The sequence below is a fragment of the Neodiprion pinetum genome, chromosome 2, assembly GCF_021155775.2.
Source record: "Neodiprion pinetum isolate iyNeoPine1 chromosome 2, iyNeoPine1.2, whole genome shotgun sequence".
NCBI lineage: Eukaryota > Metazoa > Arthropoda > Insecta > Hymenoptera > Diprionidae > Neodiprion > Neodiprion pinetum.
Window position 1 is genome coordinate 39,694,221 of NC_060233.1, and position 122,920 is coordinate 39,817,140.

Consider the following 122,920-nt stretch of genomic DNA (forward strand, 5'->3'; position numbering starts at 1 on the left):
AATAGAATAGAATCTCGCGTTCGACGTCACGAAACAAATTACGGCATTTAGAATAACGAACTTGTTATTCGGAACTGTTCAGTGGCTGTAACCCAGTAATAACGCTTTCCATAATTTCGGTTTCACAGTCATTTGCCGAAAATTTAAATAATCCGTTTGAAGGAGTACCGGGGATGTATTTGTAAATGACTATTTTAGCCATTTGTCTTCGATATTACGACATCGCGAAGCCAAGCTCGTGTTCCTGACCCGGTCCATCAATTACCGGTATCACTCAATCCTTCCGTCGGCGAGTCAACGCGGCGAGAGTTTCTTTTTCATGTTTTCTTTACAACGGTTTCGTGTCCGATACCCATGTCGCTACCAGAAGCCAATTTGTCGCACGCGGCCTGCGTAAATTTCGCTAGTCGGACCGAACAGGTTCTGAAAACATGCGTTCGGTACTCGAGGCGAGACGAGAATCGGGAATAATAAATACATTTTTGATTTTTGGTGGTCGACGTTTCCTCCCCAATTCGTTGATCATTGCTTGATTAGCGAATAACTGAGTTGACAAGCCGCGATAAGATTAGAGATAAGCCAAGAGAGACTCGCAAGCACCTCTGTCATTTTTACGCGAACTTCTTCGCCCTGGGACTGATAAGTTGGGGTTATTTTTATCAGATCCGTCTGGCATCGTTTCGCTGACAGGGTTCGTTGCCCCGTGTCAAAGGAGGGCGGGACGTTTACATCCCTCCCGAATTTAAGCTAATACCACGAAATTAGTTTTACTCAGCGGAGGCAGTAAAGAAACATTGTTACAAGCACGCTGTTTTGCATACCTTATAAGCTCTAAATTTCAGCCCACAGACAACTCGCTCCAAAATAAAATTTTCCGATGCATCGACAGATCCTATCCGTCATTCCCAGAATTCTTCGAACCGTGCTTGCATTTGAAGTTATTAGAAGGGTGTAAGCTTGTAAGAAATCGGAGGAAAATATCGGTGACTACAATTTTATAGGTACACTGTCCCAGAGAAATATCCAAAAGATTCTTCAACATTCGGGACTTTGCTCGGGAATTGGTATTTTCACGCCGTCAGTGAAAATGATTGACAGTTTTTGGAAGGATCGTTCCGCGTCATTTCCAGAGTCATTCACCGGGCATCAATTCGCACAATATTGATTTTCCACCGGGGTAACAAAGGGCGTCAACGTTGAGCCGTGGGTGAGATAAGCTCGTTGCAATCGTTTCTATAGGTATTGTAGTCACGCTGTTGTTCTTTCGACACCGAGGAATGCTTCGATTCGGACAATAAAAGGATGTCTACAGAGACGCGCGTCGCCTGATCATTCATCGCAAATATAACTACGCAAATAATGCCGGACAGAGCTGCGATACGGGTACACGAGAATTTTCCGACCGGAGATTGAAAGCTATAATGCCGGGGAGTTTCCGACGAAGTGAAAATGCACAAGAGAAATCCTGCAGGATTCAAGCTTCTTCCCTTCGGAGTTTCCCGCTGGCATAAAAGAGCGAGATTGCGATCTTTGTAACTGGACTGGATGTAAACGCATTTTCGTCATTTAATTTTTTGCCCTTTCTTTGGCTCCGGATGTGAAATGGGGATCAAGAAGAGCGGAAATATTTCAGAGGGGTTGGTTGTTCACGGTTGTTCCGCCATGTTGCACTCTTTCAACCTTTTGCCAATACGCAAGAAGAAAAACCGACGGCTCGCGTATCGATTTAACTAGATTTTTAGTTTGTTTTTTCTTCGTACCGCGGAGCTCAAGATGAGTGATCGGCCGCTGGGAGGACGCTCGTAAATTCGTCAACCGCGTTTTATCGGAATCCCATGAGTCCCACCTGGAGTCCCACGGGCATTTGAGGGGTCGAGAGGACCGAATAAACTCGACTTTTGCCGCAAGCTGTTTCCGTGGTTCGGGCAATAGGAACGAAGCGTCGCTTTTATAGCTTTTTCGTCTTTAGAAGTCGTCGCGTTTCTTTTCCTAGGAGAAATAAAAAGTTCGTTTGCGAAAAATATCGTTCAAAATTAGCTTCCTTCTGCTTCTCTATAAAAAAACTTTCGGCCTACTTCGAAGACAGAGCGTAATCTGTCCAATGAATTTGAATAAATCGAGAAATACATTTATGTAATGATTTTACCGTCCAGGATTGCAAAGACTAACCGCAAAACGGTGCTTGGAAAACTTATTTCACCCGCGTAAATTCCACTGCATAATCCGAACTAGAAGACGCACAGAATCGTTAACAAGACCAACGCACAGCGGGAAAAAGAAATACGTGGCTCTTTCCGTTCGAACCTAGCGTCACAACAACTACTTGTTGCTCGGGTATTTTCGGGCCGAATGTTTCGGTGTCGGGCGTCGAGGAATTAGCAGGCACCATGCTGCTTTGATGGCTGCCTCGTATTTTCATACGCAGTCTCAAAAATACCCCTCCCTCATATACGTACCCTTCTCCCCGTTATCGTTCTTCTCAGTACTATTATCCCCCCGTCCCGCATTCGTTTCCTCCGCTTATTCTTACGTACTCATCGTTAGACGATAAGGAATAACATGGAACCCTTGTGTTTAAACGTGCGCGTGAAAGAAAAAAGAAAAGCAAAAAATTAGCGACTTGAGGGTAAAAATCGTGCAACACGTGTGATTGGAAATGTGGCACGGATGCGCGCAGCGCACGCAAAGACCCGCAAGTTCAGCCGGAATACACGCATGCGGATACATATATACATATATATATAGGCACACAAACGAAGATATATGTATGCATACCTGGGAGCGGTGACGTCGACGAGTGGTGAAAATAAGCGAAACGAGCACCTCATTTCTACGAAGGCGTCACAGAACTTGCGGCGAAACTTGGGCGGGGGTGGGGGACGTCTGCGCCTCCGTCTGAACTCGCATGTGTCAGTGTTCGATACACTTACGTTCCTCGGTCCTTCTATCTCTCTCTCTCTCTCTCTCTCTCTCTCCCTATCTTTCGCGGTGGGCAGCGGTGGTCGAACGCGGATAGAAGCACAATCACGCAGGCACAAAAGCACACACTCGCCTCTCTCTCTCTCTCTCTCTCGACACGCTCGAGGGAGTTTGGGGCGTGCGTGCGGTGGCGCCGGGCGCGCCTCTCAGCGGCCTCGCGGTAAGTGATGCCAGCGACAAGTAGTTAGTGTGCGTTTAGAGTCAGACCGGTCCGCCTGCACGGTCGAAAGCTCCGCCGACGCCGACGCCGAGGTAGATCTGGCGCTGTTAACCCTCCTCCTGCTCCGGAGTTCATCACTCAACGAGCTGTTTGTCAAACGGAGTTATCAAACAAGGTAAGACGATATTGTAACGCTGTTAACTCTTTTATTTTTAATTCAGTGGGATGAAGTTTGTAACGTTAACGTATCGAATTGTTGAAACAAAAATTCATCATTTCGCACTTTTAGAGTAACTGAAGAAGTTGAATTTACAAAATCTGGATTTCTTGATGCTGTATTAAAAGTTTGCTGAATTTCTGGTAATCCTAAAGTTGCGAGATGACGACTTTTTCCAAAGATGCATCGTTGCAATAACGTTAAAAACTTCAGCATGATTCCATTTCGAACTTTACTCATTTTTACCTCGTTCGGAAACAGAGATTAAACGACTAAGCGATAAGTATAAAGATAATTACCCGACAAACTCCGCTTTCTAATTTCACGCTGGTAAATTGCATATAACACGATTTAAACGCGTAGCTGCTATTTAACGAGCGATGATTCGTGCTGCCAACGCAACCCTTATTTACGAGCTACGTTTCAGTAAGTTAGACGACGTGCAGTCGGAATTGAAATCCCTTGATCTACGTGGCTAGAAAACTGCGTTTTCTACCGGCTTAAGTGAATTGCAGTGCCCATAAATCTTGATTCGATAGTTACGGTAGATGTCCAGTGAATGTCACGTTTAAGTATCAAGGCTGATGCGTCGTTAGCGCTCAAGTTTTACTTACGATATTTTATTTCAATTTTCATGTTCTTAAGTGTTGAGTGAAGAGGAATTTTCGAATGATGTATTACGTAAAGACGAGCGTATTAAAAAAGAAAGACAAAAAATTGAACTCTTATTCACACAGCGGTATCTTTCACGATGAAAAAAGCGTCTGTTTGTAGCAAAAAAATCGAGAGCGCGTGTCGTTAGGAGAATACGATTCCTTATGATATGGAATTCTGGGATTTTATTTCTTTCCCGAGATAAGAGGGTGAATTTGAAACCGTCGAATGACACTTACAAATATTGAGAATATACGTACATGACCCGTGTTATCTAAATTGGGGATTTCATTTGCTATGTACTTGAGAAACAAGTCGAACTGTTGAGTGACCGCTTTTTTATACCCCTGTTTTTATTTTTTACCAATAAATTTATATCGTTGTAATATGTGACATGAATTTGTTGTAATCGTTACAAATAACCGCCAATTTTTTTTTAACAACAACGCGTTGATGGGTATTAAGATCGATTTCTGTAGCCTCAAAGATTGAAATGACATGTTTCGGTGAATTGTTTTGCACTTTAATGTAGCTTCCAATTTATTTGATTACGTTCGAGGCGTTGCATGAAATGAAAAATAACCTCTATGAGCTAATTTTCTCTGAAAGTATTCAATGCATCGTGCCTACAAGATGGAAGAATAATCTTATAAATCGACGATGAAAAAAGTGTCGAGAGCTTGACCCATTCGCAGAATTTCACATTGATCGATTAACTGTCAGTTCTGTAATAACCGTGAGAAACTAAACGTGATTATTAAGTATACTTCACCGCCCCAGACGAGGTATGCTTCTATAGGGATCACGTAGTCTGCGTCCAACAATGTGGCTTCAATTCTCGTCAGAACTCCGGAGCCTAACAAACACCTAGGGAAAACAGAATCCGTTTGTCGCGCGTGAAAGATACCGATCACCGCTTGGGAGTTGCTTAATGAACGATATTTGATACACGGCGAAGTGAAACTATCTAGAATTTTACACTTTAAACCCCGTACACCACACCCGATTCTATTCCATTCATCATCTTCTCGCCTGCGTTATGCAATTCTCGGGGGTACAATTTCTCTCGACGGTCGTCGTAGCAGGATGGTGCTGGCATAATATTCTTTACGGCTAGGTGAAGATTGCAAATATGCTGCTCTTACACCAAGATGAAACCTAACTTTGTGCCGGATAATAGCGGGCGCGTTAATTTGAAACGACGACGTCGTGCTCGATGAAGTATAATGAAGAATTCATTCTCTACATGCAACTGTACAACGATCCAAACGCCAAAATAACCGTACTATGTCTCTAGATATTGACAAAACAGGAATCACACATCTGCGGTTGAAGTCTCGTTAAGAAATTTCCAAATCATACGCGTTTAGGAAACGCTTAGCGTTGAAATCTCTGCTGTTTATGAATTATCCGATGGACCGAAAATGAAAAAAAATTAAAGTAGGCTTTTTCAATCGGTATATATTTATGCTGTGGCCATGAGAACCAGAAAATTGCAGCTACGGCGACATCTGAAAAGAACTTTTCAAGTTCACCTGAAGAAATATGGTCTGATGGGAGGAAAAATCGGTATTACTGAGGTTTGAAAAATTTGGACCAACCCGAGATGTTTACTTTAAACATGCGGCATACTTTTAAAAATGACCGATTTGTTTAATCATTTTTACGAATATATAATTTATAATTTATACAGCTGAACCATTTTTGCAATATTAGGTCTGCATGACGATACATGACGCAGAAAATGTGAATGCTGGAAACTTTTGAGAACTCACTGATCCCTTTGAATTGGAAAAAAATTTGGTACACTAGAATAAATTTCTTCATCTTGTTTCTCCTTCAGTTACGACTACCGATTACCCCAGAATGAGCGTAAAAAATCTCGATCCGGTTACACGTACAATGAGTTTTCGTATGACGCATTGCGCGAATGTATTTGTAATATTGGAAAGCCACGTGGCAATTACCGAAAACGATCCCTCGCGTGCTTTCGACGTGAATGATGTCATACCTGGAGGGTAATTTTGGAAATATTATAACGATGGAATACGTAATAACGGTGAAAATAATTATTCATTGGAAACACCCTCGTAATCAGAAAACGCGCCTACGGAGAGTGCTGATGTTGATTTAGGAGAGAGAGAGAAAGAGAGAGAAAGATAGTCAGGGTCCATCGTCCAGCTCCATTAGTGCGCTCTTTATTGCGTTACCCAGTTTTATATACCCTGTACTGTAGTTGGGAATCGCATGGATGAAACAGACTCCGCAGCGCAGCTGCAGTAGCCATCTTGAGGGATTTTTAACTGCCCCATAAAGCGGGAGGGAAAAACTTTTAATTAACTAATTACTGTCGCGCTTTGGACGCCGGCAGATCTGCATAAATCGTGTCACTTAGACTAATGAAAGTCAAGGTATGTCACCCCCCGTCCCTGCAGCTTCGTTCTCTTTCTCTAACGTCTCGCGGTTCTCTCGATTAACCCGACACCGAAGAATCTCAAAGTTTCTACCAAGTGTACGAGTATACTCAAAGTTTCTCAAGTGGTCTAAATTGTGTGTACGTACGTTACACCGCAAGGTTTATAGCTTCTTGCTCGTTGAGGGTCAAAAATTGTTGCGTTCAGAGTTTTATACCGCGAAGGTTTCTCTCTGTTAAAAAAGAATGATTTTTCGTTTATGAGTAAATTGTACATGACCTCAATCACGAATGATTGATGTATAATTTGCTTTGGAAACGGCGGTTTCAGTCGATTGTAATAAAATTCGGTGAACTCGAGTTTCTTTTGATCAAATATTCTTCTTTTTTGTTTATTCTTTGTTTTTTTCGTTGGAATATTGGAACCTGACCGCAAACTGCGAACAGCTATGGCGTCGGAACGAGTATCGAAAAATCGGTGCCGATGAAACGATCGACTGCCGGTTTATCCCGGAGAGACGATTAAGACGAATACATTATATAAACGATATTCCGCGTAACATTTACAAAGCGGCAGCTCAAATAATATATATTTTCAAATCTATCGTCATAATATTTGAATATTCTGAAAATAACGTGGTACTGTGTGAAGAGATTCACAGGCGTGGGGCGACGATTACGTATCACACATGTATACATGTATACGGGAATGATATAATTTATGCAATCCGTCTGTTTTCTCCGAGTGGTATAAATACAATTGTTGAAACGCCCCGAATCGTTGAATAAACATACAATTTCCCATCCCAGCATCATCGTCAGTCTCGTGTTGCTTGCAGTTGATCACGCTTCGCCGGCTCTTCGGGAACTTCTGCAGGTGCGTATCCCGTTTCGAATCAGCAGCGTTCCGTCAATCCTTTCCCTTTCCCTTTGTCTCGAGTCAAACAAGCGGTTCACTCGGAATCGAAAACCAAAGATTTCCGTATCTTCGGTACAGTCGAAATTTCGCCAAGGGATGGGAAAAGAGTTTCGCTGCTAGACGGCTGTTCGAAAACTAATTACAACGAACCCGTCTTCTACGATTCACCGAATCGATACTTTTTCATCTTCCATCTATCGAAGGGATACATCCTAGTACCGCTTTTCCTCTCACCACAGAATCGTCCGTTTTGAAGATGATCTGTTGCTACAACCTCTCAAGTTCTTTCCTCTTAATGCACTCTGACGTAGATGGTTCGTTGAGCTCTTTTAGTCCCACTCCCTCCGCCCAACGACTTTTCTGCTGCATAAACGTTGTTCAAGCTCTTCAACTTTACTATCTCAATTTATTGACTGGTAATTCGTTCGCTCGACGAGATGCGGCGGATTGACGGACGTTTGGGAAAAGTCTAAGCGCCTCTGACTGACGTTGATTTATCAGATCTATTCACTTGGAACTCTGAATATATCCTCCTAAACTCAACCACCTACATCCTGATGGACAGCATGAAATTTTTTCGCGTCTTGTATATACGGGCCCTTCGCTGATTGTAACTGATTGAATAACGCGGAGTAAATCGTGGGAGGAAAAACAAATACGACTCAACGGAGAGGAGCTGTATTTATTTTCCGTACGCTTTCACAAGTGAGAGATTGTTATACGAGTCGCAATCGATTATAGGCGAGAACTCAAAACCTGGATATTCTATCCCCCAATTATCGACTTTTGTTTATTTTTATACTACTTTTAGGAGTCGAAGAAGAGCTGTTCGAACTTCGTTTCAAACTTGGCGATAATATCTTTGGATCCGTCTCGACACTCGACTATTTGTTTCATCAATGGTAAGAATTGAAGGTATTCCATTGAAATGAGAAAGGGCAGCCAGTTCTTAGCTTCGTTAATTATTGCCTCTGAATCTGGAATCCGTACTTGTAGAGTATTTAGCGAGGAAATATTTTTAGCAAAAGTTTTAATACCAGTTTGAGTGTTTATGTTAAGGAAAGGACCGATGGTCAATTTCCTTGGTATAATCACGAGAATTGTTCGAAATTGAATTACCCAAAGACTTCTATTATCTTGAGAATCTGCTCAGTATTGGCTAGATTCCGTTTGTAATTGCGCGTCGTTTATTAAATCCAACGTATTAATTTGCTTAGCGTTAACTTGAACAGAGCTCTTGGCGGTGCGTCTTTGTTGTACCGATATTCGTTTTGGAGAAAATTGAAACTCGCGTCGTGAGTTAATTAAGAAAGTTTGGGCCTCAGGCCAGCCTGTCCCTTTCAGTTTTTGGTAAGCATCTGATCATCACTGTGAAGTAGCCGCTGCTTCAACGGCTCAACAGTATCGCGAATTCCTTTGGAGTTAGAAGTTTGAGTCATAAAGCAGGGAACGAACTTTGAGTTCCCTTTCTTTTTTCCATCCCTCTGGCCGTCTGAACGTCGCATGTTTTCCCTCCCATCATAAAGTAGTGACTACCAGATTCTACGAAGAAGAGAAGAAGCATAGTTTGTTAATGAAATTGGAATACGCGAAAAGACGTGGGGTATTAATTATTTCGAAGCAGAAGTTTACCGAGCGCCAATATCAGCTCTCGAAGAAGTCGTATGAATAATGTAAAGTTGATTCCCTGGGATTTTCTGCAGCAGCTTTGTTTGAGTAAGAAAATTTTCATAACTCGTCAAATATCGCGAGGGGGAATCGTTTTCAAACCGACAGGTGGTGTTGAAATTAGATTTCCATCACGCGGCGAAGTGACGTCGAACTCGAAATTGGTAATTAGAATCTAGTTTCACCGATTATGAAAAATTGGGAAGATCGCTAGGCTTGCGTCACTATCAAGAATTTTCTTCCACGATGCTTTTTCGCAATTTTTCGTCTCGCTTCTTAATTAAAACTCAAAACGCTCAGCTGTTGAAACACGATTCGAGACTACGAGATTAAGGTGTATTATATTTTATGGATCCTCGGCCGGCTATAAACGGCTCCCCCATATTTCCAAGGGACGGAAATAACGGTATAAAAATAATCCTTCAGATCTAATTAACATTGACCCACGATCCCAATCGCTTCCGTATATGCTATCAGATTAGGCGCTGCGCTTTATTTTCGGTCATGGTGAATTATAGCGCGTGGCACAAATCATTCGTGCAGCAGGGCTGAATTTCTTATATCTATTCACACTGGCTCGGATGTCGCCGGGTCTTCAAGAAGGAAGAAGAAGAAGAATATGAATCTGTGAAACTTTCTGAACTTGGATGTATAATTCTCTATTCCATAAATTGACGGGAATATATCGCACATATTCTTTATGAGCGACACTCTTCTCACAAAGAAGAGACAAGGAAATTTGGAATTTCCATTCTCGTCGTCAAGTCGCGTTGGAACTTTGGGCCAGTAATTTGGCACCGGTGTGGCACAGAAGTTAGGCGGGTGCCAATGTTGAATTTTGCGACGCCACATGCTCGGGGTGTGTAAAACAATTGGCATCGAGCTTTCGCCGTTGAAAGTCGCGAGCGGGTGAAGAGAGAATCTAGAGAACGAAATGAAAAAAAGGAAAACAAAGACCGAAGAATACAGGAAAATTGGCTGAGCTCGATTCGCCCGTTGTTTCATCTGCCTCGGGCTACACTAACAAAGTTTTCACACCGGAAGCTCGCAAATCCGTTCCTATAGCACACCGGCTCCTTATATTGACTAAGTAACGAATGCAAAATACCTGATCCTGGCCTGAGCGTGACGCAAAGTTTGCTGTCGTCAGTCGGATAATACAAAGCAAATATCAGTTACGATGGTTCAGGTTGATCGGCAAATTGGCGGGCCGCGATTCTCTGTCCGATGTGCGATAATGACTGATCGTATTTTCGATATAGAATCGATTTGTGAGCCGTCACGCGTCTCTGGAACGTGATGAAAATTCGCAATGGAAAATAAAAACCTGCTACGAGGCGTTTCCGAGAATGTATTTCGGACTGTTGATCCAACTCGCTGCAACCATTAACCTGACTACTTAGAGTGAAATTGTCTTTAGGCACGGGAAGTTTAGGGGTAGAAATTACTCGAGTAAAGAGCTCTCGCTCACTACAATAGTTTTCTAATTACGCTGATTGCTTGGACGTCGCTTCGCAAGTATCTTTAAGTAGTTAACGGTAGTAAAGTTTGGTGTAGACAGTAGCTGTAAATGGAAATCGAAAGACCTTTATTCAAAATATTGTGAAAAAAACCGTTTCACGATACTTTTTGATCCTCGATTGAAGTTGAGATATCTTTTGGATAGAACGAATCGTTCTTCAATCAATCAAGTCTGGAATCAATTTGATTCTCCGGTTATTTAATTTTTTCAACTTGGAGATACGCATTCCGATAGACCGAATTTGTGATATCACAGATGCCGCTTTCTTGATATATACGTTTGTACGTAAATTATTACGTAAGAAGCTATGCGGACTAGTCTGTATAAACGCGAAGGTGATAAAGCAATTAATTGCGATCAGTTGGACTAAATTTTCCGTGTTTCATCCACTGAACCTCACTACAAATAAGCATAACCATTTTTTTTATTATCTCCCAGAGACTGTTGTACATGAATCTGTAAAAAATACGTTAGTATATGTTATAAATCATAGACTCGGGCCATTTTTGTAACATACACACGTTCCGACCTTGTATACAATTATATCATATTTATTTGAAAATAATTCACCGAAACTCTGCTATTTGAGATAATATACAAAACGATGAATCACGCATCGTGACTCATCGTATACGGGTTGTCTTTGAATATTTTCTGCTTGTATTAATTCACGCTCGCCAAGCTGTAGAATCGATCTATAAACTTGAGATTCGACCCCGATGCTCGTCGCACGGTTCTTTCGCTTCATTGAAACAAAGTTTCAGATCGTATTTCAAACGGTCTCAGCAAACTTCCGTGAAGTTACTCGATTTCTTGCCATGCTGCCACAGCGCGAAATGAAATCTACTTCGAATATTCTCCCCTTGGTAAACTTTGTCACCGCATATCAGACGTACGACATTTCATCAATCGATTGCTCACGGCGTTTGTTTTATAAATGGCCGATGCCAGAAGACGATAGCCATGAAAAATGTCGGTCAGTGATCTGTGGAATTAGCGGTCTTGCGGGAAGAGATGAAAAGCCGGAATTGATCGGACCGTAATACTGGCTTAACCCCATAACCTAGTTCTCCACATGGGATAGTGGTCAGTGTTCAGAAAATATGAGATAAAAGGGGCAAAGAAAACGGTTTAGTACGACCCAAGACTGGCGTCAGGGCTGAAAGGTGACCTACTGAGCGAGCGAGAGGTGGTAGCAGCCCGTGGGAGAGTTTAATATCTAAGAAACCTGATGCCCAACTATAACCGAGGGTCTCGTTACCGCGGCCGATGAGATTGTTTATTGGCGACCCGATATATGTGGGTCGATTTTCCTTTAATTACATCAGGTTACAGCCTAGAGCGGGAGGCTATCGCTATCTGAAAATAACTACTTATTAGGGTTGATCGTTGTTCGGACGATGCCAGCGGCTGCGAGCCGTCAATTTGCGAGAAATGCCACTTATAAGTATTTGGTAAATGCGTATTTTCAAGTATTTCACGACACATTATTGCTTGGACTAGTATATGTATATATGCTCCACGAAATCAGGAAAACTATTTTCAGATTGTACGATTTGTCAAACAATTTTCCTCGAGGCTTGGAAATACTCGGAAGGGTGTATTCTCGGATTAAAATATACAAGGTCGCAAAATTTCTTTCCTTAAAAATAAAAACTAATCGATTTTTATCATTTTACTTCTCAAGGAGAGTAGCAATCGAGTTTGTTATACCTCGAAGATAATAGATAGCGAATGGTAGTTATTTTTTTTTTCAATCGGTATCCGTTTATACGGTAAAACTACTCCTTTCGCATCTTTGTTCCGATTCGATCACCTTTTTTCGAACGATCTTCTGCGATCGTTGGCGTTATCATCGACGAAAGGAATTCTATCGAAGGCGAGAAAGAAAGGTTGGGGGTGTAATTTTCTTGAATCCGCACACGTCTTCCTATTAGGTGACTGACAATGAATAGCAATTCGATGGAAACAGCGGAAAATAACTGGGTAGGGAGAGAAAAAGCTACAGGCTTCGGCGCCGCGTATAAGCGTCTGTGGAATTTGAAACGACTTTTGCGTGTTTCTCAATTGAAATGAAAAAGCTCTTGATTACGTCCATGCGGTCAATGAAGAATTCTTCTTTGCGAGGGACGTGGAAACTTCCTTCGTAATTCTGAATCTCTTAGTGGAAGTGGAAGTGGAAGTGGTTGAGTCTCAATGCGAGATGGGTGCAGGATTTCGTCTGGAAGTGTGATATTAAACTCTGACGTAGACGTATCCGACTGCTCTCAAGCTTTTCAGCCTCCTAGTGCCAGAGTTAATATCACATCAAGCCGACGCGAAGGCGGCTGCCACTTGCAGCTGCACGATGATTGGAAGAAAGAAAAGATGGAGATCAAACGTTCGAGGGAAAGTAGAGAAACGATGAATTTCCACCACGAAATTCCGGGTGGCATGAATAAATACCTTTTACGACAGTCGGAATCGGTCTTTAATGCGCTGTGCGGAATACAGTGTCAAGTTATACAAGTCCCAAGTGGGTTTTGTTTACCGCTTCGATGTCTCGTCGGCCAAAGAGTTAGGCATGCCGCATGCAACGAACATATAGCTGTAGGTATGTCTGATGTTGCGGCGTAGTCATAACTCATCGCGTCGTTTCTCTATCCGAGTTCGCGGTCTTGAGATAATTGCTGTTTGTTTTGGATGCTTGAACGTTTTCGTTTAAACTTCTGCCGACTGCCGGCGAATTCGCCCACGACGATCGCACGCGTATTTACTCGAATCAGAGCGCACCGCCTCCTCCAAAGCTTCGGAAGAACTTCACCCACACGACGGAAATCCGCGAGTACCTTGATACTTGACGAAAGACGGTCGGCCGAACGCGAATCGTCCTCAACGCAGACGATCACCTTTCTGCTTTGTCTTGGTGTTTGCATCGGCATTATCAACCGTGCCAATCTAGTCCCTGGAACCTCGTATTCAATTACAATTCCCTTCAAGCCTCGCTCGGTCGGCTTATCTCGACAACAAAGCCACGTCTCTTATTCTGTTTGCCACGTTTTCGCCTCCGGGGGTGAGCCTGACTCGATCGAAGCATATACCTTGTTCTCCTTTTGATCAAAGGGCTTGGGAGCTTGGTAGTTATTCCTGAAACGAGATTAAAGAATTACCGTCACGCCAAGACTTCGGAAACATTTTCCTTGGGGAGTGAAATGGGATCATTTACAATTATGCCATCCGTTCTCGTTTTCGACAATCGCGACGATACTTAAACCTCGCACCAAAAACAAGCGTCTTTAGATCTCGTTCGGCGGACTTGGGAGAAGGAAGCCAGCTGTTCGTCCAGTTTTCGGTGTTTCGGGATAAACATTGATTAATTTCGGAGGTAATTTACCGGCGACTGTGTTACGAACGTACGGTTTGCCGATGCTAATTTTGCCTCTCATTTACTGCATTTCGGGCGCAAGTCGAGCCGTTGCACGTGGTCCATCTGAACTGCAATGCAAGGGGCGCGTTGTTATAAAGACGATCTGGCGTAGCCGTGATTGACATGTTTACATGAATGGGGGGGAGCTAAATCGGGTCGAAAGGATACAGAATTAAGCCGGTGCAACGGTTGGGGTTATTATTAGCGGTCGAAGAGTGGAAATAGTAGGGCCGGAGGACGGTGGAAGAATGAGAGGCGAAAAAAAAACAACGAAGACGAACTCGACCGCCGTTTTAAATAACCCGCGAAGCGGTTCCCCCGCCGCGTTGCAGGGACTATCGCAAGGTGGTGGGCAACATCGGGGACTAGGGCATATCGGCTATAATTATAGGCAGAGCTTTACGCCGCGTTTAAGTTCACCGTGACGTTGCTGCAGCCGGTGGGGATGAACAGCTGCAGCGTCTGCATGGTTCGTTAGTCAATTCGGTCCGGAAAAACTTTGACGCTGTTTTTATCCCGCGGGTACCTATTAAACAATGTGGTAAGGTTTAAAGCAAGCTTTTAAGCTTACGAGGGGCTCTGCATACATTGTGTTTAAAACGGCAGACGGACCTCACGGGGTAAGCTTTGCAAATCTCGACACCCGCTGAATCTAATTATAAATTTATCGCGTGACTTTACGCTCACTTCGTTTCTTCTCAGACTCGCATCGTTCTTTAACGCAGAGATTGAACGCGGTCCAGTTTCGTATTCGAGTCTGCAGCGAGGGTGCGACAGAAATCGAGACCCTGAGTCGACGCTTAGTGGATACACCGTCGTCATTGTCATCCCCTTGATACTTGAAACGAAATTCTAAGCGCCTCTCTTTCTCTCGAACGAACGACTCGACGGGGTGCTTGAAAACCCGAGAACAGCCACTTGCCGGTTGTTTATTATTTCCCAGATTGCGTCACGTCTGTATTAAAAATAAAATGTCAATTTTCAGTCGGGAAAACATCGAGCTCTCTCTCTCTCTCTCTCTCTCTCTTTTTTTGAAATCTCGAATTCTGTTCCCCCTCTATTTTCTCTGTTCGTTTTCTGCCGCCGCGTCGATTTTTGGAACCACTGAACTCGGCTAACGCGACCTTGACCCTTAATCCGGTGCATCTTAAGGTCCTTGGCACTCCAGGCCTCGTTGGACCAACTGTTCCTTTCTTACAGTCGAGCAATAAATCCTCGTCAACCAGAGCTTGCGGTTTGCGAAGACGAAGCGAGGGACTTAAGAAGAAATTCCGTAAGTCACCGCACTCTGCGACTCGCGAGCCTGAGACCGGCTATTTCTACGCAGACATCGTGTCAGACCGGCAAATATATTTACGGTGGAGCTAGTCGGGTTCGCCTCCTGACCGCTTGCGGCGAACGAGCCGCAAAAATAGTGGCGTCGCTGTCGCGTTCGGCGGTGGGCTTAGACTTTTTCGAACCGAGCTTACTCGGGGTGCACAGAGAGCGCGGGTCAGCTGTCGTCGGTCTCTGCAAGCTCGGCTTGCGATCACCGAGCGAGGCATTGTTTGTTAGTTTGGCAGGTGTCCCACGCGACGAGACAAGAGAGCGAATTTTTGGCGCTCGGCGAGACTCGCCGTTTTCAGCTCCGAGCTGCCGGTATCGAAATAGTAAAAAGGGCGAAGAAATTTTGCGAAATTACGCCCGCGCAGGCAGCGCGGATTCTCCCGGGACTTCATTGTCTAGTCACCCGGATCTATCGATTGCCAAAATGTCTTCGCCGGGCTAAAAATTATGATCTGCAACTCGCCCGGGGCGAATTAAACTTCATCCCCTTTTCGATCGATCGATCGATCGCCCCCCCCAGAGATGATCGGCGCGTTGGGTTAAACGACTCGATTTCAGCCACTTTCATCCTTTAACCCGAGTCGATGAGAAAGAAAAAGAAGAAGAAGAAGAAGAAAAAAGGGAGGAGCGGTTCACGAGATGTACGGAAAATTGAATTTTGATAGGGAGATGATAATGTCTACAGAATTTCATTTCATCCGTACTGATGAGAGGTCCCGGCTACTCTCGAGGAAGTTGTTGCGCGAACGCGGTAAAAAATTTGCGTCATCGATAAGGTGGTCGTTAAATTCCATTCGCTCGTTATTCAGCTGCGGTGTAAATGTAGGCTGCGTAGACGTCGACGGCTCACGCTGATCCTCACGGCGTGACGTCACGACGTGAAATACCGGGTCACAGCTGGGAAGTTTCGGTGGAATTTGGCGTCTTGCGCCGACGACTTGAAGGAGCAGAAGAAGATGAAGAAGAAGAAGACGCAGAAAAGGTGGTCGGATGTGCAGTTAGACGTGCGTTAACCCGTAGTAATAAGTTTGCCGCGAATAATCACCCTCGAGTTGGCATCGCCCCTCATTTCTTGGCGCCTCTTGGCTATCTATAGATATACGGTTGTCACGATGACATGGTAATAAGCCTGACGATCGAAGATCGTGAGTGGATTATGCCCACTGTCGTCAGGTGGATTACGGAATCGGGTGATGGTCAAACACGAGGCTTACTTGAGTCACTTAAAGCGAGGCTCGCAAACAGATCTCGAACTTGAAATTTGCGTTATGGGTCGTAACTCTTCGGGCTGCCGAAAGGTTCCTGGTTTTATTCATTCGCGATATTTTTTTTTTTACTGTTTTTCAATTGGGGAACGTCATCTGCTACTTGGTAAAAATTTAGTCACTGTCAAAATCGAACGACTGATGTTGCCGGAAGTCTCAACGGCTTATAGCGATCGCCGATACGCACGTGCGGGCGAAAAATTACAGAGTGCAGTGTTTCTTTATTTCGCGTTCAAAAGTCGAATTTCAATAATTCGTCAGAATTTTAGAAAATGACTTGACGAGGTTTCAGAGGAAAAATTGAACTACTTTCGAAATATGGATATTTAACCTTGAGAACCTCGGAATGTTTAATGAGCTTGCAAGTTCAAGTTCCCAGAAATCCATAAATCCTAAGGATGTAATCGAGGTTCTTCCATTTTTTGTGTCTTCTTTTGATTTCCAAGTTTCTAGTGCGAGCGCTAAGCCAGATGTTCGCCCGCGTTTCGTTTTCTTTTTTGTACTTCCGGTTCTTCGCGTGACAAGGTCACGTGTTGCGCTACGCGGTACAAGTTGACTCACGTGTACGGGTAGATGAAATCTGGACAGAAAAGTGCTACATAAGTATACCGGAAGTGACGTAACGAGCCAAGTTTACGGTCCCCGTTTCGTGCAGAGTTTAATTGCCGAGTTCCGCGATAAAAATAAAGATTGCCAATAAAAAAAGCCTGCATATACACGGTGCTTTTCTAAGCCCTGTGCTATTTCGTTTTGCGCTTTGCGTTACAGGTTGTTGCGAATGCATAAGCTGCAATCCTCGGGGAAAAGCATCTGGACAGGAAGCAGAAGTGGCCGATTCGAGGTACGTCGGTCGAAGATCATCGAAACGCCCTCCAGAGGAAAGGTGAAAGGACACTTGACCCAGACTCTAACTGATTGAAAGCCAAAAATTTTGGCAGACAGTGCCATAATACAGGAACCAAAAATGTAATCTTTCGCCGAGCAGAAAAGTTACCGCGGCTCTCGTTAGTCACGTACAACCTCGAGGATAAAAGGAAGTCTGACGATTCGAAAAAACCGCTCCGTCCATTTCAGCGGTTACTAAAAAGGTAAGAACTCTCGTTTTTTTTTTTTTTGGCGTATAGTCGATACGGTCAACATTTCGATTCACTGCCGACGGAAAACAGAAAGATCAGTTATTTCAGCGCAGAAATGGTAGAACTAAGTTACAGAAATAATTGTTAGATCGATTGATTCGTCGGTAGCCAGCAAAAGGTTGAAATCCATCTGATTGGATCGAAGAAGAATTCCCTTGTGCGGTGTTAATTGAAGGTTGAAAAAAAGCTTTTAAATATAAAATCCCAAGCTAAGTTCGAGGGTGGTGAGGAAAAATATAAAATAAATGTAACGGGATTCAAGATGAAGTTTGGCCTGCGCTAAATTCGGGGATAATAAAATATAACGCGAACTATTTACACGGGCCGATATTCTATGTATAGCGACAGCAGTAAGGTGTTAAAAATCTGTGGAAAGCCAATAAAGTATAAGAATTTACGTATCGCAGGTGGAAAAAAAATGTACGCATATTATAAGCGTATACCTTCCACGGTTACTCAACGTCAAGAAAGTTCCTGGTGATTAATTCGTCAGAGGCAATTAACAGGCATGTTTTCTTCCGAAGGGACGTGGCTGCGGTTAAAGCCCTCAATAGAACGCCCTTGACTAAGAAAGCGGTGACAAGTTGTTCCAGTTTTCTCAACTAGCGGAGGCGACGCAGCGGCCTTGGAATTATAATAAAAATTGGAAGCTCCCCGAGGACGCAAGCTCGCATTGTTGTGTCACCGATCGTATCTCGAGTTTGAAATTTTTCCTTCTTTGCTGCGAAAGAGGGAATTTTTTTAAAAACTCACAACTCGCGTTATCTCACAACGTGCGACACTTACTTTTACACTTCGTCAGAAATTCGCAAGCTCTGGTTACGTCGCGTGTCAGACACGCCCCCGCCGCTCGTTTCTCCCCCATTTTCGACAAGCCGCGATCTATTATTACTACGAATTGGCTGGTTAGACGAACGAAATATGAAGCAATGAAAGATCAACCCGAAACCGACGATGTAAGGTGTCACGAACGAACATCAACTCGTTCGACTAATAAACAACGATTTCTCAACAGTGAATTACTGCTCTACACAACCTACCGTTAACAATTCAATAACATTCCTCGAGGCTTGTAAAAGTACTCGAGCCGTAACTTCTTTTAATGACAGTCGGATTGATTTAGGTACTCCAGCAGTATCTAGCTTCTTTTCCGAACGTCGTGCAATAATGTTTATTTACTTGTTTAAATTTTTACTTCTCTCGTCGGACGACGAACAACAACATGGTCCTGGAATCAAATAGTAGAATCCACCTTCCCGCCTTGAATTTTTTCACTCTATTTTCACAGAGCTTAATGATATTACAGCGTACGAATTTACATGTACAAATTTCATCCGTTACTCCCGCTTGCTCAAACGTTTATTTTCTGTTCCAGACAACCGTCGTGCTCTTTGCTGCACGTGGTCACCACAGGATCTCGGTAAAATCTTCCAAGTGTACCTCGAGAGCTTGTCACAAGGGATAAAATCGGGGTCAACTTTGATGCGAATGCTGCTTTGCTATCGGAAAGGGGAAATTTCATAGGTTGCAGGTGTTTTTGTTTACGAGAAGAGCGTTGCGGCCTACGAGAAGCGGGAAAATAATAATAAAAAATAGAAAGAAGGTACCGTCGAGCATTCGGTATCGGAAGGCTACGAAGACGAAGATCAGTTGGATATATTGTGTGCACGGGAGGGAACAGCGAGTTCTAAATTTGAATTCCACAAGCCACGAGTGGCGCGGCTCTCACAGTGTCTTTCAAAGCTGAGAAACGAAACTGATATTGAAATCCGGCTGAACTTGTTCCATCGGAGATCAAAAGAAACGGCGTGGAAAAGAAGAGGAGAGAATAGAGCGGAGGAGATACGAATAAAAAATAAAATAAATACAAGGAGAAGGAAAAGAAGAAAAAAAAGAAAAAGAAAGAAAGAAAACGTATTACACATACGTTTACGTTTCTTGAGCGCGGCGTCGCCGCAGTCGCGCCAAAGAGTAAGAGAATCAACTGTATGATTTGAGGAAATACGATAATATCAACAGGAAAACAATTTGAAAGAAAATATATACAAACAAAAACAAGAAACAACACGAAGGAAAAATAAACCAATTAAAAAAAAAGGTGTATGGAAAAAATAAAAAGCTATATCATCCCAGATGTGCCAGCGGCGTCGGCCTACGTGACATTTATCAATTCTTGGTCAGCCCGCGTCGATATAAATTTCGCTCTCGTGGATTCGGTCTGACTGTGTCTTCTATTTCGGATTTGCGAACTAGAGGAGAAGACGGGCGTGAAAACATATCCGATACAATTTACTGTACATAAATACACGTGCATAACGCACACGCAGAAGCACGAGTAGGTGTACAATCACATAATCATCAAAGACGTCAACGCCTTTGTTGAAATCATTGTAACATATCAGAAGTATAGCTACGCTAAGAACTTGGCATTTCAATGTGTAACAATAGTTCGAACGATCATTAACAGTGTCTTGATGATAGTTTATCAAAGATAATATTTAGCACAGAGACTCGCGCTCTGATTAATCCGATATTCCGAGTTTCTGAAGTAGAAAAAAAAACAAATAAATAAATAAACAAGTAACAAAGAATAATACGATTAAATCAGATATATTTACATAAATGTAATCACGCGTGTAAACACCCTAGAAGTGACACGAGATCTCAAACCGCGGACACCATGGCGAGTAGGATGAAGTCTCTTTACAATCAGGTGAGTCTTTAATCATCAACGTTTTTCTCATCGACTGTAAAATACAAACAATTCGTTTTGAGTATTCTGTATGTATTCGACGTGATACAATACCGTTTAAATACATTGTACTGTCGGACCATTTCAGACGCGAAGACACGCTGCAACGATCAGAGCTGTCGTGTTTTCGGGCGTAATTTGTGGTCACCATCTTGGTGATAAATTTTGAAAATTTATTGCAACTTCTTCGTGATTAGTTTTTTTCGTCTTACTACACCGCGTCGCTGCAGAGTTGTTCACATCGAATCATCGCGTCGGGACGAAGTCTCGGGGGTGAATTGGCCCGGATTTTAAACTAACTACTTGTCGAATTTCTCGCATGAATACTTTGGTAGTGAATTCACGGTCCCGAACTCAAAGCGAGACGCTCGTTAACCGCACCTTGTTCGTCTGTCGGGCTAAACTGATACGATAATGGATCGGCGAGGGATTCGAATGAGGGTGATTAGCGGATTTGATTGCTAGCAAAAATCCTCCGCTCCTGCTTTTTGATCTTTGCTTGATCGCTCCGCGTGCCCGCTTCGCCTGTCAACCACCCCCCACGTATTGCTGCTGAAACTCAGACTAAGCTTGGAAAATTTTGAGAGTCGCTTTTACGGTGACACGCTTTCGCGGTGTAAACAATTGTACGCACTTTCCCTGTGTTTCGAAAATAGAACAGCCGGAGCCTCGTGGCTCGATCGAGTCTCTTTCCTCTCATCCGTTTGCCCAATTACAGTGAAACGTGTTGTAGATCAGCGCCACATATCGCGTAGGTGCCAAACTCGTGTGGGCATAATACGCGATGCTTATAGTTCGGTACGTATAACGTTGTCACAGATTTCACCGCATTCTCGCTATTTTTGCATCCGAATTTCGAACGAGTGTTAGTTTTCATTTGTTGTTTTTTTTATTCTTTCAAATTTTTCACAGATATTTATTGCCGCTTTGAGAGTGACTCAGATAGCAGCTGCGATCTATAGAGTCTTGAAATTACGGTGAATGTCAGTGTGAGCTTTCGTCGCGGGATAGTAACTGTCTCCGAATTTGAAAGAATTACTTTTTTTCTTTACCGCTGTTCTGACGGGATTACAGTGCTTTTAGTTGCAGCCACTTGTTGTAAATAACGTGGGAAATTTTCCCCACGTCAATGTCAAACTAGAAAGAATGAAATTGGAATTTCAAGTAAACGAAATACGAGTAATATTCTAAATTGAAAATGAAAGGAGAAGAAGGAATAAAAAATAACTCAGACTACACACGAGCGATCTATCAGCTACAGGTATTCGGAGAAAAATTGTTTGTTTCGGAATTCCGAGAATCGTTCAGAATCATTCAAGTGCACTCGTCTGTCAGAGGAAGCAACTGACAGATGGAGTTATTTTCGAGAATGAAATTCTTCGCGCTCTTCTCTGATATTCGATATTTCGAGTTGAGCCGGCTGTCTGCGTTATTCGGGATAAGGAATGGCTTGTAAAAAATGGCTCGAGACTTTCGTCGGTCTGTTATCAATTTGGCATTACAACGATGCCGCGATGGCGTGCAGGTTGATTGCGGAATTCGACTTCATTGTGCGCACGAAAATATCTCGGCTGTTTACAGCTGCGGATAACAAAGAATTGAGCAAAACTCGTATCGCACTCAACACGCCTCGGATAAGCGGGCTAAACGTCAAATGGGAATGTAGGTGAAGAGTGAAATCGAAAATGACCAGTCACGTGGTCCTAATCTGAGCCAAGAAAAGTTTGGGGCCACTGGCCAAATAGCTACTCACTGCCAAGCTGCGCTCCCCTTTTTTTTATCGCCGAACAACAATCGTTTATTCAAACTTACGCGTATTGTTAAAATGGGTAAAAAAGAGGCGACTCTATCGCATCGCGATACCCTGCGGCTAATTTCGATCTCGGGTTGGAACGACGTCCAAAAGGTGTAATACCGGAATACAAGCAGGATTTCATGTTTCTAAACAGAAATATTGGCCGTCGAATTCGGACGAGACGTTACAATTAGGATATTGTCTCATGGGCAGAAGATGCAAACAAAAGTACCACATGGCAGATATTTTGTATTTCCTTATTCGAAAATCTTCTATCATCGCCCCGAATGAGAAGACATAATTCGAAAACCTTTTCCGAAGTCACGGGAAAAGTACCGAAGATACTCTCGCATAAATATCAAACTTTGCTAATTCGATTTCGATCGCTTGAGGGTGGAAAAATTGTAAATTCCTTCGCGAAAATTTGTTCTAAAATTGCCTATTACGTCTTAAATTTTTACCTGAGGGGTGAAATTTTTGTCCAATTTGATCGTGACGTCTTTAAAAAAATTTATAATCACCGAATGATTTCCAGGTAATTTTCGAACGAAGAGTACTTCTGGGCTGCACGTGTCTCGTCGGTCTTTCGGTCTGCATTTGGGCGATCGCGATCGGCACTGATCACTGGTTCCTGGTCTCGGCGCCGGACCAAACTGAGGGACTTCCTCTCAACCCGGACGACAACAAACGCAGGGTCCTCCTCTACAGGTACCAAGGTCTCTGGGGTGCGTGCACCTACGGGCGGGAGAACAAGACTGTCTTCGGTACGTTGTTTTATTCTCTTCGTGTAGTAGTTCTCCTCCGTCTTATGAAATCCGGCTTAAGGGGTTATACCTACCCAGTCAGGAGGCCGAAAGAAACGATTTTCGAAGGATTGTTCACGAAGAGAAATTTCAATCTATTAATAGAAAAGATTGACATACATATTGGGGTAACATTGAGCTTCATTCTGATATTTCTTGTTTGTAAAAATAATGATTTTCAAAGCTGCTATAGCCGATCCCTAGGAACACCTCTAAAAAAAAGGTGTTTTGCCGTGAGCGAGATATCTCTGGACTGGATCATGTGAAATGAAAAAGCAAAAAAGATTTAGTTATTATAAGGTATTCGTTGGTCTTGAATCGAAGAAATAAGCAATACGTTAATTTTTAACAACACGGTGGCTTCTCAAAAACAAAAAAAAAAAAAAGTAATCGACTTTCTATAAAAAATTTCGCCTTAGTTTCTTTATAAAATAGAAAACATTTGTCAGTGAGAAAAAAACCTTCGATTAAGGACTGAAAAATACAATCATAAAGCTTGTGTAAAAATTTGAGACTGATCGGTTCAGTTGTTTCGGAGAAATCCTACTCACCGACTTTAAAAACACAGTTTTTAGAAAAACGCGTTCAAAGTTTCAAAAGCACTTTGAAACGCTCCGAGGCGTCTTTGCAAATGTCCGCGTAACTTAGAGAATATATATCGGATCGACGTGACATTTTCTGTGTACATACTTGAATGTATGCGCATTGTACATAACGAAAATGAAATGAACAAAAATGGATTTTTGAAAAATCCCGACTAAGTAAAACCCTTCAACGTTCCTACTACTATTGCCTTACGAGAACGCAAGGGATGCGATAAATTCCGCTTTCCGTTCTTTCGCGAAATTTCGCAGCGGCGAAAAGGCCTCTTCGCTTTAGCCGCAACGTTCGGGTTGTGATCATCAATTGCACTTACCTCGAGCCCTCGGGTGCTCCGTGGTCCTCAATTATTAATGGCAACGAGCCCACTCTCGCAGCTCTCGCGAAATGTCAATGCAGTCAGCTGATACTAAGCTTGGGTCATAAAACGTGGCACAGTTTAGTCCGACTCTCTTTGGCTGGGAGTCTAGGTGTCCCAAGAGTACATTACTTTCTGAGGTAAGGCAGACAGGGCCGATTCAAAATAGCACATGGTAGCTGGTTCAAAGGGAATTTGTCTAACAAGATACGGCCGAATTTCACGGAACAAGGTATCGATCAATAGATACGGTTCACAAATGTCATGTTTCGGTTGAAGTTTATCGACGTGTAACTTGCGGAGCTTTTCTAGAAAGCTCGGGAGTGGCTTGGGCCACTCCCGCTCACCTTGCAACAGCCTTTGACCTTAGGCCCGATGTTGATGATACTCGGTAATCGGTTCCTCGAATTCACAGCTGGAACCGCAGTACCTTATTACCGCAAAGCGAAACCAGCTACGATTATGATAAATTTACGATCGGTCGAAAATGAGTAGAAAAAATAAACCTTGTTCACTTGAAATAAGCGGTGCAGGCAGATTATTGGGGATCTGGGTTGGAAATTTTCTACGTCGCGGAGAAACATCCCCGCCGATTTCTCTCACAAAAAAAAAAGCTCTGGTAAACCGGAATTCGAACGTTGCCGGAGTCAGCCTGGCTAATGTTTCATTCATCTCCCGCTGGGCACGAAATGCTAGGGCTGCTGAAACTGTTCGGCTGGAAGTTTTCTACCGAATCATGTAATACGTTTTCTGTTCACTAAACATTTATGCGAATTTAAATGCCCGCGATTTTACTGCGTGAGAGATCCGCGATGAACTCTGTTGCGGCACTCCAGCGAGCTTAACGTCCAACTTTTTACATTATATAGATATGGACATACATATCGGGTACGATTCTCAGTAACGTTTATTTCACCCTTATTTCTCAGAGGATTGCAAACGTCAGACATTGTTTCCCAAGAATCCTGACGCTGGATGGAATTCCGAATCTAAGAAGAAGATGCTGGGTGAGTTTGATGATCGATTTCTCGCGGTATAAGGAAAAGAAAAAATAAAAGAAAACAACAGAAATTGAAAATTTCTTCCAGTTAAGTCCATCGAGTTTCTTTTTTTTTTTTCACTTGCAAAGTACTCGCAGACAAAACTTGATCGCTAATCTCCGTATGCTCAAGTAACGTCGCCTTCCGTTTCAGTCTACATCAAAACCCAGGTTTCGTTTGCTGTGATCAGTATATTCCTGATGCTCATGGGATTCGGATTTTCCATATACACTTTCCGCAATCCCAGATACATGTTCAAGAGACTCGCCGGCGGAATCCACTTCATCACAGGTAAATGTATGGTAATTAGTTTAGAAACAGGACGGGGCTAATTACCATGCGCGACACTTCGCTGGACTGGTCAAAGGGCCGAATCTCGTGAAACGAGATTTCCTCGCGGTAAAGTTTGCTTTGGTTCCACCAGAGGTGTTATAATTCATGCAAACACGTTTAATGAACGCGATTTCCAAGGATCCCTGGTCGACTTTTACGCCGCTAATTACTCCCCGGTTGTGTAAATTCTCCACGCCGCTAACGAACAGCAATAATTTCCTCACTTACAGCCGCCTGCGTGATGGTCGTCATTCAAGTCGTCCAGTCCGCCATCGAGTACGAGAAACACCACGTGTTCGACACCTATCCGGAAGGGGCTTTGAAAAAGTACGACTACTCGATGGTGCTCGCTTGGCTCGTGTTCCTCGCAAACTTAATCGCCGGTTGTGCTTTCATGCTATTCTCGAGGAAACGGAAACGCGACAAAGCTCCCACGGAGGAAATTGCCATGGCCGACGAGCCGACGATTATCGGTCGTTAACTTCCTTCGATTAACTGTCAAATATTTTGCACATCTATAATTTTGTTCCGATGTAACGTGTAAGAGGGAACATACATATTTCATTATCTACTGCAATTTTTTTCGAAAGAGACGTCGAAGATAAATTTGAAGAGCCCTGCAGCAGGCTGACGAGTAGAGGCGGAAGAGAAAGTTTTAACTGATAGCTTCGAATCTGCGGATATTGTCTCGTCGGCGAAACAGAGACCTGACGCAAGCTCGCGGAGCTTTGTTTCGGAGCTTATTTATTGTCGGTAATGCAGGAGGCGCTGCAAGTCGATTTCTCCGTCGGTTTCGGAAATTTCGTATCGCCAACAGGTGCAGCTAATAAAACTTCAAACTAAGCTGGTAAAAAATTCTTTTGACACGGAAAGTTGTAAAAAGAAAAAAAAAAGAGAAAAAAATCTATGTACATGCGACTAAGTAATTAGGTAAACATCCGCTTACATGTAATACTCATATACAAAGAATTCGATACTCAAAGTTAAAAGTAGGGAGAAATTAATAACGAGGAGAGACAAAAACATAGATGAAATTACCGAAGCGGAAGTAGGTCGTACTAGGATATAAATTTACGTTCGATGACTTTGAATAAAGTAAATCATTATATCTCTATAGGTATATCCGTGTATGTACATAATGTAGCTTTGATATTAAAATGCCTTTGGCTGAGTGCCATTCTACGTTAACGTCAGATTACAATGGGGTAGGAAAATAAGTTCAACTCTTGTTCTGCGGTATAACTCGCTTACCTAATATACATTAATATTATAGACACATCCGATGCTACCATATACTTACGTATTATATAAGTGTAAATACGCGAGCTTCGATCGCGTAGGATCTGAAAAAAAATGTTTAATGAAATATTCCGTGGTCTCATTTACAATCTGAAATATACCTGACGACATATTTTTGAAATAATTTTTTCTATTTTTTTTTTCCGTTTATCACCTCTTTAACTTCTCTCATTTCCTATTTTCTCAAAGTTACACGGTTCCCAAGAACTTTTTCACCCAAAGTCAAGTTATTTGAAAATAGTAACCAGTTTTATGTCAGCTGTATAACAACAACAATGACCTCAAACGATAATAAAATCTATCTCTACACGTAAATTATAATTTGTTTAGTGGAAAATCATTTATTTTTATATATAATATATAATAAACGTAATTCTATATTTATTAGTATACCGTTTACCTTGCACAACACACACACATACATCCAAATAAAACTAAAATCAAATATAAAATATTATTTATAGGTAAATAAATATAGATTTAACGTTTTTTGCCGTCGCTTTTTAATGTTTAACACAACTTAGTTGTTCATAAAAAGACATTTATTGTAAATATATATTATATATATATGTATATATAACATATATATGATTCTTAATAATAAGAAATAAACTATGCATAGAAACAAACGGGTGAAACTCAAAGTCTGATATGAATCCATTTTTATTCTCATTCTGTTCATTGTATAAATAACCATTTATTTCAACTGCGTTATTTCCTTTCAGATAGAGGGAATTATGAAAATGAAAATCGATTCGACAGGGCTGCTTGCAAAATTAAGAACACGAAAATATAGTATAACGAGGAAAAACAATAACTGCATATGAATAATTATGCAAGCGATTTAAAGAGTAAGTAATTTTCAGTGTGTGCAGTATCGAGCAGAACTTTTCTGACGTCCATCTTGATTAACAGCTGTCGATGTCATGCATTTATTTAAGTCTCTCTTTCGACTATATTATTTTAGAAATGATTAATTACGAATATTATAATAACGACGTACGATATCGCTGTATAGACAAATTACCATATTTGAAGTATTTCAGTTCGTCTGCTTTTTTCTTTATTACCGGGTAAAATATACCCAGATCGCGGGAGAAACGGCGCGTAGCTTAAAACGATGAATCTTACTGATTTCAGAGCGAAAGCTTCGAGCCACTGGCTCCAATTTTTATGGCATCAATTAATCACCTCTTGTTATTTGTTGGCCTAGTCTCATCGTCCTGACAAGTATTCGAATAACAATAGCGTGAAACAGACGATAGTGATGATCCTCCAACGACTCTATCCATTACAATTTCATATTTCATACCGTGTGACATTTATGATTAAAGTTACGATTATTATTAATCATTGGCACGGATGTTTATAATTACACCTAGTAGGTCCGCGATTATCGCGATCGTTTCATCTCATCGAAATTAACGTCCATTAACGCTACACCGCACTGAACACTTCCGTTCTTAGCGAAAACAATTTCTTTCAACTCTTAATATAAATCTTAAGCTAGTGATACAGTCCATTCATTTATCGAGTCCATTACCATCGAGCGATTACGTAACACTGTTGTTGAAAATTTAAAAATAATTATTGACATATCACTTTTAGAAACGGCGCTTATTTATTTATTTATTTATTTATTTATAAATCAGTTGAGTTCGATAGAATGTTCATTTGAGCGTTTAATTATGCGTATAACAATGATTGTAAGCTGAATATTTGGGCATATCCAGTTATCTTACGTAGGACAGAATCGATTATTTAATTTTCGTTATTAATAATACTTTTTTTCCTATACCAACGTGAATATTTGACAGTTGACAGTTGGCAGTTGATCGGAATCTCAGTAGTGCGGACTAAATTATCTCAATATGCACATATATACATTCAAAATTTGCTTCAGGGTGTAATATTTATTCATCAAACTGTCGTAGTTACAAATGGAAGGGGAACAGGGGGGGGGGGGGATATGCCATTGCATAATTTCCAATTAATCTGCAATTTTCATCATTTCCCAAGAATGCAAAAAAACGTTTATGTACCTAGACATCGCAGCACAACTTTGTTAACTTCGAATTTTTTTCAGATTCTTCCCCACGTGGCTTTGTCATATCGGAATCATTCACTTGTCCTTTAAAATACGATCGGTATCGTTGGACGTGTCGATGTTATCCGGGTCCTCGATTTCGTTCTCATCCTCGTCGTCGCCATCCTCCTCATCGTCATCCTCTTCGTCATCTTCGTCGTCCAATTGAAATTCTTGTACCAGTTTTGTGTACCTGAACAAACAAGAAGTCTAAGTATGCGATAAAATTTTTACACGAAATCGAAAAGTTTTAGAAGTAGAACATTGTCACGGTAATTTATAATTTGAAAAGCAGGAAACTATTTTCGCTACTCTTCTTCAAAGACGAGGTACCGCATCCGATCGATAAGTCGAATGACCGGCAAAGTAAATCTAATTTCTGGAAAAAATTTCATTTGTTACAGTAACTAAAAAAATTTATTAAAACAGGTATCGTTAAAAAAAACTGTTTGAATATTGTTGGAATTACGAAAAACGAGGTACGCCTAAACATTTTCCGCTATCGTCGATCCTTTTTTGGTAATTGCAACGCAAAATCATCTTGTTCGGTTTACCGTACTTTTTTAGTTAAACAAGGCTTTAACGTCAATTTATCGTTGCACAAGCGTTAAATTTTTGCAATAGTTGGATGAAAATCTAGTAACAGTGATCGTAATGAGAAAGCATAGTAACGGATACTAGACTTTCTGGTAACAGCTAGAAAACTCGTTTTCATTTTGCACCTAGAACTGTATTTTTCGATTGTGATAAAAATTGAAACTAGTTAAGGACCGAACGGTAACCGGAACTAAAAATTTCTCTCAGTGTACCTGACGCTGTATCAGACGGGAGTCGTTCTTCTTATCGTATCCAAGCCCCATCCGCATTCCCTGATCGGAGGTGGCGGCGGAAGCGGCTCCTCAAGGTCAAACGTTACGAATTCGTGCTGAGCACTGGGGCTGTACTCTTCTTGAAGCACATCGGCGGTGGTGCTCACCTAGAAAATTGCGGGAAACGAATCGAAGGATGTTTGCTAATCAGAGTTAATCGGCGCCTCGTCTTACCGTTTGCGCCGTCAGATCCCGCGGGAATTGTCTAGGATATTCTATGTAGTCCAGACTTGGAGGCGGGGGTAGAAATTCGTCGAAATCAACGTCCACGGAGTCTCTGCCAAAGAAGTAACGCTTTTGATGCCTCTCGCATAGAAAGCTACCGTGGTTTTGGTGATTAACGTGATTCTGCTGGTGCATGTGGTGCTCCAGCTGATAGACTCCCTGCGGATTAGAGAAAATGGTTCTCCCCCATCTTTTTCTTCTTCGCAAATTGAGATCGTTTGCTATTATGCAAAGTGTTGGGAATATTTTTTGAGGACTTATAAACCGAATACGAAGACGGTTGCGTAGTTTTGTCGCATCATTATTCCATCGACTCACGACGCGTAGACACGATAACAAAGTAGAATAAAGTGTAAATTAACTCCCCCTTGATAACGATTGGGTGAAACTAATTGGTAGTTCGTTAAATAAAATTGCGCACTGAATGTTTTACGAACCCCATAATTTTTACGCCGGGAGTCTTTCCTGATCCATTCCTGCTGGTGCCAGGATATGTACAGAAATATCGCCGAGGTACCAGCAACTTCGGTCGTTATGAATCCGCTTACGTATAGTAAAAAGGAAAAGCCGTATCTGTACGTGAATTGCGGACCCTGAAAATGACGAGACGAAATTAAGTTAGAAGTAAAAATATCCCAGGGATTTCTCGTTTCCTCTGGTAAGAAAAATAGAATTTTTTTTTTGTCCGCGTGACATTAATCCTACGCGTGTCTTTCAAAGTAGCGTAAAAGGAGAAAGAAGAAAATAAAATGAGAAGAATAAGTCTTCCACCACACTTTCGGTCGCAAATGGAAAAAGTTTTTTCGTATCTTTTATTGCTTACTTGAAACGACGATCTCGTTCTTAATTTACTCCCAACCTCCGCCTTGAATACCGATATGTACATCACCATGCCGACCAGCATCAGCAATCCTGAAAAAGAAAATACAAGATCTGAACGAAGGCGCACAATTTCCTTCCAACTTGTCTCAGACTTTTTCAGTCTCTGCGTTTGATCAGCTACCTAGATTGTTACACGAGGTGTATAAAGACGCGGATTATTGTTCGGAGAGTATAAAACTACCGTGTGGAAGTAACCGGTTTCTCAAGCTTTTCCCAACCGTCACGGGAACATCCGGCTAAAAAGAAACGTCGCGAATTGTTGTGTCGTGTTCCCGAGATTGCAACCCGGGCGAAATTCTCGTCGCGAGGTTACTGCATGAAGTTTCTTACGAAGTTTGGTGTAGAAAGTTTCTCAGATCGGTCGACTCCCACGTCCGGATGCGAGATATGCACTTCCTCAGCGTTTCCCGTACTTTTGCGGCTTTGAAAGCTTGTTGCAGGATGCGCTTTTGTAGCGGGACGCTGTGCGGCGCCGAAACTTCTTTGGAAATACTTTCCCTCGTTTTGGTTTGTTGTACGAGAGAAATTTCATTGTGTATTTGGGGCATCATCTCCTTCTAATGAACGTCGTCCTATTTCTTCGTCGTGTAAAAATTACCCTCCGCGTTAATGTTCGGCGGCGTTAAACAATGGGAGCCGGTTGCCGCACGGCACTGGATGAACGGGCGTAAAGAGTAACGTTGATTATGCACTTACCGGAAACTATGAAAACCACGCCGGCGATAAAAACGCAGAGCCGGTGTTTTGGATGGGAAACGTGTGCAGCGAAATAGCAAACCTCTGCCGCTACCAGCAGGAGGGTCGCCGCTAAAAAAAACATCGTCGACTTGGTCACAGCGTCTGTAAAGAGCATTAAACAGAAGTGGTACAATCACAGCATAACATAGAACAGGCGGATGCGAAGCGTAAGGGATATTCGGCTTCGGGACATATCCAATAACAAACAACAACAATTGACAACCTCCATTAGCAGCCTTGCTGAATTCAACGAAAGCAAGCCACCTTTTTTACTAGCTGATCCAACCTCGTATCGTTTGCCGTTATCATCGACCCGGTATGCATCATACGTGTTTATACGTACACACATGCGAGTTATTATTTCACGATTCGCGAGGGACGAAAGCTGCCAGAGGTTGGTGAAAACTTCCATTGTTTTCGCAAATTGTTCTCCTCTTCAAACGCGCGTATTACGCGGGCCGTTGATCACCTGCACGTGAACCCGATGCTCGTGTGAATTCGAGTGCCATGCCTTTCATCGTTTGTCACGTTGAAGTAAACAGCAAAGAAATTCAACGAAATAATAAGGCGAACGAACAAAAAAGAAAAAAAAAAAAAATGAAAATTAGCGAATTGGGCAAATGAACAAAAATCTCGAGGGATCGCTAACGTGTCGTACATTTCCCGCCAAAAATATCTGCCGGAATATTACTCCCGAAGCTATTATTTATCAACGCAATTGTTCGCTCATGGTTTTACTCAACCGTCTATATTTGTGGTATATGCTGCGGTCGCGGGCATGTGCACTTTTATTTGATCAAAATTTTAGCACAATAGTTCTGGCGTGCTTCTGCACAGCGCTGAACAATAGCTGCCATGCCAGCGGCGGGATCTATTTCAAAGTAGAATTATACATGACGGTGTATAATTATTACTCGTGACTGGACCCCGCATCGTTTAGATTAATACCGGTTGACAGTTACAAAACCCTGCATCGCTATCCGAATGGATAGAAAAAAGAAATGAGAATTTTCAAACAAGCTGAGTACGAATTGGAAAATTGAAATTTTTTGAAAAGCTTTGTTTGCCCGAAGAGTGGATTGCTATGAACGTATGATTCACGGTAACGAAAAATAAGTATATACATATATAGATATTTTAAAACACCGCCACGGCGAGAGGGGCGAGAATTTTTGCAACGGGTCAACGAGACGCCTGGAATAACTGGCGAGTTCTCGTTTCGCCGGAATTACGCGAAGCAGCATCCGTCGTTTTCCCATTTTCTCGAAGACGCGAGCGCTTGTGCCACAGGCGAAATAGCATTACCCTCGACTAGATCTTACAACATGTTTTACTCGGAATTACATTTTCGCCGGCGTCCCGACGCCTCCGCCCAATCAATTATTAACACTGCTTGTCTCCCGTACGTGATCAGCAATTGTAACAATCGAAATTACTCGACGCTGCAAGCTCGGGTAAAAATTTCACGCCGGTCAAACCGTGGCGCGAAGTCCGCTGATTCCGATTCAGCGAAAATTCACAAGAGCCTTTATTCCGATACAATTACACCTCGATCGTACGTGTACCTCTGGTAGGTCGTCGCAATCAGTTCGATTCCATCGATTACGAATTGCGTATGTAGGTAGGTGAAATAATTTTAACCGAAACTTTCGCAAAATTTACCCCTAAAATTTGATCAATTAAACCTGCGCAAAATGTGTCGGAAAGTTCGATAGAATCTTCGCAGGCTGCTGGTTCTACTCGCTCCTTCATTGCCGTATCCGTTTGCGCCTCTGTACATTACACGCTCAAGCTATGCCATTATTGCATTATCCCTCGACTGAACCTGGCTGACAGGGCGTGAGGAAATTGTTTTACGAAGACAGACTTTCCTCGTGAACGATGTGCCGGTGAGAGGACTTGTTTCAGCCTTGATAGGCGATATTTCGTGATCATTGTTACGCGTAATTCTACCGTTGATGTTTGAAAACCAATAGACAGTGACAAGACAATAGACAGCGTCTCGAGCGCTAATTACTGGCCTAAAACGTACTGATTCTTGTTAATTAGTAATTCAAACCATTTTCGCCGCTAATGAGGTTAACCAATTAGGAAGAACAGTCCAATTAATCTGGCAAATTTACACAATTTACCAGCGCCGAAAGGCTTGTGTAAATGACACACGGATAACGCAGGATGTAGTCGGTGGTGGGTGCGTCTAACTCGGAGATTCAACCCCTGCAGGGTACATAAAGCATTTCCGACCGTGAACATTGAAATGTATTGTTAAACGCACCTACGACAACCACGCTGCTAAATTCAACCGGAAGTTCGCAAGCACCCCGCACCCCGAGAGGATATCCTTTACGGTACACGTCTAACCGCTTACTCAATTCAATTTTATCGCCAGCCTATACCGCGCATATTAATCGCAAATCTCGCCCCCGTACGTTATACGAATTGTTCGTCATCCCTTGCTGGTTGAACATATTTTTAAACCAGGAACTAGATCACGGAATAACTGATTCACTGGCAGGCGTTTGCTGGGGGCGGGGTTGAAGTTACGGATTTGAAAAGCTCCGAAAGCGCCTAATTTCGAATTATTTGCTGGCGAAACTTGAGGTGAAAAAATCTAACTTTTACGGAACGAGAAAGTTTCGAAATGCAAGATTGCAAAAATTCAAGTTACGGTAGAGCAAAGTTTCAAAAAGTAAAGTTCTGATAAAGCGAAATTCGGAAAAATAAAGTTTCGATCGGGTAAAATTCCGAAAGTTAAAATATACTCACACAGTATGGTTTGCTCAACGAATCGATGTAAAAAATCAGAAAAATCGTAAATCAGAATGATCGGGATTCCGAACGTGAAAATATGAAAAATCCAAAACAAATAATGATCAAAGTGGTGAAATATCACCGAGCCAGAACTTTACAGAACTGAAAATGTTCGATCATTCGGAATTCCGATGTTTCAGATTTTTAAATTTTCTCATTCTCGCACTTATGGAACTGTAACTTGTCGGAGTTACGCCCTTCCGGCACTTTGCCCTTTCCGAACTTTACAGTATCGGAACTTTGACGTTTCGATTTCTTTACTTCAAGCTTCGCCACCAAAAAATTGAGACCTCAACGCTTTCGGAACTTTTCAAATTCGGAATTTCAACCTTGCCCCATTTGCTGCTTCTTCAAGGTAATGCAACGGATCAGCGATAGGGAGAAATTGTTTCTGCATATTCAACGTAAAGAAGTTTTTGAAAAACTACGAACCCATGTGAAAACAGGGTTGAAAAGACGAAACCTGCTATCAAGAACATTTCGTAATCATTGCGAAAAATTGGCTCGGAATTGGCGCTGAGCGAGGGGATTCGTGCGGTGTACAATCAATCCTGTTGTCATCCCTTCTCGAAGCCCTTGAAATACGCGGCGGTATCAGACGAATGGTAGTGGATGTTCGTTCTGGAGCCTTACAGCGGTGTTGCTCGGGGAAACAAACTCGGGTTACATCTCTGTTCCCCACATAATATCGGAATTATCGCGTGATATATTATCGAGGGGAAGTCGGATATACCGGGAGTGCGCCTCTCAGCCCCGAGTCACACCTGCGGCGTGACAAATTTAGTGCCGCTGCGCGAAGGACTTTTCCCTCGAAACCCGCAGAGAATCCGCGGGACTCGAACATCATCTCGAAATGTAATCCTCCATCCCCGGGATAAAAAGCTATCCGCAGTTTCGGATCGCTCCCCCAACATCGACTCCATACATACCCATTAAGTTGGACTGATCGAGAGTGCTCGCTGCGCGATCTTATTATACCACGCACGCGTGTATTTTTTCCTGTCGTCTCCTCCTCTTGCGCCTATCTTCGCGGTGCTTCTGCCATATTTACTTATAATTCACGCCTGGGGGGAGAAATTAAAGGACTCCCGCTCTCGCGAAGGGTGGCGGAGCTATTTCGAGCTGATGAAATTAGCGCACTAAACAGTTCACGGCAAAGTGCTGGCTGGTATCAGTAAGCGTCGGAGGGAAGCAAGAAAGTAAGAAAGGAAGGAAGGAAGGAAGCGCTGGAAGAGCCATGCACCAATGGTAGGTATACATACAACGTTGAAATTTCACTTACACGGTATGGCCATTGTCGAGTCGTTGGGATCTGGGCTGTACTCCTCGCTTGGAAAATAGTCGATGTTGAAGCACTCGTACTGCACGTGCGAAGCTAGAAACATAAGAATTTCACTCGTCATATTCGTCATCCTCAATAAGACCGCCGTTGTCAATAAACTGATCCTTCTATATTTTTTCCCCAATTTTTGTCGTGTATTATCTTCTCGCGATTATTTTCCGTGCCAATGATGCGGCATCGTCCGCAGGTTTAATAACGACTCTGCGGCGTAGGATTGACAAAGTCTTCAAGCCCGTCAAATAAATGACCGTTTGACGTATATACCGCGTTATTAATGGATCTTTCAGGATTTTTTTCCTGCTACCTCTTTTTTCGCGAAAAATTCCTAAATTTGTCACACGAATCTCCCCTCGGTATCAACCGGAAGTCGAGGCCGGAGAGCCTGTCTTGGATTTCCATTTCTAGAGGGATACTGATGCGTGCTTCATTTTTTGCAACGCAAATATTTTTCAAACTTGTATACTCTACGCTGTGAACAAGTCTCTGTTTTTTTTTTCTCTCTCGGCATTTCTATACCGAGCCACGTTTACACTCGCGTTAGAACATTTTTGAAGGCGTGATTCAAAATAATTTTTCAATATCCGATAACTGTTCCTAATGAATTTCAAAACAATGAAAATACACTGAATGCGAACGAAACTTTATCTTCGTGCATTCACTGCTGGATAAGAATCGAAGTACATCCGCTTTAAAAGAGAGCTCCTTTGAGAGAACGAATTCCTCTGAAAATCCCTGGAAAAATCCAATTTCAAACTCGCCCAGGTTTAGAGAATCGTTGATTGGAAGATATAAGGGCAGGTTTCTCGGAATGTTGGACCGCTGTGAAAAGCTAAGGAAGTCAGGGTTGCGTTTAAGTAAACTGAACGGCCAGTAAAGTCAACTTATAGTTTGTGGCAAACACGAGGTTGGGTCTCAATTTTCTTCCCGGAGTTTCAATCGTGCAATTGCAGCAGCAGCAGAGCAGCAGCAGCGGCAGCAGTCGTTGGAGTTTCATTAAAGTACAAAGCCGACTGGCTGATGGAATTTAATTGAAAATCTCGATGGAAACTTTCCGGGAATGGCCAATGGCTCAAAGTGCCCAGCTGCATCCCGCGATTAACCGTCGTTGAAATACCACTGGAGAACCGTTTTCTTGCGTTAGTTGAAAGCTGCCCTTTCAGTTTGGCCTCGACTCGGCAAGCTCTACGCGCTTATCCGACCGCGAGACGAAGGCGGTATAAGTACCATAAAACAGGATCAAAAATCGCTTACCGTGAATCGAGTAGATCCCAGCTGATAATCAAATAAAATTCTCGGCGCGCGGATCTTGCTTCGGAAACCTTTTACGCTCCATAATGTCGAGGTGTGTCCGGGGCCACTGTTTACGATATAAAGCTCAGGCCATATCCCCCGACCATCGATGGTCGATTAGTGCAATCCCGAAGTTCACTCGGGCTGAATTTCAATTGACTTTGGCAAAGACCGACACCCCGAAAAAGACCAAGGCGACGTTTCTTTCGCATAAAAAGGTAATAGGAGTAAGGAGTAGCCGACATTTTCCCTCCTACACGTGTATCTGCGGTGAGAAAAGACGCGAAGAATTGCGAATCGGTCCTGACAGGATGACGTACGAGACGCACACTTCCGGCCATTTGATACGCGCACAGTAAATCGAGTGGAACTATTGGGTACCATTCATTTGTCCTTATATTTTCCACCTCGAACTTTGGGCGATAAAAACACAAACATCTGGGTTTTTTTACAAGAGAACTAAAGTGGCGGGGGTGTGAGAATACCAGCGTGGCGGCACATGACCGGAGTTTTAACGCTGAAGCATGATTGTCGCTTAATGGGGAGAGGCTGATCTCGCTCCCGAGAATGTTTTCCCTCCTCGTCACTCATTCTCTCCGTTTCACTTCATGTCCCGAGGAGATCTTCCTGGACGGAGATTAAGCGGGCGTCGAGGACCCTTCAGGATGCAACGTGATGAGTTCGAGTCGCGAGGGGGTCGGGGTGTTTCCTTCGCGTTATAATTAACCCCGTATCAAATGGCACTAGGGCCGGACAATGTCTGGTCCGCCTGGTGCAGGGGACGCTAAGCCATAACTTTTCATTGGGATGTCAGTCACGGACTCTCGAGTAACGACGGAGCTAAATCGACGAGCTCATAGGGCCGTGGGCCGAAAGCCACGATAAACACCGCGGGGCCCGTGGACAAAAGACCGTTCATTTGAATTCATTTTTTTCGTGGTTGGGTTTTTCAATCTCTTTTTCTTTCCGACGTATTAACGCCTCGCTCTTCGCCCCCTCTCGTCAACGCGCGGTTAACGCGTTTCATTATCGCACAACGGGACAGGATTGCAAAGTATAACACCCGAACGGATGTTCCGAGCTCAAGTGTAACAAGTGTTCAGTGTTCGAAGTGAATCCGACTGGCTGCAATTTTTATCCGCAACTCGGTTCAGAACTGTGTTTTATAATACATCACCAATCACGAAAGAGATCTCGAACTCTGCCGTTTCTTTTATGATCCGTTCACCTGGATCCGACGCTTCGTTTCGATCGGCGTTAGTCGTTCAGCTAGGAATAAACGCGAAGGTGATCGTAAACGGAATGGGAGAAATCTATTTTCGAATTTGTTACCATGGTAACAACGGTAAGATTGGCAATAAAGTTGGAACGCGGTGGTCCCTAACCCCGTTCCCTTTCCAGACTGCAGCGACGCCGCCCCCTCAACCCTTGTAATAAAAACAAGCGCGTAAACGGGCCGACGGGAGGCCGATAATTTGAAATGTTGGAAATTCTAACCGTTGACAAATGTCCCCCGGGGGGTGTTCGACGAGGACTTTGAGTGGCGGTGAATGTCGCGCGCTGGTGAAGAACCGGGGGTGCAACCGACGCCTAGCAGCGAACGAGCGAGCGAGTCGGTCGGGAGGGTGGGAATCCATTCAGAGAAGGCCAAATATTCCAACGGCACTGTGAACATTGCGCTTCGCGACGGAGCAAGGCGTTGTGAAGGGAGATTGGAATAGGGCGGAGCAGGAAATGACGTCATTAATATAGGCGGAATGATTTATCAGGGTGAAGATGAGGGAAGAAAAGCTGTTTGTATTCAAATGTGCCTCGGGCCACTTTTACCGACCGCGCTCTGAGCTGTACCAACACCAACCTTTTTTATTACCCTTCTTCGGAATCAATCATGCTCCTGCATTATTCTCGTGCGTTTCAGAGTCACGTTCCTCCTCGATACTCCGACGTACCAACTGATTAGGAACATTCTCCTGCGGGAATTCCACCCCGATGGATTCATCAGTACCAAAACTCTACACTCATGTTCGGTAATCAGGCCTACAACATAATAGACTCGGGGACCTCGCAATAGTTTCGTCATCAATCTTCCCCTGCGGTCTCGGTATCGCTTCTGATACTCGGATGCTGTATACCTAGAGACGGGGAAAAAATTTCATGTAATTATACCAAACGGGTAAACTGTATAAGTTTGCTCTTCAGTGAAGTTCTCCCTCCTCTCAACGTACGGCGCGAGAATTCCTCGTCGTCGAAATTTTCTCGATGGATTATTAATTACTCTCAAAGAACGTCGCGAGTGTTTAATTTTCTCGCCTCGTTCGGAAAGGCTGAATCTAACTTCTGCCGAAGATTCGGAAATCTCGAGGTTTTCCGACTTTGCGCGAAAACGAAGTTACGCCGCTGCGCCATTTCCTTGGAAATATGACAACTCCGGTCCTTGTCGCATTTGTCAACGGGATCGGCTCAGACCATTCTCGTTTCAGAGTTCGTTCGACGTCGTGTTCGTATACTCGTACAATGCTTAGCCGTCCCTTTCTCTTCGCCGGGAAACACTTCATCCCTCGAGGACTTACTCGAAAACTTGGGGATTATGGATAAGCTTTATAGTGATTCCGACAACTGGATCCAGCTCCTATACGTACACCGAGGATACCGACTGTATAGAAAACGCAATTCTGCATTTGTTTTCAAAAGTTTATCTAGGCGTTCCGGTTTTACCGGTGCAGAAACAGGGTTATCCGTATCTGTTTTCTCTCCGGCAAACGACGCTCCTGCATTCACGTATGTACGTTATACGTGATGTACATATACGTATATACTCACCCTCTCTGTCGGGTTGGCGTGAGTGGAGTACTCATGGATCGAAGAGGGTGCTCGCTTCCTAGTACTCTCGGCATTGTATTCCTTTTACGGTTTATACCACTCAGAGTTGATATACTGTATATCTGCCGTATGTATGTTGTACATTATATCCGTACGGGACGTATCTTGGAGCTACTATAACCTGCAGCTAGGTAGATTATACTCGGCGACATGGGGGTGATGCAGTTTCGCAGTTCTTCAGAGCGGACTGCGCGGATTTAGGATTCGTATTCCGGATTTCATCAATATCGTGATCTGCGCGACCAAGTGAAATCCGCCCAGCTCAACTTCATTTGAATTTAGATTCGAGACTCCGGAAGTAAGAACGGCGAGAAGCTTTGGACGGTAGTCTTGAAGTCACCTAGGATTCGTAGGTATTCGTGCATTCGTATTATCACATCGAATATTTTAGAAACGTTACGACGGAGGAAGCAGCGTTAACCGATATTTCATTCCAAAAAGGGACTCGAAATTCATTACCAAAATGTGTACGAGCAATCAGAACTTTGCATTGAATCCAACGAACGAATTTGAGCGTTTGTATTTTTGAAGCTATTCTAACGTGCGCATTAATAATAAACCCGACGGCGAGATGGCAGTGAGCTATAATGGAATACGTTGCGAAGTTCTGCGGATTTGGAAACAATCATCGACAGATGAAACGAGTGCGAAAGTTCTGCAGGATGGTTTTTTGCCGCCTATTGTAAGAGTGTTATTTGGCGCTGATCCAGGATTATGTCTCTCACGTTGCGGGAGTCTGATGTCTTCCATTTTTCCCTCCCCTTTGGCCTCGCCTTCGGAGAAACCAGCCACCCTTGGATCGAAATCCTAACTCGTGGTATGTATGTAGGTTAATACATCCATTCGAAAGGCGTTGCGTTGCTCGCCATCAGCCTTTACTACACCCTGCATATCCACAAACCAAGCTGGGCATGTATACAGATGATAATTAAACCCGCCCCCTAATGTTGATCGTTGAATATCGCGTTCAGTTATCTGATTTTCCCATCCTCGAGTGGAAGGGTGGGATTCTCTCTGCAGTTGACTGCATTCTATGGTACAGGCACCTTGTATTCAGGCAACGATAATCGGCTGTAACCCTTACAATCTGAGTTAACGTAGCATGGCTTAATCCTTAAACCGAATCTGAGCTCAGTCAGTCGAGGGTTTTATTCACTTGGTTTAACTTATTGACACGTGATTACTGCACCGTTCCAATACATCTCATATCGATTATGATTCACGTAACACACTTACCGACAGAACCTCAACGTTGTCTAGTTTTCCTCTCTACGTCTCGCGATCGTTTTCAGCGAAGTAACAAAATCTCTGTTCTCCTTTAAAGATCTGCGTGTACTTGAGAATAACATCAAACTTTTGCAATTTCCGTTGAAATCACCGTTCAGCGTGCATCTCGTGGAATGGATGTCAGCACGAAATGTAACACCGGCTTAAAACGCGCGTCGGTATCAAACCGAAGCTTTTCCAACAATGTGTAGAACCTTTACGTCGAGTCCCCGTAACACAAGTCGTAGCCCAGGGAAATACCGAGCACCCTGGGTGTCCACATAAGGGGAGATGGTATAGGGCTGTTAACGAAATTGGCTCTCACTCCCAGTTCAGTGCGGACTAAGTGACAGAACACGGTCTGACGGAGGGATTGATTAAGTGACCGCGGAGGATGGCGGTAATGAAACCCAGGATATACCATACTGCGAGGCGATGACGAGTTTTGCCAGGCTAATGCGATCTGTCACAGTCGAGGTGACGAATACCGTTTGCTTGGAAAAAGTCTTGACAAGGAAACAGAGAACGGAAGGGAGAAGCTCCGATAGTAAAAGGAGTTAGAGGCGAAGTGGCCCCGATGGAAATTGGGTCACGACTCGAATCTCGTTCCCGGTCTGAAGGGATCCTCTATTTCCATTCCCCCGTTTCCCCTTCCTTCGTGCAGTTCGCTTTTCCTATTCTCTTACGCAATTAGTTGCCCCTTTTCATGTTAAAATTCTACGACCGCGGACCGCTAAGGGAACGATTTGAACCAACCGCGGTTTTAGAATCGGGTCGCGTTTTCCGCGCTTCGAGATAGTTTATTTTTAACCCCCCTCTGCACAGTCAGTTTCACTCCGTTTTCCATTCCGCGCTCCTGCAGCGAGACGCCTAGGCTGAAGAAACAAATAATCCAATTGAACGTAAACGTAGCCTCGGTGCGCTACCGCAGTTAACCGTAATTGTGCTTTCCAACCACGCCCCTGATGAAATCAGCTTATTCCTTTACGTCACTTTCAACCTTCGTTGTTTCTTTTTCCCTTTTACTTTTACCGCTGGATCACCTTACCAGGAGGAGGAGAAGGAGGACAAAAAAAAGAAACACAGTGACAAAAAAGGGGCTCCTGAAAAGCTGATGGGAGATCGTCTACGGTATTTCGGTATTCAAGGCGGCCAGTCGCGATTCGTCACAGCTCGAGTCCCTATCTTTGTTTCATTGTCACCCCACTCACACATTAGCCATAAGTCTGCCTTGCCTCCCTCGGTGACCCGAGCTCGGTTCTTCTTCGGTGAAACTTTATCTGTTATTCCGTGCCTCGCGTGAGTGGGTGGGTGAACCTCTTTGCACATACATATAATACGTGTGACAAATGCTGCCAGAAGGAATCCAGTGCAAGAGTATTCGAATGACTCACAGCGAATGACGAAGGGGGCTGCCAGCCATACGCAGAATGGTTTCTGATATCGAATAACAGGCGGGAAGGAACATTGAGCCATTGTCACACAGGCCGAGTCAATCTCGCGGGAAATTGAGTCTGCGAGCGTACGGATGGCTGAATGATTCCGCCAATGAGCAGGCGGGAAAATTCTATTTTCCACTAAATTTAGTCCGAGTCTCGCGACGGTGACCGAAGCCGGATGCTTCGTCATCTGAGAGTCGCAGAAGGGCAGGAAAAATTTAACTCTGGCACTGTTTGCGTCCGACACTGACGAGGGGAATCTGTCACACGCTCTCATCTTCGGAACTCCAGTAACTCTTCGGCGCTCCTTCCACCGCGGAAACCTTCTTGCCGGTGAAGAACTAGCGAAGAACAACTCGCCGGGGTTGAGCTGAGGGTGGAGGTGGAGGTGGAGGTGGAGGTGGAGGCTCGCACGTTTCCCTTTAATTGTCTCACGTTTACCTCCGCGACTGACTTGAATAGTAATAACCAGACCAAACCCATCTAACATCCGGACGGTACGAAAAGGGAGCCGACCGATCCGCCTTCCCGATTGTAACTGATGTAGATTAGTTGCCGCTGCTGCTAATTGGGATCAACTTTCCGCAGCGTAAGTAATCCCCGAACCATCGAGCCGCGGGAAGCAAAATTAATTCCCTCATATCGACTGATAGATGCGCGAAAGCACAGAGACCAAGAATAGATCAAGGGACTTGAAGAGGAGCGTGGCAGGAAAGAGACGAGAACCTTTGGATTCGAAGGTCACCCGTTCACCGATTTCGCTGACGGTACCGCTTCCATGGGTAATCACTCCCAACGGGTAGTCTACGCTCATATTTTGTCGCAATGTACACGTGGATCGAGCGACGGCAGCTGGGGAATTTAAAGACGGATAAGAATATCCATAGAGGTACCAGAGAGCGCATTTCCTGCTCTCGTTATTTCACCGCTTTTCAATTCCAATCTCAGAACCCAACGGCTTTCGGGTCGATGCTGAAAAGCCAGCTTCCGGGCTGATGCGCAGTGGCGTTATATTCTCAATTCGATCAAATTATCCACTAATTGGAGTTGCTCTTTTCAATCATGGAGATAGCTGTGCGGAGAGTCCGAGTTTCTTTTGTTCCTCAAGGGTGGGTGCCTTTTAACGCGAAATCGTCGGAGCTACAGAGCGTCCGGAAAACTCTCGATTTTTCCGCTTTAATCCGAACTGGGAATCGGAACGAATCGGTCTTCTTGTAATCGCATTATTCCCGAGGTTCAATTGTAATCAGTATTCGTTTGACAGCTGGGGTCGCGGGTCTGTCGCGATCGGTTTGAAAAACAATGTACCAACGTCGGTGACGTCGGACGGCGAGAATCTGGTTAGAATTTAATTAAACTCCAGGCTGATTTTATCGCCACGCAAAAACGTGTAACATTGGGTCGTTTAATTGGCCAGATTATACCGGGAATCGTGGCCGACTCGTCCCCTTATTCCAGACGCGTGTCTCGTTTCCGATCATTTTCCCCGCCCCTCGATCCTCGACAATAACGCGCATTCTGTGCGGATCGTGAAGACCAGATGAAATTCGATTAACACTTCGGCTGTTTGATTTCTCCTCGCGGTAATTGGCGAATTGGCAAATTGACCAATACGGCTCAATTGTTGAGCCTACCGGAAGCGGAGTATTCGATGAAAGTACGCGAGTGTTGGCTTGTTTGCAGATACGTTGCAGCTATTGATTGCGTAATTCCTCCCCGGGGAGAACCGCAAACCGTCGGAGTTCGCGCCGCGTGTTTCCGTCAAACGGTGAAAGCCGAGCTTTCGATGCTGCATTGACTTGTCTGAATGCAGAGAAGCGCTTGGTGCATTTCCGGCGCCGCCTTCGCGTCACTTCGTAGGTACTTCATTCCGTCGAGACTCTTCTCCTCTTCTCGCCAGTTTGTTTCCTTCGTCCTTTCCACTCGCCTTGTCGTAATAAACCTACCGACCCTTGCTCCCCGCGGCTCAAAGTCTAGAATTCTCTTTTGGTAAAAGTTTTCGGAAAAGCAGTTGCCATGCGACTAGAAAGTTTAACCTTTCAAAGTTTTCCGCGCCTCCATCAAACTCTTTCACGCAAATTTAACTTATCTATCTTCTTTCGGCTCGTAGACACAAAGTGCCAGCCGAATATATACAGGCCATCGAATTTCCATCATTGAATTCCAAGCCTTGTCGCGGATGGTGGAAAAAAAAAAAAAAAATAATGTGCAATCAATACTCGAGTGAGTGAGACGCAGAGTTTCTGCAGCCTTGTTCAACTTTCAGAGAGAATCTCTTCGCGTCGTTTTTATATATTGAGTCGCTATAATTTCTAATTACTTTAATATCTCAAGTTGAGAGAATAAGGCATAAAGATTCCTCATTACAAACTTTCCCGTTTGCCGCGGATACAAACTTTTCATTATATAGGCAAGGGGCGTTTGAGAGAGGAAATTTTTTCTCAACTTTCTCCTACACCTTCTCTGTACTTGTTGTTTTGTTTTTCTTTTTTCTTTCTTTTTCTTTATCTATTCTTTTTTTTTTTTTTGTTTGCATTTTTTGTAACGTTGCTCTCTCCCTCCGTTTTCTGTTTGAAGTCAAGCTCGACCTGCTGTTTTAGCGCGAGACTGTGCAGGAAAAACACGCGGTAGAAACGATAAATTGCAAATTTAGTACTCCGGGTTATCAAGAACGAATGCGGACTTCTCGTTTCCCTTGATTCAAGAGTACAGTCTTGGAGAAGTTTCGAAGTTCGGGTGTGGTCGCTGAATTATTTCGCTTCTTTGCTATTCGTTGCGAAGCTAGGCCGCTGTATGTATAAACGCGGGGTGAAAATGTGACAGAATTTGAATAAATACGACATTTATTTCAACCCGGCTTCATTAAGAGAGAAAAAAATTCAATTTACGCCGGAAGGGTTGCTACGCCTGCTGCTGCTGCTGCTGCTGCGAGGTGCGGTCGGTGTTTGAGCTGGGTACGAAACAGCGCTGCTGTGAGGGATGATGTACTGCACCGACAAGTAAAAGGGCGAGCTCGTGAGTGGGGGAATTTGAGTGAAACAGCGAGTGAAGAGAGGTAGCCAAACTTTGGTTTTATGGGAGGACTGAGGGTTCAACCCTGCAGGGTCTCGCTCCGCGGGTGATATTCTTATAAGCAAATTAAGGGCTCGCGATTTTATATTAAGTCGCGATTCCGGGTGCCCTCATTTGGCTTTTTGAATTTTGGCGAAGGCCGACTTTCAGAAATGTAAACGGCGCTTGAAGACCCTCTTTGAAATGTTCGGCCAAGCGATGAGATTTCATAAACGATGATAAATCGCGGGAAAACTTGCTCGAATAGGTGAAAAGTATCTAATTTTTTTTTTTTTTTTGTTTCCTTTATCCATCTCTCTCCCGGAGCTTACGAAAAGAATCCCATTGTTTAAAAATGACCGATATATGTGCACGAAAGAGTATAATTCGACCTTAAATAAAATTTTGGCAAATCAACTGACTATATCAATAAGCATAAGTTTGCAGAGAAATATTACACCGTCAGCTGTACAGTGCTGTTTTACAGAAAAGTGTAGAGCCTATGCTTGAAATGAATTAACTAGGTAAAACTATTCGTCTAATGTTCTCGATAAGTGATCACGCCCAGTCGCGGATGAATTTCAATTCTTCATATTCATTTACCATTTTCACTTGTACATCACCTAAAATGGATTCACCAATCCAATGCAGAATCCAATCCTAATACGAAGGGCTCCTATTCCATTTCCAAGATTCTCGATGTGGAAGACATCACAAAAACAACATTGCGCCACGTCTTGACCCGGTTTTAAAATGTCAATAATGTAATGCAGGCCTATTCGGGACAGTTTGAATCAGTTGTTCCCTGAGGTGAAAAGTTCCGTCTACCGTGTATGTATCTTTGGATATACAAGGTAGGTGATACATACAAGTTGCGGCCATACTGACAATACACCATGGACCGTATTTATTTTCTTTTTACACGGCAGTCGAACGGGAAGTTCAAACAAAGCCGGAGAGTCGAGACTCGCCGAGGAGGTATGAGGAGGGCTTCCGAATAAGCACAAAAGAGAAACGGAATGATCTTTGCCAGATTGGAACGCGGCCCAATCTTATCTCGAAATTCGTTGGGCGTGAGAGATCAGGGACAATCGGTTTGTCCCGCAGACGACAAGTAGAGAAGAATTGCTTTTCCTCAGCAATTAACTCAATCCGAATGCCGTGCTATCCAATCTCGATTCTCATTTTATTTTCACTCGAGCTTTTTTCATTTGTTTACCTTCTTTCGCCGCGTCACTTTTTCTACTGCAGTCTGTTTTACGGACTCCGTAAGCTCGGCATTGTACACGCGATTTCGAGCCTGCAGGCAAGCCAAGAACCAATTTCATAGCAAGAGGGATTTCATCTTACTTCCCTTCGGTGAAATAAGATGCGAAGCAGAAGTCTCCGCAATTTTCACGCAATTTTGGTACGCGACTGTACCGGCTGCGTGAATTATGAGAAGAAAACGGAAACGCTGGTGAAAAATGAGGGAAACACTTTTTAGCCTCTAGCCATTTATTATAAATCTAGAAACTCGAAAGGTACTCTTCGTCACATTTCCAGGACTTTAATACCTTGAAATACCGCATGAATAGTCGACGACCTCCACCGGTGCCTCAGCCGACTATAAAGCTGTAACGTGGTAGGAGAAATTAAACCAGCAGTTCTTCTGAAGCGAATGGACTCCTAGCTTTGGTTCGCAATAATTGAAGGGCTCCAATTTAATGCCACACAGAAATAAATCCCCAGCTGCAGGGAAAAATATCCGGCTCAGAAAGGCTGCTTTCGGGTATAATAGGCAGAATCGCGTTTTAACTACGAGCGCAAGATCGAAAGGGTGGACCCTCACAAATTGTAAAATCTAGCATATCGTTCAGGGATATTAGCACTGCAGTGTACTTGACGTTTTCTCTCTTCTTCCTCTCTTTCTGTCTCTCTATTTATTTTGCGAATTCGTGAATTTCGTGAATTATGCATCCACGTGACGTCACCTAGAAGACACTGTGTCATGGTACTAAAATTCTACTCCATTCTCTTCTGTTCTATTCTATTCCTCGGCTCCATTGTGCAAGACACATACATCTAATACACTCCTGCAGGATTTACCTACCTAATTTCGCGGCTATGTGTACCTTCGTCTGTCGTGCCGTCACTCAGTCTGTCCCTGCACCGCCGACCATAAGCTTACTAATAACCCAGAACCCAGATAGACTCGCAGCTCTAGCTCCGAGCCCGAGTCATCCTCCGTCTCGTTACCGCAAATTCTGTGAGGAATCCAGGCAGAGCTTAGAGCCGGTTGCGCGTTTCTTGACGGGTGCAAAACAAAAAAAAAAAAAAAAAAAACTTAATACCATCAGACAGTGCAAACAGGCAATTCGAATCGCTCTAGCGTCTTGTGTGCCGGTCCAGATCCGATTGATGTGATTAGGTTACGGAAAATCCCCGTCTCTTGTACCACAATGTTACTTGTTAGATCTCTGACAATCAGAAGTGAATTATTACGGTATAGAAACGACCGATTAACCGCCAGTTTCATCGGTCCCTTGAGTGTATTTTGTGATATGCCGAGTTAACGACGCCGGATATGAAGGATACTCGTTTGGCCAGCGTGGCTAAGTCGGAACTACGACCAACACGAATTACTGAAAGCATTTTAAATGAAGATGAATTCATGAACCGAAGCGTAGCCGCGACTACGAACACCGCCGAATACCTTGGAAGGGGATTCCCTCGGCAGCCACGTGTGTGTATAATAAGCGTACTCCTCGGCTTCCTCGGAACTTTCTTCCTCACTTTGAATAACAAAGAAGCCTTATAGATATTGATGCTCGGATGCTGGGTACGTGCGGCGACCTTAATGCCCCCTTGCTTTTTTGCCACCCTTTCCACGCCCCTTCTCTCGCATTCTCTTCCGCTCCCTTATCACGCCCAACTTCTTCTTCTTCTTTTTCTTGTTCTTCGAAAAAGCTCTTAACTCGGATACGCCGCCGCCTGCAGGCGTATCTCTCACACCGGGGAATAGGCAAGTATAATGGATATTAAACGTGATGTGGTGCACCCTCGTGTCATCGCCAATGACAGTTCTCGGTGACCGAGGAAAGGCCGAGAACACGACGAAGAAGGAGTGCAGAGGCGAGAGCGGAAACTGAAAGGAAAATATGAAATATCGTGCGAAATTATTCTTCACTTTTCGAAAACAAAATACAAGTTTCTCCCTCTCCGGCAGTGGTTGCAGCCCTCGCAAGGACGTGACTCGTCTTTCTCCCCTCCGCACAACTGGATGAAAAACGCTTTTCCCAGGATTACCCGAGCTTTACACTCGCTCACAGTTTCCAAGGAAGGCATTGCTCCAGACAACCAGCCAGCCAGTCATAGCCGGCGAGCATTTAGCCGGTAATATTGGAGGAGCTTTAGTGGTTCCGGTGAGGAATGGGGTCGAGGTACGACTGCAGGCGGGATGGGGTGACGGAGCGACGAAGAGGAAATGACTCGTTACCCTGCGTACCGGAAGTCGCTCTCCTTCTGCCGTCCCTTCGCATTCAGGCAGGGATACCCCGCCTCTCCCCCCGTCAAGAGGAGGATTCGAACCAATTCCAGCCGAGCCATTCGCTCCGCTACGCATTCGATGTTATTAAAATCTACCGAGGAAGTGAGAGGGAGAGTTGCAGCTTCCGGTTCGCTAGTGCTTCGAACAGGATCAACCGCGGAAAAATTTCTAGAAATTTTTGCTGGAGAACGGAAGAGAAGAAATAAAGGTAATAAAAAAAAAAAAAAAGAAAACACACAGACACTCTTCGTTTTCAGGTCTCTTATGGCAATATTTGGATCCCTCGAAGTTTCTCAACACCTGATATCGAAGGTGGTTCTCGAATTCTGGGAGAAAGATTGGTTCTTCACGGCTTACTTTCACGGTTAGATTCACAGCTTTATTCCGTGCTCTATTGCCTCGGGGTTCGTTTCTCTTGCCTCCTCCTGGGCACGAAAGATGGAGAAGTGCAGAACTGACGGATGGGGGTTTCGATGTATTTGCGAACTCGCGGTCTGAATCTGGTGTCGACAAGTGACTAGCAGCCGCCACCCCGTCAATTCCAATAACGGCACTCTATATTCGCCTATCAAAATATCAGAACAAGATTTGTCAGAGGGTAAGAATAAATCGACGCGTCGGCATCGCAACTTATGCTTCCGATATTCCCGTTTCTCTTTCACGCCTTCATCTTCGTCCCACTCGTCTTTACACGTGTTCTCGACAAAAGTGTAGATTCTACTCAAAACTTCGGGAAACGAAGGACACATTACGTTTTTTTTGGCAAAATATACATCGTAAAATACAGATTTTACTCTGTAAACAGGTAAAAACCACTTTGTGCAGAGTAAAATGTGCTACGTTTACAGTAAAAAAAATATAGTTGGCACGTGTGTTTTTTTTTCTTCCCACAGTTTTTTTTGACTAAAATCTAATCTCTTTCTGTTTTCCGTATACCTTTGCTCCTGAATTCCGTTGCTCTACGTTAGTGCGAAGATCTCAGTGAACAGTAAAGGTACAATTCTATGCTAACGAACCCCACCGCGTGATCGAACAAATTGGTGTTGACAATAGCCGCGGTGGCTGGTCCAAAGGTTTCGTCCTTGTTATAACACGGTGACAAGACGCGAGTTCACCAGACGTGGACGGTGCGGGAGCTTGATTACACGGCGCCGGCTCGTCGCGCTTTGGGTTGATATAACGCGTGTCTCCCGATAATTGCATCACACGTCGTAGTTACATCCCCTCTGCTACCTTAGATGTATATTCCTATACGTCATCGCGAAACTAATGGCGTGTACCTACTCGTACCGGTGTTCAATTAGGGCGGGGTTTCGGGGTCGCGGGATCGGCACGACCTTCCCGTAAATCTTGGCTAAAACACCACCCTTGACGAGGCTGGTTCCGGTTATACCAGCGTCATTTATGACCGCGGGAGAAATTGCCTATGGCACCTTTTCTCTTTTTTACTTCTCCCTTTTTTTTTCTTTTTTTTTTATTTTGTTCCTCCCTCAAGGCGACGGTGAAGGGTAGATTTCGCGGTGGTGGATGAACACTTGACGCCTAAGCGTAACGGAGCGTGAATTAATATCTCAATAAGAGAGACGCCGCGACGCTTTCGCGAAGCGCTGAAGCTCGTATTCTCTCTTTCATTTACATACATATTTGAACGCTTAGCGAGATCCTTTATGTATCCCGATGCACGGGGATTACCCAAGGATTAGTAAGTACTGTTTATACCGTTCGCGCATTATTCAACCCCGGGATTACAGACGGAACTTTTCTTCCCTTGTTCGCAATTAACCACGCGATTGTCGAAAACCGGTCAAAGCTCCCTGGCTTTTTGTTATTCATTATTCACGTTGTCGTCGTCGTTTTCTCGGCATGCGAATGTGTCAAAACACGCCGTGTGTGTGTGTACGGAGCATTTCTCCCCTTCCACGTAGAATATATACCTGTAATATACGTTTATTCGAGTTGGAATTATATACGAGCATGGTAACCGTGATCGTGGTCATCGGTAGTATTGCTACAAGATATACGGAGCGTCGCTCGTTTCATTCTTGAATATAGGAGCCGAGGCAATGCGATCGACTCCCGACTTGACCCGGAAATGACTGTTACACGCTTGCCAACGCAATATTCCTGCCTTGGGATAACGTAAAACTACCCCCTTCCTCCCCCTCCCATCCCTCCGCCATCACCGCCGCGGAATTTGTTCCTTATACTCGTGCTCTTAACTCGACGTTGCGGAACTCCGGATGTCAATAACCTTCACTGGGCGGTAAGGAATAGCGAAACCAATATCGTGCGGAAAAAATTCACGTATATTCATCACGACTCGGGCGAGTACCTACGTCATGTTCGTTACACGGAGCATGACGAAGAATTAAAACCTGGTTCGTAGAGGTAATGGACGTTAGCAAGTGTAAAATAGTTAACGGCGGTTCGCTTGTGCGAATTTGTTCAATGCCGTGGGAGGGGTAAGAATACCACTTAGTTTCCATTAGGTATCGAATTAATCAAATTGTCTCCTTAACAACGATCTCCTGCCGCCGCACGGCCCAACGAATTCTCCGAGCGTCGCTCAGTCAGTCGTCCATCAACCAGCGAGCTTAACCAACTTTCCCACCTTCGTTGCGCCCTTCGCGAGGCTTGATTTCATTCCGCGAGGCTTTAATTAGCTCGCTTCGTTTCTCGCCTTCGGCAAAGTTACGCAGCCTTTTTACGCCGTAGTCATTTATAATACTGCACGATATATTCAAAGGGTTTACCAAAGTTGTGGATTCGTTCCAGTGTGCCGTTTCACGGAAAAGGATTATTTCCGCGACGCGAAATTTCCTCGAATGTACTGTACTCCCTTTTCGCGGCGTGAATATCGAAATTTCGAACAACTGCGCGTGAAGCGCGAAGCTGTAAAACCGTAGTTTATAATGCAAGTAGGTACGTAGTGCGAATGGATTGCGCATGTATTATCTGGAATTTGCAGCCGCAACGTGATTTGACTTCGCCCCAAACTTGGGCTAAACCATTACCAGTGTTCTGCGGCGTTTGAAACGCGTTCTTCCGACTGATTTCAAAGCACGTCTGTTCTTCTATACGTGTCGTCGGGACTCTCTGTCTCGGCAAATGGATGATTCTCGTTGATAATGAATTTTCACGACGTTGCACGAAATACGGATTTTCGAGTAGCAACGTTCGAGGTTGAAAATAATCTTCGTCTTCTCGTGCCTTTGTTTCGATTCGTGAATGAATTATTCGTATTTTGCAAAGGCGCGTAATAATTCCATCCAAGACCCTTGATGATTGCAATGAGTGGGTATAATCATCTTTGTTCTAGTATTGTGACGGTTTCAATTACTCGGTAAATGTTATAAAAGTATAGAATCGTGAAGAGAAAGAAGGATAAATTGGATAAAGGACATGAAAATATGCGAGTGAAATTTCCGTGACATTTTACAAGCTCCAACCTCGTCGCCCTTTCGAGCGCGTCCTTAAAGTAACGCTGAAAATTTGAACATAACGAAACGCCGTCGTTTCCCCGGGTCTAAACGGCAGACCAAACTTCGTTTGGCCTCCCACGTATATCTACGAACTAAATTTTAATATCCCGGCTCAATTTCATTCCCGCTCACTCGCTGCAAGCTCATATCTCGGGCGGAAAGTACACCCCGTGATCACAGCTCGTACTAATATTATTACTACGTTACGAGGACGTTTCGTGCAGTTTTCAGTAAAAATTATCACAACGCTATTTTCCGAAACCCCGGAGAGAAGGGGAACGCAGGGAGAGAAAACTTCCTCGTCCATCGAGGGATCTAGTCTTCGTCCAGGAGGAGGAATTTCCCCGTGCTCCCCCCCCGTCCCTCTTTGTGGGCGTCTCCCCCGCGACGGGTTTCACCCTTTGTGCATATTTACATTGTCGCAGGGACCCGCATCGCCGCAGCGCAAAAGGACCGCATCGCCTGTCTCGTAGGTTTTGTTAGGCGTCCGTCCTTCCATCCGTTCGTCCGTCTTCGTGTTTGCAAGAATTTCCACCGCTCTGGTCACACAACTCGAGCAAACCGTCCAGCATTCTGGTTCGTTGAACACCAGGACCGAACGACGGGTTCTCTGAAGGCGGTTTTCCCTCCACGCTATGCGTATGCCAAATGCCTCTCGCTCTACTCCGACTCGCAGAACCTCGCGGTTCATCACCAATTCGGATAGTAATTTGCCACACCTCGATAAACATCACGTTTTCAGCAGTGGAAGAATAACTTGATTCCACGTAACGAATGGTGAATCGTGTCCAACGGTGGTTAATTACTCCGAAATACAGTACGCATGTACACAAGGATGGCTGGAAATGGCAGATACCTGTGAATCCCCACGGAGATTACAATAGTGTTGTCCCGATCTTGAGGCTCGAAACCACCCCGAAGTTCATCCATCAACAATGCTCGCTGTGAGTACGATTCCAAGTTACAATTCCCCGAGCAACGCGATGCCTTGAAAACGTAGGCGGATGAGATAGGTGAAGCGAAACGAACAACGATGTGAATGTTCATGATATTCAGAGACCGTCGTCTGCAGGGTTCCAAGATCTTTTTACCAAAGGATATACGATATATGTTGTCGCGTCGCAAAACCCTCGCTGCATTTTTTCTCACCGCGTCCACATTCTGCAAATTTGCGACCCTTGTTCTGGCTTCTCTCTACCTTCTCCCAAAGTCTTGCCTCTCCCGAGCTTTCCTTCAATTTCAAAACTCAGTCGTCCACGCAGCCTTCGATCGAGCGAACGCGCGCACTCCGAGAGTTATTTCAACCATATCAGCCCACTCGTGTAACAATCCAAATGTCCAAACTTTGTATAAAAAATTTGCCCACACCGATATGGGGTGGTTTTGTCCTCCATTGGCGGAAGGTTACCGGAGTGGCTAATTTCGCCGGCAGCAACGCCGCTATCAGACGCCTCTCGCTTCGTCAGAGACGAGGGACGGTGTCGCGTAAGCGAGTCAGACACTTTGAAAATTAATTATATAGTCGTTCGAGCCATCGGAAGACTGCTTCGCCTTATTCCCCGACCTGTAAGCATCTTGTGTGGATGGAAGTCGGGTCGCCGCTGCGACGAGGAGTAGCAAGCCTCGAGGTGTTTGCGCCGAAAACGAGATCCGCTTGGTAGACTGTGGAAAACGAGCCCCTTTAAAGCACCCGGGTATCTTCTTGTGCTTCCGGGTAACGAGCGCGATGAGTTTCACGCCGAGATCCAGCGAGGCGTGGATATCCGGTTTTGAAAGTCCGTTGTCATCCTAATTTAAGGAATTTTATCGAGATTCCGAGTCCGCCGAATTCCCTCGACGACCCCGGACGCGAATATTTTCCATTACCGAGAAATATTCCGAAATTAACAACACCCCGGGTGTTTTTTAATTTGAAAACTTTACGGAACGATGGAAAGTCGCCCGAGTCGACGTGGAAGATTCTCGGTACAACACACGTGTGTTTATTTGATTCCGAGCTAAATCAAACCTCGCGGATTTCTCCGAGTGGAGGGAAATTTCTAATTGGCAATAAGCTGCAGCAGCTCAATCTCAGATCTGGAAATTGCTTCCGTTAAACTTGGAGAATCTCGGGAATATCATTGAGGGAGCTTTAACGCGGTTCGAAAGCTCGAAACTGATTTCGAAATACGCACCCCCGAGTCTCTTGGTGCCGGAGGCGAAGACCCGAGCCGTGCTATTATATCGCGTTTTTGTACGTCGTCTAGTTTTGAACCAAGGAAACGCGCTGGCGTGCCACTTCCCCTTGCCGACGTTAATAATTCCCGCTCACTCTGAACTCGGTGAAAGTTTTTCAAGTTTCAATAACTGCCAACGCCGTCGGAGTGAGTCGCGCGTCTCGGCGCCGTTCGATTCGTATTCTATGCGCGACTTTGGTTTTGTTATTCTTGGAATACTCGCGTATATATGTGTACACATATAGGTGTACTTATAAAGAATGAACGTCGTGGCCGCACAGAAGGCCAGAATCCGCAAGGATTTGGTGAAATTTTTATCATCCTCCTGAGATAACGGCTCGGAAAATAGACTCGCTCCAATCTTCCTCAATCCAGTTGACGAAAATATGTTATCGGATTTCTGTCGTGCAGCCTAGACACGGCCACTGAACTAAAAATAATCGAGTTCAAAAAGTAATCGAACACGACTCGATTGTATCGGTAAATTGATCGATGTTTTTTTTTTCACACAGTGTATATGAAAGCAAAATATCGTAAATTTCCATATGTAGTCTTGATAGCGGAAAAGTATTTTAATGATTTATAGTTTCATTCAAAATATTTTTCAATTTCAGGTGAAAATATTCATTTATCTTTCCCTTGTTACATCAAATAGGTACTAAATGAGTAAGACAATAATAATAATTGATACTTTGACCACATAAATTGATATTGTATTGCGTCGTTCGTGGGAATGAAAAAAAAGTTGATTGAGAGGATCGATTGTACTCGATTAATCGGGGAAAAGAATTGATTTAATCGGAAATCGATTATTTTTGGTCATTTCTACGACATGTGCCGCTCGAACGAAAACAGGCGCAGGAAAGAAAGTGCAAAAGGAACAACGTTGGCTTCCACTGTCGACTTGATAAATGTATACGTGAATAACAGGGAGAAAAAATTTCTACCCTTGCTGAAATCGGGGTTAAAAATGCAACTCCCCGAGGATATGATATACGGTGTACGTTGCACGGACTTACACGGAGGATGGCCAAAAACTGGTTGTAGCCATGCTGAAAGCTTTCGGTATTTGATTATTTAACGAAGTCTTGAAGTTGGGAAACTAATTGTAAGCTCGCAATTAGAGCTTGAATAATTGAATCTACGGCACTCTCTCCATTTCGATCATACCTGTTGATTCTTCCCTTTTCCTCTTTTCTCCTCCTGCATGCTATTCGCATGAAAAATTTCTATTTCCTTCTTCGGCCTTATCAGACATCAGTTACAATCAGCCAAGGGTTTGAAAAATTAATTACCAGACCGAGCACAATTCTCGTATTTCTTAAACTTTGTCCGACGAGTCTAGTCGATCGTACCCCGTAGATGCTGCTTTGCCGCCTGTCCGCAGAAATTAATTTCCGACTTTCACGTGCATGGCGATACGGGAAGGAAAACTTTTCCGACATAAATAAAGGACGGCTCGCCGACTCGTTCGCTATTTCCGCGCCTCTCTATCCCGCGGGTCCGAGGCTCGTGCCGTCCTCTTCCGTTCTCGATTTTTCGCCTTTCCCCTCCAGGGAATCCGCGACTCATGCCTCATCTTTATCGCGGGCCGTTTTTCTCTTTTATGTACTTCCCCTTTCTCCGCGCTTATACCCCATACTACGACTCGGCGTAGGAATGCCTCCGCATCGCGTCCCCCTTTTCCGCCCTAGTTTTAGTGGCCTTGAGTCGGCCTTCATCACCTACCGTCCAACCCTTCGCTGACGTAGATTTTACTTTTTGCCTCGGCAGGCTAGATTTGAAATATCTTTTATTGTCGCTCCCATAACGCACTTTCAACCCCAACCGACCTGCCTGCGTGTGCGGGACGCCGAACACGTCGACTCGAAACTTTCTCTCCTCGATGCTACGGTCAAAAAAAAAAAAGGATGAAAAATACGGCCGCGGGATGATAAACGCAATCTTCCGCTCAAAAGTCTAACGTTTTTTTACATTCTTCAAGTAATCTCGAGAATATACCGAGAAACATCTTTCTGGAAATGAAACTGTTTGTTTTGTTACTTTTCCACCGGACGCTGTTCACCGTGTTCATAAATGTTTCTTCAAAATCGATGAATTTTCTCAAGTCTTTTATTTCTCGTTGGCCATTTTACATCCCGCTTAATCAAACGGTATTTTTCTGAAAATTTGGTACCAATGGATAAAAATTGCCGACAAAATACGAGGCGAAGATAGCCGGTCGTGAACGTCGTTCAGCCCTCGTATCTGAGCTTTCACCAGCCAGTTAGAGTGACAAACTCAGGACATTTATCCCAATCGCGATATTGAGATCATGGAATTGATTTGTGCCGGTCGGAGAATAGGGTGCGAATGGATTTAGGGGCGTCAAGTTTCAAGAGGGTGGAAATTCCCTCACATCGAGACGAAGATCGCGAAATAAGTGAAAAGTAAATGAGGATCATCGAAGAATCATGCCGCTGTATTCTCGGATGGATTGATAGTTCAGAAGACGAATGTACGCGGTGTGCAGGATACACTCAAGCAGCGAGGGTGAAAAGTTTCGGTTAAGAAGAGAACCGACGACCGCAGAACAGACTCGATTCGAATCGGCGAATACTGCGGGGAGGAATTTCCTCCTAATGGACATCGAGTTTCGAAGAAGAACCAGAGCCACGGTGAAGCGTTGTAAACCGATCGTCCGGGCAGTTTACCAAAGTTGCAGAGCACAAGCCCAGCCGGCCAAGCACGATGCGTCCCTCAACATCTGACTTGAAACTTGGCAAACTATCGGCCAGTTTCATGCCCTGTAACTCGGAAAATTGCCGCCAATTCAGCAGCGAAGAATCCCCCTCCCCTCCCCGCCCCTCCCCTCTGCCACCCTTACACACACACACACACGTACGCAACAAAATGGCGTCCGCACTTCTACCTGTGCGTGTCTCGTAGCCGCAGGCTTTTTACCACCCCGTGATCGACCAGCCTATATTAGTTTCGAACTTTGGCCACGGGAATGGGGAGGTAGTTGGGCGTATGGAGGGCATAAATCAGTTGAGCTCGAGTCGCGGCCTCGCCTTGTAGGGTGTAAAGATAAATACACCGCGGAGTATCGTGTCTAGGATAGAAACGCGGGATTTTGGCCGGCGCTTCTTTATGCCCGTGGCTGTAACGTCGCTCGTCCGGTGTCCTGGACATCATTCATACCCGCAAAACATGACGTTTGACAAATCGCCGACCCGCCGAGGAAACAAACTGGGATGCTCGTCCAGCGACAAAGAATAATTATTCCCTGCCAAAATGAATACGCTTTTTATAAACTCCTTCTTACTTTTCATGCATTCCTTTTTTACTCCTTGATATGGCGCCCGATCTACCGCCGGTTTGTATGTTGGACTGTTTTTAAGATTTATTGGATTTGTCACTCTCGGTCAGGGGTTTTTTTGGGTAGGTAAACTAGTTTTACCATTGGCGAAAATATCGCATTGCGCTGGAAGCTGGGCTGAAAGCTGATCGGTGTTTAAAATTTTTCTCAACTCAAAAACGAGTGTATTTGTAAACTGCTGATGGCTAGGAAAAATTCTTAGTAACATTTTATCTCGTTCCTGCAACGGTGGTGAAAGATTTGCAAGGTAAGTTTATGGTAGATTTGGGAAGAAAAAAATATCGTGTTTGAGCCTTCGACTTATGAAAAAAAAAATCTGATTAACAAGCTGTAGAACTTTTACACGATACTTGCGATGGAAAATTTTCAACGAGCTTTTTTGCTCCCTACCCATTTGTTTGCTACAAATGTGCAGTAGAAATATGTTTTAAAAAACTCAAACAATAACGTCGACGGGTATATAATTGAATGAAGTAATTCGAAAGCTGAGGCTCGTTAAACAAAGTTCAGTTTTCCAGATTCACGTAAATTTTGCAGTTCGTGGTTTGGTTGGTGGAAAATGAAAACATCCGCCCTTTCAGAATGAAAACTAAACATTAGGGGGGAAAAACAGCAAACTTTTTACTCGTTCCGGTAGCTGTTTACTTTCGCCTGCACACATCGGTTGCATCGATGGTCGGGTCAGTGAGGGTAAATATTGAGTACTCGCATAGTTCGGTGGATACACGTTAGGTGTGTACAAAGTACATATACACGTAGAATGTGGACAGACGCAACTTGTTGGCGGTGAACCACCGTGCCCACCGCACATAGTCGTCTGTACGACCGACCGAAGCTCGTTCAGGATCCCTGGCTTCCGAGCTTGCAGTAATTGGCTCTGTCTTCAATTGCTAGGTGAACCGAACTTCGTCCTTGCAGGTTCAATCTTCTATCCATAATCCAGAATGGACAAGTTCGTCGGGCTCGATGTTCCGCGACCACCGCTCATCAGCCGGTAGAGGGGACGAAGCAACTCGCGCTTAATCGGTGCTTTCGTTTCAAAGCTTTCATAAAATCGTGCGCGGAAAGCTGTAATGTCAGTTCTTGTTTGCGGTAGAAAAATTGTGGACGATAAACTTGGCGTGGCTTCAAGTGAGAAAGGACGTTTTTTATATTCAGGTTGTTTCGTGAAAGGTATAGAATATGGATTGGAAAAGTAAGCCTGAATCAATTTAGTAGCTGTATTTTTTTTTTTTTTAATACGTAAAAGTATTTTTTATTGTAAAAAAAATTCACTTCAGACAATATGAATCTTGTTCTTTTGTAAAATAAATACTTCATGATTTGTCAATTCGTTAGAAATTAAGAAATTCATTCGTAGTCGGATTTTAGTTTATTTTTCGTTCAGCTAGAATTCACCGCTTTATATCCTTTGTCTCCGTACATTGTTAAGAATACTGTTTCGATCAAATTCACTTTCATAGTTACACTTTAATTTCAAATTCTCAAAGGTTATTACACCCTTCGACATTGGCTTCCATACTTTGCTACCAGGCATTTTTGAATGAAAAAATCTAGTCAATTCCGAGTTTTTATCAGACGATCAAAACCTGTTCTCTCAAGTCCGGCGAGTTTCTACGGCCAGTAAATTTTTCCCCTGTTCACGTAGTAAAAAATTCTTTTCCCCTGAAGCCTCGCTTAGCATCTTAGCCCGCGGGATCTCCTTACATTCCGAAGAAGAGCCGAGTCGCCCTCGAGAGATTCCCGGAGTCCCGTGGTGCGCCTTAATCCGGGTTTGTTCCTGGAGATTGTCACTTTGTTCTCATCGCAGACACGATAAGCTCTCGCTCTGTTTCGGCAAGCCACTTCAATTGTTGCCGAGGGTCAGTTATGCAGGGGGGGGGGGGGGGAGGGAGGGAGACTTTCGGGGAGCTTTTCTCCATCTTAAAATAAAATGACAAAATAGAAACAAAGGAATAAAGAGAAAGAAAAAAAAACCACAGGTGCTGCGCAATGCTGGCACAAATGAAATCCGAATGCCCGGAGGTAAACAGCGTCTGCGAGTTTGAACGAAAAGGGTTCATCGCCACAAGAGGATGCTTAGGTCCGCTAATTCCGCCCCTCCGAGGAACAAGCCCTAACAAGCGTTTTAATTCGCTTACTTCGCTTAACTTAAATTGGCCAGATAGCCTCATTCCGCACAAATCCGTCTCCTTCATCAGCCCCGCGGAGAAATTCCAGTGCAGCTTACCCTTTCTAGTTTGCAAAAACAATCTTCTAATTACATTAACGCTTTCATTTACTCATCCTGATGATTTTCGTTACTTGTACGTATATTTCGGATTTACTTGTAAAAAATTGTCGCCCGAATTCATAACGAGCATTAAAACTTTGCTTTCTCCTTTTTGATCTTCGTTTGTTTCGTTTTTTTTTTTTCTTATTTCATTGATAACTGAACTTGCGGACGATAATTTCCACGGATACCTTTGCCTCGATTAATAACAAAGTCCGAGATATTGCAGAAAATGTATCCGGTGAAAGTCCCGCTCAGATATCACATAACGATATTACTTTTACCGCGATGCAATTCTCGGAAGAATTATTCCTCAGTTTAAGGATCCATTTAAGTCGGAGTCAGGATCGGAATCGATTTACCCGTATTTACTGCCGATAAACTGTAAAGTGTTTCGCAATTTTACGGATCTGATGCGAGAACGTGGAAAAGGGCAAAGGAAGAGGCGGTGTAAAAGAATAAAAATAGAACGATAAAAGTGAAAAGAAAAACACAACTTGACGAGGGAGGGAAAGGCGCGCGCAATCGGGCAAATGGTCGTAAATTAGGTTACGGCGTCGCCTAAATGCAATTCTGTAGCTGAAAAGGATGAAATACCTTTTAAGGCGGGGCCTCCTCTTCCATCGCTCTCTCTCTCTCTCTCTCTCTGTCGTCTTATCACCTCGATTCTTTGTGCGGTCTGACCTCTTACATCTACTTTCCGCCTACTATTGCCCGCACCTTTTGCTCCTGGCCTCTGGCATCAACTACGGAGACGAAAGCCACCCTCCAGCAACCCCCTTCAAACTCTTTTGCCTCTCGTCGCTTTGCCCGGTATTTAATTTGAAAGCTCTCTGCTGTAAAATCGAATGAATGTAAGAAATTTTTAACCTCGTATCGAGAGAAGAGAGAAATAGAGAGAGAGAGAGAGAGAGAGAGAGAGAGAGAGAGAAGCCGAGGGCGTGACGAGATAGAAACGGAGCGCATCTATCGTCTACGATAGTCAAGGATGAGGGGAGGATGCTGCGGGGATAATCCGGGATAGCGATCTTACACAAGGCGAGCGCCAACGGTAAATGGCACTCGTTTCGAGGCTGCCCGTTTCACCTCTACTCTTATTGCTTTTCACCATTTGCTTTCTTTGTTTTCTTGTCTTTTCCTTATAATTTTCCTCCTTTCCCACATCGGACCGTTCTATCAAGTTTCACGTTTTGTTTTAGAATCGTAGCTACACGGTTTTTCGGCTGAAGAGGTTAAAAGAAAAATATGAAGCTAACAATAAGCAAGAATAAATAAATCAAAACAAAAAACTCCGGCCATTAAACTTATAACCCCGTAAAATGGAGGGGTGAAATTTTTGTTTCATGTTTTTTTTTTTTTTTTCTTCCTTGCAAGTAAGGTTCAGTGACGCACGTACATTCAAAAGTTAAAAATAATTAGAGGTATTTATGTGCAGTTAGAGAGGCGTGAAGAAGTTTTCCGTCGGCCTCGGTGCCTCCCTTTCCTAAATTTTGTCATCCCCCTTAGCGTCGCATAATATTTCCCAGTACGGTGATTCAATGTAATTTAAATTTTGCGTTACGAGCTGCTTCCACACCCGCTGCTGCAGGGTAATGTAAATCCACATTACCCTTGTATGAGAAAATGATTCAAACGAGAAAACGACTTTGTACGAAATTACGGGGTAGCGAAAATATCAGCACATATTACAATATGGCTTTACTCCGCTTTTCCTACAGGGTAAATCCACCCGCCCACGCGTGTTTTCACCCTGATATTTCGTTCGACATGTACGTTGTACGGTGAGCTTATACATGTATGTTATTATACGGGATCGCAAATGAGGGAGAAGAAGAAGAAGATAAAGAGGAAAAAAAAAATACACACATATGTATATATATATATCAAATTGAACGCGGCATCTGGAAAATATTTTTTCCCGTTCAGCAACGTATTGCGACGCTTTTTCTTCGCGCATGTGATGGAGAAATAACGAAGGTCCGAATGTTATCCCAAAGTATAAGCGCGGAGCGTAACGCGAAAGAAGATGGTTATTATCCGACTCTGGATTAGAAGGAACGAGGGCCATGTCGGGACGGCGGCAATCGTGTAAGTAACTCTGACTCTGACATGAAAGTAAAGGCAAGGTAAAAGTTTCTCCCAGAATTACCGGGACAGAGATCGGCGATATTGGAAGGCAAGGTGCTCCCTAAATTGGCGGAAACAACAATTTCCCGAAAAAGCTTTGTACCTATTCCTCCCTGTTGCCGGACGCTCGCGGCATTTTCCGTTAGCGAGTCGTAAAGAGCCCTCCCGGGGAACGACCTGGAAGACGCCCGATCTCACCGAGGGTCGGGGGCGCTTCACTTAGACGCGAAATGAGAAAACGGGGTATAAAACAAGCGAGCGTCTTGGGAATCGGTGCGAAAATCGCTGCGATTTGAATGCGGGAAAACAATTTTCAGCGCCTTTTACTTTCAGAGTGAAACGAATAATCAAAACCGCAGAGCATTAACGGCGGCCACGCTTGAATGGTTCTGCTTTTCTGATGTTCAATGCTTCGTGTTACAATTGTTCGACGCAAACTCTGGGGATTAATTATCCCCCGATGTGTGCGGGGTAAAATTGAAACACCACGTATAGCCGCGCAGTAAAGGATTTGGAACGTCCAACACGGTCGATTTGGTGTCGAGAGCTCGTTAGGCGAGCTCGTGTTTCGGGTACGGAACAGAAATTACCGCGTCGCTTGCGCATCCGTCTATACACAGGCCAGTTCTTCCCGTGTGTAGGTTCATAGATGCGGCATAACGTTCGGTTATGTACCGCAAATAAAACAGATTAACAAGAATTCACCGATCGGCTTATATCGTTGCGCCCACCTTCGCCAGCGAATTCACGGTTCAACAAACTGCATCCCTGCCGCGCCTTGCAGGGCCTTGTCATGTATGATACACGGGGTATTCATCGATCGTCGATTCCCCGGGAATTTGCTATTTATCGTTGTATTAAATTCTAAATCGCGAGCAGCTAGATAGAAACGTAGTCGATTTTATGCGGGAAACGGGAGCACTATTTTCGTAACACATAGATTAGCGGTGTTCCGGGGTTGCGCGAGGCGCAAGACGCGCGGTATATTCGCTGGATCGAGACCCGTTCCCAACTTCGAGACCAACCGGAAGTCGCGGTGCACCACCGGAAAAAGAACCCGCGCGAGCATAAACAAGGGGCTAAATCATCGGGTCGCTTGGTCAATAAATTTTCAATCGCACTCGAGTCAATTTTCACGAAACGGTTCTGCTTCGTATTGCATGTATGCGTGACTAGATCCCTTCGGCTGAGGAAAATCACGGAACCGGAACACCCGGTGGTTCCCAAAACCGCGTCTCGCCGAGGTGGAGAGAGAGAGAGAGAGAGAGAGAGGAGGAAAAAAGGGAAGAGAACAACACAGCGGGCTATTCATGCGAAAAGCTCTGAGAAATACAGCCGTGCAGCGGCGAAGCTCGATCGGTAAAGGCGATAGCTGGCTGCTGTGGTGCAAGACTGCATCGCCGAAAGCTCCAGGCTGGGTCTTTGATCCCGAGGCCTTTGCATCCGCAGCTACTGTCAGCTACAAGAGTGCAAGTATAACGTGTGCAACCTTCGCGATGATACGTTTGTAAAACCACCCTTGGTACTCGTGGAGAAATAGTCGGTGTTAAACGCGCTGGCAGCGTCGGTGAGCCTTTGTTAATCTTGCGAACGTGTAGGATCGCGGAGCCGTGGCTAGTAATAGAGGCCAAAGCGGAAATGAAAAGGGAAGAAACGCCGCAGGAAGTGAAGCAATATCTCGAATCCCGGTTTCTAGGGTACACGTACCTAAGCGTGTACAATACCGCCTCGCGCCTCGTGCAACGACGAGAAATCCCGCTCAAAGGCGCGGATTCAGATGCAAATGTAAAGGATAAGAGCTAGGGAGAGAGCAAACTTGGGGAAGGTGGGCGAGCACATCGAGGGTAGCGAGGAATTGAATGAGTGTCGTTCCGAGGGTCACTCGTTGGCTCTTTCGGATGGACCACCCTATATACCGTGATCCGATTTTCAGTGCGCATCGACCGTTTTATATCGATTTCCCCGGACCGATTCTACTCACCGATACATCGTCTCGGTACATCTCTCCGTTTCTCCGACTGGCTATTTTCGCCGAAAAAGTTAACCCAGAATCTTTGGAACCGGAAAGCTCTCCGCCACGCAGGAAGAGCCGAGGAAAACCTCCCTCCCTTTTTCCTTCAAGGATGCGCCCGCGTTTCACGGATGGTTAACTCGCCTCGTTTCTTCACTCATTTCGCGGAGCACTCGGTGAAACTGCATCTCTGGGCCCCGGATATAGCTTTGAAACTGAATTGGGACCAGGAGAGGGGCTCGGATTAGCCGAGGGTCAAATAAGCGAGCCTGACGTGACAATATCGTCAGCCCGGAGCTCCGACCTCAGGGGCCCGGAAGCTTTGAATCCGCAAATCGAGGACGAACTTGATTAGATTCCGACCGCTTACCGCGATCCAAGCAAATCGCCTGCACAGTTACTTACGAGACTGTTACTCGACGATAACAACGCCTGCTCGGAAATTTCCCCTAAGCCGTTGAACTAATTATCCTAGATCACATATATATATATATGTATGGGAAGTATACGTATGTATGTGTGTATGCTACGATCCTTTCGTGGAAAAGTACAGAACAGCTTAGTTTGTGATAGGAATCAGGCGCAAGGATGCTGCGAGTTCCTTAAACGGTTCTGAATTTTTTTCATTTTTTTCATTCTCACCACCTCAATTTTACCAACTGTGCAAAGTTGAGTGAAAAATCACTGCAGGAATGACGATTCGATCTTTCAGTTTTCAAAACTGATAAAAACTTGAAGCCGGATTTCGGGATCGCTTACCTGTAAGAAATTTTGAAATACTGCAGGTTCGTATCACTCTATACATCTGCGTATAGTTTTAATCCTTTGGATGACGGAGGATCAGTTTGCCCGGGGTAACAAAGAAGATTTACAAGTTTATTATCCTGCACGTGTCCGTCCATCGACCCGCGTAAATCATATTCTTCTACTAGCTATTTCCTCGTGTCTAGAAACAGGTGAAACATCGAGTAGGCGGGCCGTGCGAGACTGCACGTAGTGCTTAATACTTGAGTTATTATCTTATTTTGTATTTATTTATTTATTTTTATTTTTTTGCCTTGTTAGAGGAAAAGATTGATGCTTCGGTTCAGAAGCCTGACGTTGTACTTTTCCTTCATTCATCATTTCGTTTCTATTTTTTGTTTTCAACTTTTATTTTCTTTTCCTCGGAGTACTTCACCACGAATCTTGTCTAATTCACTCCCACGACTTTACGCTCAATAATTTCTTCACGGAGGGGGAGACCGTCTAGACTTTGATTAACCCTTTGAATACCTTGAACACCTATTTCATCAGGTTTTTAATCCGCTTACTACAGAGAGATCGAAGAAGGAGAATATAACCCTCGGCTGTAGTTATTAATTTGGCAAATTAGTTTCTCCCCTTGCGATACAGATGATCGATAATCCTTACCCGACTATTTATTGCCCCATAAAACGAGAGGGTAAGAACAGTTTATTCCACCCTCGTTCAACGTTACGGACATCGCTGCGCCGACAGTCGTTAATTTAAAAACCAACCGGGCAAAACAGCCGAACGTCGTTCATAAATCGCCAATTAAAATCAACCCTGAATACCACGTCACGCCGTATAACGTATTTTGTACAACATTTCCAGCTTAGTAATCCTGGATAATTATAACATACGTCCACGTGTTACAGCTGATCGATAATTTCAAGGCAAAGTTGGCGAATAAAAATATTTAAAAAAAAATAAATAAAAAATAAACCGAACACAATTATACCGATTGAAATTGAATGCGTTCCTCAATCTCAAAGGGATATGCCATACACTTTCGAATCAGTATCACCCATCGAGTTTCGAGATAATACAAAGTATCAAGAATCTCGTGGTAGATTGGTTCCGGTGAGTCGGATAGGGTGTCAATTTCGTTCTTCCGCCGGGAGATTTCCGCTCTCGACGAGTGCGTGCGTGGGTACAAATCATAGACTGGAATTTAATATCAACGTTGAGTAGCAGGAGAAGCATGTAACATATACAACGTAGGAGAAGTAGTGAATTGAAGCGTGTACGCATCCAGCGTCTTACGATGCACGAGCGTAGAAACGGATACAATAAAGCGACTATGGGGCGCAGTTTAATCACAGCTCGGGGGGTGAAATTCCCTAGGTATATAGGTATTTATGGGAGGGATTAATCCAACCCGATACTATCGCGTTTCTCACATTCTCATGCCAGGGACGTCTCCTTGCGTCACTTCGGGATTAATATCGCCTCGGAGGAAAATCAAAGGTAATAAATCGGCGTAAAGATGGAAAACAGGCGTGGCGGCGATCGACGTGTGATTTCGGGGCGATCGAGGGCCCTGCATAATGCAGATCGGCGATCCGCGCGTGTAACGTATTCATGGCAAACAGGCCAAGGCGCTGGTCCAAATTTATAAGGCCGCATTGAACCCCGGCGGTTTGGTTGGTTCCCGGCTTTCCGGGGTTTCGGGTGCCTATGAACTTCCCCGCTAGACGATATCCCCGCGGCTATTTTATTCATGGAGGTAAAGCCCGCGGCGCGTCCATAGATCATGGGAAACAAGCCCTCGCAAAGTCGTCTCTGTCATACGCAGGTTATACGACTGGATATTGCTCGCTTAACGCGCATTGTTAATGTAATTATTCGACTAATCCCAGGTAAGATCGCGCCGATATTGCCCTGCGATAAATAAAGCGCAAGTCATCGCCGTGCGGTGATCGGGTAGGGGTAAAAATATATAATTACCGATTGATCGAACGACCAGAATATCGCATTTTCATAGAAGCGAAAATCTCGTTTGTAGAATTTAAAAATTTTGAAAGTTCAAGTACAGATAATCGAAAACACAGTAGGTCGAAGAACAGAAAGACGAGGTATAGAAAGGTCAAAACATCGAACAGCAAAATCGAGAACGTGTATAAAATTCTGTATTATCGAGATGAATTCAATCGATTCTACAGTTTGGCATTTCTTTCTATTCGTTTACTTCTCCATACTCGGAGTTTCGTCATTTTTAAATTCTGTGAGTCAAGTTTTGCCCTTTTTAAAGATCCGACATTGTCGGCCCTGGGATTTTCCGATCTTTCTATACTTTCACCACCGCTCCAGTGATCGAGCTTACCGAGCGTTGCGCAAACCCTCCAAAGCCCGCTGTAGGTCACCTTGCTGTCCGGTTCGACGCTCGCGTTGCTCGACGTCGATTTCGGTAGTCTTTCTTCGGTGAGCAGCCACTCGCCGGTCGTTATTGCCACCGTTATAACGATCAGCGATAGCAGGGCTGAAATCCCTGATGTAATTCCTAAGCCTCCGCCGTTCCCACCGGACCCTCCGCAGCAGCAGGCGCAGCAGCAAGACATCACGACCTCTCCTCCGTTTGGGGCATCCCCAATTACCAGGGGATGACTGTCTCTTTTTCCCTTTATGCCCTCCTCCCAGTCTCCCTTTCCCCCCTTATGGATCTTCTCTTCCTCCTTTCCACACTGATTCTCTCCGCTCCGAACTGATTGAAACACCAGTTTCACCCAGCGATTATTTCCACGATTTTTTATCTCACTCCCCGGCGCGAAAATTAGACCGCGTTGATTGATAATCACGATTTTACCGAAATTAACCCCCGCGTCACGTCATTTCGTAATTAACATCGGAGTGATTAAACTCACCGCCACAACGTAACGCGTTGCGATGGTTGTTGCATGAATTTTTTAAACGAATTTAACGAAGCTTTGTTTCAACCGAACGGATTTATTCGTACGCGAGCGGAATATTCGACAAGTGTTAGCCGACCATGAACGAGAATCGAAACTTGCCGCGGAGAGTGGTCGAGATTTTTTATTTCGTTTACGTCCCACCCCTTTCACAACCCACCTTTTTCCAATCAAGTTTTACCCCTGTCATAAATTCAACGTAAATTTTAGATGTAATAGAGGAATTGGATTATATTCGGCTAATTTTACCGCACCCTTATTCAAAATCAAATCGCTAATTCGAACGAATATATTATAATTACCGTTGCTACACTCAATAATTAAAACCGCCGTATGAATTATGCAAAGTTTAAACAGACACAACAATGTAATCTGCATTTATGTTAATTATTGTCAGCTTCCTCGTTTAAAGTACTGTGGCTACAGCCTGGAACGAAAGTGGAGGTGCGCTTTAAAATTGTACAACTTTTATTCCCAGGATGAAGATGTAAAATTTTTTTAACGTTACACGTCAGACTCCGTAAATGCCGAGATGCAAGTTTCTCTCGCGAATTTTTCTGCGCTCGACTTATCACGTGTAAAAATATACACAAACGTACATATTTTTTCCGTGGAAATTAAAAATAAAAGGAAACCTCACTGCTTTGCAAAAAGATTACTTACAACTATTAGAAATATTTACCCGCGGGGAATATCGCGTCACTTTTTCGTCAAATTTTTTACGCCTTTAACAGCAGTCGATGCACCATTTAACCTTCTTGATAATGGTAGAAAAAAAGAGAAGGCGAAAAAATAACAGTCCGGAAAAGAAACTGTAACACCACTATCAGCTATTCATGTATGATGAGAAGTATTTTAATTCCTTGAAATATATTCTCGTTCTGTGATTCCTGAAGTTTTTTTTGCTTTTTTTTTGCCCTGGTTTAGAAGTCTCGAGGCGTTACATCGGCAAGAAGAAGTTATTCAGTTTCGATTAAGCTTCGCTGCAAAGCTTGCATAAAGTTTTTACGACCCCATTCCTTGGGTCTAGATGCCCGGTCCGTGCCAGTTCTATTTATTGTCCACCGTCGGAACGGCACTTTGCAATTGATAGTTTCTCTCCCACTATGACTGCAGATCGACGACAGAATCCGCTCACCGATTCCGCACGGCTCTTCGAAAGCTGAAACACGAGAAAAGTGATTTTCTTCAGTTTGAAATACACCTGAAAATCATGGGAAATTATTGTACTGTATATTTCAGAAAAAAAATAGGAAGCAAAAAACAGTAAAAATCAATTTTGGCAAGCTGGCGTAAGCCGAAGAGAAATCTCGATTCAACGCGAGTTTCAAACCCGCGTGCTGCTTCATGGGAATTGAAATATGCACCGACAATCAAAAGTTCATTTTCGCATTTCACCTTCGGATTATTTGGAAATACGCGGAATTCTCGGAGCTCCGAAGAAACGCGATAAGACGCTTAGTATTTATCGAAGCGTCATATTTTCGTCGAACTTTGACGCTGTGCCCACTTTCTTATTTTTTTTTTTTTTTTTTTTTTTTCATATCCGAAATTTCTTCTCGTTCTTGTTTACTTGTCAAAAACTACCGAATTATCAACAGTTCTGAATTTCTGCTCAGGAAAAACCCTTTACTTCTGCTTAATTCACGCGCTAATGTATCCGGAAAAGTGGATATTAAACTTATTACGATTTAGAGTAAGAACAGCCGCTTTTATTGCTTCTACATTTCATCTCGCATACAAAAAAGCAGTTAATCCCTTCGTATTCATTTACATTTCTCTTCGACAATGCTGCAGATTGTGTTATCAATAATGATTTTTGAATTTTGCCCTGGTAAGCTGATACTTGTCTAAAACTGATAGATGGAGAACGTTTTTGTCTTTCATCAGCACACAATAAATATTTTCTAACAATAAAAAATCCAAAAACGGATCGTTCTGCGTTGTTATCGGTGTCAATATCTCATCGGCGGTAAAAATATATTCTGGGGAATCTACCAGGTCTTCCACTCCGCTGTCAGTTCAGGGTTCGCGGCTCGTCATTGTTTCACCCTGAGAGAAAAGAAAGGTCTTCTCGACCAAGGCGAACCGTTCAACAGGTGATTAAAATATTAACGTCGCCTTCATTCCTTCTGCAGGTACAAGAACGAGGCGTAAGACCCGTGGATAGTCGGTTCAAGGGGTGGTTGACCCTTTGCGAGGTAGGAAATACGCCTTTTTTCATTCCGATTTCATTTCCGGACAACACAGAAGAGTCGAATTATTTCACATTTAGACGACAAAATCCAACGACGCATTTCTTTTTGGACAGACCGAATAAAACCTGACGCCGAAATTGGAATGACGAAAAAATGTAATCGTGAGTCACATAACGTCTGTCCTTTTTAACCCTTCACGAAATTTACTTTCAACGACGGGGTAAAAATTTATTCGTATTTATTGAAAATGCGTGTTTAAACAGTGGAGGGTACGTTAATATGTACACGACAAATATGACTGGCACTCTGTGAAAAGAAGGAATATTTGAAGTATGGCATCGACTGCTACAGTGGAGTCACACTCATTTATGTCGAAGAAATACTCAAACGCACGAATTCATGGACTTTCAATTATAAAACTTATGCCAAATTATTAAAGACCGATTTCCGTTTCCTCGTGAAATTTTTGGTGATCCGTATCGGAGATCGCAGCAATTACATCGGGTGTATATTAGGACATGTGCATTAGAATGTTACAAAGTAAATACAAAAAAAAACAAAATTTTCATGGAAACAGGTTTAAAGGTTTGACGAATAAAAATACGTCTGTTCAAATTTCGACTCTTAATATTAACATTAAGAGATTGCTCATCGCACTTTTCTATTCTCCACAAGAATAACGTTGGAAAATGATTTTTCCTTCTTTTGATTTCTACAACTAGCTAACAATGTATCGTGCAGGAAATTAAGAAACATATTTCTGTAGGAAAGCGAACAAAAAACTCTACGAAAAAGGTCTCGCATCGTTTTCTGATAAATTCACTCGTTAAAAAGTTAATCGAGATCAAAAGTTATTTGACGACCTTGAATAACTTTTGAAAGAATAGATTTAGAATAAAATGATAGAACACCTTTTTCGTAGAGCGTTAAATTCTCTGCAAAAATATGTCGGTAAATTTCCTCTACGACGCATAGTTAGCTAATTATTAAAATCCGAAGGAGTAAAAACAATTTTTTCCATGTTATTAAAATGAATTATTTTTTAATCACTCTGATCTGCATCATAGCAGAAGCCTAAAACGGTCCGCCAAGTGACAAATTGTGAGAAATGTTGATGGGTAGGAAATATGACGGAATGGTTGCCGGATAATTGCGTTCGGCTGTCCGAAGCCGTTTCATTGCGATTCACGAGTCACCTCTTGCGAAAATTTTCTTTTCCAAACTACGAAAAGTGGATCTACTCGTTTTCCAGGCCATTTGGAAGACTTTATTAGCTTGGCGTAGAAAATTTTCGGCAAGGATACGCTAGAAAAATGGCGGAGAAAGGCGAGGGCCAAAGTAATCAGACAGTATAAATTTTCCGAAGTTTCTATTAGCGCGATTTGCACCGAGACTGCAGCGTATACCGAACCTGTGAAGAAGAGAATTGTTCCCCCGACTTTTCATCCAGTATAACCACCTTACCACCCTTCTCACCCTTGGCCTCCCACCCTCCTCTCAACCAAGCCACTCTTATCCCCAGGGATTATCGGGACTTGAGCTTTGACCCGGGTTCAACTTTTCCCGCCGCTAACTTTGAGCTGAAAAAAAAAAAGTAAATAAAAAAATAAAGTAGGAAAATGCCGAGAGATAAAACTGTGAGGGGAAAAAGCTCGGCTCCGAGTCGCAGTGCAGTTATGATGTTATGTATCAGATTATGCCTAGACTGTGAAAAAAGATTGATCAAGTATTGTAGGTATAATCTAATATTTATCCGTCCATAGATCTTCGGTTTTAATATCTACCTACTATATTTACCCTCCATCATTTCATTTCGACCGGCTTCTCTTTTCTCTGAATTCACCGAAACGCGAACTGAGTTCGTAATTTTTTTCCTTAATGTGACTTTTCTTTTTCCTCATCTTTTGCGTAATACGCTCAGTCCCGCGCCGCATTCCAATGAGCCCTCTGCGGCTGGTTAACTGCCTAATGGCCCCAGTTAAACAAACTTTCTTTTCAACAGCAATGATACAAAAATTCACCGCAGTCAGCTTACCCGTTTATTCTAGCTATAAATATACGTCTACACAAGTCGTGAGAGGATGAAAAACTGGGATTGCTCGTCTATAATTATCGTTCGAACTCTTGCGTAATCGATTCATCAAGTTTGAATTATACTGGAGAAAAATTTTAGAATTGAATTTAATCGTCAAAAGGACAATTTTACCCCAATTCCGTTTTCACAGATGCTACGGTACGAGTGCAAAGACGGTAGGTACTTAACTGCAATGCTTTCTCCATTCCAACCTTTCGATTCAATGAGTCTTCAATTCACGCGATTTTCACAAATCGCGAATTTGTGGGAATACAAATCGAATACATTAACTTAGAACAAGCGTAAAAAGATAAAGTTTCGAATTACATTTAGAAGCTTGTATGAGTATCTTGCAAACGATGTTCGGCGATCCATATTTCACCTTCCTCCGTTGCGTAATCAAAACTCTCGTCTGACGAATACACCTACTCAGAATACGCGTAAACGAAACGTATAAATTTTCTATTCTGCTTATCACAGCGCGGTGAGCGCGATGAATGACGAAACTTCCTTCTCTTTTTCACCCCGGGTGTCATCGTGAATTTTACTCCGCCTCTTTCACCCGACGCGTTTCTCCCTCCTCCCATACTCGAGTGGAGAAAAGAAATCGGGAGTGAGGAAGATAAATAAAACAAAGAATAAAACTGACGTACAAGGAAACCTGACGTATAATATCGCTGTTGAATTTCTTCCTCCTTTCCGTCTTTTCTTTCGCTCAGTTTTTGCTTCTCTACTTTTTGTTCCCCGGACAAAATACGGTCGCGAGTTTCCTCTCATTGCCAAAATGGTGAAAAAAAGGACGCTTTGGAAACGATGAATATTTTTTCACTGCCTGCGGCAAGAGCTTGAGAAGATATTTTCTCAAACGCTACTCCGCGGCTTTCTCCGGATTTGGCTATGGCTACGTGTCTCCATTGATCAACGCGCGTTAATACCTCCTGACGAGCTGTGATCAAATGTATCACTGGGGCTTACGATTAGTCTCGTTTAAAACGAGACTAATCCCTTAAGTTCCTTTATCGCATCTTACTCACGTTGAAACAATTTAGATCCTAACCAATTTCAATGCGCGGTTCACCGCAGGATTTGTATTCGAAAATCAATACGCTGCAGCTGGCTATGCGTTACCTTTTGCTGATAGCGATACTTCGAATTCATTGGCTCATACGTCTTTCTTTTTTTCTAGACTCCAAAATTCTTTTCACTGTTTAGCGCAACTGTAATTAGTCAGACTTGGGTTTACATCATCTTAGATTGTTTAGTTAGATACAATATCGGAAGTATAAGTCGTCGACCCTGGACGTATTATTTCAGTTAACTTGAAATTGGTTCGATAGTATTCGAGAATGAGTTTAAAAAAAACTGATCTCCAGTTTATTAACCAGCTGATATAAAGTCCAATATTGAAGCAGGGAGATTACAATTAACTTTGTTCTACATTTGACTCTCAGCTTTAAGTCTCATTTCTGCATGGTTCTTACGTACGGTGTGAGTCAAGATGATATTTTATTAATAATCTGAGAAAATGCCTTGCAATATGCAGTGGTCGAAGTGACTTTCTATCCGTTGTGGAAACTGGCAGAAACGCAAGTCCAGCCCGCGTTTCAAACTGCATAGATTTATTTAAATTGGGCTAATGAAACGGATCGCAGGAAAAAGTGATATTTTACGAACTTCACCCGGATGAATTTCGAGCCTGACGAAAGATTCGGTAACAGGATTGAGAGCGATACCCGACCACGGAAAAAAATTTCAACTTGGTCTAAAGGGACGAAAAACCGAAGAAGTGGATCATCGGATGAAGCGAAGGAGGAAAAGACCGGGCGAAAAATGGAAGTCTGTTAATACCCGGTGACACCGACGGGTCTTCGCCAACCAGGGTGAGGGATTCCATTTGAATTAGCAGCGGGTTTGCCGGGCTTAAGGAAAGAGAGTGGATACGGTCAGATGGTGAGTTAAGCTGAACGAGAAGCTCGGAGTGATTAAAATTGAGCTCATAATGGCGGGTCGAGAATCCGGGAGGGAAAAAAAAAGGGGCGAAAGCCGAGAGGAAACCAATTCCAGGAGAAATATTGCACACGAAAATCAGGCTTGTTCACATCGCCTTTTTAATGTGTTCCTTATAAATTCCTTTCACATGCCCCGGAGCTTAACTCCGTACTTGTACATACCTGTTTCTCGAATCAACATCTCCCGCGAAATTTTCGACTCAACTTTGTTCAACTTGGACTTTACGTGTTTACAGAATACGGAGAGGGATGATAATTAATCACTTCCATGCAGTATCGCGCACGTTGTGGCGTTTATCTTTTAGTGTAAATGATGCAGAACTCCGCCGACGTGACTTTCAGTGACGGATCCATGTTTTTGATCCAGTGACTTTTGAAAATCTTCAACGATACAAAATTATTCAAACGAAATCGAATCCCTGGAGTATTTTACTTCTACGCAAATAATTTGTGGACCTGAGGAAATATATGGACTATGATTAAGGGAAGGGTAGTAATTCGGCTAACGAAGTAAAGAGCACCGTGCCTGTTTGTATAATATATCTAGAATCCAAGGAACAAATATAAGACTGCTGAGACCAGCTCGTTATTTGAACCTAATTGCAATCAATTCCGTCATCATTAACGGCCTGGAGCTTGTATTAATTTGAACCGCATCCCTTGTTCTTGAGGAGAAATAAAAACGGAGATCTGAAGTTTAATTGGTTTCATTTCGCGCGAGTATCGAACGGTGTAACTTTTACAGCTTGGAGGTAAGTCTCGAAAAATTGCAATCTTACTTGCTGGCTAAGCTTTCGGCGAAAATTTATTGCCGCGGGTTTGTATTTTCGAGAACCCTGATACCGGTCATAAAATTTTTTCCTTCTTCTTTCTTTCGAGTGGGTTAAAATACGCTCGAGAGACGCCACAATAATCGTACCGGTTTCGCACTTTTCATGCCACAATATCACACCGTGATATATTGGACAAGTTAATATCACGCTGAAAAGCTCGAAGCTAAATCCTACAGGGCTTCTCAGAAGGATACGTGGCTGCGCTCGGTGGATTCGCGCCTTCTTTGAGCTGGCTGATCGAAAATACACGGGTCGCAAGCCCAACGCTGTTATGAACTTGCAGCCGACGTGACTTTTCAAGCGAGGTAGAAAATTATGGGGCGTGTTTGAAATTAGAAATTTGAAAAGTTCCGAAGGCACCAAAATCCGAATTCTTTGATGGCGAAACTTAAAGTAAAGAAATCAAACTCTGACAAGACGTCAAAGTTTCGAATAATCTGAAGCTCGACGCTCAAGGTTCCGAAAGTGCAAAGCTTCGAAGGGGCGTAATTCTGAAGGGGCAAAATACCAAAAGAGCGTAACTCCGACTAGTCAGAGTGTGGAAAGTGCGAAAATGAGAAAATTCAAAAATTTGAAACATCGAAATTTTAGAATAAGCGAAGATGTTCAGTTCTATAGGTTTCTGGCTTGGTGAAATTTCACCACTTCGATCTGTCTTTGTTTTGGATTTTCGATATTTTTACGTTCGGAATCCTGGTCATTCTGATTTTTGGGTTTCCTAATTTTTTACACCCACTCATTCAGTAAACTACGCTGCGTGAGTGTATTTGAATTTTCCATTCCAACCATTCGAAACTTTGTTGTTTCTTCAAAGTTTGATTTCTTCCCTTCAAGTTTCGCCACAAAAAAATTCAGAATTAGGCGCTTTCGAAACCTTACAAATTTGGAACTTCAGCCCCACCCCAAAATTGTTACAAAATGTAGTTATCACTATTCCGGGTATCGGGAATATCCGAAGAGTCCGGATCTACCGGATCCAACGCTTCAATTTTGGTTATCTAATTTCCTAAACTTATGGTGTGAACGCAATTTATTTGCAAATTTTGAACAAATTGCTCTCGATACACCAACTATCCGGATACTCACTCTACTCGGTTGTTCGAATTACCCGGAAACTCGATCCATTCGGATATCCAAATTTCCGGAATGCTCGGAAGCTACCGCATGGTGAGTACAAGTGGACGTTGGGTTCAATGTTTCAGGGCTTCGGGAGTTCTTTCTTACTTGATTCTTCCTTCTTTCTATCGGTTGAGAAACGGGGAGATTTGTCCACTCGTTACGTATGCACCTCGTATATTAAACTCTGTCGTGATTTGAATCCAAACCTGATATTCCGATTTCCCCTGGAAACTCGAATCCTTCGAATCGAAACTTTTTCCCCGAATTACATTATCTCAGATCCAACTTCTGAGGGGAATCGAAGTTTTCGACTCGATTACCGACCAGCGCAGGTCAGGTTAAGTTTATCGCCCCTGTCAATCGATTCCCCTGCAGCTAATTAGCATGGGAAACATTCGGTGCGATTATATCTTCCAGTTTATTTTCAACCCTTCAGTTTTACGGCCTCGGTTTCCCGTAATATTGTGCCGCATTTTCACGACAAATTTTCAACCGGATATAGCTCCGTGAAATGCTCGTAAAAATATGTACGAGCTATTCGTACATTTCCGTATCGCGTATAACAGAAGCTTGCGCGAACTTGCATCGGTTCAACCTTCGAACATTTTAATACCGGCATGTCGGAGCGGAGAACTGATGCAGTTCAAGAGCCGTGTAACGCCGACGCAGAGGCGCTACAAGAGAGGCGAATGATCGCTCTATCTCTCGTCCCATTTTCCCGAGGGGAAAAATCTCCAAGTTTCTTCTTAGCGAAGCACTCAGCTGCTGCTTACACAGACATGTATGTACGCATATCGTATGTGCGTCTTGTGGGGATTCGGCAGTTTGATCGGGTTGAGCCGGGTCTCATCTCCGCGTTATTTATCAGATTTTATTTGCTTCGTACGTACGTTTTACGACCGATCCAAGCGTATTTGCAATATGCTGGCGACTAGCGATTCGTCTCACGAAACATTCCTATGGATAAACACACTTAACCCTCCTTTTTTGTCGATGCGGGAGAAAATTCTAGTTACAGTTAGATATTGTAAGGTCCTTCGGTTTTCCCATTTTTTTTTACAACCAACGAAAAATAACGTTCTTTCGGGCAGAAATTGAAAATCAGTTGTACAGCTGTAACCATAAAATCTAGTAAGTATTGGATTCTTCTTTTTAATTGCGGTCATACGCATCTCATAACGTTTTCTCAAAACTATCGCGATGTTTTGAACAGATATGATATTTTGCTAACTCGAGAATGTGGCTTAACTAAAGTAGTAAAGTAACTAAAGTAGTTACACTAAATAGTTACTAATTTCACGATATTTTCTTGTAATTTCAACTATACCCAAATTGTACCGTTATTGTAAAGAAACTCAATTAAGTAGAATTCTCCATAGTAACTGTAACAAATGAAATTTCGCTGAATGCTTTTCTTCGATTCCCGGCGATCCTCGCTAACCCTTCAGAATGCATTCGAACCATTTCTCTCTCTCCCTCTCTTTGTCTCCGACCGTTATTATGCGTAATTATACTTGGGAAATTCGTGCTGTTTCTTCTCTTCTCTTTCGTTATTTCTTCCGCCTTTCTTCACCCCTCTCGTCGACCGTCGCCTCCGGAAAACAGGACCGGTTGTTCATCGGCATCCGTCGCATGGAACGCTCGACAATCCGGTCAGATTCCGTTTTGCCGTTGCACTAGACCGGCTATCGATGGATATTTTCGATATTTCTTGAAGGATATTTCTACCGTTTGGTATTCCGTCAACGATACGAGGGGAGGAGGAGGAGCTCGATCCCGAGGGAGGACTCCTCGCTGAGCTGGGGAAAGTCGACGAGGGCCGATTGACGTGTCCCATTCCTGCTCGTCCGTTATTTTATTTTATTTTATTTTATTTTTCCTTCCACCCCTCTGTTTCTTCCTGCTTCCCATTTTTTCTTCCTCGCTACAACCCTTCGGGTCGGGTGGACGTGGATATTTTCTCTTAACACGGACGCTTGCAGGCGAACACACGCCCATTTCCGGCTTACGTATTCTGCATCGGTATTATCCATGTACCGACGCGTTTCTCTAACCAACGGTACACGCTTTACATACGGTACGTGTTTACATGTGTTTCGCACGTATGTGTGATGCAGGGGATCGGAACCGATATCCATCAATCGGAATCACCGCTTCGATCCTTCTTCTCGGTTGAAATTCAAACATAGATACCATAATCATTACCATTATTAGTTTTTCGTATGTACAATTATACATATAATTTTTCAAATTTATCCTCAGCTTTATTCACACCGATTTTCTGTCCTGAATTTTTCTTCGAACAAATACAAAATTACTCATCCTTCTGAAAGATAAGAATGCTGCCAGGTTTCGGAGGGGTTTGAAATTTTTCACGAAGATTGGAGTCTCAACGGTCGGGAAATAAATCAAAAAATATCGGAATAAGATAAAGCACGATCTTGGCGAACAAACGTTGTTCGAAGAAGAGTAAAAATGTGCGACAAAAATTTTTGGCAAGTCACATTACGTGTTGTATAATTGTTTTATTTGTTGAACATAATATGATGTGTGTTAAATTCAGTGGATAAAAAGAAAGAAAGAAAAAAGACAGTCTACTCTACATTCCGACAATGATTTGTCTTTGGGAAAAATATCAGAAGTTAATTTCAATCAATCGAATTGCAGAATTATCAGCATCGATTTTGTTCACTACGTTAGATACTTTCAGAGTATTTCTCTGATTCTTAGTAGATAACTGATACCAGACGATCTAGTTTTAGGTCTAGAAATATTCTTCCCCCGTTGTTTTAAATCGCGTAATTACATCTCGCGTAGGTACAACGCTTGTTATGCAGCTCGGTGCCTATTATTACAGTAGGAAGCGAAGCGAAGCTGCAAGCAGACGCGATTGCATCAGATACAGGTGGTTGCGCACCCGGCTTCTTTACGGTTAGTGTAGGTGCTGGAAACTAGGGTAGTACTTCATCGAAATTACTGCAACGTCGAGTCACGTACTGCAACTGCCGGATGAATAGCAACCGTGCACACGTGTAAACGTGTGGGCGAAGCATGTCTGAAAACCGAATTAGTCGCCTTACACGTAACAAGTTGTATTATAGTTACGACGAAGTTTTTACCTGATGGCACGTGAAACGGGAGAAAATAGTGGACAGCAATTTTACCCTTGGATTAATTTAATCACTCTACTACGTGCACTGTGTTTCTGACTGAAAAATTGTTGGATAAACCTCGGCTCGTTGGCGCATTACTCGGGAGAACTTAAATACCTGGATCGCGTTTGCGTTACCTGCAGCTTACGAACATTCGCTGAACGCGCCTCGTTGCGCGGATTTAATTTCTTCAATTGCAAAATCTATGACTGATAATATATCGCGTGATTTATTTATGCAACCGTCTCTTGGCGTAATGGCCTATATTCCCGGTATCGCGGGGCCGATATTCGACGAATGATAAAGCCAATAGTTTTATTGCCCGATCATATCCACGCTCCATTTGGCAACCAACTATACAAGGATCAGAAGCCATAAAAAAAAGGTCTTGCGTTTCGGGGATACGATAAACAGTCGGAATCGCTTTCTCGCTAATGCCGATCGCATATCCGTCCGGATTCGCGATCATTCGTCTCTCTGCGCATGGCCGATAATGGCTTGCGCGCAAATTTCAATCGTGTTATCCTTACACGATAAGAAAAAAAGCAATCTCCAATTCATCCCCTCAGCGAACCTAGATAGTGCAATTAAGCTTGAAGGCGCTGATTCCGATTCCAAATTGAGACGTCGGTTCGAGTCGAAGTCACCGTCCATGCATGCACTGCTCGCGAATCGTGTACGTAGAGCAAGTCCTGCGTGAAATTGGGGATCCTCAGCGCGGTTCGGCAAACATTCCACTGACTCTGAGGGACGCCGTCTCGGTTGACTCTCGGTTGGCAATTGTAAATACGGGCATAACCGAGTCTGTGACACGAATAAGACCGGAGCCGTAAATCAGCGGATGGTTGTCCTCATTACGAATCGAGCTTTTGCACCCTGCAGCCAAACCCGGGAGCGAATAAAGCTCTGCAGCGTACAGCGCTCGGGCTTTTACCGTTTGCCCAACCAAGTGTGGCAGTCGAGACGTGTCGCTCCGCGTCTTGTCGACGATGAGACTCGCGGCTAGAGCTTTCGAAGCCGGCAACAGCTCGACGGGCTTAAAAAATTGCTCCGCTGATTCCGGGGCGAAAATACCGGCTCGCAGTCACCTCGGCGGTGAGATTAGAAGGCGTGTGCTGCGATTTAGCAAATGATAATATTTACCCGTCAACCGAGCGACAGAGAGGGAGAAAGAGAAAGGGCCGGGAGAAAGGGATTCGTTGACACCGTGACGGGGGTGAATTTGTCGAGCTACAAACAATGGACCGGGCGCGAAGAGGAAGAGAGAGAAGGGTGGAAAAAGGGATGGAGGAAAGTAGCGAGAGCCGTCGCGACGGGGGTTGGGAATAATAAAGGAGAGCCGAAGGAGGGGAAATGAAAAAAATAAAGGGAAGAAAGTTCCGTTTTCCAACTTGACAAAGCTCGCTCGTAAACGGAAACTCTATAATCCGGGAAAATAATTTCTTTTAATCTTAATAAACGGAAGTTTTTGCAGGTAAATACAAGCGCGACGGAAGAAGGATGAACAGTCGCGGATTTGACGCGTCTGCATTTTTATGGTCAGGGTTGCGCTACTCGCAGAAATATATTTCATGTAAAGATATATAGGGAAAGGGCGGGAAGGGAGGAGGGGGGCGTAACGTGGATGAATCAGCGGCTGGAAAAAAGCAACGCACTTGAACCGAACCTCGAACCGAGGAACTCGAAACTTCCCCAACTTTCGGCTCCCTTGCCCTACACGCGAGTTTCTGCAAAATTGATAATTCTCGAACTTTTCCTTTCGCGCTCCTCGAAAGATCCCGAGTGTGGTCATAATTTATTTTTTCCCGGGGCTCGCTTTATTAAATCACAAATTAAGGAAAATCTCCGGTCTATAAAATATCGACGTTCGATTTTCCAACATTTCGAGATTTGTTCTGTAATTTCATGTTTTTTACGTCGACGACCGTTTGTTGGAAGCGTGGCTGATATAAGGCATGGTTGAATCTTACGATGACGACGAATTGAAACATTGTCCTTTGGAAAACGGTCGAATCTGGGAGCTCACGTTGAGAATATTTACGGATAAGGTGCGCACGGATCGCGGAAGCACGAAGGCAAAAAAGGCTTAAGGTAGGAAAAATAAAATGAATAATTCAGGGTAACGGTTGAAGTCTGTCTGCATCGTGCTTATACAGCCGGGTTTGCTGTCGCGCGAAATGGCTCGACCATGAATTGCAAAATATTGCTGTTTATATTCAGAAATTCAGAATGGTCCTTTATACGCCGCATCCGAGAACGCGAAACAGAAAAGTATTGCCCGAGAGTTGAAAGAGTGGCGGGGACAGATATAAACCCTTGGCGCAGGCTCCCGTGGCGGCATTTGGCATTTTAATAAATTGAAATTCAACAGGAAATCACGTAGCAGCGCAAAAGCAGCTTTTCCGCCTCGCGAATCAAGTCGAAAGAGGAAGGAAAAAAGAAGCATGCCACGCAAAGAATAGAACCCAAAGAGCGAGCAAACAAGCAGGTTTAAAAGAGAAATCGCGAAAAACCAACACGGTGAGGATCTTTCTGAAATCTTTTCGGAATCGGCTTATTAAAAGCCAAGTCCGAAAGCCAAGCTCGTTTCCTGCAAGCTCCTGCTCTGATTGATTATAACATCAAAAGCTACATTTTACATAATTAATTTATCGGCAGTACATATAGCGTTGACTATTAGGGTCATTTTTTAGAGAAAAAACAATTGATTATTACAAGGTTAAAAGTACACCGGTTTTCCAATTTAGCTTCACAAGACGTGTTGTTCTTTTCCGAAAAGATGCCATTTTCCCTTGGAAGTCGGGATTTCCAAAGTATCATCTATTTACCACCTTTGATGAGGATTGAAAAAAATACATTCACATTTTGTGCTCAAGTCATTGGCCACATAGATTTAATTAACTAACTAATTATGTAAGATGTTGTTTTTGATGTTGTCAAATAGTAAACAAATTGAGTATGAATTTTCCCAAAACCTCTAGATCTATATCTAACAGTGCGAGAAAAAGAAAACTGATATTTAAATTCTATACAAGGGACTATTTATATATTGGCTGACGCTAAAACAGGGGTAAAACATTCGGAGAAACGTTATCAAATGTTATCCTACAGTAGTAGGCATTCCAGGTAAGCGTTAGCCAACACAAGTGCTTCGAAGTCCGTGCTCAAAGCCAACACGGCGCCTGCTTGAGAATAATAAAAAAAATTCTTTCAAAGGAGGTGCTAATAATGCATGAATTGCTCAATAATAATATCTTAGCAAATATAATTTTTATTGCATGTATTCGTGAAGAAATTCAATATATAATGTATTTAGTACTCAATGAATAATGACTTCCCGTTTTACCGAACGTGTTATCAATCTGTCTTATTATTAATGTGACTTGTTATTTATAACGTGTACTATTATTTCTGCCGTTAACAGGTAATGCATCGAGACGCCAAACAAACTTTACAAAACGCGTTAGCTAGCGTTAAAAAAAAAAAAAATGCAGGCAGAGCAAGCAAATCGTTACTGATCGTAATCACGAGGGTTGGGATGCAAAAATTTGCAAATGATGCGTTAGCTAACGCTCCAACGGCCCCCAAGCATAACCAGTGACCGCAACACCTTGCTCTCCGGAATTTTCCTTCGAAATTCGCGTTGCGAATTATTGTACGGCAAATTCGAAAGCCGGTGCTCAGAGAAGGAGCGCAAAGCCATCGATTCCCGGTTAGCTCGTGGCTATTTTGGTGAGAGGCGTCCTGTAAAAGGCGAAAGATGTATGACCCCGCGACAAAAGTGGATTCGGTTAACCGGGCGAAAGCAGCAGCTAAGGTGAAAGGGCTGGGCGACGAACCGGGCGTCGTGGAAACGAGGTCTGAGGGGTTCTGGGTGGCTGGGTCGTGTCAGACGGGCCCTTCGGCGTGCCCGCGCTGTGACCAAGGGTTGATTCAAATGAACGTAACAAGGATGGATGGCCAAACTACCTCTAATTACGGTATAAGTTAACCCCCGTATCGCCCTGCAGAGACGCGCGCCATTCCAAAGCGCTAGTTAACCAAGTTCTCTACCCCTTCGCCCTTCTCTCCGCGGCCTCCAGCCGCACCAATGTTCGCGCTCAAGCTCGAATCTACGCCTTTGTATACCTATCCCGTCGATGAGAAATCGCCGTCTACAGCCGCAAGCTCAACGCCGTTGCCTAGGCCATTTTTCACGAAAGCACAGTTCGAAAAGTAGAGACGAAGAATTAAAAATTGTACGATTAGGTATAGCGACGTGTAGTTCGGGTCAATTGGAAATTTATTTACAAGGATCGAAATTTAATTTAGACATTTTTTGTAGAATTTGATCAGCGTCATTGATGTACAGATTATATTCGAGGTGATATTGAAACGAAGAACGAACGACGAGATGAAAGCTAAACAATTTTTCGTAATCAGTGATATTTTATCGACAATATTCTTACGTCCTCGATATTCTCTGCCCTTAGATATCGCATATATTCTAAATTGTTTTATATATATATTGTTACAAAGGGTGAAATCACCCGTTTTACCCCCTCTTTAATGATCTAGTAGTCAGCATAGATAAAAGACGTTTATAAACCTCTTATGTCTTTAAAAAGAATAAGGTTGCTGCGCCAACCGATATTATTGTAAAAACAGTCTTGTTTCAGACTTTAAACAAGAAACACGTATATTGCATTAAAAGCATTTATCACGATATTTTTGTTCACGCCTTTGATTTGATAATAAGTAAACTCGCGGATCCATATTTTATTAACGTAACGCCTAAATCGTTACAATATATATTTTTTCTTGATATCATGCAATTTTGTTTCGAGAGTGAATGCAGAAAAAAAAAACACGTCGCGAAGAAGCATCAACAATTGTCGCGCGTACATTTATCGGGATTTCCGAGATCGGAAAAATATATAAAGAAACCCATAGACAAGTCGAGGAGCCACTTCTTCAGGGGGAATTCAAGGAAGGGGGAATTTATCGGATCCATTTATTTGGGAGCAAAATAGCTGAACGAGTCGTGGCTAGGTGACGTCATCGCCGTTAACTTCCAGCGCGAAGCACGCGGTCTTCCCGCAGAATCTCGTAGCTTCTGCAGCTATAAATCTGTGCGAGCGATTTGAGGCTGCCCGGCGCGTTGATCGCGCAAAATGATTAGAAAAGCATCGGAAATCACTCAGCTCTGTTAGCTGGATAAATAAGGTTGGACTGGAATCGGTGGCAGGCTTTAGAAAAGAGCTTCTCGGGGTGAGGAGAGAAAAGTTTTTTCCACATACAACACGGCGGGAAACAACGGCTGCGATTCAACGGCTCGGACGATCTAGCTTATTGTAGTCTGTAAGCTGGTGAAATTCCCCCCTCCCCCCCCTCCCGAACTTCAGGCAAGTCGTAAAGTTCTAATTGACGAGTTGCGAGGGGATTTATAAGAGACGTTTTAGGGCTTGGTGAAAGCCGTCGTTAAACCTTGACTGTCGCAACCTCGCCGTTCCGCCACCTTGCAGCCACCCTCCGGGCTTTGAGCTGCATTCCCAACCGACTGATCGTTATTTGCCTTAACCCGGGACTTAAGACCCCTCGTTAATGTTACTCTGCACGAGCGACGAAAGGAAACAACGCGTCGTTCGATAATCCCTTCCGCGATCCGAGCGCATTAGCCAAAACCATTCTCCTCCGGTTTTCGCGTCAAAATCGGGCCGTGAGATCCGTCACACCTTTTCCGGATGCAGAAGAGGCTCGTCTCTCGAAACGGTTCGCGTTACGCGCAGATGGGCTTGAAAGTTTCCTTTTAAAATTTGCGAAAATGATGGAAGGCGCGGCGGGCGATCGTTTTATAAAGATCGCAACGTGCGCGGGTTTGAGAACAATGAAAATACGCGAAAATGGAAAAACAAACGGTTCGCCCTTCGGCACGAACGAATCTCAACCGAGGGCCGCGTAATGACGATAATCGGGATGCTTGCGAGTATTCCGAGCTTGAGTAACGATTTCCAAAGTCAATTTTTTACCCTCTCAGATGATTCGTTGAGTGTGAAAAATGTTTTTCATCCTTTTGTTTCTCCGTATTGTAGATTATACGCAGCTGCTGCACACCTCTTACAGCGAGGCTCTGCTCTCTCTGCTCTCAATTTTGTCTCAGGCTTGTCGAAAAAAAATCTCAGGTTTGTCGAAAAAACGAACAAATTATAACCAAACATTTCTCGCCGCACGGAAGTGAAGAAAACTTTTCCAGCCAGCGTTCTTTTTTACCGGGAGCGTTATTACTCACGCAATGGCTGAACAACTGCGGGAATTTCTCGCCAATTGTAAACGATGAAGGCATAATAATAACGAGGTGCTCCGGATTCGCCTCCCTGTCGGGAAATACGTCGGTCGAACAAAAAGGAATAAAGAAAGTATTCATTCCGACCTGTTTCCGAGTTTCAACAATATTCGGTGAATGATTTCATCGTCTCCGGTAGATCTGCGAACGCAAGAAACGATGTCATAATCGTCAGCTTCCGCGTTCCACGAGTGCAAAATGTAAGTTCCAGTTCCTAAGAGTTGCTCCGATTTCGATTCGAACTAGAATTAGCGAAACGTAGACCAAGATGCGTGATTAGGGATGATCTTTCCCGCATTTCTATCTCCCAAGTGCTCTGTGAAAGTGGACGCGATGAATTGCGAGAAATCCATTACCAAGATTGCATCAAAAAGCAGTTCCGTAGATATTGTCGAAGGCGATTGGTGATCGCTGGTCTGCCCGTCGCCTTCGGCACTTACCCTGACAAAGGGACGACCCTCCGCCACCCTCTTCGCCCGAATGTCCTCGGAAACCGCTACTTTGAGTGCATAATATGTGTAATGTACTCGTATTTCGTACGGAGATATGGACAGCACTACTGCCTGACACAGGGGCGTGAATGCGAATGTTACTCATCCTACTTTTTACTCTCGCTTTTTTCTTTTCTCAATTAGAATAAGTTGGATGAATTATGACGGCAAGCGAATGGAGCCGATCTTTAAAGCTCTATTGTAACGAATATATGATTGCTTATAGCAAAGTGAAACCAATAACTGCATACTTGTCTAATTAGTTGGTCTAATAGGCGTTGAAAGAGTTAACGGCAGGTTCTAACGTAAAAGAATACATCGGATGAATTTTTTTGAAGACTGTCAACAAGATATGTTTTATTAAAACAATGGGAGAAGGAAAGATGGGTGATGGAGGTTGCACCCTTGGGCCCATTATCTGGTATTCTACTTATTCTAACTTATTCTATTTATTTACAAATATTTTCCCGAGCAGATAACCGTTCTGGGTTTTTTTTTTTAACTAATGCGCCCGGAAGAACCGAGTTTGCCGAGCCTAGCGAATGATTTCGACTCGCGGTCCGAATTTTTAATGGTAATCACTTGATGATCACTTTCATTTTCGCTAATTTTTCCAGCCGTGTTCAACTTAACAGTGTTTCTGTCAACTCCGTGTGCGACAATTCCAGACGTGGACCTATCGAAAACATGCCAGATTGTAAATCGAATATACAAGAAAATAAAATCTGAGTATCAGGTTTATGAGTAGGCGCATGATTTCTGTAAAGGACTATTTGGTGATGAAATTGGACGCGGTAATTGCCGATGAAAAAAGCAAAGTATTGCACCAAAAACTTGCTTTTGTAGAAGTAAATAATTCACTAAGTAGAAAAAAAAAAAATAATAATAAAAAAAGTGGACAGTGAAGAATGAAAAGGTTGAAAATAAAGATTTTCTTTGCAATAAAGGGAAACTAATATCACTATTCTAATGCTTAAAGATCAGTAGTTTACAGTACTTCGGTAATCATTGTCCAGAACCAGTGGAATGGTCAATTGATAAAGAATTTTTGAAAATATTCTAATTTGCTAATTAGATGTGCCGGAAGAAAAAAAATTTTTTTTTTAGGTTGCAAACATGAACGTGTTGCGGAATTTGGTTTGATTTTAGTTGAGATTGGTTAATTGAATTAATTATTGTAAGTATCGCAAATTTTCGAGTAGAACTCCATCAGCGTTATTTGGTATAAATGACCTTTTCAACGTTTAGCAGCATTTGTATAATTTTTTTTAAATAACCCAACGGTTACATTTACGTGTAATGCGGTGAAAATAGTCTGTTTCTTACTTGTCATCATCCCGTTTGATGGCCGTAAACTCAGGTTCGTTTTGGGTAGATTCCAAGATCGGCCGCTTCGAAATTTGTACGACCGGTGGAACGTCTGGCTGGAGTTGCAACTGAATTTCACCTCTATTTTCCTCGTACCAATTTGGTACTATCGGCGGGAAGCCAAGTGCCGATGAAACAGGCTTGACCAAGAAGAATCAACGTTACTGGCGACGTCATTTTGACCTCGTAAGAAATGCACGCAAAAATTGTAGTGAGAACGAAATGCGGAGCGTACGAGTATTTATACTCGAAAAAATATTGATGTTGACATCGAAATCCGTCAACGGGTCAAACTGTCACTCGATTACGATAATGCGTGATTATATTTGGCTGTGCCAAAAATCGCCCGGTAAAACCGTTTGGGTAAACAGATAATGACTAAATATAGATTCAATTATAAAAATTTTCCTCAATTTTAACAACATTGTGCAAGTTTTCAAAGAAATCTTTAAGCTTTCCAAGTAAAGTGTAAAAAAACATACCGAATACTTAAAATTTATCTCACCGTTTAACGTATCACTCCAGTGATCCCGAAAACTTGCAGCAAGTGTTTTAGTCACTGAATCGTTCCACTTTATTACTTAATCTACGCTTTATTGTTAGTCATTTCAAGATTGACTTCAATTCCTCTGATTCACGATTTGGTGTGATTTCGACTTTCATACCAGTGAATTGAATTAGAGTACAGGGACCTACTCTTTTTTCCGAGGTTTTGGCTTCAAATCCAGACAACTTAATCAAATCGAATAGTAGGTGAAAATTTGTCTATGTAAATTCCTATAAAGAATACTGAAATATAGCATTTATGATCAAGTCAACTGTTGAGCAAACTGTAAATGATTTTCAACAACTGTAATTTTCTGGTTTTTATCAGAGAAGTATACATTAATTTCTCAGGAAAATTCAAACTTTCATTACAACTGCAAAAGATTTTAGGTAGGATATTGATTTTCACTAAAATTGCCAAGCTGTGCATACTCAATTTACGATAGTTGAATTTTGTCTAAAGATGACGAATGATTTCCATTGAAATTTTATCAAAAATCCTGAATTTTCGTAAAACTGTATCGTTTCTCCGAAAAATTACACATCAACCAAGGAACTTGGTGCTCGAGAAGAATTTCATGGGGTATATTCGATTGCTGCCTGAAACGCTCTCGTTCGTCACGCACACGTGGAATAATAACAAGGTAACGGATATCCGGTCAAAGAACAGCGACTTGGCTCGAAAGCAGCCTAACTCGAGTCAACCTAGGCCAACCTGAGCCGGATTGTACGATGTTCGAGTTTGAAAGTGGAGAGAAGGTGGATCCGAGGCGGTAAATCCCCAGGAGTGGAGGCCCTCGGCTCAACGTGACTAAAGTCGACTCGAGATCGCGTGGGGAAAGTCTCGCGAGTTATCCGTGTCTTACGGATGCTTAGATACGGCGGTGTAGATACAGCATGATCAATTCTGTGGAAAAGTCTCGGCCCGGAGGGTGAGCAATATGCACACCCGATCACCCATACGAAGACGCCTTGGTACAGATGTGTATGTATAAGATGCCTCCGGCGCTTGCCGAACTCATAAAAAGCTCTTGACTTTTATGCCGAGCGGGCGACGAGGATGCTCCGAGTCTGACGAAAGATGTATAAGATATTGGCGAGAAAAAGTGCGATAAGAAAGGGGGGTGCATACAAAGGAGATCAAACATTTGGACGGGAAACGAATACGAGGTGCAGGAAAAGCGCCTCGCTTATATACATATACACCTTTGTGTGTGTAAGAGGGAAATGAAAGGGGGAAAGGTAGAAACAGGCGAGAAAAGAAATGAATGGAAAGGCGGAAAGGGAGGGGAGAAAGGACCCCAGTCGTCACGGGGACACGGGAAAGAAAGAGATATATTGTTTTTCAAATGGGTTTATATTTGGAACAGATTGGGGTGAATCTTCGCTCCTTGTCGAAATCGCGCCGCTTTAATTACCTCGAGTCAATATTAGGCGAGGAGATTGTACTTTTACTTATTTATTTATGTTCTTTCTTCTTCTTTCAAGTATTCTCGCCTGCTGATCGTCAACCGCGATTCATCCGCGTGTCAGTCCTCACGGGGTGAAGCAATGTTGTTGTGTATTTTCTTTTCTTTTTTCATTACCGATATTCAGTATCGTTTCCGAAGAGATTTTCGACCTATCTGCACGACTCGTCGGTGGAAAATCGATGTGCTTCTCAGGTTTCCGAAAGGAGAACAACGCCCCTTCGTCACTTTGTCATTTGCCTTCTAACTCCAATTAGTATCATTGTTCCTAGTCGCATTGTTTACCGTCTTTACATAATAAGCTTCGGGATACCTTGAGGCAATTAAACTATTTATACCCCGATAAACTCCGCGGATTTCAATATCAAATTTTTATTCAGGAATGTTATTGGCTTGTTCTGGTTACTAATAAGATTGCACGGTTTCGGCGCGAAAAATCGTTCCTCCACGTCTTAGAATTAGAGACGGTGACAAAACGAGATTTATCCGCACGACTAACGGGCTGCCAAAATTATGCTTTTTATAAAGTTGGTTCGCCGTTCGTCCGACGAAAGCAGCTAAGATATAATTTTCAACACACGAATAACTACGTGAAAGTAGTTGCTACGAATCGATTCGGTGACAAATAGTCTTTTGGCTGTAAAAGTTGCAAATGAATGTCGAAGCTGGCTCAAAGCTTTTTTTGCAAAAAATTTTACGGATTTGGGAAACGCTAGAATTGACTGTCACATATATCTACTATACCGTATATCCTATGTGCATACTTTTTTTCAGAGTAAAAGTAATTTCAGGATAAAAAATCGTCATCGCCTGCAGGGAATTGCGTATGAGGAAATTGCAGCGATGAAAGGGATTTCCGTCAATTGAAATTGAAAATATCCAGAAATATTTCGACAAACAGAATAAGTGTGTATAAAATCATAAAATTCTTTCACAAAACTTGGGATAGTTAATTTATGGTGAAATCCACCACGCTATGTCAAAAGCAAGACTATGAATTCATTTTTCCAGTACCAGAATTGATCCGCAAGTGATAGAAATCTAAGACAGAAGATAAGCAAACCTGTAAAACCAATTGCAAGGAAATCTCGGCCCCACGAGGAGAAAATTTAATCAAACTCACGGTAATGAGACTAGAAAAAAAAGGAAGTCAAGAAGCCAAAACAAAGGGTTAAATTAGCGTGATTTTTGCGGGATATAAGATTACCGCTAAGGAGATTGCGGCGCGAGGTAGAAAATATTTCCCTCTTTCAAATCACGTCCATGAATATTCCTAGAAAACAAGTTTTCCCTCGGGCGAAGCTTGCAGAGCAAGAAGTGGTCACCCGCAACATACTCGCGGTGATTCCTGGTTCGTTAGAGCCACTCAACGAGCCTCTCTACGTCGACACGAAATCGTGATATCAGATACACGTTATACCCGTCCGACCACAGCTTGTGGATTGTTGTTAGAGAACTTGGCCCTCGATTTTACGCCGCATCTCCATCGCTTCGCACCCCTAGAAGTCTATAACGATCATCCGTAAATTTCCCTCCGTTGTCTCTGTCCCGCGATAATTTCGCGATCCTCTTGAAGTTCCTCAGTGAACATGCTTGACGCGAATTATTGCAAAATATGTCGTCGTAAAAGGAACTGGCTGCAACTTTATCGCAAATCGCGTCATCGTCCCGACAAAAAGTGAGCCAAATTAGATTTGCGCGGGGTTGTTTTGGGTAAGGGGGTGAAATATGAGCGCGGAAGATCAAGATACGCAAGATTGCCGAGGTTGTAATCGACGTTGTCGATTCGGTTCTCTCTCTCTTCACCCTCAACTGCAGCAACGCCAGGGTCCAGACATGGCTGCTACTGTTTTTGGCTCATTTCTACCCCGCGGGATCAATACGGAGTTATTGAGATCACGCGAGCGCCGAGAAACGATGATGAAGAATGTACGTCTGTCTACGTGGATCTTAATGGCTCTGCGGTTATTGAGTTCATGCGATGGAATGGAAGTCACGAGCGAAATTGTATTTAATGTCAAGCTCGCTCGACTTCGCTTAAGTCAAAAAATCTGTGATTAAAGTTGAGGAAATGTTGTCGTTTTGAAGTTGGAAAGCTCCAGTTTTGCTTCCGTTTAACTATTCAGTACACTTCTAGAGTCGTAATCGTTCAGGATAATTGTTATCTGACTTTCGTTACACTGCCAAGAGCTTTATAGCCAACTTCTATAATAATTTGATTCCTTCGAACTGCCGATTGCGAAACGTTGAATTCGATCTTTGTACCTAATCGGGTGGAGGCTGAATCGACGACCCTAACGATGCGGTCTCTCGCCTGTATTGTTGTTTCCAATTGATTGTTACCAGCTACCCGACATCTTGTGATAATACCGATAATTTCAGGCGACCCTTCAATATAAGCGTGAAAAGCTCCGAGTCAAGCCATAGCTTTTTTCAAGGGCCCTTCTTTCGAGGGTAATTTTACCGTAATTTTGGTAGGCTTCGAAAATTCAATTTTCGCCGCCTCTTTGTCGTCAAATAATTCGCACGGTGTAATACGCGCTACGTATTTCCGGCATGCTGCTACACAGGCGCGCCTTTTATGGGAATCGTATTGCCTCTGGCAAAATCTCAAAGCGAAAATTCGCCGAGTCACATATTCTCCTAATTGCTTCGACGCCGATAGCTTTTGGTGTGTATAAAGCATCTCTACTGGATTTCTGTGCATTCGCCATCTCTTTCCTCAGTATCGCAGACGAGCAAGTTCTAACTCGAATTCTCACGCTCGTGCATTCCCAGTGACAGATGTCTTCGCAAGTTTAATGAATGCTGCGACGAAACTTCATGCAATGGATATCATAGCCGTCTATTGAGGCAATCTAAGGTAACGGTATAAGTGCTGCAATTAGCCGTAGTCATTTACTGCAGCGGTAGAATTAGTGCGTGAAAAAGTTGATCGGAATACATGAAAATTGACGTTAATAGAATTCGACGTGAGATTTTCATTTCACGAGTATACGTGTGAATGAATTCTTTCAGTACGTACCAACTTTGTCTTCCAGCAGGAAGATTTATTTTCTAAACTTTAAATATTGCGTAATTTACAACAATTGCAATTCTTCAAGTATAACAGTGTCCGTTATTTCCGGAGAGGCAATCGGCTGTAGTCACCTTTCTCTGATTCATGCTGACACTGAGATCCTGCGTTCTTTGATTTCTACCGCTGTCACAGCCAACCCCAATTAAATCTTTCGCAAGCTACCGAAAGGAAGTTCATAAAACTGCTAATCGTCATAAAACGTGTGACTTCGACGCGTGAACGTGGCAGAAAATCCGAGGCAATTAGGCGCAATGTTTTGCGAAAGCCTACAAGTTTCCCTAATTTCTGTAAGTCGTGTGTCGAGTTGGGGTGAAAGAAGGTGGCGAAGCCCTGGGGAGTCAAAGCTTTGCCGTGCGACTGTTTTCCTTGAATAGTCATACCAGGCAATTGGCTGCCTCTTTGAAACGGTTAAAGTGACAACAAGAGCGGCATATTATGCGCGTATTGAGCTTGCGGGTGAATTGTTGCAGAGCTTGCAGCTAAGAGGGTGCTTTTGTGCTCCGTAGACGCGGTGCCACGTGTATTCGAACGGAACGGAACAACCGTTGCAGGATCCGCAGATGGTGTTGTGGATTTTCACGGATTTAAGCCTATTGCGTGGATTCCAAGGGACTTCCAACGACGCGTCAGGATTACCATCGCGCTGCTCTTCGCGCATCCTTGTCGGATGCTAAAAGACAAAAGCGCGAAGCTCGCGCCATTCCCTTTCCCCCAGGCTGAGCTCCGTCGTTCCTCATAAAATTTCAGACTTGGTCCGAGTTTCGCGAGGTGGAAAGGAATTAAGGCCGTTCTTTGCGGTGTGGTTTATTATTCATCTTATTCCTCCTTTTCTCTCTCTAATCTCACCGGACAGTTTTCACGAGAAAGACTTTTTTCTGAGGTGGGTTTTCAGGAATAATACGACGCCTCGTCTTTTCGCATTTATTTTTCCTGCTTTTAGTTGGGGCGTCAAAAGAAAGCTTGCACCGGGCTTTTCATGCTCGCGAGTATCTTCAGCACCGGAATATACACGCGTGTTCAGTTGCCGCGGAAAAATATCGCGCCTAACGATCTCCTCCGAGTTTTTCGATACTTCATTAATTATTTCGAAACGTTGAAATTATTCACTCCGGTGTACCAACACCAACGCTTTTCCGCGCTTCCTTTCGTCGCTGCGCGTATCCGAGTTCTAGAAATGTGTAATCTGGATAAACGTACCACTTTCATCTCGTTTTGCTAATTTACATCCGTACTCCAGAAGCTTCTACATTAAATATATACATTTCAACCAAGATGCATTATACAATCTTAGCACAGTGCACTTGCAATTAAACGTGCCTCCTGTAAACTTAACGCGCTTGTCAAACTTCGGGTGCAGCTATAATCGTGTAGCTTTGACCATGATCGTTGGGAGATTTCTGTACTCAATGCATCAGGCTTCCGTAAACTAGTTCTTAAGAAAGCCGAGATACGCTATTTCGTATGAATATGGAAACTGCGGTTGCATAATGAGACCGAAAACCAATTCTAACCACGGGACTGTTCGAACGTAATAAAAAGCGAAGACTGAATGCTTGTCGCGAAAATTAGCTGCTGTAAAAGATGAAGAAATACAAGAAAATAAAACTCGTCCAAAGTCCGGAACCACCGAGGCAAATTAGGGGCTGGTTACTGCTCTCATAAATCTTGAGTAACGGACTCTTTCGATGTATACCTTGTCAAGCCAGCTGGAATTTCATTAAATTGAATTTAATTCTTAACAATACTCTTCAGGGAATCGTCATTTTTAAACACAAGCACTTGAGAATACGAATTCTAAGGATTCAAAACCGATGCTCCAAAGAGTAAAAGACGAAAATCGCTTTCTTTTCAATGTGAAAAATTCGTTAACTTTCTCATTCGCATGAGTAAATAGAAGTATAACAGATGCTCAGCCCTGGTATGTAATTATTTTTCTGGAACTCGCGTGTATAGCTAAAGCCAAATTGATGGATTTTGATCGATGATGATCAGTGGAGTATATAACATTATTTTATTTTCTGGATCGCGGATTATCGAAGCTACGAGACTACCTTAAGCCAGAAGACACGAATTCAAAAATGCGGGGTACGGGAATTTAAATAAGAGATACCGAATAATTTTTTCCTTCGTCTTCAGCACAGCACAGCCTGATTTCCATACACGTCAAAATAAAAATGAAAAAGAAATTGCTCCTGAATCTAATATACCATGGCATTGAAATTTGCATTCTCAAGATTTACTCGTGCGTAAATGTGCGAAAGAGCATACAGAACGTCGAGCTCGGACGTTGTAATTTTCAATATTTCACACACGACTGTACATAGGCACATAATACATATTAGTTCCTCTGTATTTTCAATAAACCTTACGATTTCGTTCCCCAAGAATTTTTAATAAAATTTTCAAATTATACGGCGCCGTTAGAAACGGAGAAGATCGGAGTGGGAAGTAGAAGCGAACAATTCCCTTCTAATTAGAGACGACCACTTTACTCGGAGGATTCCTAATCAGCCTATATTCGTCTTTCCAACTTCGCCCAGAATTTTTATACTCCCGAACAACTCTTCCGTACCGAGTCGTTCGTTACGCGGTACTTGGGAATTCCGGAAAAAGTTCTTGCGAAACTTGTTGCTACTGCACCGGGTAAGACACTGACAATCGCAGTTTACCAGCTGGGGTCCGAGCTTTTGAATTGTTGCGATAGCCACTTGGCTAAAAATAATTGAACACGACTCGATCGAATCGGAAAAAATTAATTAAGTATTTCGTATTATTTTAAAACGGCGCGTATTAAACGAAAATTGCATAAATTTCATCGTATAGTCTAAATAGCGAAAAGGTATTTAAATGATTTATAGTATCATTAAAAATATTTCACAATTTCAGGTGAAAGAATTCAATCATTTTTCACTTATTGTATGAAATCGGTACTTGGTAAGACAATAACAATAATAATCTATACTTTAATCGCATAAATTGATATCGTATCGCGTCGTTCATGGGAGTAAAAAACAAAAACCTATTGTGAGAAAAAATAATCGATTGTACTCGATAAATTTGGAATTTGGTCATTTTTATTTTGAAATCCCACCGCAGTGCATTTCATACCGCCGATACTTAGCCAACGGTCCGTTCTTACAAAAAGCGGAGAGAATCTCAGGCTCGTCTTCGTTTCCGCAAGCTCGATGAAAGGCAGTTCCGAACCGATTTTGAATTACAGAGCCACTGCACACGGGCGGCGATTCAAGCGGCGACAAATTGCCTCGGGGATTTTATTCGTGACCAGAAATCGAGATCTCGGTCGAAAATATGTATAGATATAGGATATATGAAGGATAATATCAGGATCCTCTATCATCCCTCCGTCTCCGCGGCGATCGACGCCAATTATCGTGTAGCTTCCTCCCGACATCCCTGCAGCTCTCCAGGAATCCTCCCCCACTATTATCGAATCTGTTATAACCGACGTGCGAAATTCCGTTTCGGAGCATATTTCGTTTCCGATCAATCGGCGGACGCGATTTGTACTTTTATTTATTTTTTTTAAATTCGATGATTTTCACGTGCGTCAAGTTCTCACCGTCAGCTTGGCTTTCGGTTCTTCTTTTCTCCACCCTTCTTTCCGGCGAGAAATGCACAAGCTTTTTCCGCATTCTCGAGAGGAGGAGGAAGAAAACCGCTCGAGATACCAAACAAAACAAAAAAGGAAACGAAACGAAACGAAAGCAAGAAAAAAAGCTGCGCCGGTCGGACTGTCGCCGTTTATCTGGCGGGCATTAATCTTCATTATTCTGGGGAACAGGACGCCTCTCCTTCTTCCTTGGCGGTGGATGCTCACCACGCGTCTCGACGTCTGCAGTCTAATACGTGCGTCGTAAGGCTATCGCATCGCCACCCTCCCTGTAAACCAACAGCAACCCCTATCAGTTTCGCCACCCTCCGAGTTGCGACGGCTCTTGCATTGTGTCTAGCAAGTATCGCGGCGTGTTCTGCGAAATGTGTCGTTACATCCTGGACGCAATATCACTACATTGCCTTGCGGCGCGAGTGCATTATTACGAGCAAACTTCGCGCGAATAAGCGATCGCCGGAATAACTCCCAATTTTTTTCCTCGCGCTTATCCGAAGTAATTCTCTGTATAATAATATAGTAAGATCACTACTTGAATAATAAAAGTAACGGTACACTTATACCTAAGTTCCTCGTTTTTTTCATGCTATATGAAATTCGGATGCGCAATGTATCAAAAGTGGAATAATTTTAGGGCGGAATGCAAATTATTATACGGTTTGTAGACCGAGACGGGGCCCAATTTATGATCAAAGAGGGACCGCGTCGCGTGATGAATACCCCCGATATCTCTTGAGAAATATATTTCGCGAAGCATTTTTTACCTACTTCGTCTTTTCATTTTTGTTTCTCATTCTCAATTTTCTTTTTCTTTCTTCACTATTCGCTTTCCCTCTCTTCTTCTTCTTGTTTTACGTTATTTTACTCACTTCACTTTCCATTTTCATCTCGCTCGTTGCGTGTATATTTATCGGGTAATACGGTGTATACATACCCAATGAACCTACCTCAGACATTCGCGACATATTTTATCATCTCCGTGATGCGTAAGGTAGGTACACCCCAACTCGTAAGACTCTCTTACCCTCCCTTCAACGACCGAACTTATTTATGTAGATACGCGCCATTGCGGCCCTGAGAGAGAGAAGGAGAGAGGGGTGGGAATGTTCGAATAAACACTTTATTGCTGATTATTTAGTCGGGATAATTTCTTCCCCTGACTACAATTGAAACGCTCTTCGTTATTTGGTCACCATTCGGAATCACTAGTCCAACATTGATGCGTTAGAAAATATTGTTAAATTCATTTTTCAATTCAGCAATATATGCAAAGCGAATGGTTCGTGAGAGCGGTTTTGATTTTTGATGCGTGAAATCGGTAAATCAGAGGCTGACGTAAAAATAAAAAATGCGAACATTCACCCTAACAAATGTATGCAAGATTATTGTAGTTGCGATTGTTATTTGCTATCATTTACTCTTTTCCCCGTAGCATCATGAAATTTCCATGGGTCGGTTGTACCCAGATATGTTGTACGGAATTTGAATAGTGGATTGGTACAGGTACATACATACTCTCACAACAGCATATGGGATATAGTTATTCCGTAGCTATCCGATAAATCACAACTATTTCCCAGTTTTATAACGTGTATCTCTGCTTTTGCAACAATCTGCAACGCTATGCATCAATCGGTGAAAAGCAATAAATTGTCAATCTCAATTCAAGCAAATTAAAGTCCCCCCCCTCCCCTACCCTCCCTGTAAATCTCATACGGTAATAAAACTCAATTATTTTCAGTATTTATAAATATTTTTTTTCGTCCTTTCATTTAAAACCACACGTTCCGATAACTCGTTGATGTTTTTTTCTGCAGCATGTTATACATATGTATTTTTAATTAAATTTTGCAGGATCATTTTCATATGGATGAACAAACAAAAATGACGGTTAAATCGAGAAAGAAGATCCGAACTTTGATCAAAGCATATTTCAATTTTATTTTCATTTCTAACGTTTTACACTCGCCGATGCCTCGAACGAGCTTGGTTTCGAATTTCTCGCGGTTGACATGATTTTACTGTTTTTAACGCACGCTCGATTCGGTCAGTCCTTCGGGTCCAATGATCCGGCTAAATAATTCAACATTGCATTCTCACCATTTCAGTGTAATTGCAAATATTGTTTTCCACCTGCCCGAGTCTTTATTAACCGTTACCAAAAGCTCGTATACAGTTTCCACTCAATGTATGTTACACGTACTCATAGCGCTGTGCACAATGGCCATGCAGAATGCACATGCAAGCTCGACTTCAATAATCGACGAGATTTTGTACCAATTTTAAAACTTCCACGACGATTTCTTTCCCTCGGTGTAGTTGAATTACCATGTTTTCGTTCATGATTAGCGAAGTGAAAGAGTATCAAGTTCGATTTATGCAAATTTAATCCATGAGCTTGCGACAAATTTACTAAAATTTTTGAATATTCATTTACTTTCATATTCGTAGATATTCGTGATTGATTTTTTTTTCCTCAAATACGCGTAAGGATATCTCTTGATAAAGTGACAACACGAACCATTTTTATTTGTGTCTTTTTATGTACAGAATATTCAATCGTGACATGCGTGAAAAAAGTATTCATAAATTCATGCAAGCTTTTTCCTCGATGCGGCATGTCAAAAAATCTGAAATTCAGATCCTCCCGAAGCACTGAGTCATTGACAAACGACATTAGCATGTGCGCGGCGCTTTCTCTTTCCTGTGCATTGGCAAACCGTTCCAAATACAGATGTTCCGATTAAAATAATACAGAAATATCGGATTTAAATTACCGGAGTGAAATATTTTTGTCACACACCTCATCCTCGACAAAATTTTTTGAAACGGCGCCAAATTGCATGGTTACACCGAGTCTCGTATCTCCATGTAATCCAAGTACCTACCTACTTTAATTGAAGGTCCTTTCTCGGTGCTGCAGGCACGATCCTTGCGTTGTTACACGAGGCGGCATATTATCGCAAACATTATTTATGAACATCACTTTTGACAGTGATGGAAATGAGGTTTCGTTGCTTTATTTTCCTTGCCTTCTTAATATCATTTCTCCCTCAAACGCCATAAGTGCCTGTCTTGCAGACGTTAACGGTAAATATTTAATAAATAATATAAAATGCTCAGTGACGATTCAAAAGAACGATAATTTCACAATAGATTATTCACCGGTTGCTAATTACAGTCTTCCACGTTTCTTTGTTTATTCATTTCAGCTTAGCCTGGCTTTGATTTGTTTACTCTATCGACAAACATTCAATCTTCTGCACGTTATCTCGTTTATTTAGTTTCTTCAACCTATAAACAACCGTTAATTTAAACTAGTCCAATTTATTACCAACTGCCACACGATGTTTTCACGCTCCTCATATTTCCGGACGTTTAAACCGAACCACCCCACGTTATATTTCCAGCCCCCAATTGATCACGCAAACATTGACACACGTGTGCAGGTACCAACTTTGACTTATAGTACAATCCATCACCGGTCCTGATTTCATTAAATTTTTTAACCTCTCCTCTCCTCCCTTATTTACATCCTCCTTGGTCTCTGTTTTAAGGCTTAGTTGCAATCCCGGTAAAATTTCTTTCACTCTAACGCACGTTACAAGAACATCGGGTTACAGTTTCGACGGATCCGGGTGAAATCGAAAAAAGGTAATTCTTGACGAGGCTCGATTCTCTCGCGCTCCACGTTTCTCAGCTCGGCAAAACTCCACGAGATCCTCGATCGCGAGGGTGAGCAACCGGGCCGAAGCAGAAGGTCCGACTACCGGTCGACGCCCGACGTCCTACTGTCCCGAACTCCTCTCTTCCCTCACTTTCCTCCGCGTCCTCATCCTCCCTCATCGTTTCCGTCCCTCTTCGAATCGGCGCAAGCGCCAAACCGCCCTTGCCCATCGCCGCGTTAAGAAGGAAGGGGTTCGCCCCGAGGGTGAGTTTTCTCCGTTACCGTTCTGCATATCTACTCGTCGCTGCCAAGCTGCCGATCTGCAGGTGCCTGCAGCCCTGATCCACTTCCCCGGATATTTCTTGCCGCGAATCGCACGCGTTCGCATGAAGCTTATCGCGAAACCGCGATTAAACCGGGATAAAGGGAGCGAATTTCACGGCTTCGAATCATCCCCGAAAATTGAAGAAATTCCCATCATTTTTTAAACGTCTTGTGAGAAAATTGATCCTTTCAATCGGTAAAACAAATCACCTTTCTGCTGGTCGGTTTTTACGTTTTGGTTCTTATGTTAGCTCGACGGTTAATTTCTCTGCGTTTTTTTCGAAGCTGCGTTTAATTTTGAGAATGTAAAGGAATGAATTGTCAGATGCTAGAGACCGTGAAAGAATGGAATAGTGTTTTTGTCTGAGCGTTAGTCTGGCTCATATTCGCCGCGCAACTTCCTGCAGTGCAAATTAAATATTCAAACACATGCTAGCCAAGGTTGCAGGCTTCGGGTTTCACGCCGATTGGTAATTTGGAATAAGATTGTAATTTAAAAAATGGAATAAATATAATTGAAAATTTTCTAGCGCCGCCTTCCAGGCTCCGTCACGCTTAATAAGATTAAGAATGAAATGAAATTGTCGGGTTATTCTTGAGAATCCGAGAAGCCCGATCATGTCCGATATCTGTATTCAATATTCGCCGACTTAACGCGTTATGCATATACCTAGTCTTCATAGTGATTCTATTCGAATGATCAAGCCGGCTTTAATCCCTTCCTCGTGGAATTATCCTCCGCAGTAAAGAAAGAGCAATGAAAGATTTTTACTGCATCAAGAAATACCATGGATATATAAAAATTTTACTGGATATCAAGGACTTCTCGGATTCAGAATTCATACAATCCCTTTATTCGTTACTATTCAGTCGGAAGTTCGCTAAGAAATGATGAAGTCGCCCTTGTTATAATGAAACATTTTTATCGGAAGCTTAAACTGATAACTGATAAGTATCTTCTAGCATTGTCTATCTAAGTTTCCTCTTTGTTTTTCCGTTGTCATTTTCAAACTTCACACTATTTATCTCTAATTCTGGGTTCTGAGTAATCAGACTATGAAGATTAGTTGGAGGTTAGCCAAAAAGCGCGACTTTCCATTAATTTTGTTTATTCAAGATAGTCGTACGCTGAGTATTTGTCAAATTTATCGTATTCGTTAGCTATGAAAACCTCTTCAAAAATTCAAAAATCGGGAATGCTAAAATTATAAGCAAAAGTGTAGACACAACGATGGTTCAACATCGATAGCCTCAAAACTCTAATCTATTAACCTGTCGAAGATAGTCTTTTAAATAAAATGGACCATCGCGTGAACTTAAAACTAAACAAACCTACTGGATTTTCAATAATTTTGAAACGATTTAAAACGAAGCACAAAAACGAGTGTAAACGTTTTCGTTTATAACACGTGCATCTTCTATTTTGAGAGATCCACGACTACCGCGTAAAAAAATTTAATCAAAAGTATGGATCACTGGCCTACAACCAACTTCCTTGATAGAAAAATCGCCATGCCGATATTTAACAGTCTTTCCCATCGTAAAATTCTACTAACAATAAAATTCTCTTCATCGGAGTTTCGCGAGGCGGTTACACCATGCCCTGAATATTTCCAACTCCGTAGGTCCGAAATCGGTCGGGTTGCATTAGGTTGATGGAAGGGGTGGAGGTTGCCGAATAAGTGCGGGTCGTTCGGGTCAGCTGGGTTGGTTACCAGGGTGGCAATTGGCAGCACGGATCGCGAGGGGTCGCGTTCACGTTTGTTATTTACAAGATTGGAGTCCACTTCCACCCGCTACGTGAGACCCCTTCGCCATACAGCACACCGGCGCTTCCTGCAGCCCGGCCCGCAGCCCGATTCTGCCGACTAGGTGGTTCCCGATGAAATTAACACTTCGGCACCCTTCCCTAGGCCATGCGGACCATGCGGCATAAGCCCCGAATGTCCACCAACACCACCGATTTTCGTACAACCACACCTGCACGTACATTCTTACTGATCCATGCGATGAAAACCTTTCCCACCTTTTTCCTTACGCTAACAATTTTCCATTTCCATCCCCCACCCCCGAAAGTTCTCGATTTTATTACGTTTCGAAGATTGCTCGTTGCTCTCCAAGCTGGATTTTGGAAAAACTATATTTCGTACACGGCAATGTTACGTCATTTTTGGACTTCCGGTTTTTGATGAAACACATGATCCTGGTTGTGATTCGCTTTTATTTTGTACGTATACCGTAGGAATAGCTCAGGCCCGAGTTTGATAAGGATTACAACATTTTCAGTTCCATTTGTCCAACGGTGAGCCAGCTATACGTGTAAATCTCAATTTCGGACGGAATTGATTTCGGTAAGTTGAGGATTGACTGGAGAGCCCGGTGCAAAGGATAAATGAGAGCCAGTTTTTTTTTTTTTTTTTACCACCCCAGTGCAATCCGGAGGGAAAACTCATCAGTGCCGCAGAAAAGTCGATAAAATGCAGGGTAACGTATTTTCTTTGTTGCACTTTGTTCCGTTGCCTTTTTCTTTTTTATCTTATCGTTTGTTTTTTTTTTGTTTTTTTCTGTTGTACCCCTTCAGCTTCGCCAACTGAGAACTAGCCAAGCTGTTGTGCCACACCTTGTGAAAATATTGCTGGCACGTCGTAAAACTGAAAGCGGTAAAGTGAAAAGCTGCCGTGATAAAATGTGAAAACACAGGCTTGTTATGTTGCAATGGCGCTGCACCGCGCCAACTTGACGAGAATTAATAACTCTTACCGGTACGTGAGAAAAATGAAAACTCACTGTTTCGGTGCTGCATCGGGTAGTTTCCGTGAAAGTTGCCACTCAACGCCGGTAAATAGGCAACAATAGATTACGCATTGAATGCCAGGTATACGGAATGTAGATCCGGTTGCCTATCTCCTGGCGCTGAACGGCGACTTTTACAGAAAACTTCTGGGTTAGATAATCGATCATTCGATAGATGAAAATCTGTAATTAGAAGTAAACATTATTGGTATAATTTGGAGAACGTTATACTTCTACTCTTCGGGTTGAAATTTCGTCAACGTCAAGTGTAACGAAGTGTGCTTTAAAAATCGTAAAGACCCGATGATCTGTGATAGTTTTTTGAAATACAGCAACAAGAATATAATAATTTGTAAGGTGTTGCATCGGATGAGCCGAAAAAAATATTCCGCCATACGTGATCCATCGATTTCTGATTCTCCGATACCGCATCTACCCCCAGCGGTTTATTATACACCACACGCGGATGCTAATTTTTTCAATTTACATTCGATCTCTCGGTCGCGAAAATTCCCAGAATTGAATGACATTTTTCGGTGGTACGTTCGACAGATAAATAAATATTATACGCGTAGGAATAGGAATCAGGGTTTATTGTTGTCAGCATGCGCCCCCCGCACAGAAGTTTGGGGAATTTAGCGTTTTACGCTTGTCCTCCCTTGACTCCCTCTCTGTACTCCCCCAAAAAACTTTTTTCCTCGTTTACGGTACCGCGGGGTTGGTTATTGGCATACGGCGAATATCGCTCACTCTTGTCAGCGTGGATCATGAATGGGGGAAATATTTTTGCGGAAAATGGCAACCGCCTCCCGTCACTCCTACAATTCACTCGACATATTTATTCGGTCTCTGCCCATGCGGTGGAACCTTTTGTTATTCAGATCATGCGGCGTTATGCAAAAGAGGCGAAGGGTGTTTGTGCAACAACGGCAACAACAATTACACCCACCGAAAAGGAACCGAGTAAGAAAAGGAAGCTGCTCGGTTACCCCTGACGTGTGTTACATGTTTTTTGTTCTACCATTTTAACATTACATGAATCAGGTGTCAGGTCGATTTTTTTTCTCTGTTCAGAGTGAGAATAACGCTTTTTAATCGGTTTTAAAATAACACTAACAAAAAAAAAGAAAAAAAAACTTTGAACAAGTCTTGCATCGTGATTTATTACAGAGAATAGATATTGATAAAAAATATTCGTGTGTAAAACGTATTGCACGAGTCTACTGACGAAATTTCTCAACAAAAGAAAAACTGAAGAAAATTATTAGTTATCACTCAGTGAATTTTGACAGGAAAGTATGAATAATCATTTTGTATTCTGGTACCTGGTTCCTCGCAGTTTCAAGATCTCGACGCTTTCGTGGTACTTGGAAGTGAATATCGACCAACAAATATACCGACGAACAGTACTCAGATTTTATTTAATAATTTTGATAAATCAATATCTTATCAATTTTATCTGAAACTATCGACGTCGCCGACTTGAATAGCATACTTGTTTGTTTCAGAACTCCTTGGCACTAATATCTTCTTGCTTCGACGAAGTCTCATCTTCAATAGGCACCGTATTACTTCACAAGCTGATTCCAGGGTCAAGGCTGCTGTACAGATATCGCAGGTTATCTTAATCAGGCAGATGTTGCGTAGACGCGAGCTTGATGCGACGTTCCCGGTAATTGTTTTCATTCCGGAAAAACATAATGAGCCAGATCGGGTGTCGATCACGTACACTGAGAAAAATTTCATTTGTTATAGTAACTAGAAAAATTCAGTAAAACAGGTATCGTTAAAAACATTCTGTGAGTATTGTTGGGATTACAAAAAACGAGGTACGCGTCAACGTTTTACGCTATCGTCGATCCTTTTTTGGTAATTGCAACGCAAAATCAGTTTCTGAGGTTTGCTCTACTTGTTTAGTTAAATAAGGCTTTAACATCAATTTATCGTTGAACAAGCCCTCAATTGTAGCAACGGTTACAAGAAAATATAGTAACAGTGATCGTAATGAGAAAGAATAGTAACGAATACTAGACCTTCTGGTAACAGCTGGAAAACTAATTTTCATTTTCTACCTAGAACTATATTTTTCGACTGTGGTAAAAAATGAAAATAGTCAAGTACTGAGCGATAACCGGAACTAAAAATTTCTCTCGGTGTACAATTGTATTCGCAGACAAACATATCCTACCGCAAGGTTTTTGATGTTGAGAAATTAGAACCCAATTTGCTTCATCCATGTAGAAACTTTCACGCCGATATTGCCACTCAAGAAACGGACGTTCGATGTACAGTTTCGCTATGAAATAATGCAACAACTTTTCTAAAATAAATTCTCGCTGCTTCAGAAACGGCGTACTCCAACTAATGAGTTCTATCAATACGAGCCTCAAATGAAACGAAAACAATTGCGAGAATGTACCACTGAAAATAACAATCATCCTTTGACGGGGTGTTTCTTCTACACGTCTGAGGGATCAAATAATTATACCTAAAAATACTGTCGAGTGATGAAACGGAGGGTATAACAATTGGGGTGTAGGAAATATTTAAACGAGCAATAACAAAATTTATCACGCGTATCAATCCCACGTAGATAAAACAGATGTATCGTACCTATAAGAATAACAAATAAAATTTTCTCTTCATCAATAATAATTTATTTCCTCAAACAACGTACAATAAAAACGGTTTGCATCATGTCGTTGACAAAAATATCCAACAAAACTAGTATAATTGCATCTGGAACATTCCTCCCCCCCCCGCCTTACGCGCGCTCAATGACTTCTCCGCAGTTAATGATGTGATCGGCTAACTTTTCAGCACGTCACAATCGTGACGTCTTCGAAACTCCGCCGTTCTCTTCTGTGCCCAAGTTCGCCACTCGTTCTCTCTCTCTCTCTCTCTCTCTCTCTCTCTCTCTCTCTCTCTCTCTCTCTCTATTTTTTTTTCTCCTTCTCTCCCATAGCTAGGCTAGTTCTACCGACGTCCTTGCCTCTTCCAGACCTTCACTCTTCCCGTTTCGTGATCTCCCCTCGTTTCTCTTCGCCTCTCGCAACTCCGCATGCTCAGAGTTCGCGCCGCGTCGCAGCCGGTTCGATTCGCCTCTCTCCTCTCCTCTCCTCTCTCTCTCTCTCTCTTTCTCTCTCTCATTCTCCCTCGTCTTATTTCTATGATAGTCTTTATCCGTCTCTCTCGCTCCCTTCAAAACCGCCGCCTTCTTCTCCGTCGCACTTTGGCCGCCGGTTACGTTCCTCGGCGTCGCGGCGTCGGTCTCTCTCTCTCTCTCTCTCTCTCTCTCGTTCTCTCTTTCTCTCTCTCTCTCTCTCTCTACGGTCGGATATTCGCTCGCTCTCACATTTCGGCCATATTGGATACCGTGAGCCGTTTCAGACCTCAGTGTCACAGTAACATTGGTAAAGGATAGATCGCGCTCTCAACGCACGGTGAGTTATCATTGTGCTTATTTCTGAAAAACACGCGGTTTAAATAATCCTGATAAATTGCGACTGTATCGTTTCGACGTTAAACTATTTCCCGAAAACATTCAACGATCAATCGCTGCATGTGGTTTTGGTTTAATCATGAAAACAGACTGATTTCTATCCCATTGTATTCTCTTAAGTCTCTCGTCGTGTAACAGCAAAAGCTGGTATACTTCCAACGGCGGGAACACAATAATTTTTCGCATTCTGCGACGTAAAATTTTCACCAGATGCTGAGATTGTTCATATTGCATTTCGTTCGTTTGCATTCATTCATTCATCCACAGTTTCCCCGTGTTTTTTTAGAAGCTGGTTTAACCTTGACCGTGAAATCTGGCTAATTGTAAAACACAACTTTTTTTCCGGCCACAAAGAGACGAAAACAAAAAGGAGAGAAAGGGGAAAAAAATTTGGTTGAGAACATAAACCGATTTATCATTTGTTGTCAAACTTCTGATGACCGGTTAAGCTTTGAAAAGTTTTCGGAAATTGGTTAAACTTTATAAAGAAACGTACGATACACACAAATTGTTCACTGATAAATATCAATCAACATATATTAACGAAACTAGACCAAAGCTGGATATCGATCGTCTCATTCTAATCCTGCGCCATGGAACATGACTAACTAAAATATTTTCAGTCCGACGTGCTAGAATATTTTGTTTTCAAACTTTGACCCCGTAACCGCGTCCATTATGTACGTATCTGGACTTTGACGACAGTTTGCGATAATTTCTATAAAGTTTATCATCGTTTTTCCGCTGCTAATGGCGCGGCTCAACGAAATGTAACAACAAAAAAAACACTCTGGTCAAAATCGTTGTGCAACGTGCCGGTTAATCGCTAGGTTACAAAAACATGACATAGCGATATGTGCGTGTTTTTTCAATCATTCTTTGACTTTTCGATTTTTTACCCTTCACATATCGTCACGCGAGTCCGGCGTGTGTATCCCATCATTATTATTTATAGAACCATTACTCCTGTATTTTAACGTCGTCGTGCCACGGAAGTCACCGATTAGACTGATTATCGTTCTCACCTGAGTTTCTGTTTGCTTCCAGTTATACTACCGCGAGCACTAGGTCTTCTTTACTTTTTCTATTTCTAATTAATATACGCAGCGTTCACGATTCGACCTCGAGTCGAACTTCTTTATCTATTATTAATCGCGTCCAACGCAGTTCGTAACCTTACATCCACGGTTTAAATTCCCCATGCTTTTCTACAGTAGGACTTATGGTATGTTCATTACGTCGTTGCAGTAATATTCACACCGAATCACGGTACGCAATAGGTGGGTTACGTTACTCTGGAACAACGGTCAGTCGTCTTGACCGCGATTGGATTCCTTTGTTTATCCATTTCTTAGACTATATCGTCCACCGTTTCGATATATTGTAATCACCCACTTATCCGTATGACTACGTGCATACATTCGTTATAAAACGAGAATTTCCTCGCAGGAACATCAGTTGCTAAATACTTACCAGTACAGTTCCACTTCTCTTGAATTTTTGAGGTCAGTCAAGCTCGCCAGAGACGCTCGTATCGAGTTACTTCTCTTCTCTTATTTCTTATCGCTATCATTTTCTGTCTCGTCGTACGTACCTCGCATGAGTTTCGTGGTAGCATTTAATAACGCGTTTATAAAACTACTGGATCAGACCAAGTCGCTTCTCTGGATCGTTGTTTTACCAAAGTTTATCCTTGTCTATTAAAACGTGGCTGGAGACCTCTGAAATACTGTAACGAAAAAGTCAAAACAGTTCTTTAGACGCTGATGCTCATTACCGAACAGCTACTTTCGACTACTCGGTCGTCGGGTGAGGAGGACCCGTTTTTTAAAGGAAAATAAAGACTCGCAATTATCGATTCAGCCGTTTCGAGCATTCCATTTAACTTTTAGCTGGAGGCATTTGCTGACTAAAATAATTTCGCTTAGCTGTGCGAATGTGTTCTGAACAAAAATCCCGTTCCTACGTTGATTATAATCGTCCCATTATTCACTTCCAGTATTTAGTGTCAAGACTTTATTCATCCTCTCGGTTAAATATACGCTCCTATATTGTATAAAATCAGGGCTAAGGATCCCGCGGATCAATTAATGAAAAATTTATCGTCACGTTTTATTCTCCTATTGTTAGACACTCGCAAGTGTAAGTGGTCGTCAACAAAAGACAAACATTGCAATAGTTGACTCAATAAGTTCGATGAATCAGCGCATAGTTGAAAAGGAAATGAACATTCCATCACATACCGCACATTTTGCAATTTTGGATCGTTTCATTCGCTGAATTGTAACTCCGCGAACAATTTTGAGCAACGAAATTTCGATAATTGTTGTACAAAAGTCTCAGGCTCCGTACTCGATACGATAAGAAAACAACTCGCAACTCTCTCACTTGGCTGAAATTCTTTCTTTTCTTTGTTTCAGCCAGGAAAAATGCTTCGTTCGACGCTATGTGGCGTCGCGGTGCTCCTGATTACGTCACTGGTAGGCGCCGCTCCGTACAACAGTAAGTATCTGACGTTGCAATATGCGTCATTAAATTTCTAACAAGAAACATTCGCCGTATTTTGGCTTGGCGATTGAGAGGGAAATATTGCACAGTTTTGGTCGCCCGTATCTTTCTGCGGCTTCAAATTACGAAGAAAATATACGTAGTCGCATTGAACATAAAATAACATATCGTCAGTGTTTGAGTTGTTTGACAACACCGTTTTGCAATCCATTTTGCGGACGATTTGATTCGATTTTATTAACGCTTTTATCCTTCAATTGTTACGACCTTTGAATCGGTCTGTTTCAATCACGAGGCGGATGGAAATTTAAGTGCAAATTTAATACTTGAAACTTCCTGGTCTCCATTTCGCAGTTTAATGCCTTCAAAAGAATTCCGGAGTGTGAATATGTAATTATAATTGACGAAATGAGAATCGTATGATTTTCTGAACAGTTTATACGAATTGTAAAATGAACTCTTACTTAATAACCTTTCAAATATTTCCCCGAACTTTGACACGAATGTGTAATTTCTAGTAGCGAATAGCGACCGGTCTATTACTTGATTAACCCCATGGATCGTGTCGCTTGAGTTAGCTATGTATAATTGCGTTTAAAACTTTGTCACAGCTGCTCGACGCGATCGATTCGTTTAATTAACACATATCCGTGGCTAATTAATTACCAATATTGAATACAAGCGATAATATCTTGGCCTTAGAATTTGAGAAACCTGAATTCTCTATTCATTATTTACAGCACGGATTTTTCATTGTCAAATTGTTTTTGCTGGTTTGATAATGGTTCGTGAGATATTTTGTCGTACATTGCAGTCACGTGGACAACGAATCGCGAATTGAAAATCATCTATGGAGTATAAATTTTCCGAATTGTTCTCTATAATTTCTTTGTATTCGTGGGGATATCCAGGCTTGAAGGACAATTACTCGGTTTTGCGCACCGCGCCTGATGCACTTGCAATTAGATCGGCGACGGAAGCAGCGCGAGTGTCGGTTTCTAAAAATATATGATCGATCGAGGGTGCGATCAGGTTATACCATGTTTGCCCAGCCATAATGGGATAATGCAGCTAATCATAATCCCATATATCCAGAGGGCCTCGTCAATTTTCAATTATTACACCGACCGCCCGCGTATTTCCCGGGATAGATTGAAAATTGTCAATTCGCAAAATGCGATCGAACAATCGAGGCGGTATAAAAGTAAAGAGTTGCGGAATTGCGAGGTGAATTGACAAGAAAATTAATCGTCAGCACGAATATAACTCACAGATGTATGAATATCGTAACATTAAAGCAGTAGGTTTGAATTCAGAATTGATGCGTATAAACTAACAAAAATGAATTTTAAAAAAATCTGATTTGAAAAAAGTTGGTACATGATTAATATTTCAGAAAAATGAATACGTGTAGAATAAAACTGGGACTCCGTTCCAAATCTGCAAAAACAGCTTCAGGTTCGGTTGCATTCGGGTGATTGTCGAACAAGGTCGCAACGGTAATTAAAAGTCCATGTAAGTGCGTACACGTTTCGTTGCCGTGCCTACCGATGTGGCCGCATTAAAAATTGACCGACGGTGTTTATCACAGCGAATCTCTTATCGCGTGGGGAAAAAGTTTTAAAACATTGATCAAAAAAATTCTTCATTATTGAAACAAGGTCGTAATCAAGTGATCTTTTCGTGCCGAACGCTACGTGACTATGGCTCTTTCCATTAATCGCGCGCTTTACCCACACCTACATTGACGCTGGTGTTGATCCGGCTTTCTGATTCTCGATTACGTAAGAATAATAGTAGCCCATAGTCGGAGGGATCGACGTAGCCGTGTAATTTTATTGCGTCGTGTGATAGCGAGATGTCTGCATGCGAGTAATCCGCATCTGTATACAACGTATTTACGGTAAAACACTTATTTTTCCGTTTCTTCATTCGCGTACAAGGAAAAGTATGTAGTCGTTGAATGCAGCTTCGTCACGTTTATTTAGATTAGCGAGGTCGGTTTTACCGAGAGTAATTACATATTTGTCCGCGGTTTCCTGGCCGAGCTGCATGAGTCAACAGCCTGCATACGCACCGTATGATTGACGTCACTGAATAACCCGCTTGCGGCAGAAAAAAGTCATACCCCAATTTATTCTCCTTGGAGATTTGTTAACCCAGAGTCGATGGCCGGGAATTTTTTGAATTTATACGAACCACCGTCAAGTTCATTGGTCAAAACTCTTGTATCACTTTTCTCACCGTCTCTATCCAAGTTCGCGGATCAAATTTATTGAAATTCATTGTCTTTCGCACCTTGCAGAATTTGGAAGAACGTGCAAGGACATCGGCTGCCGGAGCAACGAAGAGTGCGTCATGGAAAATAAAGACTGCGGATACAACGATAGGCAGGGTGATACTTGCGGACGATTCCCAACGTGTAAACGGTCGTCTGGTTCAAGTGAGTAATCGACCAACTCCGGGAAAAGAAAAGAAATCGAAGTCCGTGCCTGATTGCAAAAATAAGAATCATACGCTATCGACTGGCTTGAAATCGAATACCGTACACTTACACTTTTGTCTTTTCATACAGGCGAAAGCTGCACCTCACTCGTTTGTCCGGCTGGTCAATATTGCAGGACAGAAAATGGCAGACCAACCTGCGTAAGCACGCTGGGAGGACAAGGTAAGCTTGCGAATTCAATCGCTTCACTTATCCTTCGAAATTGATTTTTTTTTTTTTTAGGCGTATGTAATTTCTGTAGTGCAAACTGCAATGTGCCAGGTCTCTCGGTTTACTTTGACGAATAGGCGTTGATTTGAAAGTCTAATATTTTTGTACGCACTCACTTTTACACCTAAATTAGAGACTGGCACGGAAAAGCGTGTGTAAATATTTTCCAAGCAGAGAAAAATACTGTTTATTGTTACGAGAATGAGCAGCGTAAAAATCTAGAAATGCGCCTTTTTGCTATGTGTCGTAAAAAGAAGATGTATGATTTCGCAGAAATTTTACAATTTCAAACGAGTTGAAACATTCCTAATTTCAATTCGTTTCACGTTATTCCTTTGTTGACTGATTTATTCAAAATTCAACAACACTGCCCACTCTCGGTAATTAAATATTTTATTCTCATCACTCTATTCTGCACATAAGTTTGTACATTTAGTAGAAATTAGTCACGCATTTTCTGAGGTTTTATTTTCTTCTGGAGATATGGTTTCTTTTCGTTTCACGATTCTAATCAATCACATTTACTGTATATACACAGAAAATAAGATATGGGATAGATACAGAACAAAAGTTTTCGCGAATGATATTTGATATAAAATTTATTCACCGCTCTAGATCGCGTATTCGCATGACCAATTATTGCTGAATAACGATTGCAGTGTAAAGTCAACGATCTGCAAGTTTTATCGCGACACTGCAGTAAATAAGTAACCCGCATCAAACGGTGAAATATACATATACATAAAAGAAGAAAAAAACTAAAACGATACGATAATCGTGGGCGCAATGTACGTTCTAAAAATACGACGTCATGGTTGAATCTGATTATCTTCGTTATCCATCCCGTATTTTGGTAGCTTTGGTTCAAAGTTTCTCACACAACTGACTTTAGCATGGCTGTAATTTCCACCGTAACGGTGTTTGACCCATCTGAAAGCGATGCGCGTCACCTATCTCCCTCTCAATCACACCTAAAACGATCAACTCGCACTTAACCACCATCCCTCACTGTGTCACCGACTTTGACATTTTCACGTAATTCTACTCGCGCAAGCCTAACACCTTAACACACTGCCGGGCGATTTCGTTCGAAACGAACAGATTACGAGACCTGTATTCCCATATAATTTTTTCAAGAGCTTGATCAGAAACAGAATTGTCGAATCCCGAACGTAATCGCCATCAGTCTTCACTCTAAGAACACATCAATCGCGTATTATCTCACGGACGATGGTAACAATCACTTTGCTTCAACGAAAATTATCGCAAAAATTAACCAATGCGAAGTGAAAGATAACCGCTTCATCCTGACACGTAAATATCCACCACCTGCACCGCAATCACCGTAACCCTCGAATGATCGGCGGCTTGGCTTGCATGTCTAACGATATAATAATCCGGCTGTAGTGCAGCACCAGGAGGGAGGAATCTCGCATCAACCATCCCCATAATATTTTCAGGATACGATTCGGCCGGAGTCTCGATAGTGAATGGACAGCCCTCGCAATCGAACAATCGCCAAGATTCGCCGCCCGTAGTTTCGTCGAACGCGAACCCCTCGTACCCCCAAAATCCTTACTCCAACGCGAATGCGCCCCCGATTCCACCCCCGGGTCAAAACTACCCCGTCAACTCCGCGACCAACCTGGGCTACCCCCCCGATCCACCGAGCAACCGGCCAGCTTCCGGTTCCGGGTCCACCAACCTTGGCTACCCCGCATATCCCTCGAACAGCGGCTCCTCGACCGGAAACACGAACCTCGGCTACCCTCCCTACCCGACTGTGAACCGGATGCCGATACCCGGGCAGACCAGCTACCCTCAGTCCAACTACCCCCAGTCCAACTACCCCCAGTCAAACTACCCCCAGTCAAACTACCCCCAGTCAAACTACCCCAGCGGCTATCCACAGCCGGGAAATTACCCGGTCCAGCAATATCCCGGACACCAAAACTATCCGAACATTAATCAGAACCGTGGATACACTACTTACGATTCGAATACCGGGTACCGCAGGAAGAACGGATGTTCCGTAGCTTCGCCGACCGTCTCGCTTGTCCTTGTTTCATTCGCTGTGATCGCTAGATATTTTTCGTAATCTTGCGTTTGATACGCGGTTTATGGTGAAACCGTAACGAGTCAAGGAAACGAAAGTAGAGTTTTTCATGAACACGCACGATGTGCTTTTTATATACTACCTTTATTACACGTTGGTCTTTCTCTTTGGTTCATTCTTTTTTTCGTAGATACTTTTTAAATCTTACACTCTCTGAGAGTTGCAAATTTTACATTGGCCGTTGGATATTTGAAAAGTTAAAATTCCCCATGATTATTCAATTCGCGTGGCAAAGGATCGGGGTTCGATTGAAATCAACCATTCTTTGCATCCTTTGATTCGAATCCCTCGCGGAATTTCCAACCGTCCCGCGAATATAAAACCACTGTTCGAAACTCTCTTACGTATACCGTCCCTTGTCTCTCCTTCTGCAGTTCAAGGGGGTCGACACGATTTCGTCGTGTCATCTTCGAGTTTCGTGATTTTCATGAAAGAAGTCGCAGTTCACTCTCGTAAGGTTGTTCGATTCTACTTAAAGTTACAATCTACGCTGTGATGTGTAATTTAATTTACCGATTGCTTGTAATCTAGCCGAACTATGATTTGTCAATTACCTTTAAATACCATTGAAATTGTTAATACAATTTAGAACGTCGTTTGTACCTTGAGATTGTGAATTTCACTGCTCCGTCGCGATTCATCTTGCGTACGAGTATTTTATATATATTGTTACAAAGCGGAAAATTAAGAGAGGAAAAGGATTTATTTTGTGACGAAGCTCTCCTTTTAAAGTCTCGAGACAGACTGTTTTTACGATAATGTTGGTTGACGCAGCAACCTTATTCTTTCGAAAGACATAAGAGGTTTATAAACGTCTTTTATCTATGATGACTACTCAATCATTAAAAAGGGGGCAAAACGGGTGATTTCACCCTTTGTAACAATATGTTCAATTGAAGCCATGACGATATAGGAAACATCAGTGCTTCCGTGCCTTATGTAAGTTTTTATCCGTATGTTTACTGTTTCGTCTTCACAAGTACAGAGATTCGCTTGTACCTTTTAAACGTTTGTGAGAAAAGAAAGGGAAAGAAAGCGAATCGAATCGATCTTTGTTCTATAATTCACGTAGCTGCGTGAAATTCATTCATAGATATATCCTGGTAAGCTTCTATTTTGTAGTTTGTTGTTCTTATTTGTACTAACTGTTAATATCTTGCATAACATAGCTTCTTGCGTTGGAGAAAAAAATTGTATTAAAAACAGTTAACCGTCCATTTATGAAAAAGCTGTTAGGATGACTTTCTTTCTGTTTTCGCTAGTCTTTTTTTTCACTCACATTATACCGTAGATTATTATAACATGATTACAGTACTGACGACGAAACATGGTAGTGATTATAATGATGGCAAGAAGGAGAATATATATAGATTTACGACAAGCATACAGTATAATAATCAAACGTAAATATGAAATGTATATACATATGTATATTGTAATGGGTGCATGCATATTTATATTCCTGTATTTTTTATTATCGTACATAAATTAAATAACGAGACACGTGGGTCCTGAATGGCCAGATACAAAATTATCGTTGTTCTGTGTAAATCCCATACAAAAAAATTTTTTCGCCTTTATCCAGGATGTTACCGATCAATAATATAATCTGTTGCACACGAAGTCTGAAACGTAGTATTTTATATCTCCACAAGTTTATCGAACGTCTGAACTTTGACCTCGGGTCGTTTTTTAAACGGAAACAAATATTTACGATAGTGGCGTGAATCTACTTGGAATTTCCTCACCGTATCTCTTGATCTCTAGATCTGACCCGATACATTCGCTTCCACGTATTGGCTCATCCAATCGTTTCGATAAATCTACAACAAATATCGTTTTGAATTAATTATACCGCTCTCAAATACGCAGATATGAAACCGTAGAAACAGACTCGCTAACGAACCGTTTTGAAAATAGTCAGCAAAATTCTGCGAAGAGAATAATTGTTCACCGAATTCTTTGAAATTTTTAACTGTCGATACGAATTGGTAGCAGACCAAGACAAACAAAAAACAAGACAATTGTTCTTCGATGAAATACAAGGCATGTAATTTTTGCGGAGTATGATATTTCTCAAGATTGAAAAGGTGCGCTTAAATTCGATTATTTGAGAAGAGACGCCATTGTCGTAATGCAAACCTGATTACCGGCATCCGTCAATACCGTTCCTTAGATATTGTTCCACGGAGAGGAACCGGGGGTCGAGGGTCGTACCCATCTCGCAACATACCTACACCACCGCCGAGGACATCCTCGTTCGGAAGGACGACCGGATACTCGGGGAACCGGAATCGGATATACGGAGACGGAGGCAGGGGAAGATACGTGCCTCAACCGACTCCCAGCAGGAATTTCGGATACGGAGGCAATTCTTACGGGGGTGGTGCCAACCACTATACGACCCACACTGGGACGGACAGTCAGGGAAACAGAGTCTGGACCTTTTCTGGCTGATCGAGCGACCCCTTTTTTTGTATCGATCGGGCGGTAAAATGGGCCGCTGGAAACAGCCGAACGAACAATATGCATAAATATGAGAAGCCAGTCGCACTTGTGACAATGATCAGTGAAATTCGCGGTCGTGATAACGCAATTTTTTTTACACACATTGACCCGTCAGTTATGTAGGTTAACTTTAAAAACTAAGGTCGAATTCGCGAAGGTACTTATTTTTGCTACAATTCCTGAATTTATATACTGACGTGAAAGGAGAAAAATAGTGCCGCCAATTTTTTTTTTTTCAATCCGTTCTACAAGTGTCATAGATATTTTTGATATTACCGTGGATATTACTTACCCTAAATATGTGTACCTGTATTCTTAAAATTCTTAAGCGAATAATAAAAAAAAAAGGAAAAAATTATAAACAAAGGGTATAACGTTGCATTATCGAAATACGATGAGTGAAACGGCTTTCATCGTTTCATGTCACGTTCTATTTCCCACTTTAGTACAGCTTACAATTCTTTGTATATGTGTTTATCATACGTTTACTACGGTATTCATTTTCAAACAATCCAAGAGCTTTTATAACTCGCGAATACTGGCGCTATCGCATGATCAAACTATGGTGCATGATAATTTTTAAGAGAATGCCTACACGTAAAGAAGGCAGCATAACAAGGCTAACCAATTTAACAATTATCCAACTCAGCAAAAGTTAAAATCCCGCATTCGCGAATTGAAGAGAAGCATGTCACGGCCTCGAGCGAACTGCAGATTCGGCGAAGCTTTGCAAATTCGGTGTTCATTTTAACAAACATTTCGCAGAAAAAAAAACAAATATAATCACCTGTCGAAGTGAGACGCGACGAAGGGTGTTGGACTTTGCATGGCATTACAGGGGCTAGAAATCGAGGAATTATTTGGTAATTTGGAGACAGAGGATGAAATTCTTGCAGAAGATGGCACTGGGGAAGTTAACAGCATCTCGAAACGCCAGAGTGGATCTGCATCGGCGGACTCTGGATCCAGCTCCGGTTATCCACGCCAGTCTTCAGCCTCAGGCTACCCTTCTGGATCCGGCTATCCATCTTCCAGTTCCTCCGGGTATCCTAGCTCTGGATCCTCCGGATACCCTTCCGCACAATCGGGAGCCACAAGAACCTCTGGCAGCAATGCAAACTTGGGTTATCCCAGTTACGGTTCCTCCGGTTATCCCAGTTCCAGTTCATCTGGGTATCCTAGCTCGGGTTCCTCAGGTTATCCTAGCTCGGGTTCCTCCGGTTATCCTAGCTCGGGTTCCTCCGGTTATCCTAGCTCGGGTTCCTCCGGTTATCCTAGCTCGGGTTCCTCAGGTTATCCCAGCTCTGGATCCTCTGGTTATCCCAGTTCCAGTTCCTCCGGTTATCCTAGTTCAGGTTCTTCCGGTTATCCAGGATCCGGTTCGTCGGGATATCCTGGCGGTGACACAGCGGTGAGAAGAACGTCAGGCAGCAACGTTAACAGCGGGTATCCGTCCGGCGGATATCCCAACAATCCAGGACCCTTGCCTTCCCAAGGCCAAGGATACAATTCCAACTATCCCAATCAGGGTTACAGACCACCCGGTCCCGGGCGACCAGGTTATGGGCAACCAGGATATGGTCAACCGGGTTACGGGCAACCGGGTTACGGACAGCCGGGTTACGGGCAGCCGGGTTACGGACAGCCAGGCTATGGACAACCGGGTTATGGCCAGCCAGGTTACGGACAACCGGGCTACGGGCAGCCTGGCTATGGACAGCCGGGTTACGGTCAGCCAGCTCCGCAGTCGAACGGGTTTACCGACAAGATAACAAACTTTGCCAAAAATTTGGCACAAAGAGTTTTCACGCAAGCCATAGTCGATCGGGTGACTGGAAGGCAGTAAGGAATTTTGTTAAGCTTCGGCGCTGAAATTCGTGCCTTTTATAAGTTTCTATTTATAATTATATCAAAAGTCTGCAATTAGGTTTAATCGAAACGTAAATATTCGATGTTATACGATGCTAATTTCTTCAAGTCAGAATACTGCTATTTAACGTTTTACTAACTGTTTTGTTGTCCAGCTAATATTATTTTTAGGCAGTTTAACCTTCGATCTTGAGTAATAAAATACATTGTGCAATGCTGATAAGTGGCAATATCTCGTTCATACACGAATGAACCTCTGCCGACGGAAGTCAACGAAGACGGTCTAAAAACTAGATCGAAACGGAAGAGTGGCTTGACAAAGTAATAAGTAAGAAACATTTTGAATACTTACCGTAAATGTTTTCGTCTTGAACCCTTGTCTGTATAACGTGATATGTCAATTATCTACCGCAAGCTCAAACATGAACAAAGGTGTCAGGGATTTGCGTAAATGGGATTTGTTCGTCGGTATCACGACGTATTAAATCCGCCATGACGAGGCTGAATCGCGTTTAGGGCTGGTTATTTCGCAGCCCGGAAGATTGCCGTTGAAACGACGCCGACGTGGGAAAATTTTTCATCCCCGAGACCACATCTGGATTTACAAATCCAATATGGATTAAGTTTGCCCAGCGGACGGGGAACATTTCCGAGCTTTACACACGGAACTTAAGTCTTTCCACGAGCTGGTCAACCCTTATATACTCGCTGCCACAATAATTACGAGTTTTCCAGTGCACGCTGGGACCCCAACATTTTATAACCGTAAAAAATTTAGTCACGCGTTCTGTGTGCAGCACAAAAATCAGTCGTTTTTTTCCAGAATTACAGTTCGAACTATCGTCAAATACAAACAAAGAACTAATATTTCATCGTACAAGAATCGTGTTCGCTAGCTCGTTTTTTTTTTCGGTTTTTTTGTCGTTTGTTCAGTTCCAACAAAACTTACGTGGCGTACAGCCAACTTCAAAGAAATTGTCCCGTTCCTCCCCGAGCGACTCGAACGACTGTGAAAGCACGCGAAGAATTTTACTTCACCTTTACTCTCCCCGTCGTCAACAAAGCTTTATCGTCTAAAGATAGTACCTTGTGTGTAACTAGGGGTGCCTGATGTAGGTGAGGGAGCCGTTTCTTCGACGTCGCGTTATCGATCTGATGGAGGGTGGTAAGTATCAGGCACATAACTCAAGTTTTTCAAAGTTTAAATACGTGTTGGTACGAGTTGACGAAGAGATGATCTGGGAACGGCGACGGCGAAGGTAATAAATGCGTTGATGGAGCGTGTAAAAGTTCGCAGACTATGTGTAGAGGATGAAAGAACAAAGTGATACGCAAACCAGGTGAAATCGCGCCCCAGTCGATCGTCGATACTTTACCGCAACGTGACAGTCGTAAAACTGCGCGTAAACGGCGAAAAAACAAAACGAACAAGAAGAAGAAGAAGAAGAAGGAAGAGAAGCAAAGGACCTGAAGGAAATAAAAGAAAATAAGGCCGCTGGTCCTGCAAGGATCGCTTCCGCGTCTTGGGCATAGCTCAGACGAGTTTACTACACCTGTGGGACTGTGAACTATGACTTCTGGGTTGAAAAAAAAAAAAAAAAACAGCGTCAAGTTTTACAGCCGTTGAAAAGTGGATAAAATCTGTCGTCGACGTTTCCGGGTCAATTTCGTTTCCGGAGTTCGAGCTAACAAATTGGCCGTGAGATTTTTTTCCTCAAATCATTGTCGGACGCGATTTTGAACACGCTGTACGTAATTCTGTGGCAGCATTTCATCGCAGATCTGAAATATACTTATTCGAGTAACGATCTCGTAATTAGTAATTCAACGTAAAGAAGAAGCTTTTATTCATGTCAAGGTATAGAGGGGATCCTCGCTGCATTAGAGCTCCATTTAAGTCCGCAAAAAGTCCTCTTTGTCCTTATTCCGCAGCCCTCCTTGTATTCACCATGCCGGTAAACCCAGGTCGCTCTCATCCCTCGACTCGAGTTAACAAAATAATCTCCGAAAATGAAGGTGCACGGAAATGAATCGTCGGTTTTTGCGCCGGCGATGTTTTTTTTTTTTTCAATCTGTTGTTTTCTCTTTTCACTTCCCGCTCCATTCCCGTGAGTTTTTGTCCTATGTTTTCATCTTTGACCATGTTTTATTTATTTATTTATTTTTTTCTTTATTATTATACTTTCGTCTTTGTCTTTTTTCACTGTCTGAAGATATATATATATATGATTTGAGACGACAATTAATTATTATTAATTACAATTCTGCGGTGAGTTGGTTTTTACCCTCCTGTTTCTGCCGCTTCTGCTGCTACGGAGACAAGGGAGCTGAAATTTATATCCGCTATGGCGAAAAGTAATCTGCTGTTTTTTATTACTACTATAACTTCCAACGGGCAGCAGTAAAGCGGAAACGACAGGATATCTGCAGATCGGAGCTCGATAATCCCAAATGCCAATCTATCTGTTCGTGGGATGAGAAGGGTAGGTATAGTTTCTCCGTGGTAGTATATTCGCAACGTCAACCCTAGAATACCGAATAACTATTCCGTTAACAGGCAGGTGGAACGAGCTGACGATTCTCGAACTTTGAACGTGACGCTGTTACTGCGCCCTGAAAATTCCATTAAACATCGGACTGTGAAACGACAAGAAAACTGCTCGTTTTGCAGAAATCCATCCGTGTATTTCTCAAAATTTTGTTCTGCATGAAAAAAAAAATACCCACAGTACTCCAATCTTTCGCGTATAAATCGTCAGTTGGGAAAGAGGGTTTTCGAAATGCAACCAACGATTTGTACAATTTGAGCTGAATTTTAAAATTCATCGGTAAGTTTTATCTCGCAAGGTCTTTTGTCCAACGCTCTAAACTACCATACATGCATCAATCGCGGTTAAATGTGAAGATTCTAACAGGGGCTTCAAATCTTCATACGATTCAAAAATTACACGTCACAGACGTCAATCAAGCGTGAAGTGGCAAGGAAATATCCGGACAATTGTTAAGGAAGAATCGAAGCTTTCCAAAGGGCTTTGTGCGATGCACGGCGGTCGGATCAGTCGCTGGTTTTCGGATAATAACGGTGAAATTTCATTCCTTCAAGTTTTCTAACGAGTTTTTTCTCCCGTTGGGATCATGATTACCGACTTGGACCTTGTGCCTGACGACAGAAAGACATATATTTATTGACTAGACGGTTGAAACCCCGATCCGATCAAAGGGTGTAATAAAACCGTGAACTTTCCACCGCGGTATCCATTAAAATAACTCAATTTTTATACCCAGATATAAAGAGCTGGTTGAGTGAACTACGCCGGCGAATCTATATGCGTTACATGTGCACACGTCTCTCTCTCTCTCTCTATGTGTGTATGTGGGTGGAATGCAGACGTGGGAAGCGCGGCTTAGTCGGCAAAAGTTGAGGGTGAATTGCTTACGCGGTTTAAAACGAAGAATTACCGATCTGGAGAATCGGTTCAAAGGCTCGCAGTGCCGGAGGATAAATTGGATTGCTCGCCCAGCATTGATTGAAAGCGATATTTTATTGGATACTGGATAACGTCACACCGCCGTTGCAGCAGCCCGGCCAACGGTCGCTTCGCAATTACGTCTGTACGTTCTGGGCAAAAAACTGAAAAAGAAACCACCTCGATACTCTAAATAACCTAGTATCGGTCACGGCCGATTTTCTTGTACTCGTTCCGAGTTTGAAACTGGGAAATCTTACTCGTTCCTCCCCGGAGGTTCACTTATCTCATCAAAAATCCAACCCCTTTTTTAATTTACAATTGTAGAGCCAAAGTATATTAATAAATTACCATTAAAATTCACGCTGCATCGAAGTATCAAACCGCAATTAGCATCACTTAGGAGTCGGACTAATTTTCAACTTTCATTGCGGTATGTACAACAGCGAGTTTTAGATCATGCTAAAAAAGAGCTTGTTAATTTTCACAAACGAATTTATCGGTCAGTGATTTCATCTTCGATCATTCCTCCAAAGTTTTAATAACACTAATGATTACATTTTTTTTTTTATGTTGGATCATTTGATCGAACAATTAATCACTACACTTAATGCATGAAAAAAAACGCGAAAAGCTTCATAGGCAACTAGTGAGTCGCTCAAAGAAATAGGAGAAAATTTTCTTCCCCAGGTAAGCTGCAGCTTGTGTTAGATTACCAGAAGAATACAGTCAGTGTCCTGTGAAAGTGGTAATTACTTCCGGTCGATAATAACACTGATTCCGAGAACAACTATGCCTAGATTGGGACTGGCCTGGGTAAAAGCTCGATTAGTATTGATCGAGGGACGAAAAAAAGACTGCTTTACCGACGAACAATTCACGAAAGTGGCAACGAGCTTTCATCCGACGAGTGGTATTCTGCTTCAGTCGTTCGGGCGAAACGCG

At 42.9% G+C, this 122,920-nt stretch overlaps 3 protein-coding genes and 1 long non-coding RNA gene across 10 annotated transcripts; 2 read left to right on the top strand and 2 right to left on the bottom strand.

The window, feature by feature from the left end:
• Positions 1–3,153: 3,153 nt before the first annotated feature.
• LOC124211579 (transmembrane protein 114) lies at positions 3,154–26,285 on the top strand. Of its 2 annotated transcripts, XM_046610794.2 has the most exons (7): positions 3,154–3,314; positions 17,298–17,617; positions 19,041–20,378; positions 22,748–22,976; positions 24,903–24,980; positions 25,167–25,304; positions 25,577–26,285. In XM_046610794.2, the coding sequence occupies exons 3-7, from the start codon at positions 20,346–20,348 to the stop codon at positions 25,825–25,827; spliced, it is 729 nt and encodes a 242-aa protein (XP_046466750.1). In that variant the 5' UTR covers positions 3,154–3,314; positions 17,298–17,617; positions 19,041–20,345; the 3' UTR covers positions 25,828–26,285. The 2 variants fall into 2 exon arrangements, with proteins under 2 accessions (XP_046466750.1, XP_046466751.1); XM_046610795.2 differs by lacking the exon at positions 17,298–17,617.
• Positions 25,940–104,743, bottom strand: Stg-1 (stargazin related protein STG-1). 4 transcript variants are annotated; one of them, XM_046610791.2, is made up of 10 exons: positions 104,615–104,743; positions 103,284–103,472; positions 67,632–69,376; positions 35,539–35,631; positions 31,404–31,547; positions 30,649–30,737; positions 30,263–30,418; positions 29,775–29,984; positions 29,541–29,707; positions 25,940–28,924 (listed from the first exon to the last, which is right to left on the bottom strand). In XM_046610791.2, exons 3-9 carry the CDS (start codon positions 67,864–67,866, stop codon positions 29,552–29,554), a joined length of 1,083 nt encoding a protein of 360 aa, XP_046466747.1. In that variant the 5' UTR covers positions 67,867–69,376; positions 103,284–103,472; positions 104,615–104,743; the 3' UTR covers positions 25,940–28,924; positions 29,541–29,551. The 4 variants fall into 4 exon arrangements, with proteins under 4 accessions (XP_046466747.1, XP_046466748.1, XP_046466746.1 ...); XM_046610792.2 differs by lacking the exons at positions 103,284–103,472; positions 104,615–104,743 and adding an exon at positions 99,398–100,343; XM_046610790.2 differs by lacking the exons at positions 103,284–103,472; positions 104,615–104,743 and adding an exon at positions 99,394–100,343.
• LOC138190437 (uncharacterized) lies at positions 86,827–87,981 on the bottom strand. Its single transcript, XR_011176384.1, has 2 exons — positions 87,739–87,981; positions 86,827–87,088 (listed from the first exon to the last, which is right to left on the bottom strand). It is a non-coding gene; the product is annotated as an uncharacterized lncRNA (long non-coding RNA).
• A 1,837-nt stretch (positions 104,744–106,580) lies between the features above and the next one.
• On the top strand, positions 106,581–118,731 carry LOC124213119 (pro-resilin). 3 transcript variants are annotated; one of them, XM_046614034.2, is made up of 5 exons: positions 106,581–106,732; positions 109,212–109,293; positions 111,605–111,742; positions 111,875–111,967; positions 117,518–118,731. In XM_046614034.2, exons 2-5 carry the CDS (start codon positions 109,221–109,223, stop codon positions 118,483–118,485), a joined length of 1,272 nt encoding a protein of 423 aa, XP_046469990.1. In that variant the 5' UTR covers positions 106,581–106,732; positions 109,212–109,220; the 3' UTR covers positions 118,486–118,731. The 3 variants fall into 3 exon arrangements, with proteins under 3 accessions (XP_046469990.1, XP_046469992.1, XP_046469991.1); XM_046614036.2 differs by having other exon boundaries at positions 117,536–118,731; XM_046614035.2 differs by lacking the exon at positions 106,581–106,732 and adding an exon at positions 108,242–108,296.
• Positions 118,732–122,920: the final 4,189 nt, after the last annotated feature.

Bases quoted from the DNA above. Each gene is read 5' to 3' on its own strand.
- LOC124211579 (XM_046610794.2), top strand. From the start codon at position 20,346: ATGGCGAGTAGGATGAAGTCTCTTTACAATCAG. The intron at 20,379-22,747 runs GTGAGTCTTTAA...AATGATTTCCAG, and splicing joins TGAAGTCTCTTTACAATCAG to GTAATTTTCGAACGAAGAGT. The intron at 22,977-24,902 runs GTACGTTGTTTT...CTTATTTCTCAG, and splicing joins GGAGAACAAGACTGTCTTCG to AGGATTGCAAACGTCAGACA.
- Stg-1 (XM_046610791.2), bottom strand. From the start codon at position 67,866: ATGTCTTGCTGCTGCGCCTGCTGCTGCGGAGGGTCCGGTGGGAACGGC. The intron at 30,738-31,403 runs GTAAGTGCATAA...TTTCTTTTTCAG, and splicing joins CGTGGTTTTCATAGTTTCCG to GATTGCTGATGCTGGTCGGC. The intron at 30,419-30,648 runs GTAAGCAATAAA...CGTCATTTTCAG, and splicing joins GAACGAGATCGTCGTTTCAA to GGTCCGCAATTCACGTACAG.
- LOC124213119 (XM_046614034.2), top strand. From the start codon at position 109,221: ATGCTTCGTTCGACGCTATGTGGCGTCGCGGTGCTCCTGATTACGTCA. The intron at 111,743-111,874 runs GTGAGTAATCGA...CTTTTCATACAG, and splicing joins TAAACGGTCGTCTGGTTCAA to GCGAAAGCTGCACCTCACTC. The intron at 111,968-117,517 runs GTAAGCTTGCGA...ATTTGGAGACAG, and splicing joins AAGCACGCTGGGAGGACAAG to AGGATGAAATTCTTGCAGAA.